Source organism: Ascaphus truei, chromosome 1 (genome assembly GCF_040206685.1).
Source record: "Ascaphus truei isolate aAscTru1 chromosome 1, aAscTru1.hap1, whole genome shotgun sequence".
Lineage (NCBI taxonomy): Eukaryota > Metazoa > Chordata > Amphibia > Anura > Ascaphidae > Ascaphus > Ascaphus truei.
Genome location: NC_134483.1, coordinates 403,122,978 through 403,267,156, shown reverse-complemented (window position 1 = coordinate 403,267,156; position 144,179 = coordinate 403,122,978). Strand labels below are relative to the sequence as shown.

Sequence of the window (144,179 nt, the reverse complement as noted above, 5' to 3'; positions counted from 1 at the left end):
TGCTATTGGTGTTTTAAAACCAAACAAATATATATTCTATTAGTCCAAGTACACATACAGTAGTATCATCTACAATTGAACTTATGTTTACACTAACAGCTCCTAAAATCGTCTTCTTGATTAGTAATCATAATATATGTATTTATATATGTAGCTCATGTGCTGGACGATATGCCACATTTTATAACTAATGACCAGAGAAGTGTTACATAGTTCTATAGAACAGTTTATTATTTAGGAATTAAAGTCGAAAATGCGACGTACTACAATAGTCCATCGTGATTATACTTCAATCAGGTAGTACAGTAAATCTTGAAGGTAAGGGTGTAGGGTGAAGGGTGAAGGGCCACTGCTACTCCATAACCCACCTTCATTACTGGAAGACACATTGCTGACCCATTCAAGCCCCATCATCTGTGCCAGAAAACCCCTATTCACTTGAATGGACAATAAATCGTGCAAGGATGTCTCTTATGGAGAAGCATGGCTTAGTAAATATGACCCATAGTGCAACCTCTTGGAAAATACCAGTTGAATCCTTAACTTGTACGTTCTCCATAGTCACAGTCTGCACCTTCTTTTAACTACTTGCGCTGGAGACAAAAGATTAATCAAAATCACCAAATTGTTGGTAAAAAAAAAAAGAATTAACAAGCTCGGCAATGTGAGGTCATTGTGTTTATTTATTAACAAATCAGGGTCGTTAAATACATGAGCGTGGGCCATTTCCCACAAGTGTGTGTGTGTGTGTATGGTTGCTGCTTGTTCAGGTTAGATGTAGGAGGGTCAGATAACATGTACAGACACAGAAAACAGAACAGGATCTGCCATGGGTTCCCGGCCTGGCTTTAAACGTGTCAGTGACGGAGGTTTGTGTGTTACACAAAGAAGAATGTTCCTGTGCAGGGATGTCGGAAATGACTCATTCCCGGTGTATACATAGATATTACAGCACATCTGACTTAAGCTGTATCTAAAGCCCTCTCCCGGCTTAAACCCCTCTCACGGATTGCCCCACACCTCTGAAATGCCCTTCCCCTCAATACCCGACTAGCACCCACTATATCCACCTTTAAGACCCTAAGGCCTTGGTACCGCTGCGGCCGGCGGCGCGCGCCCGCGGGCCACCAGCTGCTTGCCTCTATTCTGGAGGTCCCCACTGGCTCCTTCCGGCGTGGCTGACTGTGTGCTGTGACGCGTCAGCCAGCCGGAGCTACAAGGAGCTTGTGGTTTCGGCGTGTGCCGCGTCACGTGGCATGCAAGGGAACCAATCACAGATTAGATCCCAGCAACAAATCAGATTCCCCCCCTGCTCCGATTCCCCCGTTCCGATTCACCCCCCACTTCCGATTCACCCCCCTGCTCCGATTCCCCCGTTCCGATTCACCCCCCACTTCCGATTCACCCCCCTGCTCCGATTCCCCCGTTCCGATTCACCCCCCCCCCCACGTTCCGGTTCCCTCCTCTGCTCCGATCCCCCCTGTGTGCGTATTTGTGTGTGTGTGCCTGAGTGCCTGTGTGTGCCTGTGTGCGTGTGTGCCTGAGTGTCTGTGTGTGCCTGTGTGCGTGTGTGCCTGAGTGTGCCTGAGTGCCTCTGAGGGGCTGACTGCCGGTGAGGAGGGCTGACGGGCTGAGTGCCGATGAGGGGGGCAGACGGGCTGAGTGAGGGGAGGGGGGATGAGTGCCTCTGACGGGCTGAGTGCCGGTGAGGGGGGATGAGGGGGGCTGATGGGCTGAGTGCTGCTGAGGGGGGCTGACGGGCTGAGTGCCGCTGAGGGGGGATGAGGGGGGCTGACGGGCTGAGTGCCGGTGAAGGGGGATGAGGTTGGCTGAGTGCCGCTGAGGGGGGCTGAGGGGCTGTCTGCATGTGTGATGGTCCCGGCCCCTCACATCATGGCCTCGCCCCCCCACCCGTTTTGGCCACGCCCCCCCCGTGCCGGAAAAATTTCACTGTAGACCGCAGATCGCGGTGCAGTGAATTGCATGCGCCGCCGGCAAGCAAGGCCGGCCGTGCGGGCGCGTGCAGCGGGGCCTTAGCCTAAGATCTTACTTTTGAAGATCTGCTGCTACTTTGCAAACTTTCCATATCAAATGATTAGCTTTTGTTAACTTTTTGTGTGCAAGTAAACATAGCCACTGTATCATGGGGCCCCTGGAGTGCCAGACCCAAAGCTGTGGTGGGAAGTAAAGGGTTAATAGGCTCCTCTGATTCACCAGACTGTTCAATCAGAGAGAATTTCACTTGAAAATGGGAAAAGTCAAATATTAAACTAATTACTGTCAATGTTAGACTTTCATTGAGACCATTTATGACACTATTGTGATCCATGTCTCCCTTATCAACTGAGACTCATTCAAAAGGGCACAGATTCGGCACCACTGAAGCTTCCAATACATATACTAATTTCCTCTAGCAATGAAAGTTATGTAAACATGAATAGTACAATACAAATGACATTATATATACTGTATATATATGTAGTAATCTCTCAGTAGTTTCATAGTTTAAAGGTACGATAGGTTCTACTTTACAAAATAAAATCGTTTTCCTTGCATACCTAGATAAATCTTTCTAATTGGCACAAAATGTATCTGTGAAAATACCTGTCTGGGTTAGGCGGCGCTTATAGTGTGCACTGCAGTGCGCGAGCGCTTACCCACGTGACGTTATTCGCTCTGCCCGTGCGCGCAAATCCTGCACTCTATGCAGGCGACAGGGGGCGTGGCCCGTGACGTAATGCGTGCGGTTTGCCATTATTGGCTGAACCGCTTCACGTCCCGCTGACATCACGCGGCGACCGCATGGAGAGTCAAATTCATTTGACTCAAATTCATATTCAAATTTCAAATTCATTGGTTGTTCCTCCGCCTGGTCGCAGCGCATTCACTATCAGCAGCATGATGCACAACAAGGTATGTGTTTTGGCGCCACGCACCGTCGCAGTCGCAACTATAAGCGCGGCCTTAGGACAACATAAAATCAGATGCAGCTTTCATTTCATCTCACCATGTCTCACTCTTTTTTTTGCAAAGGAGAACCGCACAGAGCAAAACGAATGCAAAGAGATGGAAATAGATTTCCTTTTCGCTTGAAATACATTTTTTTTTTGCATTGTTGCATTTTATTTCATGTTGAAATATGTCTTGTTTCAGTGATTTTTCATAATTGTAGCACATATTTTTCTAACTGAATTGGTCATTTTTTTAATTTAATGTTGGCCCATTGCCCTTTACACCTTTTAAATATAAGAAATATTACATATAATATATAAGCTGATAGTTATCAAGAGAAAAATGAAGAATAGATTGACTTTCCTTGGCAGAATACACACACTGTAGCACTCCCAGTGGTTTTCTTAATTATTAAAACATTAAAAAAGAACTGCATTCACCAAACTGTCACAGATATTTCTGTTGTTGTTGTTGTTAACCGGAATCAGAACATATTCTTTTCTTTAACCCCTTAAGTATAGATCCAATGAGTTTGTAAAGCCGCCTACAACTGAGAGGTTGATCTTTCCGGTAAACCAAAAAAAGTACCATAATAGATGACTGATTAACATGACACGGAGTGTTCTGTAACACTCACCCTATTGGGGAGAACAAGGAGGAGCAGCCGTTGTTTCCGACAGTATATAAGCCGGTGCGCTCCCTTTCTAAGACTAGTGCATGGAATGGCCACTTGGAAGTTGAAGCCGAACAGAACTATGAGGCTGTTTTTGCTCTTTGTCCTGTGCGCCTCCACAGTGTGGTGCAAATCCGATTATGATGAGGATGATGGGGTAATAACATAATCCTAACAGTATTCTAATTATGTGATATATTTTAAGGATTTTTTAAAAATGATTACAAACATAAGGCGCACGGGCTTCTCCCTTTTAATAATCTGGATAATCTGAAAATGTCATTTTGTTCATGAAACAAAACTCCGTAAGTGATAGAGTATAGATAGAGGAACGTACATTTGGCATTTAATTTAATTGTTCTTCTGTATTTTACAGGATGAAGTAACAGATAACAAGGTAAGCATTTACAATATTACTGTAAGATTAGTCCTTCTGCTTTAACCCGGTAACATGTGGTACACCCAACATAGTCATCGCTGTAAGCAAAGTATGGCACGCTCTGAATAGGTCATCAGCACAGATCTAATAGGTTGTGCAGCTAGAGAAGAGATAATAAACGTGTTCAAATGTTACTGTCAGGCTCTTGGGGTCAGAAGGGTCAAGCAAAGGGGTCTTGTAGTATTGGAACCTTGGGATCACCAGTCACACAGCTTAACAACCATTAGATTTGAGACATTCATAGGCATTACAAATCAGGGACAGCAGGAGTAGTTGAAATGCATCCGTTATGTGTAAATGATGTTATTATAATGTTGGTATTCAGACCAATTTATTTCATGATAAATTATGCAAGGATTGACCTCCTATTAATGCAGATATAGTGCAAGTAGAAAAAGAAACCACATCATATTTGAGAAGAGATGAAGAATCTAAAAAATAAAGGCCACATTCACTAAGTAGTGCTATTCCACGAGACAGCGTCTGGCTAGAAGACACCTTACAGCCCAATGATACATGCCAGGTGGGTTTTACAGAGTAGCACTGCTTAGAAAATATCACCTACATCTTTCAAATGGCAGTCAATCTAATTGATAAGCCAGAACAATCGTACAAGTTAAAGTGTGAGCCCCCAATCAATAATTATATTATGTTTTGTTACTGTAACAACAAACTACAAGTTGCATTTCTACCTGTTTGACATTAAAGTGAATTCATTCTGAGACGTTTACATGATTTACAGGACATGGCACATTCATTTATTAGTCATGTTAATGGTACAATTATTGTGTTGCTGCTTTTCCTTGCTGGGTAGTGCATTGCAGTAACCTAATTTCCTTTGTACATTTATGTAGGTGCCAAATTGTATTGTATATCGTTCTTTCAATGAACTCACTGCATTGGTTTTGACCTCTTAGTACTGTTATTAATATTCTTCTAACAATAAAACTGATTCAGAGTTTTTCTATTATTCTAAGGATGCTACAGGCTCTGTAGATGCTCGTGGACATAGGCCAGTGTCTAGAAGCCAAGAGCCTATTCCCACCAGGAGACCTGTTCCCCCGCCAGTTAGCGGGGGTGGTTATAGCGCACGTCCCACCAAGCCTCCAACCAGAGCCCAGAAGAAAGAAGGCACCGTCTATCCTGATGAAGGAGGCTGCAAACACGCTTATGAAGAGCTGGTAAGTACGTGCGTTTTATAATTTAGATTCTTTTTTCGTGATCGCTTATTATTGATGTATCCTACCAGCCGTGTTTAACCCTTTGCTGCCTGGGGCTGTTTTAAGCCCCCTTCTGGCAGTAAAGGGCATAGCTTCTCAATAGTCTGAGAAGAGTTGATGTGATTTAGTCCTTCACCAAAAAAAAAAGTGATATTCATAAACTACCTCTGCATTACATTTCTTACGTTGGCATACTTTGTTGTGGAACCATCAAGTAGTATCTTCAGTACCATGTATTAGTCGCCTGTTATTATGTTACTGTATCTATAATGGAAATATAATTTTTTTTCTCGCAGGGAGTATTGTGTCCCACCGGTTGTGAGCTGCGTACAACGCTGGTGAAACAAGAAAGGACTGTGAGAGCTGCTGTTAACGACCTGCGTGGCAAGGTCGAGAAACTGTCGCACTCATCAACCAATATATACAAGTATGCATCTATGCTGGACAGGACGGTGAAAGAGAGGCAGAGACAAAGAACAGGTATATGGTACACTGTGTGCTTGTATTGTTACTTTGCTGAATATACTCATTTAATATAAAATATAACAGCAGCTGTAGCAGCAGCAACATGAACACATTTATAATCACTTTTGTTTAACAATCTGTCTATGTAACACATTTATGTGCTGCGGCTGCTATAACATTACGAGGTAGACTCCTGCCATCTGCACTGTGGTTTAACAATACTCACATACAGTAAAATGTAGCTCTTTCTTTGTCCTTACCGCATACAAATCTGTATTACCAATATGTAATGCAAATATATATTTCACTGTATGTGAGTAATGTTAATTCCCAGTGCAGGTGGCAGGAGTCTAATATAGATTGTAATAGCAGCAGCAGCAGCAGCAGCAGCAGTAACACATACATGTATTACATAGACAGATTGATAAAACACAGAGGCTAAGCTTCAACTTAATGCAGATACTTTTACGAGTATTTAACGTGGGATTTGTTTATCAAAGCAGCATTCATAGAAAGCCATGAGCTGTATAATGTAATGTCCTTTGGAGTCAGAGCAAGTTGCATACATAATATACTGCAGTAAGCAATTTCAGTATCATTTTAAAATTACATTTAGTGTAGGCTGGAAAGTGTGATTTAGCTCTAAGTTAGATTTAAAAAAAAGGAATATTTGACCCTAAAAAAGAAAAAAGAAAAAAACTACAAATTGAAAATATTTTATGTGTGATGAATGGGAACATTTCGGGGACGACAGTTGCTTTAAAATTAGCCAATGAAAAAAAGGCCTCGGCAGGTGTGGTGCACGGTAAAGAGTTAATAGTTACAGTCTGTAAGGATCCCTAGAGATCCAATATACCCATAAAGCAATATAATTATAATAATTGTTGATAATAACAAAAAGGGGTTTATTGGGTCCAAAATGCACACATAGGCCCGACGTTTCGGTCCCCAGGGGGATCCTTACAGACTGTGTGTGTGTATGTATATATATATATATATAGTGGTCGACAAATCACCAAAAAATCTACTCGCCGAACAAAAAAATCTATTCGCCACCTAGTACCACACGTGTGCTGCTTAGGCCAATAGGAGCTCGCCACGGGGGCGTGCAAATGTATAGGTTTGTCGAACACTGTGTATATATATATATATATATATATATATATATATATATATATAGCAGAAAATAGCCGTGTTAGTCCAGTTGCGATAGTGCAGAATAAATGAATTCTTCAGTATTAGGTGATACCTTTTTTATTGGACTAACAATTTATGTCATAGGACAAGCTTTTGAGAGTTATCCTCTCTTCTTCAGCTTGACCTGAAGAGAGGATAACTCTCGAAAGCTTGTCCTATGACATAAATTGTTAGTCCAATAAAAAAGGTATCACCTAATACTGAAGAATTCATTTATTCTGCACTATATATATATATATATATATATATATATATATATATATATATATATATAAACAGTGATTTTTGTAAGTTTTTTCACATAACAAATCTAGTGCTAATTTCTTCACCATTTTTGCAGCTGAGAAAGTTTTAGACATTTGCGTCTTTAATGGAATAATGCAACATTCTTGTAAAAAATTGAAAACCTGGCAACATGATGCATTAATAACAATTGTATCTATATTATTCTATAGTATGTGACTATTATTTTAAGGATAGCCTCTCTTACAACTATTTTATAATTATTAATGTTAGATTATTTTGGTGTTATGCTCTCTATTTTTATCTACACAAGAGTATTGTCCCATGTTTAGTAAGAGGTGTTCTCGAGACACCTTCCAGCTCATTTAAAAGCTCTCTTGTTAAATAGCACCATCTAGTGTATATAGGATTTAATGACTATAAATGAACTACCATTGGACCCCAAAAAGCACCACAAAGAAATAAAGTGCATGTGTGAAAACCTGTGACTTTCCCTTTCTAGACAACCAGGAGATAGTGAAGGAGTACAGTTCAGACCTGGAGCAGCAGTATGTTTTTATAAAGGAAAATGTGGACAAGAACATCCCATCCAGTATCCGCGTCCTTCGCCAAGTGCTAGAAACCCTTCGAACAAAGATCCAGACCCTGGAAACGGCAATTTCCAGCCAGCAGGAAAACTGTCGCGCTCCATGTGTTGCATCGTGTAACTTTCCAGTTGTGTCTGGCAAAGGTATCAACTTATGCCAAGCTAAGAACTACAGAATGCTACTGTGTTTTCTTAGTCCGAGTATATGAATTTAGGGCAATTACATATCAAAATGGCTAGCCCATTGTTCATGGTGAGCTAACTGAACTCACTAATTTTAAGACACCTTGAAAGCATTTAGCAAAGCAAATACTAGATAAATGTGTCTCATAGAACATGATGGCTTTATTTTTTCCATTTTGTAATTAATTTTGTATTTTCCCATCATTAATGGCTTAGCCATGCACTTGGAAGACTTTGATAAACCCTTTCTAAATTTGACAGCCTCCACCTCTTCAAAGTTCAGCTTCTAAGATTAGAAAGAATAGTGCTTGTGCTTGTACCCACCCGTTTTCAACAATTTGCAAAAAATTACATATGCTTAGATGTAGACGGGCACCCACAAAATAACTTTTTTTTTCAGTTTCACTGTAGTCATACGTACCGGAGAGCATCCAGATGGATGACTTGCTCGATGCAGCTAATTCATGTTAGGGAGTAGAGCAGGACCAGCACAGCCTTAGCATTTGCAATAATCTGATCACGAGTCAGAACATAGATGGGACAGTTACAGTAGCTACAACAAAAGCCCTACTGATGGATCCTCTGATATATCATTTGAGGTTTTGTCAGTGCTCCATAAGTAAGATCACAGTCACATGCATGATCAGAGGCTCCTGGAGCAACTTCAATGTACCAGATTTATCAAAGAAAAAGGTCCCCTAGAATGTTGCTTTGATATGTACAGGGAATTGTTTGCTGCAGTTTTGCCCGTTTGTAGCTGAGAGACTTTGATACATAGCCGCTTGTGTGTCATGGAACAAAACTGAAAGGGAGAATTTTGTGCCCTATCTCTTTATCTATCCATTGAAATATCTGGACCAAATCAATATTAGAACAGCTACCTTCACATAAGTGTCCCAGTTGGCTTTGTCATGCTATGCAGATCACACTTGGCTGTTTTAACCTATGGCGACTACTACTCTTTAAATTCTGTTGGCAAAATAACCAAATTATTTTCTTATTTCAATTATTTTGGATTGTCAACCTGATATAGGAACCTCAGGCATCATATTAGGTTCTTTGTCTTTCTCTGCTCTTCATTGTATCCCTATTTATTACTGCAGAATGTGAAGAAATCTACAGGAAAGGAGGAGACTCCTCAGAGATGTACCTTATTCAGCCTGATCCATTCTTCAAACCATACAAAGCTTATTGTGACATGACCACGCAAGATGGCGGTGAGCATATGTTAGGACCAAAAACACACATTTCATTTAACAAAGGCCATTTTCATCTGAAAACCCTTGTTGACGTCAATCGTTTTTTTTGGCTGAAAACAGCCTGAACGCCCGCTTCGGATTTTATTGAATAAGCCCCATAGTCTTGTAGACTTTCCTGTCTCAGGAATAAGGATATCTGTTTATATATACAGTTTGAGGATAGTGAGCCATGCTCATAATTAGCCAGTGAAAGACTAAACTGGTATAGAATAATAATGCTTTCTGGTAGTAGCAGCAAGAGAAGCAAAACTCAGCACAGCAATTTAGTATTTTGAATATTAGAAAAGCTTCTAAACCATGCAATATATTGCTGGGCTGTACTTCATTAGATATTACTATGCATGTATTGGCTGCACATTGTCCCTGCTTAAATCTCCCTTGAAACATTTAATTTGGGTAATTGTACAGATATAGACACCTTTACTGTACCTACTGATAACATAGAATATTACATTATAATGTTAAATATTATAGAGTTTCCATAGGATTCAATGGCAGTGATAACGCAGAATATCGCCATCATAATACACTAGCAGGATAATAACCCAAGTCCTATCGGTATATTTTATGTATTAAAAAGGGATTACAAAATCTGGCCCTAAAATGTCTCACAGAGTATAAGATCACGTAGTGTGTAATAACCAAAGCATCTAATAAATAACACATTTCTCAGGATGGACGGTAATTCAGAACAGACAAGATGGCAGTGTTGGCTTTGGAAGGACATGGGATGGATACAAATCCGGATTTGGAAATATTGCTCGTGATGGAGGAAAAGGTTTCTGTGACATGCCAGGTAAAACTGAGACACCATATGAAAAAAATGAATATATACTGGTATATATATATATATATAAACCATGATATTGAGTTAAGTTATGGTGAGTAAAAAAAGTGACAAAAACCCTCCACAGGAAAGCAAATATGCAAATATAACTGTATGCTCATCTATAAAATATAACATGCATGCCTAAGACATGCAGATGAGCATACAGTTATATTTACAGTTGCTTTATGCTTTACTGTGGAGGGTTTTTGTCACTTTTTTTACCCACCATAACCTTAATGACAGTGGTGATTACCTAGTCTAGTCTCAAACCTGCTTGCCATTAAGACCAGCCTCACACTGATGATACCCATCAAGGTTGAAACATGTATGTGAATAGGTCTAATGGCTTTGCATCTCATCTCAGCCTCTGTTTAAAAGCTGTGTTTAAAACAGCATGCATTGGCTTGAGGATTGGCTTGTGTAATACGAGCTTGAGACAAAAGGTGGCACTGAGTGCTCATTTGCATGTCATTTCCCAGAATCCCTTGCTGCAGTGGAAGCGCTGTATGCTGGGTGACAATGGGGAAAGACAGGGTTGCAGACCTGTCTAAGACATGCAAATGAACATACAGTAATATTTACAGTTGCTTTATGCTTTACTGTGGAGGGTTTTTGTCACTTTTTTTTACCCACCATAACCTTAATGACAGTGGTGATTACCTAGTCTAGTCTCAAACCTGCTTGCCATTAAGACCAGCCTCACACTGATGATACCCATCAAGGTTGAAACATGTATGTGAGTTGGTCTAACGGCTTTGCATCTCATCCCAGCCTCTGTTTAAAAGCTGTGTTTAAAACAGCATGCATTGGCTTGAGGATTGGTTTGTGTAATACAAGCTTGAGACAAAAGGTGGCACTGAGTGCTCATTTGCATGTCATTTCCCAGAATCCCTTGCTGCAGTGGAAGCGCTGTATGCTGGGTGACAATGGGGAAAGACAGGGTTGCAGACCTGTCTAAGACATGCAAATGAACATACAGTAATATTTACAGTTGCTATATATACATACATATTCACACACACAGTATATACACATTTAAAATATTTTTATAGCTGCTTTGACAAAACATTTTTAGGCAAAACAAGAACAATGATACAATATAGAAGTATAATATAGCAGCCTGTTGATAACATCACAGTCGGGAATGTAGTTGATCTGTATTGGAATCACAGCATCTCCTTATGACGATTAAATCACTGCACTTTTGCTAATATTTACTAAGTGGTGCTTTGCCACCCCTCGCAGTGCCGGTAACCACCAATTGGCCTATTCACTTGCTTACAAAGCCTTGGGAGTTGTACCACTTGTCTCATTGCATACGGTACAGCTGCTGCTGTTGATGACCCTTCTAAATGACTCTATAGATTTTCAGATCCCCTTTTCCTCATTTTTTCTTGTATGTCTGGTTCTTCTACAGCAGTGTTGTATCATAATTTGTATGCTCGGATTTTTTAAAGTGATAACTCCTCGCAAACGAATGCAAAATAGCCACCTTAAGGTTTCAGTCAACTTTAACGTCCGAGGTGCCTGCAGGACGTTTTCAGTTCAGTGTGGGAAAAGTTGTTAAACAGTTTAAATAATATAGATGCAGGAAATACTTTTACCCACTGACGAGGCCTTCAACACATTGCTGAGACAATCACTGCTGGCTTTCCAGCATGAAAGGCTTTAGAAATGTATCTACTTTGTGTAGTAAAGGTTGAATATCTTTTTAGAAGGGAAAGGTATACAGGGTTATACCTAATAAATATGGGAAGGATGTTGATCCAGGGAGAAATCTGGTTACTAATATTTGGAATTAGAAAGGCATTTATTTTTCCCCTTATGAGATAACATTGGATATTTCACTGGGGTTTTTTGTTTGCCTTCCTCTGAATCAATATACTGTAAATACAAATATAGGATAAAGTATCCGTCGTCTAAATTTAGCATAGGTTGAACTTAATGGACGTATGTCTTTTTTCAACCTCATCTACTATGTATGTATGTATGTCTTTATTTATATAGCGCCATTAATGTACATAGCACTATGTAACTATGTAGTTAAGTGAGACAGACTACCTGGCTCAAACAAACGCGTTTTTGAAACAGAAACAAATCAGAAATAACTATACTTGAAAAAATATGTCCACCGTGGTCCCATTTGTAAAAATTACTAAAAAGTGATGTAAAACTGAAATTTGCAGGTGAATTTTGGCTTGGTAATGAGAAAATTAGCAAGCTTACTAACCTGGGACCTACTGAAGTTTTAATTGAAATGGAAGACTGGGAAAACAACAAAGTGACCGCTCAGTATACTGGTTTCACTGTGCAAAATGAGGCAAATAAGTACCAGTTATCTGTCAGCGGGTACAAGGGCACAGCTGGCAATGCTTTAATGGATGGTGCTACACAGCTGCAAGGCGAAAACAGAACCATGACGATACACAATGGCATGTTCTTCAGTACATTTGACAGAGACAACGATGGCTGGTATGTATGGATCTTACACTAACTTTCTCTTCATCTTGATTGAAGAGGTCATGAGCGGCTAAACAGTCTCTAAAAGAGAGAAGAATTGATCCATTTAGAAGTATATTTAAACGTTTAATTTTTAAAAATCCACTGATACACCTAACATTATTCAGGTTTACTGATATGTAGAGATTGCCATTGGCAAGGCTTAATTGAAACATGAAAACTGTAGACATGGTGCAAAAATACCTTTAGTATATGTGTATATGTATACAGGCATACCCCGCTTTAAGTACACTCACTTTAAGTACACTCGCGAGTAAGTACATATCGCCCAATAGGCAAACGGCAGCTCACGCATGCGCCTGTCATCATGTCCTGAACAGCAATACCGGCTCCCTACCTGTACCGAAGCTGTGCGCAAGCGGGGAGACTATAGAGCCTGTTACAGATGCGTTATTTACATCAGTTATGCACGTATATAACGATTGCCGTACAGTACATGCATCGATAAGTGGGAAAAAGGTAGTGCTTCACTTTAAGTACATTTTCGCTTTACATACATGCTCCGGTCCCATTGCGTACGTTAATGCGGGGTATGCCTGTATATGTATATATGTATATATATATATATATATATATATATATATATATATATATATATATATATATATATATATATATATATATATATATTAGTTTTTTCTAAAGACAAAGTATAAGGGTTTACCAAAATATTTAAACACGTATGCTCCTCTGCATACTAAATCGCTATAATATATTTTAATGTTCCTAGTCAAATTGTATGTAGAAATAATAATAATAAAAATAATAATAAAAAAAGATTCCATATATATCATAGATAACGCCTATCAAAGAGAGGGGTTAGTAAGATGGATCCATTATACATACATACTTACAGGTCTTGCTATGTGTTTGATGATTTTGCTTGCAGCCTTACTTGTAATAATATAAAGGTTGTCAGCAAGGGAGTAAAGAAATACATGCTGTAAATATTCTGTAGGGCTGTACTCATCAAGAATGGTACGTTATAGCCAGGTAGACTTTCATGAACCCTTAAGATATTTCTGTGTATTGTTTTTACTCTCACTTTTAATCTTTCTGTTCATTAATTATTATAATTATTATAATTAATATTAATTATACATAAGTATAACAAAGCTGTAATTTACAGCTAATTTATAGTTACACGTGGGCATGCTCTTAATAAAACAAAAGTAAAGTCGGTCAAACGGCAATTAACATTTTTTTTTTTTAATGCTGATTAAAAGTCTTACTCAGTTTATTTTAGGTGATTGATTTATTCTAATTTCTGCTCTGCCTTCAGGTTACATGCAGATCCAAACAAACAGTGCTCCAAAGAAGATGGGGGTGGTTGGTGGTACAATCGGTGCCATGCAGCCAACCCTAATGGCAGATACTACTACAATGGGCATTACATGTGGAATATGGCAAAACATGGCACAGATGATGGCCTTGTATGGATGAACTGGAAAGGTTCATGGTATTCAATGAAGAAGATTAGCATGAAGATCCGACCATACTTTAGTAACTGAAAAGTCCTAAAAAAGACAAACAGTAATGGCCTCAGTGCTTTCAGCAACACATATGTCAAGGCCCCTGTAGCACTGAAGAGTTTATTTGTCCCGAGCACACGTCACGTTCAACATCAAGTTACTTGGGTCTGGATCACCACTCAATCAAAACGCCATTGCCATAATAAAATGAAAAGCCTTCGTTGGCAGAGAGGCTAGCAATGTATTGCAAGGCAATGAGCTGCTGGCCCCCCTGGTAGCGAAAGCATTAAAACATCACCCGACTAGTCATGTGCATTATCCTGATTCCTAGAGACATACAGAACGTTACCAGCCCTGCACTACAAACGTGTGCTGAGCTATGTAAAGAGAACTGCAATACCAGGACTGCCTAAGTCTGTCCTGTGTCATCGAGTCAGGTGGTGACAGTAAATAAAACATGTCATTACAGATAGAAATGCAGAGATGTTTAACAATAAAGTCACTCAAATCCCTTTTGAATTTATTCCATCTGTCTTGGGGGTATTTAATGCAAAATACAGTACAATTGTTATTTTAGTTGTTACATAGAGCAGTTCTCACATAAAAAATTATTTAAAATATGGTACTGTTGTAAATATTTAAAGAACATAGTAAGAATATTTCACAGAGCCAGATTGGCAACCACAGACTGTGCTCACCACACTGTTTTTGTGATTAAGCAGCAGCAGAGAAGCTTACAAAGCTACACGCTGCCATGTTGTTTGCACTGAAACTGGAGGCGGGTACATTGTCAACTTCTTTATCCATGTTGACACCTGCAGCTAAATGAAATACATCATGCTGTTTAACGATGGTGAGATCTCCTTTGAATGACTATCGTTTTCTAACTTGTTATAGATTACTTAGGAAGACCAAAAGTAATAATATCGAATAACATAAGTAATGTTTGAAAATAAAAACTGGGTTTTGGGCCTCCTGTAACAGTGTACCTTGGGTAGGCTATACATTTTAACTCAACACACAGGAAGTAACAACCCCTACTGTACTACAGAGGCCTAAAGATCCGGTTCTGCAATCTGCATCCTGTTAGCTGCCATGTTACAGCTTTCTGGGAAGAAAGAAGACGGCATTCCAGTGGCCTTAGCAAAAACAAATGTTTTAATATTGCAAAAGTCCAAGAGTCAACCTTTTGGCCCTGGTGCGGACGGCTTTCCACATCTTTACCATCTTACACGCGTGTGATGTTTTTCAGAAAAAAATGCAATGTTGTGGATCTTATTCATTTATAAGTTAGATCACACATAATTCTATGTATTTGCTATTCTTGCCTCATGCTAGGAGAAAGATTCATAAAGAATCTTTATATACTTTATTGCTCAGCAGATGAGACACTTCTTAATATATCCACCAATAATCATGTGTTGTTTCCAGCATTACAATTGCACGCGACTTTGCTGTGGAAAAAGAAGGGTACATGGAACTGCCTGGGAGAGGCTGTATACAGTGGACTAACCGTCCTGAGACTTGCAGAGCATTAACACTTCTGCAGGAAGAGAACATATTGTTCTAGTTACCACAACCTACTTAAAGCAATTCTGAAACATTACAGTATATAATCCCAATCATAAATACTGTAGGTAGGGATTCTTATGCGTCTATTTACTAAGCATTGCAAAAAAAATAAATTTTGGGCTGCAAAATTGGAGCAAGGAAATGTCATTTTAAATTGCACTTGTGTGCGCCTATGTTCTCACCCAGAGGGGCTCAACTCCAGTCCTCAAGCTCCCACCCCCCCCCCCAACAGGTCAGGTTTTCAGGATATCCCTGCTTCAGCACAGTTGGATCAATCAGTCCCTGTTTCAGCACGAAGACTTCGACTGAGCCTCTGATTGAGTCACCTGTGCTGAAACAGGGACTGATTGAGCCAACTGTGCTGAAGCAGGGATATCTTGAAAACCTGACCTGTTAAGGAGGCTTGAGGACTGGAGTTGAGCCCCCCTGTTCTAACCTACATTTTTTCAGTGGCCAAATGTATTTTTTTTTCTTTCCATTTTTGTGATGCACAGAAATGGGCTGCGCAAGGTGTGGAGATGTTATTGCCATGTCCAAAGTAACGGTGTTTCCCCCACACGATCGCAGATAGGGACCTTTACAGGGTGTATGGTGCATATACCTGTTGGCAACAGGAGGGCTAAGTCGTCCGCCGATGGTAGTGGGGACATAGGACAGGTTTCTGGAGTTCATACCTTACATATTCTTCAGCAGAGCAGCGCCTCCATCTGCCGTAGGCACCAGGAACTGAAGGTGATCTCCCACGGTAGAACTTATTACCTCTCCCCCCAGTAAGGTCACACACCAGGCAAGAGGTATATAACAGGAATGGGTTTATTACTACACTCTGCAGTAACAGGAACAACGGCAGAATCTGCCCAATGCAGTCGCTCAGTATTCACTGGATGATGGTCCCTGTACCGTCACTACAGGCCAAGGGCACCCGCAGCTGTCCTAGCTCTTCCCCACCTCCCTAGCGAAGGCAGAGGTAAGGTAAACACTCACTCTCCACCAAGGGGAACAGGAATAGAGTAGGCCCAATATGCAGCCTCTCCAATGTGTGACCTGCCTTCTCCAAGTGGGGGAAGGCACTTCCTAATTTAGGGCGGTCCTGCCTTTAAGTACTGTCAGGAGGAGGGCACCAGGTCCGTCTCATGATTGGTCATGCCTGGGCCTGATGTCACCGCCACCCCCGCTGTCACTCAAGTGAAGCTCCTCGGAGGGGGAAAACCTCATGATGACTACTGGCAACCTGATAGTACCAGGGTTTACTGCCATCCCAACTGCAAACTATTAGCCATACCCAGCCATGGCTACATATACATACATATATTGACATCAATAACGTCAGTTTTGAGGGTACTGTATCTACCTGCATTCCTGATTACTTGCCTTCTGCATGAATACACTGAAGCACTTGTTAAGGACCACTTATTCCACAGCTGTAACCAGTTCCTTTTGGTAGGAGACACCAGCACAATTAAGAGAGGTGGATTATACAACATGGTCAGGGACCCTATAGCACACCACAGGTTGCCAATAATTTTAGCAACAATGAACATTAACTCGTATTCAATATCCTGTGAATACATCTTCCCTATGCTAGGGAATGATGGCAAGCACCTGAGAGTCTACATCTTTGTATTATTGTGTGCTAACCTCATTGTCATTATAATGAGTCATAGCATAGCAAAAGTGTATACAATTGTGATTGTTGGGTACAAACCAATATAACAACTCAGTAAAATAATTCTGTCAAAATGTGCCAAAAAGTAACTAAAGGACATAAATGGAACATTGTTGGTGCGCTAGAATCCTCCTTACAGAACACCACACTTACAGTATATACAGTAGGTGAAAAGGCAGTTCCATATCAGGTACATTATCATGTGGGTAGGCTATAATACACCATCAGTCACAGGAGTGTCGGCTAAAGGCCAAGAGGGTGGATAAACAGCAACGTTTCGGGCCAACCCAGGCCTTTTTTATTCCCAACTAGCTGATATACCCGGCGTTGCTCGGGCGTGGAAGGGCAGGGGGCATGGAGTGGAAGGGGGGGGGGCAAAGGGCAGGGAGGGCGGGGGCAAAGGGCAGGGAGGGGGGGCAAAAGGCAGGGGGGGGGCCAAAGGCAGGGAGGGCAAAGGGCAGGGGGCAAAGGGCAGGGGGCAAAGGGCAGGGAGGGGGGGGCAAAGGGCAGGGAGGGGGGGGCAAAGGGCAGGGAGGGGGGGGGTAAAGGGCAGGGAGGGTGGGGGCAAAGGGCAGGGAGGGGGGGGACTCAATCCCCCCCACACGCACACACAATCCCCCCCCCACACAATCCCCCCCCCCACACAATCCCCCCCCACACACAATCACACAATCCCCACACTCAATACCCCCCCACACACACACACACACACACACACACTCAATCCCCCCACACCCCCCCTCCACACACACACACACACTCAATCCCCCCCACCCCCCACACACACTCAATCCCCCCACACACACACTCAATCACTCCCCCCCCCACCACCACCACCAACACACACACACACTTAATCAGTCCACAATTTCACCTGGGGGGGGCGACATGCTCCGATCCCCCAACCCCCCATGCTGCTGAAAACGGGAAGCAGACAGGAAGAGAAGGAGGGCTTGTCTGTGTGAAGAGAGAAGCCCCGCCCCCTCTGCAAGACACAGACATAGAAGCAGCAGCACGGTTCTTCTGGCCCCGCCCCCTCTGCAAGACACAGACATAGAAGCAGCAGCACGGATCTTCTGGCCCCGCCCCCTCTGCAAGACACAGACATAGAAGCAGCAGCACGGATCTTCTGGCCCCGCCCTCTCTGCAAGACACAGACATAGAAGCAGCAGCACGGATCTTCTGGCCCCGCCCCCTCTGCAAGACACAGACATAGAAGCAGCAGCACGGATCTTCTGGCCCCGCCCTCTCTGCAAGACACAGACATAGAAGCAGCAGCACGGATCTTCTGGCCCCGCCCTCTCTGCAAGACACAGACATAGAAGCAGCAGCACGGATCTTCTGGCCCCGCCCCCTCTGCAAGACACAGACATAGAAGCAGCAGCACGGATCTTCTGGCCCCGCCCCCTCTGCAAGACACAGACATAGAAGCAGCAGCACAGAGAACCCCCAGGTTTCCCTGCAAGCTGCTCGCGCCCCCCCTACATAATCGTGCGCCCGGCCCGTCACTCCGCCTCAGGCCAATGAGAGGTGTGCGGGGGCGGGCGGCCCAAGGGACCAATGAGATTTCCCCTAGGGACACCGGACAGGCATACAGTGCTTTCACTAATATACATTGGCGACACACTTTATTCGAGCTCGGTTAGTCCCACGAATTCGGGTATACCCGGGTGTATTGAGGTTTGTGACTGTTTTCTGCCTGAGTGCATTGGGTTATTTTCCAGGCAGGGATTGAAGCATTTTATTCCCGCTGGCTGCAATACTGCACAGTATATATATATATATACTGCATTACAATTCATGAATTTATGCCATCTGGTAGACACGCAAAGCATTGCAGCCTATTAAATCCTAATCATTATCATTTAACAGATCAGCCGCCGTCAGCCAGGCATGAACCCAGGCTGGGAAGGCAAACGCAACGGGGCTTGTCAGAGGTGAGGAGCGGCGCATTCCAGGTATCTGCCAGGTACATACTGGGTATTTGCTCGAATAAAGTGTGTCGGTGCAGTAGTATAAGATACCCTGTTTCAAAAAAAATAAACAGCCCTAGCCTTACTGTCGCTGTCCCTAAATCCCAAGATGTGATGCCTGTTGCCAAAAGTCCTGCACGTGTGGAGTTGTAGCGTTAACGCTGTTTCGCTTATCAGGAACATCTTCCCAGATCTACATTGATACTTCCGCATCAGGATACTTACCCACCCTACACCTCATTCATGGATGTATATACTAGAAGACAATACCTCAGTCACAGTATGCTAATCATCTGAACACCTTTTTCACAGGCGATGACCAATGCCTCACGTGTTGTGTATTTAAGCATTCGAGTAAATTATAACAACTTATAAGCACTGTTAATATTGGGTGAGCTAACCATAACACATGGACCTCGCTCTGTATTTAAGCCTCCTACTGTATCTCCAGTTTAGAGATCACATTTCATGAAGTGACATCTGCAGGCTTGAAAGTTTATGCACAAGACAAGCTTGAACAATTGATATGTTGATTTCTTAAAAAGGTATGACAGTCAACAAAGTATATTACTCGTATTTATTTAATTAGGATTTACAGTTTAACTGGTTGGCCAGAATATTACTTGGTGGTTGTGTACTATTAGGAGATAATGTACAATGAATCATGAGCTATTATTATTATGATAAAAACAGACTATTGACAATTTTGAGCAATTAATGAATTGCAGCAAAATCTTCATATGAAGCTTCCAGGTTTGTAAAGCTCATGCTTTGGGGTCACGAAGGAAATTGTTGATGTGTACTTAGTGTCTGCTCTGCAGAATGTTGTTTACTTCCACTGGATAAATATAAAACAGAGGTCATTTTAGGAACCCAGGACCTTTGATCTGCTTTCTGCCAAATGCACTATGCACAATGCACTATGGCTGGGGATGGTTCACTTTTCAGAATAAACAAAATCATGTAGATAGCATTGATTCTTCATTGTCCTATAAATGGGTTTGACCAACATTTTCAAACTATTGGATCAAATATTGTTCATTAAAACCAATAATTTAATTGAGCACAATGTGTTTCATTTAATATTCGGATTCATTTTTCCTTTGCACCCTTCCAGCCATACTTAGTAGTTAGGAAGATCAAGATAAAGAAGATGAGAAGCAATTCAACCCACAATAAGAGTGACACCGATGGATCATTCAACTAGTTCAACAACAAATTGGTGTTTTAAATGCTTCAGATGATTTCAGACGTACAAAACATTAGCTGGAGTTTCAGAACCACTCAAAATATGACCCTTTCCTGTATTGTTTTCTAATTCTCATCAGAGTTTGCAAACAATTTCCCAAGCATTAAGTCAACATGCATTGCAATTACTGCTAAATTCTCCCAAAAATCACTAGATTTTCTTAATGCTTAAACTGTAAGTAGGACACACACACAGTATGCATGTGCAAAAGGGGGGTGGGGTGGGTGGCGGGGGTCTGCCGGGGTGGTGTCCCGGGCCTGCTGGCTGGGAGGGCACGGCCGGTGCTGCACATTTCCCCCGACCTCTGGCCAAGCCCTGCTGCCAGTCGTGGCTAGGCCCCGACTCTCAGCTGCCCATAAGCCTCTTCCTTACTGTGCCCCACGCCGGCGAGCTTCCACTGCCGGCGCGCGATGGGGCTCTCTGACGTCAGCGTATGGCGCGCAGGAAGCTGGGTCAAGTTTACTTCTGGCGCGCTGACGTCAGAGAGCCCCGTCACGTGCCGGCGGGAGGGGAAGGAAGAAGAAATGGCTGAGGGAGGGGTTGGGGCAGAGATGGAACAAGGAGATTATGATGGTGGTGTTGATAGTGTGTGTGGTGCACAAACTGCATATGCAGAGAAGAGAAGCGACTATTATAATGTTAGGGAAAGAACTAATTATATGACCCTTGGTGCATCAACAACTGTTAGTGTTATCAGCTGCTGGTGATAGTTAATTTCTCGGTGAGCAGAAGGCAGCCATGGCCACCACCACTAGTGCTTCTATTATTAGTCGTACATTGAACAGCAAAAGTGACTTGCCGTATACATTCTAAATTTCAAAGTAAAAAATAGCATGCTAGCCCACCCTCAGCGCCCTCACAGTCCGCTTCAAAAACAGCACACACCAGAATGCCTGGACCTGCTACTGGGGACACTAGAAGAGAGGCAAAAGCAAATCTTCTCAGGCTCAGCACACAACAGAAAACTGTTGAGGTGGAGTGTGAGACTGATGATGAAAAATATGTTGTTAGTAGTGGTGGCATTTGTGGAGGCACCAGAGATAGCTCCAGGAGGGGGATGAGCAGGGCAGCATCTTCTAGAATGCCAAATAGGTCCGCAACATCATCAACATCTAGCCCTCTCCCATTATGTCCATCAGCACTCTCTAGTCTTTGTCAGAGCAGCTAGCCCCCTGTTTCTTCAATGACTTTCAAATATTTACATAGAAGGTGAGAATAAGGGTGCAGTCACCTGTTGTTTGGGTTGTGCCAATGTGAGGCAGTGGAAACTGAGGACTCACCTGAATACCTCTGTACTTATAGGGCATATGACCTGTCATCATAGGTCTACATGGGAATGAAGTGGTAAGGAGGCACACAGCAGCACAATTCTGAGAAGAGATTACTCACGTCCTGGCAGTCGATCCTGGTTTTGATGGGGGTGAAGGGCAATATCATGAAGATGTACGTGGTGGTGATAGCAATGATTATGATGATGGCTGTGGGGGACGCTCAAGCTCAAGCTGCTACTAACAGTGAGCAACATAGGTGTGGTGGAAAGGGGCACTTTGACATGATTAGACAAACAGATAGTGGATCAATTATGTTTCATTATTCAATGCAGCGACCTGCTTTCTAAAGGGTGCAAATGTATCACCGCTCACGCAGTAAGGCACTTTTGCTGAATACTGTAGCAGAGTGGACAAAATGCTTGCAGTTGATATGCTGCCCTGCAGCTTTGTAGAGGACAAGGGTTTTATGGAGCTACTAAAATATGCTGAGCCTTGCTGGATAATACTCAGTAGGGCATAGTTTTCCTCTAAGGCAGTTCCACACCTGTACAAAGGGATTGTTGAAGTAGTGGGCCAGGCTATGGATACTTCACACAGTAGGAGGTTACGCATAAAGACATGTGGACTAGTGGACATGGTGCAGGACTACATGACTGCTACCGCCCCGCTGGGTGTGCTATTCTTCCTCTTTCCAAAGGGGTTGGTGTGTTGGAGGTGGTGGTGGTGTAAGTAGTGATGCTGAGTGCCCGGGAGTGAGCAACAGTACTTATAAAAGGCATGCTAACCTATGTATGCTGGGTTTTGATTAGACAAACCATAAAATGGCTGATATTCTTATGAAGTTAGAGGGTAATTGAGTATAGGCTTTCTCTGACAGACCTGGAGATTGAGCTGATGGCAGGAGATAATGGAAGAAAGCTGGTTGCAGAATTACATCAGGGCAACTTGATTCATGTACACAGTGTGGCCTGGCTTCCGTGGTTTGACTTTAACTCCGCTGCAGTTCGGGAGAAGGGGGATTGCTGTGGGGGCCGTCGCGCTGGGCTCCAGACAAGACAGCACTCAGGGCGCCGCCATGTTAGATATGCGCACGCATGCGCAGTAGCTGCCGAGAGTCGTGGCGTCCATTACAAGGGTCGCGCATGCGGAGGGAGCATTGCGGCGGCCATTACAGGTAGCACACGCGGCACCAATGATAAGAGGGTTCTGCGGGAACTACAACCCATAGAAGGCCACACGGCTGCGGAGTCAGGTGACTAGGCCTGGCCAATGGAGTGCTAGGATTCCCTGCTGAGGCAGTTGATACTTTTGGCGCTCTGAGGGTTGCTGGCAGTTGGAGCTGGGACACAGCTAGGGGAGGTTGTGTAGGTGCAGGGGTCTGTGACCCTCTGCACTAGGGCAGAGATTCCCTAGGCCCTAGTTAGACCCCAACTCACCCTAGATTGTGGCTGCTTTATGGAAGGCCCCTTCAGTTAGGGAACCTGTGTCAGGAATCGGTGTTCTCCGCGCTCCCCACACAGAGCACTCTCTCCCCTCAGGGAGCCCCTGGACACACAAAACAATCCTGCCTTACTGGCCTCTGCGGCTCCTCGCCCCTGCCACCGTCGCAGGATCACTCCCCTCGGCGATTCCTCTGCTCAGCGCCGGGTGCGCCCACACCCTCCTGCGCGCACACCTGCACCATCCACTGGCTCGGTCCATGCGCGTACAGACGTTACGGAGCGAGCTCATTCTGCACACTCTACTTCCCATCCCCCGGACCTCAGGCTCCGCCCCCGCACACCACAAGGGCATACTCAGGTTACCAACAAGACTCACCTGGCCTGTTATGCCTGCACCAATCTGCACTGTCTCCCTGTAGCTCTTCCTGTCCCGCCTCCGTTCCTAATTGGACCTTCCTGCTTTATTTAGCTCCTCTCTCCTCTCAGTCTTTGCTCGACATAGTCTCTGTATGGAAGTACTTCTGGATTCTCTCAGTGTGTTCACAGGTTCTGACGCGGCTTGTACTCTGACGCGGCTTGTACGACTACCCCCTCTGGCTCTCGATCTCGGCACTCCTTGGACAACGCTCACTCTGGTAACCCCTTGAACACGGCTTGGACTACGACCTATCTCCGCTCTCCACTCCCTGACCTCGGCAAGGCATTCTTCACTCTATCTCTACAACCGGTACCGGCAAGTATTGTCTACCTTACTACACCTGGCCTGGCAACACTTTATACCACACTCCGGACACGCTCCCTTTGCTGTGGGTGCGTGTATTACCACTTCCCCCTTTAGCTCAGGGGACGGGTCTGGTCTGCGGGCAGCACCGGCATAACATCCTTTCCTTTTAGTGATTAGCCAGCTTAGGGCCACAGCGGTTTCATTTAAACTATTGCTACTGCAGTCTGGGACCAGACTGCAAGAGAGGAAGCGACCATCATTGCGGTGTCACTCCAGAGGGAGGCATCCCATTCAGCGGAGGATATCGTTGGATCGGCAAATCCCCTGCTTCTCTTCATTAGTGCTCCCGTGTGTGGACACACCCGGCAGGTACCGTTCACCAAACATGCACCAACATCTGTACAGTAAGGCGCTGATCACGCCTAGAGGGGTGGGCATCTTTTGGGGACACTTATTGGGTGAAGTGACCAAGGGACACCTGTAACCATTAGTATTGATATTGCATTTATGTGGTTTATGGTTATTGCTCACAGTAAAGGTTATTATTGTTATTATTATAATCTTTGGACTGTTATTAATAGTTCCTGCTCAGGGTTATCCCATACAACTGGAATCCCGTGCAGGTAGAGGTGCTGCTACTCAGTATATTTGTTACCCCAGAATCCCAGTAACGGAGGCTCAGATCCCTGTGAGCCGACAGGTAACGCCAGCACTAGTAGACCCTTCACACTATAGGGAAAGAGGGATACATCAGCTTGAAAGTTAACCATTTCTTAGAGCAGTGTGAGCAAGTGCAGAAAATATTATGAGCATTTTGCTAAAATGTGTGCCACTGTAGCCACTCTTACACAGCTCATTATACCCTCTGTCGCCTAAAGCAGTATATAACTCTGCCACACCAGACGCTCAAATCAGATGTGCTCACTTGGTGGAACTCAACCTGTACATGCTAAATTGGATCTGTGAGCAGCACAAAGCTGTGAATGATTGCATCATGGAGAGCTCCAGACTCGTAGGGGAGGCATACGTGTTACCCAACCAGTGACATCTGATGGGAGAGCTGTGTGGACTATGGCCATTTAAAGACTATGGGCCTATGCAGTAAGCGTTCATAAGCCACTTATCGCCCAAAATACCTACTGCTATTCAGTAAGCGTCGGTAAGTGGGTGATAAATGACTGAATCGCCAGAAAAAAATTGTTAAAAAAAAAAAAAAATCGCTGAGTTAGCGGCGATAAGCCACTTATCACTGCTTTTCGGACTGTTCATAAACTCGTGTAATTCTAGTAGCCGCGAATAGGTTATCGAGGCCTATCGCGGCTCTAGAATAGCGATTTTCTCCCCAAATCCAAACGCCAGGAAAAGTTGGCGTGAGGGTGGTGAAACGCTGTATCTGGGACCTGTATCTCGGGAAGGAGGGGGTCCCCGAACCTCAAATCAACGCGGTTCTGCTTCGGAGACCCCCTACTCATCTACACTAGTAATAAAATGTATATTACAAAATATAAATTTCGGCCGAGATTTGCGCAGGGAGAGGTGGCTCTCTCTGTGCAGCTCTCCCTGCAGCACAAAGGAATCACCAGGTAAGGCCTTTTAAGAGACGATCATTACGCGCCGGCTACTCGCCTGTTTTGGGAATTTTGCTATCACTGGTAATCAACGCTTTCTGAATACCGTGATAGCAAACCTCACAAAAACGGCGGTTTAAATGGCCCGGCAATTTTTTTTATGAACCTTTATTGCACAGGCCCCAATGAGTCTGACACAGAAATGTTTCTCGAAGTAGATTTTGTTTAATCAGGCACAATAGCAGTATAAAACATAATAGAACCGCTGTGTGCTTGTGTGAACAGGACATCCAGTACTGTGCTCTTCTTGGACTAGACAAAGAATGACCCTCAAAGCACCAGCACATATACTTTTAAAACAGTAATGCTATAACAGAGTTTGGCACATGCGTATTTCCACCATGGCTTTGTATTCCGGCAGCACTTTTTCTATCTTCCTTCTTTGGCTTAGTATGTAGGCTTGTAGGGGATGGGTACTCTTGTTTCTGTTATAGCAGGGCTAGTCAGGTAAGCTTCTAGCAAACAACTTTGTCACCAGGCAAGGTCAGTTTAGAGGTAAGGTTTATGCTGTTCCTGCAAGTATCCTGCAGATGTTTGCCTATGTCTTTATTAAGTAACTTGCTTATCTTCTTCAAAATAACCGCAATAAAACATTAACCCATCAATTGCTGGTTCATCATTGCACAGTCTTTTCACATTACTCAGTCTCTCTTATGGGGGTCTTTTAGTCTAAAGTCCAATAGTGGCCATATGAGGAGGCTAGCGTTCTGGTTAACAGTGACTGCTGGCATCACTCAAATCCTCCCACTTATATTCCTACTAAATACCGTAGGACCCTCATTTGTATGCAGCACGAGTGTGAGAATAATGATAATGCTGAATTAGTGAGACTGGTAGAGGTCATGCTCAATTGCCTAGGAAATTATCCCTGTGTGGTATATGTAAACCCTAATGAGGAATATCTTCTAGCCACTTTTCTAGATCATCGCTTCATGAAACAAATGAAAGATTTTGTGCCTAGAGAGAAGCAGACAGTGGCACAATGCTGGTATAAATGTGTGTCTAAAGCGTAAGCATTGATGGATGAGGAAAGGCAGAGGGACTACCCTCCTACCCTGGAGGGAAGGGATATTGCCAAATTCATCACAGACAGAGGGGGACAAATGCTCAGATACACCAATGACCGCTAAACCATCACTGTTTAGTAGAAGACATAAAAGTACTTCTGATAGTATTAGCACAATAATAAGTCTACTTAAGTCAACATAAATCAAAGGCATGGTGGAAAGGCGTGCTGGTTGTAGTGTTAGTAGTAGTAGCTAAGGTAGTTCTCTGTGCAATATGTTGAGACATTCTAGTTTGGTGAGTGTGAGACCCCAAACAGAGGAGTTGGTGGGTAACATGTTGGAGGCATAAATGAATGACACAATTTGTCTTGCTCTTGAATCTAACCCTCTAAATCACTGGGAATAATAAAAAAAAAGAAATATGGCCTGATCTAGCATGCATTACATCCGAATATCTCATCTGTCCACCAGCCAATGTGTTATCTGGAGAAGTGTTTGGCACAGCTGGGTCCATCATAGCAGATCGCAGAACTAATCTGTCTAGTAGCAGAAGCAATTTACTGATTCACTGGCTGTGTGCAAACTGTGCAGCTGACTGACTCAGCTACCACTACTGCTATCCCATACATGGCATATCACTACCACCACCATTAACACTATCGTCCACCACCAGCACCACTACCACCACCATTTAACGTCATTTTTTTAGCATTTTGTGGGGGCCCAAACTAACAAGCACAAATACAGCCTTGCCAGCCAAAAATGTAATATGGAAATTGGCACTGACCTTGCTGACTGACTGAATTTCCATGATGTACCATCCTGTCCACATCATAGATATTATCACCACAACCAACAAGTGTCCACCGCCCTCATCATTTTTACTGTTGCCAACTTAGGGCCTCATGCAGTAAGCGACGATTATGTGAAATCGGCAAGCTTATCGATTAGTCATGTTATTGGCGTTTTTCCCTCTCCGTATGCAGTAAGTGCCGAATACATTCAAAATCAAGCCGAAAACAAATCCGACCACTCTCACGATGATGAGCCGATCACACACAGGTGTATCGGCGTGCGTGGCGGGGTGCTGTTAGGTTGCACAATCACAAATCTTGCTGAATCAGGCGAAACAAGCATGTTTTTGATTGCGCGCCATATTTAAAGGCAACGTGTACTGCTAATCATTCTCTGTGTTGTTGGGAGTGAGAGAGAGAGAGACGCACAGAGCTGGACGATTGAAGATTTGCATATTGACTGAGAGACTTGTTGTGTATTGGGTGAGCTTTGTCCTTTGTTGTTTTGTTTACATCTTTGTCTTGTTTTATATGTGGAAGTGGTTCGTGTGATTGCCTGTACATTTCTTGTCTGTTTTTTGTGAGTGCTGGAAGTATGCCCGCAAAGCGTGGGAAGAGTGATGCTGGTGGGAGTGGGACTGCTACTCGTGCGAGTACGCGTCGGAGTGAACGTTCTGTTCAGGGGAGTGATGTTGCTGGTGCACCGAGTGGTGTTGCTGAGAGTGGGAGTGCTGTTGCTGGGAGTGGGAGTGCTGGTGCTGGGAGTGGGAGTGCTGTTGTTGGGAGTGGGAGTGCTGGTGCTGCGAGTGGTGTTGCTGGGAGTGGGAGTGCTGTTGTTGGGAGTGGGAGTGCTGTTGCTGTGAGTGGGAGTGCTGGTGCTGGGAGTGCTGGTGCTAGGAGTGGGAGTGCTGGTGCTGGGAGTGCTGCTGGTGGCGCAGTTGCTGATGGGGTGGATGGTGGTGGCGTGCTTGCTGGTGGCCAGCTTTTGGAGGCTCTTCCATTGGAAGAAGGAGAGTCCAGTCAGCACCAGCCAAGCTCTGACCCTAAACCTGCTCGGAAGAAACGTGTGGAGAAGCCACGTAATCCTCGCTTCAATGACCAGGAAAATACAGCTCTTGTCACTGGCATTCTGGAGCACTATGACAGTATATATGGACATTTAGTAGGTAAGTGTACCTTTACATTTATTATTCAAATACATGTGATCCTAGGTCATCTGAGTTTTGTTCATATGCAAATATGGGTACACAATATCTTTCTATGTTCATTAGTGTGGAAACACAGCTTTTTATCATGCCTTACAAGGACAAATAAACACAGCCGGTCAATTTGCCAGAACTGCATACAATATGAATGCAACCTTGCTTACATGTATAGGTTTAGTAGTGAATGCTCATGTGCTTCACATATTACACATAAAACAGCATGTTTGCTATCTCTTGGAACAGCTAGCAGTGTAGGAAACTGGTGCTTATATTATTATTAATTCACCTCATATCTTTTATATGTTTTTCAAGGGCGGACAAGTGCAGCAAGCAAAAAAGAAATGTGGGACACAATAGTCATTGGTGTCAATGCCTGTGGGAATCGTGTCAGGGACAAGTATCATTGTCGGAAAAGATTTGATGATATTAGGTCCAAATTGAAAAAGAAAATACAAGACCAACGCGTGCATGCTACTGGCACTGGAGGTGGGCCCACACCACAACGTCTCATATTGACTCCATTGGAGGAGCTGCTTCGGCCAAAATTACTTACCGTCGTCGTGGAAGGCTTGGCTGGTGACCGTGACATTGGAATTTATCCGTCACAATTTCCAGCAGGTGATAAATATTACTGTACTAGGCGTGTCGTTGCTTACACTTATTTTGCATATTTACACTGCTTTTTATACTGTCTTCACAATATAAGCATACCTGCATCTATATATGTATATGTCTGATTCTGTATATATATATATATCTCAAAATAGACATATATGTAGTAGTCCTACTAAAAGCAGTAACTAATATAGCACGTGCCATTGCGTGCTCATTTACATGTGAATTCCCAAAATGCATAGCTGCAGTGGAAGCAATTGATGGTGGGCGAAGATGGGGAACAACAGGGTAGTACACATGTGTAACACATGTTAATCAGAAATTATTACTAGCTACAGGTACAGAACAGAAATATGTAGAATATTATTGTGTATTTTATTTATTTTACTCCGACAAACATGACATTACTGCCTATTTTAAGCATGCATCAAATATATTGCATGCAACGGCCTACAAACATCACTTGCACTAACACATCTATAGTTGTTTATGAAAAGGTCCATTTTTGCTTTAACTCATATACAGACAGCATAATGAGGCACACGTATCATATTTTATGTCATTGTTTTCATAACTTAAAAACTGCACACGACTATTTAGCTCATCTACCATTGTGTTAAAGCAGCTGCAATTAATATCTCATCACAGCATACACTTCAACAGAGGGGGTGGGGTTCAGCACACACACTAATTACAGCCTCATTTTAGGGTCAACTTAGTTCACACCATTTGCACCTGTTTCAAGTAATTGAAAGGTGTGGCTGATTAGGCTTTTTGGGGAAGGGAATACCGTTATTACAACCTGACTAGCACAACTGAAGTTAATCACACTCATTTGAAAGCTTCACTTTACCTACTAAATGCCCCAACAACTCATTACTTATCAAAGCGTACGTCACACATTAGTTCACTCATATCTATAGTTGAACTGCTATCAAAGACACATTATCACACACTGCATGTGTTGTCTTGTTGAGTCACAGCCACATTCAGGTGTGCCACATCTTCGATTAATGTACCACACATATCCTCTACCAAAAACAACACTTTTTGCAATATGACCACCTTCATGATAACCATTGTGAATGGTCATCTCATGATAGTTATGTACATTATGATACTGATATCACTACACAACATATGATTTTAAGGTACAAATTTAATCTATTTATCCTCACGCATTACTGCAGAAACATAGTATGTTGTATGTTAGGGAACTCAAAACTTCTAAGTACACAGGCATGTACAGTGTTATTACAACTATTTATGTTCATTTTCACACACATTTTCGGTTAAGCAACTGATGTTGTTAGTTAATCATAAATACAGAACATACAATAAGTGTTTGTTCAATATTTACACATGTAAATGTCAAACTTATGTTATTGTTATATATAGTTGCCCCTGGAGGACATGTGTCACCTGAGATGGAACAAGTGTCTTCACCTGGGTCAGCCAGCTCAACACAACTACAAGGTGAGTGTATCAGTTGGTGGCCATATAATATGTGCTCTTCTATATGTTATGTTGTCATGTTCATTATTTGTTTTGCACATCTTCTTTAAATAGGATTACTTAGTGTCAGTGAAAATTAAGTGTAAGGCAACATGTATTGTGTTAGTGATGTGAACTATCATGTAGGACTTCTGAGTTTAGAGCAACTTTTCATTCATTCATATTTCATACTGAGTCCAAACATTATTCGTAAGTCAAGGTAGTTTTTAATGTGAGGTTATAAAACGTATGCTAACATGTTAGGTGTTACTTAGGACACAGTACAATTACATAGTAACACAGCATACATTAACATGCCATTTAATAATGTGTACATTTCTTTTTAGAACATCATGGTGATGAGGATGATGAGGATGATGAGGATGACGCCGCAGAAGAGACTGAAATACAATCAAGTGACCATGAAGAGGTGCCAATAGAAACTGTTGTACCGCCAAATCGTCCATCAACTTCCACATACGATGCAATTGTAGCTTCAGAGGGAAAAATAGTGGACGCAGAAAATCGTCGCCATTCAGACATGATGACAGTGCTGGAAAGGATGATTGGACTGCAGGAAGAAACAGTATCACAATTGGCACATCTCCACAGAGTCTTCATTGAAGTGCCTAAACAGTTGCAAAAAATCAACACCTCATTCGAAGCATTAGTTGTTCAGCAAACACAAGCTAATTACTGGAGAATGACTAATGTACCCCAATTCAACACCTCACAGGCTGGATCATTACATGCTGGCCACTTCTCACCACATTCATCTGATCTTCAGTCACCAGGTCCCAATGTTACCGGTCAAGTAGCACACATTGGTGTGCAGGTTCCTGACGACATCCTACCGCTGCCATCTGTACTACATCACCAGCTGACACCTACAAAGGAGGCCACAAAAACACAACAGCACAAGCAGTTAGTACTGACCAGGAAAGATGAAACGGACCAACCATGTGTTGTGCACGGTGTACCAACTTGCTCACATGTGTCACTGCCCACAAGCCCTGTTGGTGAACAGTCACTGCCCAAAAGCCCTGTAGGTGAGTCACTGCCCAAAAGCCCTGTAGGTGAGTCACTGCCCACAAGCCCTGTAGGTGAGTCACTGCCCAAAAGCCCTGTAGGTGAGTCACTGCCCACAAGCCCTGTAGGTGAGTCACTGCCCATAAGCCCTGCCCGTGAAGTGCCAGAGGCCACTCAAAGTGGCTCTGTTGTTGCGAAAGTTGGTGGCAAACGAAAAAAAAAAATGCAAGAGACAACAAGCAGGCCTGTTACTCGCTCACAAAAGGAACAAAAAAAATAAATGTTATAATTCACTCAATATGTCTCTGCCCTTGTTTTGTTGACTTCACATTATCTAATTAATATTGTATGTATGCTGAAGACTGTGTTGTTTCCAAACTTTCAACTATGTTCTTGTACACGTGAAGTTTTGGAAATGTTAACACTCAATTAATGAATAGTGTTATAAATATTTATGTATTAATCGTCTGTTCAGTAATGGTCCACCTGGAACCAGTTGCAAAGTTTAGAGAAGCTGCCATTGACTTTGCAGCAAAACATTGCATTTGGGTGTGTTAATTGATGTAAGAATTGCATATGCATATTAGTCACATGCAATTATAAAAACACCTAAGTAACTGCAAACATCTTTCTTGTACGTGTACAGCAGGATTATGTGTAAATTATTACTTACCTTTGCCTTGCTTGGGCATTCTAATTTTGTCCTTTAATCATTTGTGTGTTCTTGTTTCAATAACATCTCAGAATGTATAATAATATATATACACACACACACACTGAGTGTGTGTGTGTGTGTGTGTGTGTGTGTGTGTATGTATATATATATATATATATATACATATATATATATATATATATAGTACTATATAAACTGGTATACATGTATTTTACAAACTAATACACTTCATGCTTCCTTGTGAAAGCACACTATTTTAATAATACAGGCATAATGTTTGAGAAATATCCTAAGTATGAGACTCTAACAGTATTGTGCTTAAACAAATGTTTATTACTTCATTCAATCATGTTTCTCACCATTTAAATAGGTTTCATAGAAGGTATACTTACTGCCATCAATGTTGTGTGTACTCCTGCAATATTAAAAAAAATAAAGTATAATATATAAATATATATATATTTTTATAAGAGAGATATATTTAGATATATATATATACACACGTATTTAAACTCATGCAGACAGGGAGTTAACCAGACTTTCACATACACACAGAAATGTAAGCGGGGAAAAAACATTTCTTTTTGCAGGTGTGTGTTTTTACTGATATGCCTGGCTAAGAACTATTTTCACACAGTGGTCTTTGTTAGTTTTCAAAAAAACACTATGTGAACGAATTCAAAGTCTAGGGATGTTTTTCAGAAACGAGATAAAAGAAGGAGAAATGTTTCTCCCACAGTCCCATATCACTAACCACAACTGTTAACCCAATTAGATTTACAAAGCCAATTGGCGTTTGAAATAAGGAGTCAAAGTAGTTAGTTTTGATGACCTTGAGAAGGAAAAACAGGAGTTTGTTAGCCATTCAGCACATTCATTTTGATGAGCAAATAACACAGACCTGCACACAGCTTTTGTGCTACTCAGACATGGCTGATGAATTCGTTACCAATATTAATCCCCTTTTAGGGTATAAGTACATGATCTGTGAAGCCATCTTGAACAGTCGCGGACAGAAAGCAAGCACACGCCAAATCGATGATTTCATTCGAGCAAAATATCCTTATTACCAAGACCGTAAGCATGCACGGAATTTTAATTCATCAATAAGATTCACTTTATCAAGTAATGACTTTTTTGAACGTGACCAGGATAAGCTACAACACACCTATGGTTTCTGGAAGATTGCCCAGGAAAAACAATTTCTCCTGAAAGACGGCACTTATATTGTCGTGAAAGGCATATTTATTCCTAATGACAATAGCAATGTATCCGCTACTACTGATCCGTTTGAATCGATACGTGCTGCAATATCTGCAGCCTCCATTCCTGAAACCCACATTGTACAAGAACAAAAGTACTATGATTATGTACCAAGCCTTTCAGCTGAAAATGCATTGGAATGGGAACCCGAAGAAATGAACCTACCTCCCGACCAATTATTTGAAGAAAGCAGTGGCGATTCCTATGAGCGCTTCCTGGAGGAGATATGTGTCATACTGGATTCAGCGGTTGGGTCAAGCGTGGATGAAAATGCCTTGCATTTCTGGAGCGACCAGTTGCAGCCAGGCGAAGAGTTAATTCTAGAAGAATGGTAAATATAACAATCGTTATGCGTTGACTCTGCGTTTAATTTTTTTTTTTTTTTGTAACCACCATTTTCACTTTCAATGCGTGGATACAGCGTAACATTGCAGACTGCATAACATGTAGCGATCACAAACAAATTGTTTCCTAATACAATATAGTAGAACCTGAAAGAGTAGTACACATTGCTGACGGTATACATATACGTACTTTCCTATCCCTTTAAACATATTAGCAACATTTTTCCATAACTCTAACACATACCTGTTTTGTTATCATGCAACATCTACAACATTGAAAACCGGGTCCACCACGTATGACGTGGGACCCTTGTCATGGGCCAAGGCGTCCTTAAAAAGGATTACGGATGTAAGTCCCGCCCCCAAGCGACGTGCGCGCCTCAAAGCCTATTGGCTGTCATGTTTTGTTATAGTAACGGTAACTGCAGTGTGTGATGCGTGCGGCTCAGTGTTTGTAGGCGTACCCTGGGCGTTAGCCGAATGTTAATTGAGTGGGAGGAGTGTTAGCGTGCGTTTCACGCTGGCTTAACATGACGTCACACGTATTGCATTTGCGCATTGTGTTATCGGCCGTCCTTTCTGTCCAAACACGTCTGGTTTAAAAGAATACAGATGTACTCGTTTAGAATGATTTTAGTTTCATCTTCATTGTATTTGAAATAAAGATGTGATGTTTACTGGTATTTTCTACATGTATTGAACGCACAACGTTCGCTTTGTTTTGCGCATGCGCTAACAGTTAGTGGAGCCAAGCGTGAAGTGCGTGCGCACACTAAGATGTGAGCGCACATTTTTCAGTATACAGGCAACGTTCACTTCATATACATAGTTATGGCTGCTACAAATGATAATAAAAATTACATACTGATGTACACTTGTAGTTGTAACATATAAATGAGTGACGTGTGTATGTACACAATCATATAGAGCTGTGTAACGCGTTGTCACGGATACATATACAGTAAGGTGCCATATTTGACCATCATGTGTTTGCTGTATTTCAGAGATGTCGGGGAAGATACAATCGGATCAATGTATGATTTCAGAAGAGTCTACCTTTATATGAGATGATTGTGAGGAGGAGCCACCGACTACTATACTACATATGGAACTAATTTTATATTGCTTGCAGCGCTTATTAACAAACAATTAAAAAAGTGATACCCTTATGCCTATATTGCATAAGCACTTAATTAACATAATGATGTTGCAAAATAGTGCCTCTTGAATTTTTCTTGAGTGTTCTTTAATGACTACTAACATTTTATGACATGGTGTGTTTTTTATATAACAACCATTCCCACTCTGCTAACACATTTGTGTATTCTATTGTGTAATGGAACGTATGACTGTCGAAACTATGTAACAATAATAATAATAATAATATGAGCATGTTCATGTATAGGGCTGCTAGTTGTACGCAGCGATTTACAGACACATGTTTCAGCCTGAGGTCCCTGGCCCATGGAACGTACAAATGTTTTTTTGCCGCATGAGGCACAGGGAGATAAAGTGACTTGGCCAAGGTCACAAGGAGCCCACACCGGGAATTGAACCAGACTCCCCTGCTTCAAACTATCAGTGCCAGTGTGTGTCTTTACTCACTGAGCCACTCCTTCTCCCAATGTAAAGGACACTTACAACCAAGTAGCCATTTAAATTTAAAATCTCTTGTTACATGGGTATGTAGATAAAATGGTTTGGGACTGTAGCAAATAATGTTACTGGCCAGATGTTATGGTCCCCTCCAATGCATGATGTTCTGAATATGACATCACCATCATGTTATGAAGTACGTTTCTGTGTATATTTCATTAACCTAACTAACTATAGTTTACGGTGTTTATTAATCGTTTAAAAATACATAGTATAGTCAATATGATGATATAAGCTACCATAATAAAGCTGGTGTTATCATTTGTCGGTGTTATACATGGATCCTACACCAATTGATAGAGACACAAACAGTTGTCTTAAAAAGTGTGTCTATGCTAGTGATGAATGTGCTCCCGTAAGTAAACAAATAAGTACAGTTATCCCCTTTTCTCCAAACACCTCTATATTACATTAATGGAAATTATAAGGAAACATACATAAAATGTGATGAAATGTGAGTAATCATTTTGTAATACAATGCACATGAAACCTCAAGAGTAGCTACATGCATATACATGATACAGAAAGTACATATATGTAACATTTGTGTTTAAACCAATATGTTGTGTTTTTAGTTCAAATAATTATAGGAAGATTGAGGTAGCCACATCTTATGAGAGATGTCAGCAAATATACATACCATGATCAGTCATACTGCAAATATACCTATAATGCAAAGGAACAATATATAAATTGCAAACATTGACATGCCATCTTCAGTACCGTAAACAACACATCAAAGTGTGTATTTGGTGTTAAATGTGCAACACCATGTATATTTAATGACATTCAAAATGTAAATCAGCCTGGTGTACACATCATCTGGATGTACATGTTACACTGCACCAATAACATTGTATGTAAGCATACTAGAAGCATGAATGAGTATGGGCATAATATGTGTTTTGTCTTAGCATAAGGAATAACACAATGCTAAAATATTATTGCTTTGTTACCCAAGTTGTATTGACATACACACAACTAAAGTACAATTGAAGAGGGATTCTATAACCTGTGCAACAATAACATACCGGTGCAAAATCCCTTTGTGCACACAGCAGAGAAAAGAAAGGTGTGCAACCCATATTCATCTGTGTCCTACCAGAAGGGTATATAAAAAAACATTGTTGTTAAGATAACATAATGTAAGTATAAAAGTATAACTTTGAACATATCTGTTTGTACTTACAAGAAAAAAATGAATTGATGAGATTCTGGCGTGTCTGGCCACCACTGGCTGTTTGTTCATTTTCAGCAGCTACATGGGTGGGATGCTCGTCTACCAAAGCCTCAGCTAGGTCTGACTGTACATTGTGCCTGAGTGCAACATTGTGCAAAATGCAACAGGCAAGGATAATATCAGACACTTTTTGAGGCTTGTATAGAAGAGCCCCACCAGTTCTGTCCAGACACCTAAACCTGGTCTTGAGTAGGCCAAATGTCCTCTCTATAACAGATCTTGTAGATATATGGGCTGCATTGTACCTCTCCTCTGCTTCAGTTTGAGGGTTTAGCACCGGAGTCAAGAGCCACGGCCTAATTCCGTATCCTGAGTCACCTATAATGAATGGAGCACACATAAGCTGACATTAGTGATCAAATTGTACAATGCCAACATTCCTAAATACAAATGTGTTTTGTGTTAGAACATGTAAATGTGTACTCACCCAGCAGCCAACCAGGTTCAAAATGTCCCTCTTCGAACGCATGGAAGACTGAAGAGCTCCTCAGGATAGAGGAATCGTGACTGGAACCAGGGAATTTGGGTACCACATGCATTATCCTCATCGTGGCATCACATACCACCTGTACATTGAGTGAATGGTAGTGCTTCCGATTGCGGTACACATGCTCACTCTGACTAGGTGCAATCAAAGCAACATGTGTGCAATCGATTGCACCCAGCACAGATGGTATCCCTGCTATATTATAAAAGCCAGTCCTGACTTCCAGCCACTCTGTTGCCTCTGTAGGAAAATGAATATAATTCCTAGCGCGTCTATTGAGTGCATAGAGAAACTGGGTTAAGGCCCGCGAGAATGTAGATTGCGAGACCCCGCCCACTATGCCCACAGTTGTCTGGTATGACGCGGAAGCAAGATAATGTAATGAGCACAGCATTTTAACAAGCCCAGGGACTGCACGACCTCTGGCTGTGAAAAAATCTAAATCTCCCCTTATCTCCTGATAAAGAGATAAGATTGCTGCTGAACTCAAACGATAGCGACTAACAATCTCCTCCTCACTCATCCCATCTAACAGGGTTCTCTCCCTGTACAGACGCGGACGAGGCACAACTTGTCTCCTCTGTCTTCTCCTCTGATCTCCTGTCCCTCTACCTGTCCCTCGGCCTGTCCCTCTCCCTGTCCCTGTCGTATCCGCGTCACTGTCCCTGTCACTGTCCCTCGGTGTGTCCCTTCCTTGCCCTATATCATTCTCTTGATCATCAAGCATGTCATAGAAAAGAATGTTCCTGCGTCTCCTAAACATTCGCAACATTTTGAAATGAGTAGCTGTGAATGAGCAGGTAATGGGCGTCCTTTAAATAGGTATGTGATGATGTCAGGTGACATAGTAAAATGCAAGGTGTTACATTAACATAATAAAGTACTTGTGTGGCAAGCTGTGTGTAGTTGTTGTTATAAGTATTTGTTGTGTGTATTCTGCAGGGAATGATGATATTTGGCAATGATGTGACGTGAAGCTTTGTACAAAGATTGCTTGCAAATAAATAGTTGCATGTGCAATGCATGTAAAACTTGTGAACGCAAGAGTCAGTCATGTAATGAGACAAAAAGGCTGAGATTGACGTGGGAAAAGTTTTGTGTAACATGTGTAATTATCCATGTTATTGTCACATGTTGGCAACAATGAATAGTCGTGTGCATATGCATGCATTTCTGTAATGAGGATAGTTGGTATAGAATGAGTTTACAAGGTGTCCCAATGATGAATTACTGTACATGTGTGTATAAGTTAGGTTGAAGTGCTTGTAATGCTACGGTTACAATGTAAACATGCAATGTGATTGAGCATCCAATAAGTGACGTCATGAAAATAGGGAGGACCCAAACCTAGATGTAAACATGAGAAGACAGATGTACATGAAGGTTTAAAGATGCGTGACACATTACAAGCATTGTGTAATGTAAAGGAACATGAATATACGGTGTATGTGTGACATGTGTGACATGTGTAACATCATGTAAATAATTGTCGCTCAGTTCAGTAAAATGTGTGATATGATGTGAGGTTCTCCTTTAAGAGTGTAGTATAGTATTTTCCCTTGACACATCATCACATGATGAGTAATGTGAGCCGCAAATGCTGCAAACATGTAAAAGTATAATGTTATGCAAATAATACACGTCAGCTGTGACACAATGCAGGGAATGCCCCCACACTGTAATGCAAATGACGTTTGTATTGTGAGCAATGAAACGTAAACAGTACTATACTGTTATACGTCCCCGCTCCATTGACTTCCATTGATGTACAGAAGATGTTTTTTTTCTAAGTGCCGTTCCGGCAGCCTTAGCGATCGTTCTCCCGTCCAAACTGCCAACTTTAGTTGGCGGGAGAAATCGGCCATAACATCTCAATTTCGTAGTGCCGATCAGCCCCGATAAGCTGATTTTTTTTGTTGAATCCAGCCGATTTAAAAAAGTGGCGATCAGTGTCGAAAACAGGCTTATCGGCAGCCGACTGGCCATAACCAAATTACCGGCTCCGAAACCTGGCGATATGAAACACTTATCGGCGCTTACTGAATCTCAAACCCAATTTTGGCTATAAAATGGCCATATTTCCCTTATCAACGCTTACTGCATGAGGCCCTTAGTTTCAATTTGACTTTCAGTTCCATTTTGTAGTGCCCCAAATAAGCCTTGCCTGCACTCATACAGCACACAAACATAACATCTAGGTTGTAGTGCTTGAGATGTTTAATTTATAAGATAAGGGTGGGAGGGAGGACCCGGGTGGGAGGGAGGACCCGGGTGGGAGGGAGGGCCCAAGGACATACTCCTACTGTATTTTCATTTTTTCCCCTGTGAAAAACGTACACATGTACTTACTGTACACCAGTTTTGTTTGTGACCACTGCCATAGCAGCAGTGTGTAGGAGAGACATTCAGTGAGCCCCCAGTTTGCGCACTGCTGTAGTAGACTATCCTAAGGGCTCTAGAGGAATAGGGTCAAGGTATGAGAAAGGGCAGGGGAGGAGGTTTGGGAAGGGAGAAGGTATGGGCCTGGGGAGGAGGGGTGGGAGAAGCTATAGTGATGGGTATTGGGCAGAGAGAAGGTATGGGCCCAGGGAGGAGGCACCATGTGGGCACCTACCTAAAGCCTAGGACTGGCCTCCCATGAATGTGTCTGTGGTGCCCACAGATGTTCCTGCACATTGCCCGTGGATTGGCCTGAGGGGTATGTGTTCAGCAGAAGGGAGTGCCTTACAGTTCCGCCGATCTTGCCCTACAAGTTAGGGTTGCTGGCAGGGGTCACCCTGACTCATCAAGCCTGGGACAGCAGTCCTGGCTCCCGTCAGCCCCTATCTATCGGCAGCCCAATGAATATACCCAGGATGATGGGGCCTCCTTATGTGGGGTGGAAGTAATTTACCTTTGGGGAACTATGTCCTCTTGTTTCCCATCATTGTTCTCTTTGTCATCACCATCAGAGCCATGAGCAACACTAATTCTCTCCGTAGTGGCGTGACTTTTTCCCTCCTCCCTAACTGCCATCCTGTCTGTGCCTTCCTCATACTGAACTGACATAGTATCTGAGGCAGCAGCAATACAACCAGTCCGGCACTTTCAGCTTAGTGTACATGGCTTCACTCTCAGTTTATGACCCTGACTCGGGTGGCTGTCAATCAGACACTGGCTTGTACAATGAGGTTAAATGGTAGATCTCCACCAGTTTGTGCAGAATTGGAGATTTACCCCTTAACCTCATTGTACAAGCCAGTGCCCAGCTTAGGGGAAAGCATGGGAAAGTGTGCAACTCCACTTCTTCCACTCGTTTCCCTGCTGCTGCTGCTGCTGCTGCTGCTGATGTGTTGGCACTTGTACTACTAATGGTGGCAGTTGTGGAGGTAATGTAGGCATTAGTAGTGGGGATTTGGGCCTACCAGTCCTATCCTCCTTTATCTTCTTCTCACACTCTTCCTCTGCTTCTCCTCTCATTCCCTCCTCCTCTACTTCATTGTATCATACATTTAGGAAAATAACAAACAATATATAAAATGTAACTAATATAACGACATTGAGAAAAAATGTAATTAAAAAAAAAGATATACAAATCTGTAAAATTAAATAAAATAAAAAAAAATTAAAACCTATACAACTATAAAAAAATTAACTATTAAAACTAATTATAACTACTAACAAGTACAACCATAGGTGGAGCTGAGTGTTTTAGTTGTTGTTGTTCTATATGACTTTATGGGGCTTATTATATACATAAGAGCCAAGCGGGACCTTTTCACTCATAATTCCCCATTGATTTCAAATAAGAATGTCATCCCAAAAGGGCCTGATTTGCCTCTGCGGCAGATATAGAGTAAACTCCCAAAAGAGGCAGGTTCGCTAAGCTGCGGTTATTGCACCCCGATGTGGCAATAGCAGTTAATACCAGATCAGGGTGTGAACACCCCCCAACTTTTGACTTTACATCAGTTTTTGAGGGGTTAATAAATTTAAGGGGGCAGACTGCCCCTTTCTTTCATTCTTTTTCCCTCTTCCCTCACGCCAACAGAGCCTCACCTACTTCAGTGTGGAGGAGGAGGAAGAGGAGGAGGGGGGGGAGTGACTGAAGGAGAGCCAGTGATGAAGGTCACATGACAGCTGCAGCCAGTGTTGCCAAGTCACAGCAGAACAGCAGCACTGCCTTTCTAAATGAATCCCACACAGTTCAATGTGGCTTTTTATTCTGCGTGTGCAGTGACATTTGTTTTTACATTTATTTATGAATTGTTTTACCAGGGAGTAATACATTGAGAGTTACCTGTCGTTTTCAAATATGTTCTGGGCACAGAGTAATAATGACAATACATCGTTACACGTTATATTTACAGACATTTCATGGACAGGTAGAGATAATATAATAATGAGCATATGTAACAGTTAAAGAACAGATTAAAATGTGAGACAGCTGAAGTCTTGAAATTACGTAAATTAGAGGCGGTTTTGAGAGTCTGGGGTGCACGGTAAGGCCTGCCAGCTGCAGGACTCGGAGGGAGGGCGGGAGGGAGGCAGTGCTGCAGTTTGCTGGGCGATCTGTGTTTATCCCCCAGCAGACTTTTCAGCATTGGGGAGGGGGCGGGGTTACACACAGCAGGGTAAGTATCGAGGTTGCAGTCATGAAATCATTCTGAAGAATGATTTAATTGGCTGCCTAGGTCCCTGTGACGCTGCTGCAGCTCCAAAAAATGAAATTTTCGTTTATTGAAACTGTAGTCAGCTTCAACTCCTGGCCTCGGAGACAGGGCGGTTGCTACCCTGACAACCAGTATTCAAATTGAATACTTTGTTTCTCACGGCAGCACGCACGGCAGCACGTCCTCCCTCCGAAGCCAGCACCCTGAACGAGGCCTAAGAGAAGGAGGAGCGGACGGATACTTTGTTGAACCTTGGGACCATGAACAGTCTTTTGGAGTCAGATCTCAGATGATAAGTGCTGCATGTGGTAGGGTGAGGAGCTTGTTCAGATAGACGGGTAACTGTCCCAGAAAGTATTTGAAGGAAAGACAGGAAAAATGTATACTTTGTGCCTACACTCAAGGGATAGCAGCTCTAGTTTGTGAACATTTTGCAGTGATGTGTGTTGTAGTTACATTGTAGGACAAAGCGGCATATTGAGTTGTAGAGGGTGTCTAGTTTGCTAAGCTGAGGTTTTTTTTTACCATATATTACAGTATGTCTCCATAGTCTATAATTGGCATTAGCATTTGCTGTGCGATGCGCTTTCTGACCAGGGAGGATTTGTTCCTATAACGTACACTGAGTTTGGCATAGGTTTTAAATGTCAGAGGGTTATGCAACCCAAATATTAAATGCAAGTCAAGCCATATGCCCAGATATTTAAAACTAGTGACCGGGCTAGAATGGTGTTAGAGTTTGTTCTAATTTGTAGCTCTGTCATTGGTAGCTTTAGAAATTTAACCTTAGTCCCAAACACCATTGTTACAGTTTTGTCAAGGTTTGCATATAAGATTGTGTCATCCTCATACATGTGCAGTGACATGGCCTTACAAGCTGTAGGTAGATCATTAATAAAGACTGAAAAGAGTAGAGGCCCCAGAACAAAGCCTTGTGGGACCCAACAGGTGACATCCAAGGGGTTAGATTTAGAACTGAAATAGACACATATTGGATCTACCCGTTAGGTAGAAGTGAAACAGTTTAAAACGTGTTCCCATATTCCAGAGGGTGTTTAACAAGATAACATGGTGAATTGTATCAAAAGCCTTTTCAAAATCTAGAAGTATTGCACCAGTAAGTTGTCCTAGTTCCATTGTACACTGGATCTCATTGCAAAGAGAGGATAGTTACTGTGTAGTGTTTTTTCAGAAAGACAGATTGGATTTGACAGAGGAAATAACTTAATTGGGAGTGGACACATTTTTCTATGACTTCAGATAGAATTGGGAGAAGAGAGATTGGTCTACAGTTGGAGACAATGTTTTTGACCCCACCTTTGTAGATGGGGACAACTTCAGCAGTTTTCCAGGACTGTGGGATATGGCCTGAAGACAAAATAGAATTGATTAGGGAGGCAAGCGACTTGGCAATGGCACTGAGTTGTAGGAGCTTTGATTGCAGTAGGACAGGCCCACATTGCCTGTTCAGTTTTAATGTTAGGAGCTCCTGTGTACTCCTCTTCAGATACTGGGACAAATTGTGGGCAGTGTTGGGAGAGGGTGGGTCTATAGGGGTTCTCCAAGATTGAGCTTCATGTTTGTAGTTTGGTTGCACTTTGATAATAAGTAAGTAGCATATCCCACAAAGTATTAATTGATTGCATTTGCAGTGTCCGTGGGATTTGTCAAGGTAGTATCATCCGTTTTGATATTAGATGGTTGTTGATGGCTAGAAGGATGGAATATACTGTTGATGACGTTCCAGAAGTTTGCTGGATTTGATTTATTTTGATAAAGATTGTCAGAGTAGTATCGGGCTTTGCATGACTTGTTTGCATGCTGCATATACAGTACTATGCTAATAATACAGCTGTGTCCTGATTGGACAAGGCGCAGCGGTGAGATGTACGATCCTGGCCCTCTATAGAAAAAAAAAAACCACTGTTATAATGTGCAATATATGCTTCCATTTATTTATTTCAACCTCCAAATACAACAAGCCCGTAAAAAAGCAACCACCACTCTAAAAAACATGAAAATCTCAATTCCTTTCATTATAAGCAGAATTTGGGGCCTATTCACTAAACTTCGATAAGTTCAGTGCATTGCCGAGTGAGTTTGTATGTTCTTACCGCACTATAAGGAAATGTGTGTCAAAAGCTATTCACTAAGAAAAGTCACAAGCTTTTTATAGTGTGGTAAAAAAATGCAACATCTCACTACTTTGTGTGTCCCCCCCCCCTCCCCAATACTTATCGCACTACTTGTGTTTGTGCACAGAGAGAGCTGCATGGAGCTGCATGGAGAGAGCTGCACCTCCCTGCACAGCTCTTACAGGCGAGTGCGCAGTTTTAATGTTCATTTTAATAACAGAGTATGGAAGCAGGGGGTCTCCGGAGCTGGACCGCATTCATTTCAGCCTCGGGGACCCCTGCTTTCCGAGTTACAGGGCCCAATATGGCGTGGAATTATAGCAGACTGTGGAGGTTTGCTTTCTCCAAAAAGTGATTCTATTGACTTTTATTAAAGCTAAAATTGCAGACTTTGTTTTGGTAATATTTCAGATATTTAAAAAAAAAAATAAATAAACCAGACTGAGATGTAGTGTTGATGATAGGACACTATATGATGTGCAAGCTTTTATGTGCCACCGAAAATCCTCCTCAACATCAGATACAAATAGTGCATTCAGAGAATGACATGTGAAGGGATTCTGTGTTATGTGCAGGATATACGGATGTAGAAAGACTTACTATCCTCGGTGCAGCAGAGAAACAAGCGAAAGGCAGAGGCGCCGGGACAGTGTCTTCGAAATGGGACCCCTCCCACCCCACAGTGTTAATCCTTCGGTGCCGTAGCAGTGCGTGGCTGTGGCACCAATGACATTAACGATTGCTACATCTGTAACACGCAACACTTAAATCCAACAACAAAAAATGGACAGATGTCAAACAGGCAAACTGATGTTTATTACAAATCAAACAATTTGGAAAAAAAATTCCCAGGCAGCATCAAAAGAAAAACACAATGCATAGAAGTACACTGACGTTTCAGCTAAGCCAGGGGTGCTCAACTCCAGTCCTCAAGCCCTCCACAACAGGTCTTCAGGATATTCCTGCACAGGTGGCTCAATCAGTCACTGCTTCAGCACAGGTGAGTCCCCTGTGCTGAAGCTGAGATATCCTGAAAACCTGACCTGTTGGAGGTGGCTTGAGGACTGGAGTTGAGCACCACTGAGCTAAGCTATAGCAGCAATATACAGTACAGCAGGGGAGCACCCCCCTGCCTGCGCGCCCCCCTCACCTTGCTCGGCGGGGTCAAATGACGCCGTGGGGGTCACGTGACCCCGTTGCCATGGAGATGGATGTGTGACGTCACTCCGCATGGCACTGCGGCGTCCCTGCAGCTCTTCAGAGTTCCGGTAAGTTAGTTACAGAGGCCTCACGCGATCCCCCAGTATTTAATTTAAATGCCTGGGGGAACAGCGCGGGAACTCTGCAACTTCCCCCCCGCCCCCCCAGACAAATCTCTTGCCCCCCAGTTTGCGCACCGCAGCAGTACAGTATCAACCGTAAATAGACAGAGGTATAGAACAAGTCAGTAGAAGAACATGTACAGTCCTTATCATGGTATCAGAGAGCTATTGTTACAGTGGGATGAAACGTCTACACTACACTCTGTTAGATTATAAGCATCTCGGCTTTCTAACTTCAATACGTGGTGCTTTATATTTGCAAACAAACCTAACTGCTTCCCTTCAACAATAGGAAATAATTCTGCAACACTTGTAACATTATTTGGCAATGTACTTAAATGAATGTGACGGAAGTCTTTGATTTGAATAATCTCCTTTGTATTAATTGAAGCCAAATGTTTCTTCCAGGTGATATAATTGGCCATATTGACCATGTAAAGATTAACGTTCCCACAGGAACCTTTACAGGAACGAATCTTCATATCAATGTCCACCTAAAATGCAATAATACAACATTAGTTTGGAATGTCAGTCTAACTCATTTTGTTGACAAAGGGTGTAATGTATCAGTCTCCCAGCTGCAAAACAGGTGCAAAAAGACTACAGTAGATTTATCAAACAACAAAATCCCACTGGTTCTAATAGCAATTTTTCATTAATTCATCTGCTGCAGTTTTTCCCCCTAGTCTTTCGACTGGAAGACTTTGGTAAATAACCCTCATGTTTTTCAAATAACACCAACCAAACTGAAAGGGCCCTATGTACTAAGAGGCTCAAATGGCTTTTATTGGTAAAAAATTGGCACAGGGAAATCTAATTTAGAATTGTGATTGTGTGCATCTATATACTAACCTCCTGATCTGTGCCAACGGCTTCAAAAATTAATATTAGTAGTTTTCGGGGCTCAGACAAATGGACTGCTTAAATATAGTGCAGTATCACAATTCAGGAATGGCTCAGTGAGTAAAGACCGAGTTTGAACCAGGGGACCCGTGTGACCTTGGGCAAGTCACTTTATCTCCCTGTGCCTCAGGCACCAAAAACATAGGGGGTTATGCACTAAGCAGTGATAAGTGGGTTTTCTGGGTGCTATGCACAAAGCAGTGATAAGTGCTTTTAAGTGAGATAACTGTCTTTATAGCGTGATACTGTCTGCTGTGAGATTCAAAAAGCAGTGATAACAGTGCAGTAACCTGCTATAATGGCTACTTAAAAGCACTTATCACTGCTTTGTGAATCTCACAGAAGGCAGTATCACGCTATAATGGCTTTTTATCTCACTTAAAAGCACTTATCACTGCTAAGTGCATTACCACCATAGATTGTAAACTCATCTGTGCAGTGATTGTGGCTGTAAAATGCCTATGTGCTGCTTACCACTCGCTTCATTGTAATTGAGAAGCGCTGTGAGTCCCACTGGGAGAAAAGCTCTGTATGAAATAAAGTTATTATTCTAATAAATCCTAAAAGTCTGTTAGTAGGGTTAGCGCAGAATAAAACTGTTATGTATTTGATGCAGAACTGATGTTTTATTATATATGTAAACGAAACATATTATTATTATACATATTATATGTATTATTATATGTTCACAGTATGGCTACAATAAAAGTACACTAATCATTTATATTTACTAATACTAGTTCTACTGTAAATAAAAAATACCCACAATGTTGTTTTAAATTAATTTGTATTAATCAGGTATTCAACATGTGATGCCTCAAAAATAATTTCAAACAACAAATTATGAGTCATATTTATGACTTTCCCCCCAGTTTTGCATGTACAGAGACTTTAATCAATGTCCTCCAATAAATGCCATCTGGAGCCAAGATCCACAAAAGGGTGCTAAGCTTTAGCACGCCTTCACTCCCATTCTTCAGACTGAGATCTGGGGCATGCTAAGGCTTAGCCACCTTTTGAGCATCTGGGCCTCAGTGTTACATTTTTGCAAACAGAATTATTCATAATACTAGAAATTAATGAGCAAAGCAGATTGCTCCAATTTCCTTTTCTTAACTGGCAAAAGTGCTCTCTTTTAAATGATGTGTTAGATTTAATGCAGACCGAGGGGCAGATGTATCAACATAAACAAAATGCAGGCAGAAGTTTGTTTTGTTTCATTTTCTGATTGCATTTGCATCAAATGTAAGAAAGGGTTTCTCATATTTGATGCACATTATTAGCCAGAAAAGTTCACGCCATATCAGATCTAACAGATTTTTTTGGGTGCAAATATAAGATTTAAAAAAAAGTGATGCATAGAGATGCAGAGTTTGATACATCTCATTATAATCTGTACATCATATAACTCCTCCCTAACTCCTCCTATTGACACTACCCAAACTGCAAGATGACACAGACACAGAGCAAAGGACAATTTGTGTCAATGTTGCTCCAAATGTGCCTCAGAGTTTCCATTAAATAGATCCACTATTGTTTGATTTATGCAGGTATTTGTCCTATTATATGATTGACTGCCCTGTAGCATTAAAGTACATGGAAAAACGTTACCTCCATTCTGTTCACTGCAACCAGCTGATCTTTTAAACGGCTCAGTAAACCTTTTATGTTAACTGCTTGTTCCTTCACCTTCAGTTTAAGAATTGATAGTCTCATACGGATTTCTTCTCCAGTTCTTGCAAAGCTTATAAATGCATCTAATTGAAAAGGAGCTTATTTATATTGGTGATCAAATGAATTACATCTTTACTACTGTTTCACATGTATTTAACTGCATTTATTTTTGCATTCTGACCCATGCTTAGAACACTTGTTGTGATAATTAACCTCTCTGCCTTTCAATATTTGCATAAATGATGAATTCACAGTTATCTGTTTAGGGTAATTTATGCCCTCAGTGGGGCAGTTCCTCAGAGGTCCATTAATGATTTAACGAGATGTGAACTTCAGTTAATGTCTGATTAAGTGCTAAGCTCAGTAACAATGTGTTAAGTGCTGTTTTCAGCATCAAGAAGCCCTTGGGTTACTATAATGGAATTTAGGGCTAATGGTATGCAAAAGAGGTGTTCCCTCTAACAACACATATCCATAGAGCTCCGTTATAGATAAATCCCTGCGTTATGTTAGTTAAGCGATAGCTAAAGCTGGTATTCCCCACATCCAGAACCTTAAATAAGTATTTTACAGGGTCTGGATAAGTGTAAGACCACAGCTAGGTATGATTTAACTAACGTATGGTTAGTTACAGGGTTATTTCCCTCTCCTGTCTCCTTTTTAACTTTATTTAAACATGGGAGTAACACCGCCTTTGGGTAAAACAGGTTTAACGCCATGTTATTTGAATGTAACGCAGGGCAGTGCTAACTTCACATGGCGTTAAGCTTATGATAATGAGATCACTAACGCCTGCTGTCTTTACATATATTTAGCTTTGTAGATACCCGTTAAGCTGGAGAAAATGACACATTAGTAGCCCAAAGTTAACAGACCTCTGTGTATCTACCTTAGTGCTGATAAACCTTTACCTTTTCCACATGGCTGAGGTGTCTTTCTACTAAAGTCTCCCGGCTACCAAACAAAGTGTAAAAAAAAAAGCACTGTATTTACTAAAGAAGACGAATCCCATTGAAAGCTGATCAGAGTCTATGGGAATCATTTATCAATGTCTCCCGGTTGAAAAACAGGGGCAAAAAAAATGCACCAAATATTTCAAGGGAAAACATTCCCATTAAAAGTCACAGACATTTTTACTGGGTCAGTATTTTTGCTCCAGTTTTCTAACTGTGACACTTTGATCAAGGAAAATGTGCAAAATGTATCCAAATAAAAAGCTTCACTGGTTTTAATGGGATTGTTTCCCTTTGATAAAACGTTTGCACCCCTTAATACCCCAGGTGTGCACTTGACTTTTAGGGTTATTTATCACAGTCTCCCGCTTGCAAAATTGGGGTAAATTTTTTTTGCATCAGATTATTTTTTTTAACGAATGCATTTGAGAGCAATTAAGACAAAAAGAGTAAAGGGTGCTCCTAAATGGAGTATAGGTGCTCATATACAAAATACATGCCTTAGAAGACCATATAGTGCAATGTTTAAATCAGTGCAAACAAATAAGTGCAATGAAAACGAAAACACAATGTGAAAAAATATGATGAACGTGCTGAAGTGGTGCACAATAATATATATAAGTGAAGAATGCAAAATATAGGTATAAAATGCAGCTCAGAACCTATGGGGAATGGTCCTGAATTCTCATTGTAGAGCACAGATGTCACCATATATAAAAAAACAAAAATACAACATAGGACAATATGTTCTCAGCTTGACAGGGACTATTAATGGTAATCTTTACAATGGGCCCTCCCATTCTTCTAAATATAAACAGGCATTATCCAAATAACCGTGGCAAGTATTGGCAAGTATTTCCAAGGGTTGGAAAGGGGGAGAGAGATCCTAGAATCGGTCACGGCACACAGATCCTGTAATTCCATACGTCTTGCTTCTCTTGTAATATGGTCATCTCAATAGAGAGAGAGGGAGAACATAGTGCGAACTGTACAAAATGATTTTATAGGTAAAAATACTTAAAAATAAACACTTACACAGTGTCTATTAGGAATAGGCATATATAACAATACACAAAGTGGATCGCAGCACTCTCACCACTGCCTTAGGCTTCGCTTATAGTGACGGCGACAAAACGGTCACTGGAAAATCAAACAGAGATGACTTCCAGGGATCGCGACCAATCCGTCGCTCTATGGGCGTCGCGTTTACTATAAGCTATACTAATATATATATATATATATATATATACATATATATGTTTTTATATATGGTGACATCTGCACTCCCCAATCGTTGAAATTGAGAGCAATGGCATGTTTTCCTTTGATAAACCTGGTACAATACCTTTGCCCTGGTTTTGGCCTGGTTTTGCCCTGGATTTTAGTAGACTTTAGCAAATTACTTCCCTTGATTTTGGTTATGATCAAGTTGTATTTGTAAATGTGCTATCTAACGTCTGGCTAAATTCTCCTATTTAGTACTATTTTCGCTAATTTTGTAGGGTTTAAGTCTTAAAAAGATATTAGTACTGTATTTTACCATACAGTATAATGCTGCCTTAAAGAGGCAAATCCAAGCGTTCAATTTTTTTGGGGGGCAACTTAATTTTTTGGATTGAAGCATTGGGTCTCCGGGGCTAAACCCCATTAATTTCAGCTCTAGGGACCCCCTGCTTCCAAAGATACTTACATGCATAGGGGGTGCCAGTAGCTGCTTCACTCGGCTAGCACGGATCACCTAATGGCCGCTTTTCAAAGCTGCTGTGCCCTGCTGGCCAATAGGAAGCCGTGATGTCATCCAGTGCAGCTTCCTATTGGCCAGCATAATGCGGGAGCTTTCAACTTGCAGGAGATACTGGTACCCCCTACGGAGGTAAGTATTTCTGGGTTGAAATTAATGGAATTCAGCTTTTTTTAGGCTAATGTTTTATTATTCAGTTATTATTAGCTAGCTTTAGCCTTTCGCTGCAAGAGGTGACTGCAACAAATTGCTAAACAATGTGTTCCCAGCCCCTATAGCATTGAGAGGGGAAAGTATAGGTCTAACAAGTGGATTCATGTACCATTGACATCAGAGAAGACAAATAAGGGAAGGCTCCTGAACAATTACTTGCCTTGGTATATAAGCAAGACTTCCTCAGTGACTTCATGAAGTGGTTTTATTTCTGAGAGGATTTTTAAGTATCTGGAGTTACTCGCCGCGCAGGAATGTTTTACGGTGTCCATCCGATCCATAATCTCTTTCCCCATCTTGGAAATCAATCCGTGCGCCCTACAGCCAGACGGGCACCTGGTGACCTGCCAATACGTAGAGCTTGCGTCACTTGCATTTATATGGGATGATTATAAACGTGCTCAGTAATAAAGGTGAAGGACAATTTCCCTGGTGTTGTGTAACTTTGCTAATAACTACTAACTTCACTGCCAGAGAGGCTAAAGATTATCATGTATAAGTAGTAAGTTAACCTGTTGGTAACATAGAGTATAGGACAGGGGTAGCAAACTCCAGTCCTCGAGGGCCACCAACAGGTCAGGTTTTCAGGATATCCTTTTAAATTGCACTTGTGTGCGCCTATGTTCTAACCAAGGGGTCCTCGACTCCAGTCTTTGAGCCCCTCCAACAGGTCAGGTTTCCAGGATATCCCAGCTTCATCGCAAGTAACTCAATCAGAGCCGCCTGTGCTGAAGCGAGGACTGATGTATATGATCGGAACAGTACAGTAGCCTGAGAAGTGATATAGATGTGTGGATATATGTTGGAGCAAGACGCACACACATGGGCAGTGTTGCTCTCTTTATCCAGTTATAAAGGGTGGGCTTGATAGCCATTGGAATTTGGTCTTCAAAGTAGCCAGGTGAATGAGAAACCTTGAGCCCCATCTCTGCCAACATGACCTTCCGCTGTAGTAAAAGGTCGAAGGGGGAAATACTATACTGAAAGTCATGCACACAATTAGCAACGAGAATGAAGCAAATGTGACATGGTTTATCATTTTATGGCCCGGATGTACTATGCTGTAAAGCCACTTTCCCATGCTGGAGAAGATTTTAGTACCATTCATGTGAATGGAACTGAACCATTCTCCAGCAGGAGGAAGCCGTCACAGTCACAGATTATTAAACAGGGGCCCATGTGTCAGACAAATAATTTCCCGTTTATTAAGGGAAGCCCAGCGCATTATTATAAACATTTAAATTAGGGGTGGGCAACTCCAGTCCTCAAGGGCCACTAACAGGTCACGTTGATAGGATATGCCTGATTCTGCACAGGTGGCTCAATAAATGGCTCAGTTGAAGACTGCACCCCCTGTGCTGAAGCACGATATCCTTAAAACCTGACCTGTTGGTAGCCCTTGAGGACTGATTTGCCCATCCCTGATTTAAAGCATGTTTATTTTGCCTTTTTAACCAATCTACTTGGTTGATATCAATTGGATTAAACTGTGAAATATAATATTCACTTTTGCCTTCTTTATTATCTGGCCATTTCACAGTACTTCTTGGTATTACCTTGGTAATTAAACACTAGCATATGTTTAATAATGAATGTACTGTATTTGATAATAAAGCGATAATGTTTATAACGGCTGTTGAGTGCCTGATTATTAACCATTAGACCCATATATACCGGATTATTTTTTAGAAGCAACATTCTTTACTGTTAGATATTTATTTTATTAGGCAGAGACTATTATGTTCTATAATATGATACGTTTGTTTATCATGTATGCCCACATTACGCAGATTAGTAATGTTGTATTAATTAGGTGAATTTGGAAAGCTTTTTTAAAATGAAATACTAGCATTGTGTGTTACTGTGTGTTAATTAAGGAAATCGTCCTTCGCGACTTGATGTAATTTGTGCATTAATAATTGTAATACAATTGCTATAATACAATGTATAACTCAATTACAACATTGTGTTCACACGAGTTAGCTGTGGCTATAACATGTAACTGTATGGTGGGGCGATGTAAACATTGGGCAATTTACAGTTCAGGGTTTGCTTGCACTCCTTTATGTTATTATCTAGCATTAGAACAAAAACACAAGACACAATTTATCAGATTAAAATGAGTTATTTAGTTTGGTTTTCAGTTACAGTTGTTACTCTATCCTGTTACATTGAACAAGTATTCTTTATAAAAATGTTTTTTGTTTTGTTAAGCAGCACATTATATATATATTTTTTTGGGGGGGGGGGAGTGGAAGACTGTAAAATTAAGTCTTATTTTGCAGTGTCTACAGGCCGAATTTTCATTTTGACAATTTTGAGGGAGTAGTCTGCCATCTTGAAAGGTAACCAAACCACTCCATTTTCAATTTCATAAGGAACATTATTTCTTGGGTCATATTGACCTCCAGAGTAATAAATTCCATTCAGGTTTGCAGCCTGGCAGTTGTTGTACCACCACCCACCTCCATACATTTCTGCACAACTCTCTTCCCACTTGTCACTGTCCCTATCATAGGTGCTGAACTTCATGTTAACATGAGAGGTGTATTCTCCATCATCCTTGGAGCCTTCTATCAGGGCATCCCCTGCTGTGCCATCATACTGAGACACTTTAAGAACATAACCTTCTGCCTCGGGTCCTAGTTGCAGATAATATTCAGCATAAACCTCCACCCCAGACCAGTCTTCTAACTCAATCCGAAGAATAGAGTCCTTTTGGGTCAGTAAGTGGATATATTCATTGCCCAACCAGACTTCTCCTTTCCCATTGACATCCACGCTGCCAAATCCATTCTTGTAGTCTTGCCAGGTCCTGTTAAAATTCACAGATCCATCGTCTCTCTGTTGAATCAAGAGCCATCCTCCCAAACTGGTGTCTTGGTCGCAATACACTGAGAGCACCTTATTGGATCCTTCTGGCCTGATTTTGAAAATGCCACTTTTGGCACCAGAACTGTGTTTTTGACGGATATCATCACAGTCTAAAAAATAAATGCAGTTTTATCTGGTTTACTATTATTGTCATACTTAATTATGGCTCCCGGGACTTTCAAATATAGTGAAATACTTATTCCCCTCAAGTATTTTGAGATGTGCTGAAACACTGCAAGCTAAATTTTACAAATGTGTATGCTTAATATTCCTTTTGTGTTTAACTTTCCTCGGTCCAGGAGCCAATTTATATTAACAAATAATTTAGCCCACTACTCTAAAGCAAACACATTTCAGTTGTTTGAACCCATTGACTAATGTTCTCTACTACCCTCTAAATATTACATTTTGTAACATATTTAACAAAAAGTAATTCTTTGCACACTTTGTCTATGTAGTATTTATGCTTCTAGAGGTATGATTTGCACTTCAGAACCAATTCATATGGCAAATCAAAATATATAAAGTTGACAAAGGCTTTTCTATCACTAAAGTCAATGTTATAAACCCTTAGTGCTAGGAAAGAGAAGGACAACCTGTCGAGGTGCAAACTGCATAAACTAATTGAACTGCTGCTCAACTAAATAGAAACTAATATAAAGTCAATTTTACTGTGCCATCATTTCTAATATATTTTATACTTGGTTTGTTTTTACTGTGGGTGATGATTCAACGGTGATCAACATATTTAATTAAACCTTTTTTCTAAATTCCTTTGAAAGCATCTTAGTGGAATGCTTCTTAGGCAGGAATGCAGATGGAGACGGAGTCTAACTCTGCACTACGACTTTGATTTACCTGTCCCAGTGTAACCGTCAACCAACTTCATTTCTTTGTTCACACTGCGGGCCTGTAAATCAGGCATGTCTTCTTCACTGTTATCATGCTGGACAGGCCCATGATCTTCAAACACTGGCTTACTCTTCATATTTTGTATTTCCCTCTGGGTGCCGCTTTTACTGGATCCACTGCTACTGCCGCTGACCACTGTCTTGGTGAACGAGGATGAGTCCGAATGTATGTTGCGCTCTGTTTTGGAGGGTGAAAAGGTAGGCATACCCAGGTGGGAATGACCAAAATCATCAAATTCCTCTTCTCCCAGATCAGAGAAAACATCATGAGTTACAATTTTAGAATTACTTGTTTTTGTGCCGGAACCAGAAATGTCTTTGGTGCCTCCAGAGCCACTTTGTTTAACACTGCTACTAACTACCCTGCTACTTCCCTGGCTGGTTTGTACTTTGCTTCCTGCTCCACCACTAAGAAATTCCTCTAAGGATGGAAATGTACTTATATCTCCCACACCCTTACTTGAAGTAATGTGCACATTGTAGGTGCCATCAGACCCTAACTCACCCTTCCCATCCTTCTGAAGATTTGCTAGCCTCTCACACTCCTCTCCACCACTTACTGTTTCAAATATTTCTTCTTTAGGTCCATCGGGTCCATGCGTAATTCTCTTTTTAATAGTTTTAGTGCAAGAAATGACTCGACTCTCAGAAGTGACAGAGGTGGATGTTTCCCCCCCTTTTATAGCTTGCCCTGTCACTTTCCCTGAGTGGGCACTTTTGTCATCCCCATAAACTATGACTTTGGAACCCTGTGATGGCAACTCTTTCCCGCTGCTGGAAGATGAGGATCCTATTACCTCTGGCCTTTCTAACACCATTGCTTGTTGTTCAATGTCAGTGAAAAACTGGTACTTTGTTTGTTGACCCTTTTCAAGAGGCAGTGATTTGAAATGTGAATCAACAGTAGAGTCCTTAATTGGCCTCATTTTCAGCACCCTTAGTACGTTGGTCTCAGGTTCCAAGCTAACGCTTTGAGCTTGCACGAGTTGTTTCCGTATGTTATCATAGCTTTCAGTATCCACTTTGTACTCAGTACTCCTGGCACAAGATCCCTTGCAGGCACGGATTTTGATATCAATATCCACCTGAAAAAAAATGTAAAACAAGACGGAGAACATTACTTATTTTAAAAAGGTGGGATACACCTGGGTTTCATATACATAAGAAGCGAAAAGTAATAGCCACATACCTCAAGGCGATTTACTTCCACCACCTGTTCCCTGATATTGGTTTGCAATAATTTGATCCTATTTACTTGGTTGGCAACTTTCAACTTTAAAAATTCAATTCTCTTTCTGAGGTCTTCAGATACTTGGCTGTATTTTCCATCGCTCTCTATAAAGGTAAGAAAGAAGCACTTTATTATACCCAATTGGTCACCTGATGCATGTCTGAAATGAAACCTGGAATCTAGCTCATATGAACAGGATTTTGTTCATTCCATAAAAAGATTAACTGAACAAATGTCACTGTATATATTTACAATTAGCCACCTTGTAAGTGATTTAATAGTGAGATAATAACACAAATTGTAGCATATGAGCCTTTAGACTCAGAATCGCTGTTCTGTGGAATTAAGATCTCCTAAGTAAAGTAAAAAAATAGCTTACACTGTAAAAAAGAGGTTGCATTGTGTTTATACTTACGCTGGGCCTCGATGAGGTTATCCTTGACGAGCTCATAAGTTTCCTTAGTTTTAACATCTATGCTCTTGTAATTGCTTTCGCCATTCTTCAAATTTTGCCTTATTGTATCTATTCTCTTGCCAAAATCTTTATCGGATTTATCCGTTAAACCTTGAAGTCTGCATCCAGAAGGACATTTGGGGCCCTGCAGATACATTCATAAATGTTAGCTTTCTTTTGTATGTACAGTACATAATACAATCATTCTGTGAGCACAACAAGTAAAGCTGCAAACAAGGATTCTTGGTAGTGACTTGCAAATTAACACGTAGTCAGTATGCCACTTTTACTGTAGCTTCCTATCCATTTTGTACATGGATCCCCTAGAGCTCTTGTGTGTAATGCAGCAGGCGAGGCTATAAGGGATCCATGTACAAAATGGATTGGAAGCTCAAAGGGACATCCCCACTGGGCGTTCATTTGTCAGTACCCAGAATCCTATCCTGCACATCTTAACCACTGTATGACATCTGACAATAGGGTGAATAAAGCAGGTGTGGAACCTATGAAAGATATACACATATACTCATCAGTATATTACTGTATCTTTGCTATGGAATGTCAAAAAATCAAATTAACATTATTTATTACATTATTCCTCCATGTGACACAACTGTAAAGGATTACATCTATTTTAATAGTGCTGTTCCCCTTATATTTCTACAGTGCATCAGCTTTGTGCATGGTCAGCAGTAAATTTCAACGGTTTCATTTTTTTTGTTAGAGTGTTCTTACATAGAGATTATGTACATCGCATATTTATTTGCATTCATTCTTAAGGTTTCACTATGGACCCTTTATAGTTTGCAATTAACACCACTTTTAGTTTGCATTATTAACCAATAGGAGCATTTGTACTGTACTGTTCTGTAGAGGTTTTCCAAGTCTGCATTTTATTATTGGCTATCAAAGGGCAGTTATATGTGAATAACTAAAACCTTCTGAGTATTATAATTTGCTAGGCATGTCATTGACAATTTTGATGCTCATGTAGGATGTTCAATGCCCTCAAAGGATGTCCCACAGAAATTGTTCTTCAATATACAGTATTTGTTGTGGATAAATGTCCCTTGTGGACTGAAAAGCTTTCATGTTATGCAGGCTGTAAACTTTTCAATTAAATATGCTTTAATTTGATGTTCCTGCATTACTGCCTGGATCATCCTTCTATTAATGACAATAAATACATACATTTGTTTGAGCAACACAGTTCTGTTTCACCAGTGTGGCATTGTGGATGACTGTGCATTCATCAGAACCGGGACATATATATACTATATACTAGGTATGTCCACGACCACGGCATATCTCATTTGTTTTTATATGATTTTATTATTTATTTTCACTTAGAGTCAAACAACTATTAAAATGTTATTGTTTTGGATTTTACCTCTCCTGGTCCTTGCATCAAGTATATGCTGGGACTATTTAGTTTCCTCCACTATTTTCTCATAATATAGGCTGTGTGCAACTAATTGGGGTTTCTTTTTTGTGACTACAGTATTCTTTGGTCATTTGGTATCACCAGTTTAAAACAGAATGAGAAAATATAGATTGCGAAAGATGAAGGAACTAGTATATAAAGAATATTACTTATTTTTATCAATTTTTTTTCAAATCTGTTTACCAGAAAAGGTAAATTGAAACCTTTATCACATTGGTGTTAGTTATACGGTATGTTGTAGAACAGAAGGAAGAATATTGAGGGTTCATCTCAAATGTGTTTTTTTTTTTTTTTCCTCAAACTCTTCGATTACTTGCGGAAAGTGTCAACTATGAGAACTAGAACCTCAATATTTAGCTACAGTACACACTAACCTATCGCTGATACTGAAAGTACAAATAGAGTTGGGGGAATTTTGGGGGGGCAAATTTGGATCTGCTGAGTATTGGGTGGGTCTTTTGGTCCACAGATTTCCGTGAATTAGTCTCAAAATGAGCAATTCGTCTTTCCGGATTCGTCTTTTTTTATCACTGACAATCAAATCAGTGGATTCCGCAATCTGGTGGAGGATTCTAAGAGTATAATCCGCGGATTCCGCAATCTGTTGGAGGATTCTAAGAGTATAATCCGCGGATTCCGCAATCTGTTGCAGGATTCTAAGAATACAATCCGCCAATTTTTGCAAACCGTTGGAGGATTTTTTTAAATCCCCCAACAGATTGCGGAATCCACAGATTGTACTCTTAGAATCCTCCAACGTATTGCGGATTGGATTTTCAGAATCCGTGCAGATTGTATCCAGTCGCGGTTTTGGATTCATCCGCACAGATTGAAATTGGAACAATCCCCCAACGGATTTTACACCGCAGAACGGATATGGACTGCAAAGCTCAGGAACTTCCGTAAAACGGATTTTGACAGTTTCGCACATCTCTAAGTACAAGTGATCATTTACTATGTCCTCACTATATTCAAATGTCTTCTTTAGAAACGTACTCTTTATAGGAGAGGTCCTCAAACTATTGTCTCTGGACCATCAGTGGTCCGTGGTGACTTAAAAGGGGTTCCCCAGTACCCTTAAACAGCAAATTGGTGTTAAATGTTGATTTGTTATGTGCTGCTTTTCAGACTATTAATTTTTATATACATATTTATTGATATAATATTTTTCTGCATTCTTTCATATATTGATATGTGCCTTGATGTTAGGCATAAGTGTGGTGTTTCTCACATGATTCTCAATATTAAAGTGGAAAGCTTTAGAAGAAAGCACTCTCTGAACATGCAGAGGAGCAGTATTCTGTTTCCATAGGACATACCGTCAAGTACCACATGGAAATTATCTCTGTCATAAATATAATTAGTGTAACGACAATCAGCTCAAATAGGATGATGCTATGTTAGTTGACCTGGCATGCATTTATAACAGGTTAATACTAAGGCATATTATCTGTGCAAAAGCAGGACTCACTGTTTCTACCTCTGTTTTGGAATTCCTTCCACAGTCTCCTCTAACGGAACATTAAGTAACTGGAAAATCCCTGCTGTTTGTGTATGTGTAAGAAAGATACGCCATATGGGTTATTGGGGAATCCCAATATACCACTGCGTTTATTTGCGTATTATAGGGGGCATCACTAATCCAAGATGGCTGCTCCCTGTTTATACTACCACAGTATATTTTTTGTATTCCAATTATACATTTTAGCAAGGGATTCGAGTGTGCCTGCACTTCAGACTTAGACTTTTTTGACCTGTGTCTAATATGCTGTAAATCTACCTTCCCCTTGCACAGGAAGAATTCAGATTCATTCAATAGAGTGGAGTGAAATCTAGAGTGGAGTGGAATCTTTTCAAGCAAGCGAGTAATGGCGGTGCGGCATATTGAATAGGGGAGCGGTGTGTCTCTTCGCACTTTTCTTTTTTGCAGATATATTGCAATATTAACATATCTTTAAACGTTCACTCTGCAGGGCCTGCAATGTATCCAGGGTTAACTGAATCATCGACAGCTGGTGTAAATGCCGCCTGATCCATACTGTATTGCTGAGTGGGATAGCATTAAAAAAAAACCTTCTCATATGAGAGGAGCTACATGTAGTGTGTATTTTGTTCATACTCCTGTAATGTTTATTATGTAGGCGCCTCTTACCCAGTCTTCATCTGCACAGATTGGCCAGTTCTTGTCCTGCTTGCAGTCAGATTGTGTTCCAGGTTCCATTATTCTGGGGCCCCGAACGGCTCCTCCCCCCGACTCAAAATCAACGTCTTCTGACTTTTATTTCAACAGCCACCCAAAAAAAAAAAGGGGGGGGGAAAGAACTTATGATTATTTGGAAATCACCTAGATTGTATGCATCAAGGCAAAAGTGGTGAAATTATGGGGCAAAAAAATTGTATATGGGTCAAAAGATAAATCTAATTGAAACCAAAAGATATTGTTTTTCTTTTGCCCCAGAATTCGTTGCAGTTGTGAAATAGTAATTGTCACTGAGTACTGCTGACTGCCACCTGGTTAAAATAGTGGGAAACCCCTGATGACAACATTCAAAAAAGTAAGGGAGGGTCTTAATCAAAGTATCCTGCTGCAAAACTGGGGTAAAAATGGTTCCAGCAATTGCAACAGAAATATAAAATAAACCATTCACACTGAGAGCAATGTTGTGTCTTATTGTTCTATTTTTTGCAGCAGGAAGACTTTGATACTGAACTCCACACGCCTGATCCCAGTTTAGGACATAAAAATGACATTAGAATAAAAAATGTTCTGAATCTTTTTTGACAATCGAAAAAAGTGGAATTTGGTGCATATGTTTGTGTAGCAATGAATGGTTTATCAGAAAGACTAAAACTTATTTTTAAGATTAGCTTTTATGATCAGTTTATGCCATTAGGACTTTTACTTTTTTCAACATTTGAGTTGTAGTTGTAATTTCACTTATTTCTCTTCGCAATAAATGTTCACAGTTCTCTATAGTGACTGATGTTCTAAACCTTTTTGTTATTTAGAGCACCTGTTGATGTAGATACAGTGGCGGATTTCCAATTTGGCCCTTTAGGCCCAAGCCTAAGGCGGCAAAATTTGGGGGCGGCATAAATTTCCGACCCCATATGCATTTGCCTCGCTCGCTGGCCTATCGGACCTACTGGGAATACACTAACATGTGTAACTGCAGCGTCAAGTGACGCCGCAGACGTCCCAATGTGACGTCACACAGCATCTTGTAGCATTGGCAAAGGAGATAGAGGGAGGCAGCAAGGAGGCGGCCGACACAGCCAAGATCCTAGGGGTGGCGGATTTTCAGTTCCGCCTCTGCGTAGGTGACATGTTCATGATATTAATGTAATTTAATGACATGCTTAATTAATCACATGTATACATACAGTAAAGAGGCTCAGATACTATGGTATACAAATACTGAATACCAATATAAATTAAATTGAGAGGGGTGAAAATGAAAGCTGATTTTTGTTTCCTCAAAGGACTTGTGTATCGCGTTGGGAGATCTCACAATGGTGTACAGCCATTGTAATGGATAATGCATTAAATGTACACCACTGTTGCCTTTATTTAATAAAGATGATATCACCCAGATTATGGGAGGTCATGTGTGATGAAACATGCAGGAATCATGTATGGCTATATACAATATTGAAAAACCTAGGAGCTCACCGTCTATATAATGTACACCATATGAGATCTGCGTATAGAAGTACTAAAACAAAACTGTGATAACAAACTATTTAGTTTACTTAATTCTTACATAAGAACAGTACATTTAAAGATCATCTTATCAACACTGACATAAATTCCCAGCACAAATCGTCTATATCTCAGCCATATTCTTCAATGCCATGCTACAACTATATTACCTACTTGCTAATTACACACCTACCATAAGAATAACCCAACAGAAACACTCAGTAATTTAACCTGTCAATGCTAAAACCATAGAAACGTCCTATTGTTCTCAGAATAATTGGAGAATCAAAACGGGGGATAATATATCAAAGTCTCCCGGGTGGGAAGGTGGTTCCAAAAAAATAATAATGAGAGATTTATCCAATACAAATCTCTCCGTGATGTTCCATAGGAATGTTTTGTTTAAGAAATCTGGTGCTATTATTTTGCCCCAGTGTTATGTATTTATGAAATATTTTACGAGGAAAATAAAAATTGAGAGTTAACGCTCGTTTTCAAGAATGTCCTGGGTAAAGAGTACTGTTTGCGCCAGTCTTGCAACTTGATACGTCATTTTTTAAAGGAACAAATTGCTTTTGTTAAAGTCATATCTGTACATTTTACACATACAGTACTAGGCCCTATTTTCTAAGTGAAGGTATTCCATAATCACCTTCCAGCGCTGAAAGATGCCGCTCCCCCGCCCCCACCCCCCATTCAAGCGAATAGTCTGTAAGGCAGTGGTAGGCAACATGATATACCTCAAGGTGTATGTGCACCTCTTCACTCCTCAAAAGGGTCGCACATTACACGCACATTACACACACTCACACACACACACATATATTTATAATCAAAAACGAATAGACTATACCGTTCTGTGGCTAACGAAATGCTTTTATTTATGCGAGCTTTCGAGATACACTGATCTCTTCTTCCGGCGATGTTACAATGGATACATTTTATCCATTGTAACACCGCAGGAAGAAGAGATCAATGTATCTCGTAAAGCTCGCACAAATAAAATCAGTTCGTTTATCAGTTCGTTAATAAAGATAATTAAATGCTGCCTCAGAATTCCTAACCTCTCACTTAGGTTAACATATACAGTATAGAACGAACATTATGAATAACGGGCGCAGATAAATTATTCAATAGTTAATACAATGTGTCTCGGACGGTGTTCAAGGCAGTAACAAAGTCCCAATTTTATTTGATCCTAAAGAAAATGAAAGCAAGGGCCACAATAGTGAAGTATGGAATGGCAACTTTAAATAGAGATAGCAAATTGGCTATTTACTAGTAAGTAACATATATATATATATATATATATATATATATATATATATATATATATATATATATATATATATATATATATATATATGTGTGTGTGTGTGCACAGGCAGAAGGGACGTTGCAGCTTCTCCCCTCCAGTCAGCTTCTTAATGCTGGCACACTAAATACTGAATAAGAAGCCCTCTGAGTAGGAAGCCCTCTGAGTGGGAAGCCCTCTGAGTGGGAAGCCCTCACTCAGGTGAAGCCCCCCGGGCGCCTATTGCCCACAAATGCTGTAACGTGTCTTTCGGTGTCATATGAAATAGCACTGCTTAGTAAATAGATCCTCAATCTATGCACATAGCTGGTAAAATCTCCCTGATCATGTTTGATTAGCTAATGAGAAACAAAAGAGGGAATACATGAAACTTCATTAGACCAAATGTACGTACAATGAAAAGTCAAGTCACCCGTTCACAGCAGAATGGCTATGCTGAAATAGGGAGGAGCAAAAGCACTGACATTTCATAAACTGTTATCAATGACATGTTTAAGCACTTGTTAACCCCTTCAGGGCCAAAGGAGCTGCTCTCTCCAGCTGTGAAGGGCTTAAGATGTCCAACGCACAACTAGAATTCGTCTTTACTATACAAAAGCAATAAAAAATTATTTTTAAATCATTTTGCAGCAAGAAGATTAACTACAAAAAGAAATAATTGTTAGCGTAAGATTTTGAATGTGCGTCTGTAATGGAGTGAACAGAAATATAGAAAAATACAAAGCCTGCAGAAAATCAAAGAACATTAAATGTAAATCATACCCATACTGTGCCTGCAAAGCAGAGCAACACGAGGATAAGTGTTGTTCTCAGCATCTTCTCTGCTTTAGTGATAATAATGCATATTGTTGTGCTATTTAAGCCTGAAGATCACCAGTCTGAAATTAATCATTAGGCTGTGCTCTGTTTATTTAGCAAATAGTACCTCCAAACCGGCCTGATGTGTCACTGCCCTGGTCACTCTTGCTCAAGATGCTGAGCATATTTATTTAAGGTTGCATCAGGTGACCTAATGTCCCATCAACATTTTACTGAAAGACGGGGGTCGGGGGTGAATAGATAACAAAAGGATGCAAACAGATAATGAATCACCAAAGCCAGAAAGCAGTCACAATTTGAATCAAAGACAATAAAAAACATTGGAAATCATGTACACGTGCTAAAAACTGGTGCAAATGCCCAAATTCCAGCAAATTGTTTGAAAATTCTGTTGCTGTTTTCCCATCACAACTTACTGAAGGTTTTCCTGCCAATCTTTAGTACCACTTTTTTGTGATCTGCATCTACAGCTTTTCATTGAATGCTAATGAACCAAGGCGTGCGCATTATGAGATCGTTGGGCCCCTCCCTTGACACGCACCTTGGTCGGAATTGATCAAGCTCCGATTTGGGGTATGGTGCCCGATACAGCATTAATTGCCATTCAAGTCAATGTCCGTTAGTGCTGAATCAAGTGCGATGCCCCGCATTGGGAGTTGATGAATCTGCCCTATTAGGAGAAATGTACAGTAAATATTGGGCCAGAGGAGTTTTGATGCTTTTTACTGTCAGTTGTTTGATGGTGTACAAAGCAGCGCAAACTTCTCACGTTGCTTGGTTTACTCTCAGGGTTGATAAATCAAGTCTTTCTAAAACCAGGACAAACTTTAAAAAAGCAAGACACAAAACAGAGAAAAAAAGTAACAATTAATGAAAGGGGGGCTTCTTTAACTATTGTGTTAGTAATTATCCACCACTCCATGAGCCATACTGATCAGGAGATATTAAAAAAAGGTTAGATTTCCTCTTAATGGGACATTGTGGCCTCTAACAATATTTTTTTGGAAACATATTTATCAAGAAAACACATTTTGTACGTTATTAAGATGTAAAATATGTGTTAAATAGGACTTATTTTGTGAGAAATATTTGCATTGTAATGATATTTAAATCCCTTAGAAGATTAGATGTAAGAGTAAAAATGCTAAAGGACCCTTGTTAAATTCTGCAAGTGTTATTTAATTATTTTTTTTTATTCCTAAATAATATCTTGGGCCTCTTAAGCAGTCTGCGCTGATCCCCATTATTTTTTTTGCATTTTTTTCATTTTTTAATTTAGTTATAAAGATATTTTTGCCTTTTCCAAAAATTGTTTTTTTTTCTTCTAAATGATGCTCCATTCAGGAAATTTAAGCGTATTTAAATATTAAGTATTTGAGAGGTTAAAATAAAGCTCTCCACAGAGCCCAGTGCAGTGGGAATTTTGCCACTACAGGCAGTCCTCGGTTATCCGACACAATGCGTTTACTCAAAATGGCGTTGGATAGCGAAACGTTGTAAAGCGAAACACGTTTTCCCATAGGAACACTGTTTAAATGAATGGTTCCATTCCTGAAGGCATTTTTAATGCTAAAATACACCAAATATTTTACGCAGGCAATAAGATATGCAGCACACACATAAATTATATAGTGTATATACTGTATCATATATATAATATAACATAATATAATATATATATATATATTATATACACATAAACAACTATGCAAAGCGTTGTAAGAGCGTTGGATAAGCCGTTTTGGCGTTGTAAAAATTAACATAGGTATGCATTGCATAGCGTTGGATAAGCCATTCGTTGTAAAACGAAGCGTTGTGAAACGAGGACTGCCTGTATATCCTCAGGAGATGAAGGAAATCGTGATTTTTAAACACTACCAAAAAAAAATCTTTAACAAAAGAGCAGGATATACTCAGGGGTCAAATACTAAAATGATATGATTTAAACTCATATAAACCTCTGGGGCTTGGAGGGCTATTGCGGCTCTAAGTCAATACTACTTATTTAACAACCATCCCACAACAATTTAATTGAGATGTACAACTGTACAAATACTGTAGATTAATCTGACTTCAGTTGTGAGTAAAACACGTGTGAGTTGCAATTATTCTGCTCATATGTTGCAACTGGTTGTTTATAATCCAATATATTCTAGAGCGTAATGATATTAGTGGATGAAAAGCCAACATATACGAGAAAAGATGTTTCTCAATCTTGTTGCTCAAGCTTTGAATGTTTACGCAATATACAGATGAGGCAATAGATGGCATTAATTATTGGCAGCTGACACTGGGGCCGTAGCCTAAGGGTTCCACGTAAAAATGGATTTGAGGCAAAAGGTGACTCTGTGTGCTCATTTGCATGTTATATCCCAGAATCCCTTGCTGCAGTGGAAGCACTGTATGCTAGGTGATAATGGTGTATGGTGGGGTTGCAGACCTGTCTCAGACATGTGAATGTGCTCACAAGTGATCTTTTTATTGCTATATATATATATATATATATATATATATATGTGTATATATATATATATATATATATATATAAACAAAAAAGAACAGGTGTACTCCTAGTGTATTAAATGATAACAATTTAATCAGACTGGACAGGGGTTTCTCGTCTTTAATCCTCCCAGGGAATGATGTCATATTTCTTCCTCTCACTATGAAGTCTTCTTGTCTTACTTCTTCGGATTCTCCCCCAATCTCGTCGAAATAGTGGGGGCGAATGGACGTAGGGAATGAGAGAATAGTAAAACAGTTACCAACGGAAAAACCTTGTGGGAAAAATAGCCAGACTCGCCTGACACCAAGAAATGCACAAGGGTGCAACTACCACCGTCAAAGCACTCCCAGGTGTACTAGGTATAGTAACTGGGGATAGGGGCGTTTGATCCAATATACTCACACGCCCTTGTGTGAGTCCAGTCTCCAAAAGGTATCTTTCTCGTTATACCCCAAGGGATTCAGGTCACTCATTGATCAATGTCCCATGTTATCAAGTGAGCTATTTTTCATAGTTGTGGCCCCACATTTAATATTACAGTAAACTCAAAACTACGTCATTTTAATATGAAAATAAGAAAACAGTGGGAGTGTGTTTAAGAGAGGTGTGCATCCCTAAGCATTACGTGGAAGTGTTACACACAGTCCAGGGATTATCAAGGAGTGACCTGAATCCCTTGGGGTATAACGAGAAAGATACCTTTTGGAGACTGGACTCACATATCCTTTGGTCACATATTGTTTGTAATCCAGTCGAGTACTATCTTTATACAAAATTGTACATAATGTAATTTCTTCTTATGATATGGGTGGTGACTGCCATTTTAATGTCTTCACCCCCTTGTGATGATGTCACAGACTTTTGTTTGCTTTCGAACACATTCATTAATTTTCCTGACCCTTTGTGTAATACCCAGCATACATCTATTCATACTTCTTTGAGTTATGTGAAGTTACTGAATTGTCTTTGTATTTGGAGGTATCGCATCCATATGTGAGCACAGACAGGATACACCGGTTGAACACGTTCCTTTTGAGACACAGTGGAAGATTCCCTTGCAAGATTGTCTTGTTTCTAACCAAAAGCTCTCCATCCCATCTTCATTCTTCTATTGATTTTATTCAAAAGGTTCCCATCCGTTGATACATTCTAGCAGGTAGATATAGTATTGGACATCTTATAGTTCTATTCTATTCATTTTGATCCTTATAGACACATTTGTTGAGCATCACTTTGGTCTTGCTGAAATTCATATGGAGGCCCACATTATTAAGCTACGCTTATAATGCCGCCGACGGCGACGCGACGGTCAGGTGACGGTCACTGGAAAATCAAATAGAGATGACTTCCAGCGATCGCTACCAATCCGTCTCTCCGTCGCGCTTACTATAAGCGCACGCGACGGCGGCAATGCATTTGTTTTGCAGCAACGTCGCTGTTGCCGTCGCTGGCACTATAAGTGCAGCCTTACTTGCTTCAGCAAGTTCTATGATTTGTTACTTAAAGTCCTCTAATTTTGAGGGGAAAAATAACAATATCATCTGCAAATCGTCGATGACTCTTCTATTCCACATTGATTTTGATTCCTTTTTCGTCACAATTAAATGTCTTGAATAATTAATCGTCGTATTGCTGTGAGAAGCTTTGGTGGTGTGGTTTCTACCTGTCGCACTCCCTGGCTGATCTTTATCTTGCTTGTATCTTCAAGCTGCCTTGAGCCCTAAGTGAAGGGCACCAGGACCAGGCTCCCCTCTTACCTCCTTTTGCTCCCTGGCCTCTCTCCCACAACTGCCTTTGGGTACCGGGGTGACGTGTTAGGGGGTGGGAGGGTCAAGGGAGGTTATTTTAGTGCAACTGGTAGGACGCATGGTCAGTCCGCGCCTTGTCAGTAATTCCCACTCACCCGTCCCTGTTTTGCATATGTTGTTGATGATGTTGCTGTTACCTTTTTACGTCTGTTATAAAGAAAGAAAGAAAATAAGAAATATGAGACTAAGGACTTAGGTTCCTTGATGGAGGGGAGATAAGTCGACGTTGTTGTTACAACTAAGGGGTCAAAGTGTGGTGGTGGTTGTTGCCTCTGTCGCAGTGGCAGTTGGGGTTAAGTGTGCTTATTCTTGCCAGAAGGGGCTCCGTACTTGGTATAGCCCAATGGGACTGGGAGCGGAGAGTGGGCGGGCCTCATTTAAACGTGACTTCCGGGAGCCAACTCGCGTCAACGACCGGGTCACTTGGGCCCGGCTTTGGTGTCATGGGTCATCGGTTCAAGGACTTTTGATCTTTAACTCTTTTGTGGGTAACACTTACCAATTATTTCATGGTTAAATAAGAAGCCGCAGCCTTTGACCTCCAGACCTTGTCTTGCCGTTAATTGTGTGTTATCTATGTGGGGTTCTGGGTGCTTGGGGTGGAGGGGAGGGAACCTCTCTTGCAGTCTCCCAGATCATGTAATCTAATAGTTGATGTGGCATTCATGTAAATGTTCCTTATAATATCAATGTACACTTCTTCAACGCTGTGTCTTCTTAATGCCTTTAAAACTGCTGAGGTTTAGAGAGAATTAAAGGATTAAATACTTAATCTATGAATCCTAAATGGGGGGGGGGGGGCAGATCATCTTCATTACTTTGGGAAATCACTTATTGCACATGTTGTAGCCACTGTGAGATCAGTAGGAAATAGTTCAGTCCACGCTCAGGCTCTTTAAGGGTGTGGAATGTTGATACCTCTCTGTTCTTTTGCTGCTCCTGCGATTCGAGGCGTCTTCCCCCACCTCCAAAGTGGATCCCAACGGAGAACTCCGACGGTGATACCAAATGACCAAGAAAAAAGAGAAACACAAGAGCGCACCAAGATAAGAGATATAAAGTGTATTACCAACAAGATAAGATAGCAACCACTTACAGGAATAAAAACTTTAATATTCCCCGATCTCGACGATAACTTCTATGGTGGGGCATCACATGAGGTGTGCAGGGGCAGTATCAGTCCTCAGAAATCAGTCCCGTGTGCTGGGGCTGTCTCCGTAGCGCTGTCAGACCTCCACAAGTATAAGCGTGGCTGAAAGCGTAGCGCGCATGCTCTTCCCCTTTCCTTTCTCATTAGGGTTTCCATTCTTATCCTTTTCCTTTCTCTTTTCAGCTTTTCTTATCTTTTTTTCTTTCTTTATGTAATATATGTATCCCATTTTTATGTTTTACATGTTTTTAATGAGTTTTATTTGTTTTTATGTGATTGGACAATGTTATACATGTTGTTCATATTATTATATATGTATATTTTTATTACACTTGACCATATGGGCCACCTGTTTTTGTCACTTTATATGCCCCCCCCTTTTTTCAGTTTGTGACATTTCTTCTTTTGAGCTTGAGTATACTCACAAACTTATAAGTGCCATTAGACTACTATCATATGTCTCTCAAGCCTATAAATAACATTGTGGACATATATGAGAGGGGAGTATTCTAAATTTAGTCCACCCCTTTCAGTTATCAGCCGGATTGGCTGCACAGTCATTGGGATTAACCAATGACGAATCTGGATAGACCTATAAAGGACCCCAAACAGGTGCCCCAGTTATTGCCTGATGAAGTATACTTTGGTATACGAAACGCGTCGCGACTTGTGTTTCTGGCCCATATCCTTGTGACAGCCAGTATACACACAAGTGTATCGATTCCGATCACGATTTCAATAACCTAAACGGACAGGCATCCCAAGGACAGCTGCAGAGGGCTTCTTTTCCTGCGCATGCGCGCTACGCTTTCAGCCACGCTTACACTCGTGGAGGTCTGACAGCGCTACGGAGACAGCCCCAGCGTGCGGGACTGATTTCTGAGGACTGATACTGCCCCTGCACACCTCATGTGATGCCCCACCATAGAAGTTATCATCGAGATCGGGGAATGTTAAAGTTTTTATTCATGTAAGTGGTTGCTATCTTATCTTGTTGGTAATACACTTTAGATCTCTTATCTTGGTGCGCTCTTGTGTTTCTCTTTTTTCTTGGTCATTTGGTATCACCGTCGGAGTTCTCCGTTGGGATCCACTTTGGAGGTGGGGGAAGACGCCTCGAATCGCAGGAGCAGCAAAAGAACAGAGAGGAATCAACATTCCACACCCTTAAAGAGCCTGAGCGTGGACTGAACTATTTCCTACTGGTAATCTGTGTGACCCACTCGTTGAGTCACACAGCATCCCCCTTTTTCCCATCCAGTTTACGCAGCAACTATTAGACTCTTATGGTTTTATTGTCCCATTAAAACATTTTTGATAAATTGGGTACATCAATTAACTTGTGTATATTTTGTCATAGTATTGATTGTTGTATTGTTCAATGTTTCGTCCACCTTTTCCTTCCCTTCCCCCCCCCCATTCTCCCTTCCTCTTTTTCCTTTTCTCCTTCCCCTCTTCCCCTTCCTTCTCCCCTTTCTCTTTCTTCTCCACGCCTCTCACCTTCCCTATACGGACGTATTATGGCTGAATCTAATACCAGCCAATTCCTAGATTGTCTCAAGAATAGGTTTAACAAACCAGAGCTGTTTAGTAAAATGTTTTCAGACACACCATTAGAAGAGGTGGCAACTCCTAGTTTGCCTTCTCTTATGAATGAATTGCATAAACTTTTGGAGAAAGAAACCAAGTCTAGGCTAGAAATGGCCACATTGGAGGAATACATAAGGGTGGGTCGTATACCAAGGGTACTTAGAGTCCTCAAACCTTCAACATATGTCACAGACAGTCCGGAGTTTGTCAAAGAATGGGAGAGGATTCAAGATCATTGCTCATTAGAGATAATTCGATTATTAATCCTGGAAAGGAAAAAATAAATAATTGAAGTAGACAGTAAAATAACTAAAGTCAAAAATGAGATCTTGGAGATTCCCTGTCTAGATAAACTACCGCAACTGACTAAAGACATGAATGTCAAATTGAGGAGATCAGAAAACCAAATTTTGATCAATAAAAATAAGAAATTCCTTAGAAATAAGAGGGACTATGCTCTTAATATACAGAGATGTTGGGACACAATAAAGGAAACCACTACAGGTGGAGATCCTGTTACACATGATGCCCACAAATCTAGTGCTATAGCCCCAACTCAATCTAAGGGTTCCTTACAAACTAAACACACTAATCTCAAAGCCAATATTACTATCCCAAGAACACCAAGGGATAATAATTTTCACGCTAGAACCACCCATGAGAAACACACTAGACTCCCGTCCAAATATCAAAGGAATGATACTACAGACCCTTCTGGATGGGGTACTAATGTCCACAAACATCAACAATGGAATCCCTACTATTCCAAACAGAATAGGAAATATAACAAACAACAAACTCCACATAATAGGAAAGACAATAGTGCCCCCAAAAAACATGTTAACACCCGTGGAGGACAGGAACATAGAACACCTACTATTCCTCTTCATAATAAATTTGAAGTATTAAAGGACCAAAAAGAGGAAATGGAAAATGAGGATTTTTTAAACAGGTTGGAGAAAATGAGAAAATCAATATCCACCTTGGACTCCAATCATCCGCCTCTATTGGGAGACCCCCCAAAAAATACAAGGAAAAGACAGGATTCAGGAGAGGACATAGAGGAAGTGGAACAAGGGTAGGAAAACAACCCTCCCCTCCCAAACCTATCCAGATGACCCAACATTAAAATCAAAGGGCATCTTTAATTTATCCAATTTCCGCATAGACCAAACCCTAATGAATGTCTTGGGCAAAGGACTTTCCCTGGCCCTACACGTAGAGTTAACAATTTTGATCTTTATATAGATCTTCAGAAATGTAATCGTAAGTTAACTCTAAGTAGACATTTCATTTCAGATCAAGGGGGTCATTTACCAATTCCTAACACTATTAACCCTATTGTCAGTACACTGTCTACTAGTGAACAAATTCAACTAGTGGACATGATGTCATTGATGGACGAGGGTCTTACTAGTACTAAGGACGACATGTCTATGCAACATTCATTGTTCAAACCTAATTCCATTTTCCATCCCTACCACTCTAGGGGACAATATATCGACATTTTTAACAAACTGGTTGAAAAGGAATTTCAGACTCTTGGACAATCGCAAACAACACGAATGAATCAGGATACAAACTTAACTGCTCAGGAAAGACATACGCTAAAAACATTACAATTAAATCCAAATATAGTTGTACATGAAGCAGACAAGGGTGGAGCATTATACTCCAAGATAGAGCTGATTTTTGCACAGAAGCTACAAGATTATTGTCAGACCCATTGTCCTATTGTAAATTGTCTAAAGATCCCACAGCTGAATTCCAACTGGGTCTTAATGAGTTGTTGAAATCTGCTTATCAATCAAACGTTCTCACAAAACATGAATTTGAGTATTTGTGTTGTACGGCTCCCACCATCCCTATTATGTATCATTTGCCTAAGATTCACAAATCACTCACCAATCCTCCGGGGCGACCTATTATTTCGGGGATTAATTCACTCACTGCTAATCTCTCTTCTTATGTAGATTCCTTTCTACAACCACTAGTACCACTGTTACCATCACATTTACTTGACACTACTTCTCTTCTCACTATTCTTACAGGATTCACTTGGAAATCTTCTTATCATTTAGCCACTTTAGATGTTCAAACACTTTAGACTTCTATTCCACACAAAGGGGGTTTAGATGCTATTGATCACTTTTTAGCACTACATGGCACTTTACCACTTCTTCAACGCAGGTTTATTCACAATTCAATAGAATTTATTTTGAAACACAATTATTTTCTTTTTGAACACGAGTTTTATTTACAACTGTGTGGCACTGCTATGGGGACACGATTTGCACCATCTTTCGCAAATTTATATATGGGATGGTGGGAATCGTCACACATATGGGGTACCAATGTATCTCCGCCGCAGTTGATCATGTTGCGGAGATACATCGATGATGTGATTGTAATCTGGGATGGTGACAGTATTTCATTTCATAGCTTTGTTGCCAGGTTGAATGATAATCAGTTCAATCTTATCTTTACTAGTGAATTAAGTCCAACTAATATTATTTTTTTGGATTTAGAAATATATATTGCTAACAATAAATTATACACTAAAACCCATTTTAAAAGCACGAATGTAAACTCCTTTCTACATCCAGCAAGTGGACATGAAAGGAGATGCATTAATAATATCCCATACATTCAGTTTTTGCGCATTAGGCGTAATTGTGCTGATTTGGAAACGTTCAAGGTACAATCACAGATACTCTTTGAATGTTTTCTACAAAAGGGTTATGACAATATTATTATTGATAGAGTGTATAAAAGGGCGTTGAATACCAATAGGGATAAATTGATTCAACCTCCGAACAGTAAGCGAACTAAAAATCAAAGTGTCGCCACCAATGAAAATATGAATATACCTATTCAACCATTGGAAAATACTGTTGTTAATAACTCTATTTTACCAATCACTACACCACATATTTTAGAACTCAATGAAACAGACCTTAAAAATAAAAATGAGAGAAAGACACCATATTTTGTAACTAAATTTAATAGTTCACATAGTAAGATCAAACATATTCTTAATAAATACTGGTATATCTTACACATGGATCCCATTCTGGCAAAGATCTTACCCAAAAGACCACCCATTGTCTTTATAAAATCCAATAATCTAAAAACTATTTTGGCCCCGAGTCTCCTTAAAGGTAGCGTTTCCACCAAAAAGAAGGACCATAGAGATTTATTGGGTTTAAAAGGTAACCACAAATGCAATAGATGTAAAATCTGTCCGAGAATGTTAACACAAGATCACTTTAAATCCAAAATTACAGATTTCAAATATGAGATCAAAAATTACATTGATTGTTTAACAACATATTTTATATACATGGGTGTCCGCAGGAGGGGGCAAGGGGGGGCGCTTGCCCCCCCCCCCTGGATCCAGGGCCGCCAACAGCGGTGGACAGAGGGCACTGGCGTGACAGGATTTAGCGCGCTCACGATGTGCAAGGAAGCGCGCGCGTCTCTGCAAAAAAAAAAAACCTCCCTTGTCTCCTGATTGGCTGGCGCGTGTTGGCACGCTGCCAGGATTATTTTTTTTGGCCCTCGCAAGCTCTATCTGAGCTTGCATAGCGAGGCCCGCCCTTTCCTGCATGGAGCAAGTAAGGTGAGTACTGCTCCATGCCACTCTCGCTTCCCCCTTGTCCTCCTGCTCTGATTCCCCCCCCCATTGCTCTGATCCCCCCCGTTCCAAAATCTTCCCCCTGCTCTGGTCCCCCCCGTTCTGATTCCCCCCTTCCCGTTCCGATTCCCCCCCTGCTCCGGTCCCCCCTTCCCATTCCGATTCCCCCCTGCTCAGGTCCCCCCCCCCGTTCCGTTTCCCCCCCTGCTCCGATTCCCCCTTGTTGCGAGTGTCTGAGTTTGTGTCTTTGTGTGTGTCTGAGTTTGTGTCTGTGTGTGTGTCTGAGTGTGTGTGTGTGTGTGTGTGTGAGTGTGTCTGAGTGTGTGTCTGAGTGTTTGTGTGTGTGTCTGAGTGTGTGTGTCTGAGTGTGTGTGTCTGAGTGTGTGTGTCTGAGTGTGTGTGTCTGAGTGTGTGTGTTTGAGTGTTTGAGTGTGTGTGTGTGTGTGTGTGTGTGTGTGTGTGTGTGTGTGTGTGTGTGTGTGTGTGTGTGTGTGTGTGTGTGTGTGATCAGGGGGAGGGAATGAATGTGAGGAGGGCGGATTCAGGGAGTGGGTTTGAGTCAGAGGGGGATAATTGATGGAGGGGGGAGAGTGAGGAGACAGGGGGTGTAATAGAGGAAGTGAGGAAGAGAGGGGGGAGGGGGGAGAGTGAATGAAGAAGAGAGGGGGTAAGAAAGAGATGGGGCTACACCTTGGGACTATCTGCATTAGAGTGGCACTAGACAAGGTGAGTGTGTGTGTGTGTGTGTGTGTGTGTGTGTGTGTGTGTGTGTGTGTGTGTGTGTGTGTGTGTGTGTGTGTGTGTGTGTGTGTGTGTGTGTGTGTGTGTGTGTGTGTCTGAGAGTGAGAGAGAGTGTCTGAGAGTGAGAGAGAGTGAGTGAGAGAGTCTGAGAGTGAGAGAGGGATTCTAAAGGGGAGGGAGTCTGAGGGGAGAGTCTGAGAGAGTCTGAGGGGGAGAGAGTCTGATGGGGAGAGAGTCTGAGGAGGAGAGAGTCTGAGAGGGAGAAAGTCTGAGAGAGTCTGAGGGGGAGAGAGTCTGAGGGGGAGAGAGTCTGAGAGAGTCTGAGGGGGAGAGAGTCTGAGGGGGAGAGAGTCTGAGGGGGAGAGAGTCTGAGGGGGGGAAGTCTGAGAGAGTCTGAGAGGGAGAGTCTGAGAGGGAGAGTCTGAGAGAGAGAGTCTGAGAGAGAGAGTCTGAGAGAGAGAGTCTGAGAGAGAGAGTCTGAGAGGGAGAGTTTGAGAGAGTCTGAGAGGGAGAGTCTGAGAGGAAGAGTCTGAGAGAGTCTGAGAGGGAGAGACTGAGAGGGAGAGTCTGAGAGGGAGGGTGTGTGTGTGTTTGTGTCTGTCTGTGAATGAATACAGACACCAACCCACAGTCAGTCAGTCACCCATCCAAGTGTCAGTCAGTCACCCAAGTGTCAGTCACACACAAGTCAGTCAGTCACCCACCCAAGTGTCAGTCACCCACCCCATCACCCACAAACCCCCCACACCCACTCTCTCTCTCTGTCTAGTTAAAATTATGCCCCCCCCCCAGAAAACATTTCTGCGGACGCCAATGGTTATATACATCTTACAATGTGGATGTGGATTACAATATGTAGGTTGCACCAAACGTCATCTTAAAATACGTGTGATGGAACATCTTAGAAATATTGTTAACATTCCCAAACTATTGGCTTCAGGTAAACCACTTAAACATTTGTTGTCCCATTTTAAAGACGTTCACCAGTGTAGTACAATGGGGGTCAAATATATGGGTATCGAACACATAACTACAAATATTCGAGCTGGTGATAAAGATCTGCAAATTGCAAGAAGGGAGCAGTTCTGGATTTTCACCCTCCAAACAAAATATCCTGGGGGTTTAAATGATTATGTGGAACTGACTCCCTTTTTGAGGTGACTACATATATGTCATGTTTTTAGTCTGCCAGTTGTTCATTTTAGGGTTCTGTTTCTTTGTGGGTTTTTTTTTATCAGATTCCTGCTCTTCCCCTTTCCTTTCTTATTAGGGTTTCCATTCTTATCCTTTTCCTTTCTCTTTTCAGCTTTTCTTATCTTTTTTTCTTTCTTTATGTAATATATGTATCCCATTTTTATGTTTTACATGTTTTTAATGAGTTTTATTTGTTTTTATGTGATTGGACAATGTTATACATGTTGTTCATATTATTATATATGTATTTTTTTATTACACTTGACCATATGGGCCACCTGTTTTTGTCACTTTATATGTCCCCCCTTTTTTCAGTTTGTGACATTTCTTCTTTTGAGCTTGAGTATACTCACAAACTTATAAGTGCCATTAGACTACTATCATATGTCTCTCAAGCCTATAAATAACATTGTGGACATATATGAGAGGGGAGTATTCTAAATTTAGTCCACCCCTTTCAGTTATCAGCCGGATTGGCTGCACAGTCATTGGGATTAACCAATGACGAATCTGGATAGACCAATAAAGGACCCCAAACAGGTGCCCCAGTTATTGCCTGATGAAGTATACTTTGGTATACGAAACGAGTCGCGACTTGTGTTTCTGGCCCATATCCTTGTGACAGCCAGTATACACACAAGTATATCGATTCTGATCACGATTTCAATAACCTAAACGGACAGGCATCCCAAGGACAGCTGCAGAGGGCTTCTTTTCCTGCGCATGCGCGTTACGCTTTGAGCCACGCTTACACTCGTGGAGGTCTGACAGCGCTACGGAGACAGCCCCAGCGCGCGGGACTGATTTCTGAGGACTGATACTGCCCCTGCACACCTCATGTGATGCCCCACCATAGAAGTTATCGTCGAGATCGGGGAATATTAAAGTTTTTATTCATGTAAGTGGTTGCTATCTTATCTTGTTGGTAATACACTTTATATCTCTTATCTTGGTGCGCTCTTGTGTTTCTCTTTTTTCTTGGCCACTGTGAGATCAGTTTAATAAAATGATGACATTTGTTAGAAAAATCTGGGACAGTTTAAAGAAAATAAGTTGGTTTTGTATCCTTTTTTTTTTAATGGTATCATATTTTGATCACATGATATATAATACATTGGAAAAAAGATACCTATGACAATCTAAGCTTGTGCTGAAAGAAAACAAATATAACGTTTTTATAGGTACATAGAAAGCCTCCAGCAGGAATCGTGGCTAAACCAATATATAGCAAAACAATTCAATGTGTTTGGCAATGCATGTGGTAACCTTTGGCAACAAGAGGGTTACACAACGTACATCATGTGAATTGATGAATGTTATACAGTAGGTACAGTATATGAAGGGACAATGCCAGTTACAAATCAATAGGACACATAGCTGCAGTCAAAACATTGCTGTGTACTAGCTACAAAGAAAGGTTCCCTCACTGTGACATGCTACAAATACACACAATGCATACATACTGCATTGCATATAATACTGTAGCTGTGAGAGCTGTGTGCCTGCATATTTCTATAATTAACAGATGGGCATACTGGTAGAACAGTGTAAAATAATATACAGTTGCCTCTTTTCTGGTCTTGTTTAGCTGCAGAATTCTAAGTCAAAGAAAAATAATTTCAATACATTGTCATTTTTGTTCACTTTTTTTTTGAGTACAATACAAACAAGAGTGAAACATACTGTAATGTTCTGCTCCTTTTTGAGGTGTGAACTGGTGTTAGCAGCGATCCCAAAACTACAGGAGGTTAAAATAATTGCAAAGTTTAAATTGTGTTTTATTTCTTTTTTAAAACTGTGATTGTGCTTTAATGAGTCAATGCATATGATTATTTCACAAATACACCTAAAATGCAATTGTAATCTATATACAACTGACAAAATAGATTAACATTTTATATAGAAAAGATTAACCTTTGTTTGAAAGTGCAATCACACACTTAGACTAAGGGCCCGCTGCCTCAGACCACGCGCCCGCACTGCAGACAGGCGGCGCGTGGAGAGGCAATTGACCGCAACCTGTGGTCTGTAGGGAGCGGGAGCTGGAGGGCGTGGTTTGAGCGGAAGGCTCTCGTGCTGTCTGTGTCTCCCATCCACCCCCCCCCCTCCCCTGGTCCCTCTCTCACTCCCGGAGCCCCTCGCACTGTGACACAAAGCAAGGAATCCCAGGGGCGAACAGCACACAGGGAAGGACACACACACACAATGCCACACTTGGGGGAGGATCAGCACACAGGGAAGTACACAGTCACACGTGGGGGAGGATCAGCACACAGGGAACTACACACACAGTCACAAGTGGGGAAGGATCAGCACACAGGGAAGTACACACACAGTCACACGTGGGGGAGGATCAGCACACAGGGAAACACACGGAGCCCCGGGCCTCCTGCGAAACGGGCACCACAGGAGGGTGGGGGAGGGCGCTATGCACGGCTTCACAGACTTCCCTCCCGTAGCTCCAGACAGCTCCCCTCCTCATTGGCTCACTGCGAGGCCACGTGACGCGTTGCCGCTTGGGATCATGATCCTTGTGTATCCCCTGCTGGCTGACGCGTCACAGTGCGCAGCGAGCCTTGCAGCGAGGAGGGACTGGGACCAGCAAGGGAGGAACCCCGTTCTGGTAAGTGACGCACACGAGGCTGCGCGCCCCGCCAGATGCAGCGGGACCCAGGCCTTATCTCTACAAGGCACCAGCACTGAGCTACTGTACTGTACGTCTCTGAAGTGAAAAGCCAAATCATTTAGCAGAAGTGTCTCACCTATACCTGTATGTGTAGGCTGGATTCTGTATGAGCACAGAAAGCAATATTATTAACTACCTTCCTTAAAGTTTTCTTCGTGTACCATTTCTCTCATTTGTTTATTTATTCCCGATCCTTTGAGCTTTTCTACATCCTTTGAGCTTTTCTACATCCTTTGCATCTGCTAGCAGCTGAATGAAAGCTTGTGGAAGGCTGTCTGCATGCAGAGTGGGCTGAAGGTTGCACAGCACTGCTATACAGCTATTACTTTGCCTTCATCTTTACAAATTCAAATCAATATGTCTTGGCACACCTTTTTGGGACACAACTGATGTATCTCAGTTTGACCAGATAGGCCAGTACCTCTTTTAAATTAATGGTCCAGTATATATTTGGAGACGATACTAACACAGGCAAAAAAAAGGGAGGTGGGGAGTTTGAGGCATCCCTTTTTGTCAGACTATACCTTCACAAACCTTAAAATCATATAGAAAAGATAATAAATTGGTGGCGCACTTTGCGACGGTGGTAAGAGGGGAGATCGCAGCACGTTGGAAACAAAATGAGATTCCCGATTGCGAAAATTCGGAATAGAATTTGGACAGTTTGCCAGATCAAGAAATTGATGAGTCTTGTCAATGACACTGGCGCAAATTTTCTAAAAGTCTGGACGCCATGGTTGGCCCAGACAACATACCTGGGGTTGAAAGGTCCACGATATGGCGCTAATAAAGACAAGTGCGTTCTCCCTTGATGACGTGGCGACAAGACAAGTAGACGGGACAGGATAGGGACAGAGACAGAGACAGGCTAAGTACTCTTCGAGTAGTGACCCCCTGCCCGGGGATTAATTGGCACTATGGGATTGGCAGGAGATAAACCTAGCACGGGGCCTCCCCACCAGGACTGGAGAGCAAGAGAATACACAGCATCTGGCGGAGCAGCAGCGGGAGGACATCCCCACCCCACCCCACCCCACCCTACCCCACCCCTACCCTCCCTCTCCTGGGTCTGTCGTTTTTGTTTGTCTTTTTATTTACCTAGTATATCTCTTATTTGTTGTCTATAAGCTGGTCTGCTAGCCATGGTTATTGTGCATGTAGGATTAACGCTGATTTAAATATGCAGTTCACCTTACAAAATGTATATGAACACCGTGTCTATAAACCATGTGAGCAATCAATAAAAATGAAGTTGAAAAAAAAAAATCATATTTCACAGTCCCAATTTACTGACAATTTTTTTCTGGTACAGAATGTTAAATCTCACTGTTATGTTACGCTTTGCTATGCATTGCAGTCCACACCATTACTACGGAGGTTAATATGGTATGCATCTGCATGCGCATAATACTCCAAACAAACACTGATTCACTTTTTTTTTGGTTATTTAATTTTTTTTTATTTTTTTGTGTTGTATAATTTTACAGAGCGATTTTGCAAATTCTGTATCCCACATTCAAATGTGCTGCTTCTCAGTTTTCAGATTGGTTTAAAATGTCCCTTTATATGTCTCCAGCCTATAACAAAAAAGAACAGTCAATTAATAGAGTATATCATATTATATCCCATGACAGAAATCAGTTCTAATAGAATATAGTTGTAATCAGCACTCAGTAATGCATGATGTGACTGCAGATAATGTCCCTGGATCAGCAGTGTCAACAGCATACCAGCAATTTAAAGGGATTACCATAAAAATGACTTCTATTTAATGTGAAACATGCAACAATATTGTATGCAATGTGCTGTCCTTCAATAAGTATTGGTAGTATATAGGCATAAATCTTGTAAAAGTAATAAATGCAATGCATTGCTAAAGGGTTTATCTCCTTCCAACATGCATTTGTATAAGACTATAAGCAAACTTTTAATAGGTAGAGAATAGTACATTTCCAATTAATTGTAAGTTAAAAAAGCAGATATTTATATGGCCAATGTATACTGCATGGAATGATTTAGCCTAGTTTTGCGTAAAGACTGATGGTAAAGTCCATTCTTAGTCAACACGAAAAAAAAACAGTCTTAAGTGTTTATGAATACTAATCCTAAATGAGGATTGAAGTATTACTATCCTGCAGTAACTATAACAGATGGAGACAAAACACTGTGTCTGTGTTTTTGGTGACTACATCCTTTTATTTCTGGGAAAAATAAAACAGTACAATGTCGTATTCTCTTTATTTGAAAACAATGTCCAAGGGAAAAGATTGCAGTGGAAGGTGGAATCCATAAATGTAGATATAAATATCTGCTTTGATAAATGAAAACATTTGATTTTTAAATGTCTCCTCGGCCCTCAGCTCCAACCTGCTTTGCGCCACCGATTTGAGTATGCTGCCCCTCTGTTCCATATCTGTTCAGAGGGATGAGTTTCATTGACACTTTCTTCATGGAGTACCATCGGCTACGCCAGGTTGCCCAAATAATACCGTTGTCATAGCCAGTAGGGCTATCAGCCTCGGAGTAACGACCACCTGCAAAAGTGATAACAAAAAGAAGAGCGTGTTTACTGGTGGCTTTCTATGTTCTGTGGCACCAGAGACTTTTGTTGTACGTGTATCACTTCATTACTCAACTATACTTAATCTAGTGCCAATTAGTTCCATATAAATCCACAAAGTATATATATAAATGGCAACAAGTTTGCCTGTATGAAAGAACCAGACTTTTGCCAAATTACCAACTTTGTGTCGCATGGCTTTCTGTAAAATAGTTGTTGTAGAAAATTAAGATTAAGAGTTATATGAGACTGTATCAAAGGGAAGAATGAAATGGTAGCTTTAGGTATGTCACGAAATAAAACATTATATATTTCATTTTTCCTTGGTGTGCTACCAGTCCATTTTTTCTAGAATACATTATAAAGGCACGAGCAGACCTTTGCTTATGTTTGGAGACATACCTTTCATACCACAATCATTGTTTTGATTATATACACTTTTCTTCTACTGTATCTCTTTTGTGTAAGTATCAACATGTTTTTCTAAGAGTATATTACCATTGTAATATTTGCCGTTGAGGTGACCAGCATGGCACCTATTCATCCACCAACCAGACCCATCCTGTTTAGCACAGTTGCCATCAAACTTGTCATTGTCTTTGTCCGGGGTACTGAACTGCATGCCATTGTGAGAGGTGAAGAACTTGTCACTGGGATCATCTCCAAAGTCATAGCCATCAAAGGCGTCTCCAGCATCACCACCCATGAAGTAAGAATAAGTCAGGCGGTAATTGTCCTTTTCTGCCCCCAGTCTGAATGTGTTATAGTCAGCAGTGCTAAACAGACGAGATTAAAGCACAACTTTAAAATCCTATATATTGATCTTAAAAAGAAAACTAAACTGAAAATACTGTATGTGGCCAAATTAAGCTAAAACCTTACTTTATATCCAGGAGTGAAACAGTATAGCCATTCTATATTTCTAAATTAGAAAGAAATGGCATATGATGCTTATAGGATTCTAGATTCTCACCATGAAACATTACTGATAATATTTTCTTGCTTTCTGTACAGTGATATATTAATGACAATTACCCATCTTTCTACAATAGTATATAACCTAATCACCATTGCAAATCAATAATATGAATTGAGATGAATATGCTTTGTGTTCATTGTTTTACTTACCTTTTTTGGTTGTCCCAGTCTTCCAGCTCTACTCTTAAAACATATGGAATAGTGGATTGGGTGCTTATTAGGAATATCTTTTCATTCCCAAGCCAGAACTCTGTCTTGTCATTTGGTGACAAGTATCCAAACCCTTCTTTGTACTGAACCCAGTTCTTATTAAAGTCCACACTGCCATCGAGTCTCTGGGGAAAGAGAAGAAAATGCTCCTACTATATGCATATGATTTAGTTTTGTAACTAATTATCCAGACAATTATATATTAAAGGTGCAATTTGTGATGCTCTATTAAAAAGTGTCTCATATGGTTTACCCTTTTCTAAAAAATACCCTTTAAAAATGTTTCATGCTTTAAATACAGTAGAGATCTTATCTTTCTTTCTTATGCATCAACACTTTAAAGATTTGTTTCAATATTTGAAGGATTTTAGCACGGTACAGTAAGTAAAACAGCTGCAGTTGCCTTGTTATGAAATGACACATCTGCTGTTTTTATGATTACATGTATAGATTTCTCAAGAGGAATGAAATAAAGTAAAAAAATGCAAATTCTACGTTAAAAAGTTAATATTGGTGATGATTATTTTATCTTTATATTGTGACTCTCTGTTTGGAGTCATTACATCATTAACGCAGGAATTAGCATTCAGTTGGGCTTTCTGTAGGATATCACAGTTTATAGAATAAGACAATTTGGCAATGAGTTATACCATAGTATTCATATTTTAGATGCTCATCTTTAAGGTCGCGTTCTACACTTCCAGTGCTGACTTAAACCGAAGGCATCAACAACTTTTAAGCACTTACTCTTTGAATAACCGTCCACGCACTGCCAGATGGATCAATTTCACAATACACCAGGAACTGTTGCTTGGCTTTTAAAGGTTTGATATAGTACAGACCGCTGACCCTTGTACCCTTATTTGCAACGTCTTGACAATCTGGAAGACAACAATTCACCATTTGGCTGTAGTACTTTTGGTGTGGTGTATATTACACTACACCTTAGTGTAATGTTTATGAAACTTTATTTGTGTCACTTTAACATTACCTATACGGTATATACTTTATCTAACACATTTGTATTTCTAGTAAGAGCAAAGGCAGAAAACAGAGGTAATGCGCTTATCGCATAAAACGCCAGATTAGCACCTGTGCCAATGTTTTTACCTTGACACACCAACAGAATTGAGTCACATGGGAAGCAATTGTCAGTTCCTCAGGCAGTGAAATGGTTAATCAAAGAAGGGAAAAAATCACTGCTTTAAATGCCATATTTTCTTGGATAAAGCTGGTGCTATCTTTGTATTAGTGTTGCCTGCATGCAATTTGTTTGGTAAATAGTCCACTTAAAGCTGCAGTTCAGTTTTTTTTTTTTTTAATTTTTTTTTTTTACTTCAATAGCTTTATGTGTGCAATCTCTAATTACCTAAAGAACTGTATAGCTGTCAGTCAATTCGTTCTCCATGTATTGATAGGTCGAAATTTGGTGACATAATTAGTGAAGGGATCTGTTTATATTCTGCTTGTCTGTCAGTGGAAGCTCATGAATATTCATGAGCACTCCTGCACTGACATGTGCTAGAGGGAGGGCAGGGCTGACAAAGGGGTGTGCCAGGGCTTGTGACAGGACATGAAGGGGCGGTGCCTTAGCAAATGGTTGTTAAAATAGAATACAAGAAAATTGGTCTTTCAAAGTTGTTTTTTTAAAAACAGAAAATGCTAAAAGTATTTTTTCTTACTACAGAACTGATTTATTAAAAAAAACACACATGCAGGATATTGACTGAACTGCAGCTTTAAAGAGGCAAGCCAAGCATCTTTAAAAATATATATATTTTAATTAATCTTTTTTTGCTTTAATGAATGCAGCATTTGATTACTTTTATTGAAAACTAATTACCTAAGCTGCCAATCGATTCATTCTCTGTGATCGATCAGCAAAGATCTTGCTTTCCAGGGCTCACTAAATGGCTACCTTTCAGTTTCAAATCAATCCTTCAGCGTAACTCAGCAGCTACAATGTATCCAGTTAACACTAAGGTAACATTCTCGATTGTTACAGTTTACAGCTCAAACTGCTGGGAATATTGGCAACAAATGATCAGAAACAGGAAACTGTTGCAAAGATCTTGCAGTGCTGGGGAAGTGTGTTAAACCTGCTTTAGAAATCAAAAGATGTTCAGTATATTAAAAATAAAAAAAATGTAGTAACTATTGTCTAAAACTAGAGAACTGATTTATTTAAAAACAAAAAAAACACATGTAGGATATTGCTTGGATTGCTCCTTTAAGTATTGATGATTTCTAAACACATATTTACTAAGTGATGCTTCCAGTGCACACAAAACCCCAGTAAGCTCTTTATGGGAACCCCTGAGCCCCCACAAAATATATATGTATATGTGTCAAAAAGGAGAGCAGTTGAGCGTGGCACATATATATATATAGAGGGTTTCCAGTGCAGGCAGACACCTTAGGGCTCGTCCAGGCTGAGAGCGAGCGTGCATGCGCGTTCGTGCTCAGTGCGATCATACACATTGCGACAATGTTTTTAACCAGCGTGCACGCGCGTGCACGTGCTCATTAGCGCTCAGCTGCTTGGTCAGACAAATTCTTTTTAATTAGTCGCTCTTGCACTGGTCACATGCGCGGTTCAGCCAATGAGGGCGAACCGCTCAAGTGACGTCATGGGCACACCCCCACCCCTGCGCACACAACTACGCTGGACACAAATCGCTCCTGCTCTCACGGCAGGGAGCACGAGCAAGAACGCGCTCGCTCCCAGCCTGGCCGTGGACTTTTGTCCCATTAATCTTGCTTATCAATATGCCTACTGTGTGTCCGCTATCATCAAGTAATTAAAGCTTTGAAATGAAATTCAAACATACATATGATTACAAGTATTATTATTTCTGATTTACCTTTTCCAGTGAGTTCCTGTATTTGAACAGTATCTCTACATGGCTGTTGGCATTGAATTTCCAGATTGGCTGCCTTCTGTTTCAGCAGGAACATTTTATTGCTATTTGAAGACAAAAGATCTTGCAGATATCTGTAGTTAGAAAATACATATAATTAATAAGATAAGGGACCAAAACATTGGGATTTGCTTACCGGCTGGATCAATAAAGACTTTTTCTGCATTACAACACCCCCCCCCCCACCCCCTTTGATCACTTTGTGATCTTACACACACACACAATACCATGTGTATTACTACTGTGAAGCGCTATGTACATTAATGGCGATATATAAATAAAGACAATACAATACAATATACACACACACACACATATAATTATTATGTTGATTGCACTCAAAAATGAGATATGGTCACAAGGACATTTCCAAACTACTCTGTATTTTTTCAGAGGAAACACAAAGTTTCGGGGGTTGCAGACCTTTGTTAGATGTGTGATGGTTGTCACTACATCAGATAGCGGCTACCCCTGAAACTTTGTGTTTTCTCTGAAAAAAAATGAAAAGATACGTTTGTGAAATGTCCTTGTGACCATACTCACAAGGTTCAACAAAGTATCCGGCCGCTCCTCCTTCTCTTACCATGCACCCCAAAACTGGAACAGTCTACCAGAGACTCTCACAGCAACCACCAGTCTAAGTTCTTTCAAAACTAAAGCTGTCTCACATTTTAATCTGGTCTGTAACTGTTACATACATCTATAACATATATTATCTCTAACTGTGCATGCAATGTCTTGTATATAATGTATAACCTCTTCACTTACGTAACTATGTATTTTTAACCATGTATTATTTGTCAACTTAGCCCTATTTATTGATAAAATGTGTTACCAGGAAGTAATACATTGAGAGTTACCACTCGTTTTCAAGTATGTCCTGGGATACATATATATAATGCCATCAAGGTTGAAACATGTCTGTGAGTGGGTTTACTGGCTTTGCATCTCACCCCAGCCTATGCTTAAAAGCTGTGTTTAAAGCAGCATGCATTGGCTTAAGGGTTGCTCATGTAATATGAGCTTGAGACAAAAGGTAGCACTGTGTTCTCATTTGCATGTCATTTCCCAGAATCCCTTGCTGCAGTGGAAGTGCTGTGTGCTGGGCGATAATGGTGAAAGACAGGGTTGCAGACCTGTCTAAGACATGCAAATGAACATACAGTAATATTTACATTTGCTATATGCTTTACTGTGGAGGGTTTTTGTCACTTTTTTTACCCACATAACCTTAATTATATATATATATATATATATATATATATATATATATATATATATATATATATATATAGGCAATACGATACCGTGTAGAGACAAAATTTCCAACGTTTCGGTCCTTCGTGCGGGACCTTTCTCAAGGTGATGTGAATACAGAGTGAATTATAGAACTAAACTAGAAAGGTCCCGCACAAAGGACCGAAACGTTGGAAATGATGTCTTGTTAATACAAAGTTCTTTTGACAACCATTTGGAGTGCTGCCTTTGATATTCGTCTCTACACGCTATTGTATTGCCTATTTGTACTATACAGGATTTGCACCCACCATATTGATTTCCCAGACGGAGTGCCTATTGTTCTTTATCTTTTTTATATATATATATATATATATATATATATATATTTGGATATTGTGTGTATTTGTGTGTTTATATATATAAATATATATAAATAAATATATATAATCACACACTATATGTATAAACTATATATATACAATTAGATTGTAAGCTCCTCGGAGCAGGGACTCCTCTTCCTAAATGTTACGTTTGTCTGAAGCACTTATTCCCATGACCTGTTATTTATATTTATTTATTATTTGTTATTTATATGATTACCACGTGTATTACTACTGTGAAGCGCTATGTACATTAATGGCGCTATACAAATAAAGACATACAATACAATATACTGTATATATATATATATATATATATATATATATATATATATATATATATATATATATATATATATAAAAGTAGATTTTACCAGATTGGGGTTACATGTGCATATGGGACAAGCATCAGCATTTTTCATTTGTTTACAGTGTGCCAACTGAGTGTGATTTTTTCATATATATATATATATATATATATACATACGAGACAACGAGTATTCTTAAACTTGCCTTAAACTAGCCCGGTACATGCTGACACATTTCAGTGACATTTCTGCAGAGGCTAATGGCCCATCGGATTAACACAACAGGGGTCCCTGGCAGTCCTATTCAGTTTGAATGGGACTGCCAGGGACCCACATTGTTAATCCGATGAGCCATTAGTCTCTGCAGAAATGTCACTGAAATGTTTCAGCATGTACATGGGTCCTGTTGGTGATTGCCACTGGTTTGTTTTAGAATAACCGTCGGGACTACAGTATATGTATATATATATATATATATATATATATATATATATATATTTATATATATATATATATATATATATATATATACACATACACACACACAGTGTATATGTATAACAATATATATATATAAATATATATAAAATCACTTGTGAGCAGACAGGTCTGCAACCCCGCCTTTCACCATAATCACCTAGCACACAGTGCTTCCACTGCAGCAAGGGAATCTGGGAAATGACATGCAAATGAGCACACTTTGTCACCTTTTGCCTGAAATCCATTTTTACATGCTAATGCTCGCTATTAACACAGCTTTTAAGCACAGCATGGGAGTCAGATGCAAAGCCAGAGAAACCATTCACAGACATGTGAGACATATATAATTTCCAAGGTTGTTCCTGACAGTAGTGGGCATGCCTGGTCTCAAGCACAACTATCGGGACGATCCTGACCACTACTCTGCTCAACAATAAGGTCATAACCAACCACTTCCCCTCCCCATCTCAACAATTAGGACCCAGGAAGTGACTGATATTCGAGTAGCCAGGTGGTAGTATGGGAAATTTTGGAAGAGATAAGTGAAATACTTATCCTAAACCTTAGCATATCTTAAAAATCTTTCTTAACAGACACATTGTATATGACAGATCTGTAAGCAGGGAAAACAAGTGCTCATCCTTGCCTTGTTATACATATCTTTTCATTTTATGGATCCTTGACCTCTCTATTTGCCATAAGGCAAATGCAATGTGTTAACATTACAAATATGGCTAGAATATTATGAAATTGCAGATGGAATTGAGGGAAATATAAGTCTTGCCTTACCCTAGAAGCGCACAATTAACACTTTTGAATGTTAAACCCCTAAGAATCAGTTCATGCAAAGTGGCTTAAAAAAAAGTAATGGTACAGTGCCTAGCTTCAATAAAATCTGAACGTATTAAACATTGCAGAAAAGGTATTCGGACCATTTTGCAAAATGCAATATTTATGCATAGAAAACAGAAACAGAGAAAAACACTGTAAAATAATTAAATTCTCTTTGAAAAGAAACTGGAAAAATGAGCAGGGAAAATTAAATACGTAGTGGCACATTGTGTTTTTAAATACCCCCTGGCACAATCTCATCTCGTTCGCTGCTTATAATGTCTATATGGTGTTACATGGCTGCATATAGCACAATATATTTGTATTAGGAGGCATAATGCTAGTTGATCACCATAGTTTTTATTTTTAGAGGCAACTAGTAAAATGTAAAAAATAATAATAATAATAATATATATATATATATATATATATATATATATATATATATATATATATATATATATATATATATATATATGCAACTAAGGAATACCTACTGTATTTGATCTTCTTGCTGAATAACCGTTTTTTCGTATCTTACAATTTCCTCCAGCATATTTCTGGATTTTTGAGTGAAAGGGTCTATTACATCTAGTAAATAAAAATATGACAAAAATAAAGAACATTGAAGTATTTACAGAAGACAGATACTGTAAAATTCAACCATCCAATTTGTTTTATATAGAGGCGTACAAAAGATTGCTGATCCCATTAGATGTGAATGGCATAAGGCGTACTGTTGGTATGCCCTGATAAACATTCCTTACTTTGCTGGGATGTAGGGACACCCCTTTTTGTATCTCTCATAATATCCACTATTATAGACGTGCTACTTGAACTATTGCTGATTTGCTTTTGAAGGTCTTCCATATACTGCAAATCTTTGTCTACTTCTGTTTGGTATTTGTTTAAGAAGTCTGAAATGCCACATGTAGTCGGACAATATTCCCCCTGAAAGCAGATGAGAAACAAGAAGTTGGTGTTTTGTCTGAATCAATGCAATTCCTGTTAAGAATCAAATTTGGATAATTGTGTTCACTTACAAATCGCTCATCTAAGATGCAGCAGTTATCTGTGTTTGGTACAAGCTGTAGAAAATAAAGAATGAAATATATTAATATATATTAAATAAAGACCTAGAAATTATATCCTCACTTAGCTCAATCACTATTTTGTCTCTGGTAAAAAAAAACATCAAAGTTCTTAAACCAATAGGAAACAAAACTGCAAATAACATTAGCTAGAAAAAAATACATGTATGCATTATCTCATTTAATTAAAAGACCAGTAACAGACAGAAATGTGGTTGTATTACTTTCTTGTGAAGGTTGTATAAATGCAGAACTCAATACAAGTGCAATATAAGTGCACTCATTACAAGTGCAATATAAAATTATGTACTATATAACAGTAATTAAAAAGAAACATGTTGTTCTGCATCTCAATGAATAAATCTATGAGATACACATAGTAATATAAAATGTCATCAGAAATTGTATATATATATATATATATATATATATATATATATATATATATATATATATATATATATATATATATACAATTTCTATATATATATATAATTCCCCCCTCTTAATTCTGGTATTACTTTTCCAGTAGAGTTGTATAATATCCATATCTTTTTATCCTTTCCTTTTCAGCTATTGACTTTAATTCAGGTTTTATCCGCATACTCACGGCAAAGGTGCTTGAGAAGAGAAGTATAGACTGGAAGAGTAGAAAGCCGCGCTTGTATATTGGCGACATTATTGCAGGTCCCGTATGCCCTGCACCTGTTCGGCTGATGCGTTACAAATGAAGTAAACCCTGCAGTGCCCTGCAGTTTTATGGGCTCTTCTTGGTCAGCAACAGCATTACAGACAGTGGTCTGGACCTGCTGAATTTCAGGTCAAAGGGCAATAAGGGAGGAGCAAAAGCGATGACCCTGGGCACCACAGAACAGGAGCTCACAGTGAACATTAACATCATAGGGAACATTAACTCTTTACAGCCTAGTGATGCATCATTGAGTGCTAGACGGGTAGCTTGTAAAAAGAAAAGGGGGAGAGGGGGGGCCAGTTGTACATTTGAACCGTACTTACCGTATGTGCAGGTCAATACCTTACGTAGGCGTAGATCAATTTTGTCTGAAATTACTTTTGCACACATTTCTTTATTTAACCTTTCATTCTGTTTACTATCTTGGATACATATTTTTTCAGTTACTTATTTTTTAAAGAGCCATCATCAACAAACTATATTACAACTGCCCTTATCGCTGCAAATTATGTGTGGATTATAAACGAAATAACAAACGCAATATGAATTATACAGGTAGACTCTGGGATGATTGCTTTTGAGCTTTTAGTACTTAGACTTGCAAGTGAACATCCTGCAAAGTTTTTTTGTTTGTTTGTTTGTTTGTTTGTTTTAATATTCAATTGTGACACAGGAATTAAAATGGCTGCACATTTGTGGTATGAGGCTGAATTCCAGCACTTTATTGCAGCCCCAATGCATAAGTGGAACTGCACTTCTCAAGGCTGTGACTTGACTTACATTTGTTGCACAGTTGGTCTCTATGGGTTTGTTGGACCATACAAAAAACTGTCCATCTTACCTTATATGCATTTTATGTAGATGTAGCTGCTGTGTAAAACGTTTCTCCATGTTCTTTTTTTATTTATTGTATGATGCACAGTAGCAGTTAAGTTACATACATTTGTAATTCCATAGGATTTGTGCATCGGGGGCTAGATTCACAAAGCCCTGTTATATCAGGGATCATAATAAGACATTACCTGCCTGAAACAAGAATGGACATTATATTCCCTCAGGTTAACGCGTATCCTCAAAGCTCATTGTATGCAAAAATAACATCTGTTCTGCATCTCTTTAGCATAGGCGTAAGATCACGTTATTGTGGCATAATGTTACATTATCTTCCAAATCCTGTAACGTGACATTAATTACGTCTTAGCATTACTTTAACCCAGACCTTGCAATAAGTCTTTAACTGAAGCTGAGAAAGAGGTGAGTGGGAAATAATACCAGAAATAACACCATGTTAGATACATCATACCTAACTGTAGTGCTAAACCCACCCAGACCCTGCAAAAGCCCTATTTCACTGTCTGGATGTGAGTAATGCCAAGTTTAGGTTTGACCTAACTAACATAGCGTTAAGGCCCTGTGTTTACCTGAACGGACTATGGTAGTTATGCCGTTTTAATAACACCTAATTTGCATATCATTTGCATGTCATTATCACTACCAGCAGACTTTCTATCCAGCTCCACAAATGAACAAGCAATGTGCCTGCCACAATCACGCTGTGGGGGGTCCATGCGTCTGAATGGGACTCCCCACAGCGTTAATCCATCTGAGCCGGGACCATCAGGTTGCGAGACCGCGGCAATGCAAGCGGTAAGATTCGCTACATCTGTTGTTAACGCTATGCTCTTTACAGAAGAAAACATAGTTTAACGTCATGTTATTGGCCTTTGTAGATACAGTGTTAATCAATGTGACATTAAGTTAGGTTAACTTAGCGTTTTGTGGATTCATATATACAGTATGTATTGTTGGGTAGACGTGCACAGCAGAAACTGGTTACAATGTGACTCAGGTGCATTGCTGCCACTTGTTCCATTCTTCATTCAGAGTTCCTGACGAGCTGCTGTTCCTGGCCTAATGGGTTCAATAACTAAGGTACATGAAACGCTGCACAACTAAAGCTTGTATTGTTTGCACAATGCAGGAAAGAAACAGCAAATATCATTGCAACAATAGAGATGGGCGAAACCACCCAAATCCGGCTCCCAGATTTTTCACTGATGTAACCGTTTTGCGGTATAAAATCTGCAAACAGATTTGGGCGGTTTCAAGCTGCGCGGATTCATCAAAATCCACCACTGAATACAATCCGTTGACAGATTTGTAGAATCCAATCTGCGGATCCAGCAATCCGTTGGCGTATTCTTAACATAACCAATATTCTTCTCAGGAATATTGCAGCCATCTACTATAGTCTTCAAAAGAAATTATCACTATAAATATTTTAAACAGTCTAGTTCAAAGATTGCATAACCACAAAGTTTATTTTAATGAATATGGGGGCTTACTACTTTCACCAGACAACATACATGCACCATATTGCTATTAATGAGGGGTAAAGGCCACACAAAGGAAATATTTGTCTATGGGTTTCAAGATTATGCAACAATTATCAGAGAACTTGAGTGGTGTTATGTTTTATTATGTTACTGTGTTATTTATAGATTTAACATCAATTACCTTAATTGTAGAGTGAATCCCTACACTTTTTACTACATAAAAAAGGGCAAATTATTTGATTTATAAATCTAATCTAAAATCTTATAATAAATTTAAAGCAATGCCTTCGTACTTATACTTTGAAGTGTTTTAAATAGTATTGTGATCATTTACAAGTGTTTCATTTCAGTTTTACCTTCTCTAGGTGAAAAACTAAAGTCAAATGAGTAAACTAATGTATACTACTATACTTTATGATAATGTCTGCAAATGTCCAAATGGGAAAATGTGGCAACACTAGAATGGAACATTGCTAACGTCACATAAATCTCTTCATTTCCCATCATTCTGTAAATATTCTACTTTGAGCCAACCTAGATGATGGAATTGACACTTTTTTTTTTAATAACAAAATACGGTAAACGAGTAGTGCTATGAAGAACAAAACAGAGTGATCACTTCAGATGTTTCTTAAACGCTGTTTGCTTTAGTCGTGGGCCTGCACAGTTTGTCTTGGTGTAAGTGGTAGTTATACTGTTTAATCACGCAGCTTTGAGATAACATTTGTTTATTGAAAGGTTGTGGGGTCGTAGCAGTGTCACAATAAACACTGTAACCATGACCTACCTCAAATACATATTTGTTTGATAAAGTCGCTAAGTTTTTTTTCACAATTGTCACATTGTGGTGACTCCATCCACCTTTTATTATTGTACCTGCATCCTGCATGTACAGTATTGACCTAATAGCAGTGCCGTCTTAACGCACGGGCACGCTGGGCAGTTGCCCGGGGGCCCCACGAGTATAGGGGCCCCCTGCTAATCTATGCACAGACCAGAATTTAACACTAATTATACGATCACCCGCCTCAACATTCAAATCTGCCGCTAACTCGGTAGAAGGAGAAATATTACGACTTGTAGCGGAGAGTTGGCATGTCTGCATTTGCGAGAGAAATTTTGCAGAGCGCAGTGCACTGCTTTGCCCGGGGGCCTATAATGCTGTATATATATTATATATATATATAATAAGTTTAGGAAGGTATATGTATATTTAAACTTGCTAACACCAGGGTACAATTTATGCTATTTTTATAATACAATACTACTGGAAGTAAAAGATGAATATTTCTGTAATTAAACTGACTGTTTCTGAAATTGCGTGAACATCAAGCTAACAAATGTATCATCTTTACCCAAATTCATATTCATTCCCAGAAGGCCAAATAAACCAGAAAGGCAAGTCTTAGAAATAATACACGTATTTATGTCATTTATGTCATTACATCATGTTATGATACTGTAGTAAAAAGAAAGATTACTGCTGCACACGATATAATAGAGAAACATACATATTTACCGGTGCACTTGTATTGAAACAAGTCTTTTTAAAAAATGATGAGACACTGGGGAAATTATGTAATTCTCAGCCTAGGTTTGCTTACCGCAGAGGCCAACATTTAAAGGATATACTTATTAGGGCTGACTTGAAAGATCATTATATTAAATCACATTTTTTAAGCAACCCAAAATGGGGATACTTGAAGTGCCATAACTGCAGTGTCTGTAATAGCCTAAACACTGGTGAACAGTTTTCTTATCCATGGAGTGGCAAGAGATATCAAATTAAAAAGCAGGATAATGTGCACTACAACTAATGTAATTTATATGATTAAATGCCCTTGCAAACTTTGTTATATCGGCAAAACAAACAAAATGTTAACGACAACATGCATCTAGCACAAGAGCAAAATTACACATTCCACAGAAGAAACTGCACTCATTAAACACTACAAAGATCTCAAACATCCTATTTCCTCTCTAAAATTGATGGGTATAGAACATGTGTCAAAGGCAAATTCAGGGTTAGAAAATGGCACTTTATTGCCCCAAAGAGAATGGTATTGAATTTTTACCCTTAATACAGTATATCCTAAGGGACTGAATGATTATATATCTTGTAGTTGTTTTTTTTGACAGGAAGATAATGTACTTTAAATAATCTTATCCTGTGATAGGCTGCTGTTGCTGTGCTGGCCATACAGACAGAGCACCAACACTCAAGGTTTTCATTTGCTAAATTGTTTGGACATGCTTGTTTATATTCTGCTCAATATCTACATTTTATATAAATAAGCATAATTATGTCTAAGCATACTTCCTTTTTTAAAACTAGTTAATATTTATTTATTTGTTTGGTCACAATTAGTCACTTGAGGCATAAGCTCTACTGACACTGCTTATATGCCATTTCTCTCCTTTTCACATACATGTGCTGGAAGATGTCATTGTCCCTGTTGGATTTCGGTGAACATGCTACACGATCAACATGCTACATTCAGCCGTCTGGAGTCTTCAAAAGGAACTTATATTCGCACATCTTAAAGATGCTAAACGGATCAAGTTCCAAGGATTGAACAGACTTATTGCTCTGTGCTTGCGCCGCATCGGATACTTAGCAACGACCGGATTTCTCCGAGGGTGTAAAAGTGAATTGAAGATAGTCTTCATGACATCACCTACATGGTGCCCGATAGCGTAGCGTCGTTCACCTAGCAACTAACGAATAACGCCGGTGGAGTAAGGGGAGACTGAACACTGCCATGATGACGTCACCAAGATGGCATCCAGCACTACAGGAACTTCTCCTTGATGATGACAGATGCCTAACATGATGACGCGGGGTATATTGGATCACATGCATAAAGCGGGAAATCTTATTGGACATTGCAGAAGCTGCAACCCCCTCCAGCTGCAGCATTGGGAGTAATGAGGATTCAGCATACTACAGCAATTGTCATTTATTATCATCAATGAGCATTCTGGGTATTTGTATGGGTTTATAAGACTCTATGAGACACTTTAGTTTAAGCCACTCACCACTTGAAAAAGACCGCTTTGGCCGAAACGTCGCTAAGTTTTTGGCTCATTAAATAGCATAAAGAAAATCCGCAGTGCGTTATTCTTATCACACTGTAGTAAACATACTGAATACTAAATATATTAAAGCTCTACTCCAGTTTTTAATCAGCAATAAAATGACTCAAGTGCTATACAGGCATACCCCACATTAATGTACGCAATGGGACCGGAGCATGTAAGTAAAGTGAAAATGTAATTAAAGTGAAGCACTACCTTTTTCCCACTTATCGATGCATGTTCTGTACTGCAATCGTCATATACGTGCATAACTGATGTAAATAACATATGTGTAATAGGCTCTATAGTCTCCCCGCTTGCGCACAGCTTGGGTACAGGTAGGGAGCTGGTATTGCTGTTCAGGAAGTGCTGAAATGCGCATGTGTGACCTGCCGTTTGCCTATTGAGTGAGATGTACTTACTCGCAAGTGCACTTAAAGTGAGTGTCCTTAAACCGGGGTATGCCTGTAGTTGCTTTCTCCCCATTCAATGTAATAGGGTGTTTTCCTTTATAAATACGCTGTATTTTTGCAACAGAAGCAAAACTTTTTGGTCTGTTGGTTTAAAACAAGACCTGTTACCTTGAATGTTGGATCACTGAACTCCATTTGTTAAACAAAGGTCTGATGTGCTGATTTACTAAAGAAGATAAGTGATGTTTAAATATTGACTGCGTATTATGAAATCAGAGGTTTGTTAGAACGGATTTCAACAAAGGAAGCTGATTGCAATATCAGTGGCCTGCCATTCAAGCAAGCAATGTACGATGGTTACATTTTTTTATCTTTTCAATATGAAAGAACAAGAAGCACATCAGAGTAAAAAGGTCAATATAATGCCTTAATTTGTAATGACTGTAATGCTGATATGACATGCTTCCGGTATGAGTGACTAATATTCATCAAGCACACTGCAAAGTGTCATAGGTGAAGGTGAAAGAAGTTATTATTCAATGTTGCTAGTAAATATTTGAGGTACTCCATGTTGGGACTCGTTTACCGTAATCATCATGTTGCATCATATATTTAATATTACTTATTTCTAGTGCACAGATGTGGTAGAGTTATTAGCACAGGATTGGGGGGCATGCCTACCAACGCTCTTATTCAAAAAGTTTTTTTTTTTAATGATGACCTGAACAGAGTTAAGAGATTGCCCTGCTGTTATCAACGCTACCCACTGCAGACGTCTGTGGCAAAAAGCTCAATAATTTGTCTTTATTTACTAAGCTTTCCCTCTTCTGATAGGATATGTGTTACGATACGCCTGAAGAAGTAGCAGAGTGGTAATGATACAGGACTGTGATACTGTACCTGTGTCAGTTCTTTTGTGACTCCAGGCAGGTTACCTTATCTCCCTGCACCTCAGACACTGAAATACGATAGCAAGCTCTTTGGGATGCAGACTTAAAGTATTGTTCCTGTAAAATGTTATGTACAGCATTGACTACATACAGTATGTAAAAGAAAAAGTCATGTCACAGACTTTTGTTTGCTTCTGAACCCATTTGTCCTTTCTCTTCAGGTAATACTGTATGCAGTATACTGTACATCTCTTCATATTTCTTTGAGTTGTCTGAAGCTTCAGTATGATCTTTACATACACTGTAGGGTCCAAGTATCACATCCATACATGAGCACAGGCAGGTTACACTGGTCACACACGTTCCTCCTGAGACACAGTGGACTTTAAACACTGTCTTGTTTCTTTCAAATGCATTTCGTCCCATCTATATTCTCCTATTGATTTCATTCACAATATTCCTATCCATCTATACTTGTGTAACCCTGCTTCCTATCACTTGGCAAGCTGTTACTCTGTGCTGTGTTACCTGCTGATTCATAGGGCCTGAGCCTCTGCCACGGAGAGCCCGGGGTTGCATACAATATATATATATATATAGCTAGGTTCGGTGCAGCGCCTCCACCTGTGACAGATCCCGCCAAAGGGGGAGTTAGTCTTCGCAGGAGCTCTATACAAAAATTTCTCTCACATGTTATAAAACTAATCTCGTTTACTGATAAGTCAACCTTACGATACATTACATGCCATGACATTCCAATACGCTGGTACACAACATTCAACACGCCACGGAGGACGTCCACATTTATGCGCCTCGGCGGACGCCAACAGTAACTTGCGCCTCCCAAATCCCACCACCGGGTGTTCCCATCCCGTGTCCAAATACGTTAATCAGTTCTCTCGTTCCCAACGGCCGTGTGTATGTGTAGGGGTGACTGCGCAGCCACTAGGTCTTAGGTGATTGAACGGGTAAAGTTGGTGCACCTGATGAAATACCTGCCAAGCACTCCAGTGCTTGGGACTGCTACGGTTCTTCAAAAAGAGTCTCTGGGGGTCCCACGTCACGATATGGGGCGCTTCTCCCCGACAGGATAGTCCCGAACACAGCAATAGTTTAGGGGGTAAAGCCCTTACTAAGGGTGTCCATAGCTCAGCTTGTCTCTACGGTGACTCAGGGCTAACTGGGCCGGGGGCACCTGGCCTGCGCATGGGGGGTACAACCTCCCAGCGCAGTATCTCCGTCTCCTCGTCTCTCCACGATGCTCTAACTCACGTGTGCGCAACCACTGCCTATATCTCTGGCAACTTCTCTGCCCATAGGCTAGACGCGCTCACCTGACCCTCCCCGTGGGGGCTGCTGGGTCAAGGGACTGCTCCTTTCCCGCCAATATGTATTCTCCTCCTTCGCGGGCTTTGCAACTACTCCTTGCAAGTGCAACCTCTCATTACTCGGGGTGAATCAGGGGTCACGGCTACACTTGCTATCCAACGTACACATAGTTTAACATTTTTTTTGTTCAGTTCCATCTATTTTAACCTTTGTAGAGTTAACACATTTGTTGAACATCACTTTGGTTTTGCTGAAATTCATACTAAGGCTCTTCTTCTTACTTGCTTTGGCGATTTCTACAATTTGTTGCTGGAGGTCTTCAGGACAAAAATAACAATGTCTACAAACAATAGATGACTTAAGTATTCATCACTGATTTTGATTCCCTTTTCTACCCATTTCAATGTTTGAAACAATTATTCCAGTGTTGCTGTGAAAAGCTTTAGTGACACAATGTCCTCTTATCGCACTCCCTTGCTGATCCTTATCTTGCTTGTATCTTCAATAAGTCTAATGTTTAACGTGGCGTGCTTGTAAATGTTCCTTATAATATCAATGTAAGCTTCTTAAACATTTTGACTTCTTAATGCATTTAAATTGCTGAGATGTAGACAGAATCAAATGCTTTTTCATGATCTATTTATCTTACACTGAGTGGTAGATCATTCATATTCATTACTTAAAGAAATGACTTCTTGTACAACTTGGATGTGGTCAATTGTGTTGTTCTGTATGCACTGTAAAATCCTGCATCTTCTCTAGGCTAGGCAAAGTCAAGGGACTGTTGCAACTGATTAGTGAGTATCTTTGCAAAAATCTTGTAAGTGATTTGAAGTAGACTGATTGGTCTATAGTTCCTAAAGTTCTTCTTTGTCTCCTTTCTAATGATTAATGATAACATTGCTCCACTGTTCTAGAATTTTCCTGTAATATGTAAAGGATTTTATCTACTTCCTCCCCAATTTACTTCAAGATTTCAGTAGGTAAGGGTGCATGTTCCTTTGTTGTTAAGTTGGTGGAATTCATGGTAGAAGTCCTTTTCACTGACTTGACTTGATGTTAGCGCAAGTACTTAAATACTTTAAAGCTTGTACCTCTTTGTTGATTGAATGCTGGTTCTGGCAGCTCTTTCTGATGAACTTTAATACTCCACTATGTTGTTTTTCCATTTCTTGTTAATAATGAATCCTGGGTCTGCTAGTGACTTCTATGAGGCTTCATCTTTTTTTTAAATTCACTAAGGCCAACAATATCCCACTTAGTTTCATCAAGCTCTTGCATGTGTTCAAGCTCTTGTAGTGCTGTTTCACCCGGGAGACTCTTGCAGTCATAGGCAGGTTTAGGTTTGAATGATAACTGGTGTTTAACTTAGCATTCTTAGCACCTTTTGCCTTTATGCCTTCTTCCTGAACGCTGTCATGCCCAGAGCATGAGTAAAGAATGAGAGCCATTGCAACCCCCACATTGGAATCTTTCAAATGTGGGGTTGGGCCCGTACTTGCGATGTTGGCTTCAACTGTATTTAGTAAGTACTTTTAGCACTTTTGCTGGTATGTTGTTTAAGCTTTCATAGCTTGATTGAACCTGCCAGCACAAATGCCATTATATATCTTCTTTAACACCCGTTGCCACCTTGCCACTAATTTAAGGCAGTGATGTAAAGCAGAGGTGCGCAAAGTTTCCTGCATGTGCCCCCCATGTCTCCTCTCCCCTCCGGCTTGTGCCCCCTTCCTGCATGGCTCCAGCGTGAAATGACATCACGGGGTTATGTGACATCACGTTACCATGGCAACATGACGTCATTTGCTGCTGGGTTGCCATGGAGAAGCGTCGCTGGAAGGGAAGGTCAGTAAAAGTTACAGATGCCTCACGCGAACCCCGGTATTTACTTTAAATGCTTTCAGGGAAGCGCGGGGCTTCTGTAACAGCCGCGCCCCCCCCCCCACTGAAAATCTCACGCCCCCCACTTTGCGCAGCCCTGATGTAAGGGCATCAAGGAAGGAGAAATATATATATATATATATATATATATATATATACACACACACACACATACACACACACCCATCCAAATACTTACACACATATACACACACACATACATATATACACATACATATTGTACACATATACAGACAGGCACTCCATCATATCTTTAAATACAAGAAAAAGCAACAACATCGATATACTGTAGAACAGGGGTGCGCAAACTCTTTCCCTGTTCCCCCCCGGCCGCTCTGCGCCCCCCCCCAACTCGTGCCCCCCTCCTTACCTTGTCTCCACCGTTCTGACGTCACATGACCCCGCTGCGTCATTTGATGTCGCGTTGCCATGGCGACACATCGCCAGAAGCCGCCGGAGCCAAGGTAAAGGAAGTTCCAGAGACCTTCCCGCTCCCCCAGCATTTTATTTAAATGCCTTCCGGAAGAACGCAGGGCATCTCTAACCGCCGCACCCCCCCCCCCCCCGCCAGAAAATCTTCCGCACCCCTGCCTTAGAAGACATAAATGTGACAACTAGTCATGTAACAAGATATTAAGTTTGTATTGCAAAATTGGAACAGAATCGTGCCATGGTAGCTAACCGCCCGAGCTGGGAAGACTTTGTACAGGACATGGACAATTCAATATGAGACGCGAACAAGAGGTGTCGGATGGATAAAATGGCCGACCGAAACACTTAGAATTTGAAATGCATTCACATATTCCCAGAAAAAACAGAATTTTATAGAGAAGCCTCTATGGTTTTTTGAGTTAAATTAAAACCGAGCTGTACAAATACACAATAAGCAGTTCTTCAACTTCCGTGTTAGAAACCAAACACGGATTAAAAAAAAACAGTTGTGAACAACTGTAAACAAAAAACATGACAGAGACCTATTTACTGTACTCTCAAATATACAGTACATGTGAATTATTTGGATGGATTTTCAGAAAAAATAAAAACACCTATGCACAATTTTGAGGGGATAATAGCAATTTGCATGCAGGCATTGGTTAAAAAGGAAAACAATCTTCTGAAAATGCAAGCAGTATATTTGCAAGATCTCCTCCCTCGGACCTAATAATCCTAAGGCCCGGGCCATGGTGCCTTCGCCCGCGCAGAGACGTGCGGAGGCTGTGGGAAAGCAGGTGATTTCCCTGGGCATGGTCGTTGGGCCGTGCCAGCCGTGGGGTGCGTGCTCTGGGGGCGTGACTATGGCGTCACCGAGCTGGTTCGCCCTCATTGGGTGAACCGCTCACGTGCCCGGCCTGTTGCGCCAAGAAATCAGTTTCATTGTAAAATATAGCTAAAGCCTACAACCCAGATGTGGTAACTGTGTATTATAATTAACCCATTAGTAGTCTCTGCAACCTTTCACCACCCATGCTGCTGTTTCATGTAATTAAGGTCTGTTAGTTAGTCATGGCTTAAAGGCATCAAATGACATGTAAGCATTTAAAAAAAATAATGCCTGTGAAAATGAAATACTAAATGGCATCAGTAAATAAATGTAACCTTTCAATGGAATTGATATGTATGATATATATAAATAAATACGGTCTTAGTTTGCCGTAAAGGCACTGAAGATGCTAGACAAAATATGACCACTTAAACCACTCCAGAAGAGGTCACACTTGATTTTTCATCCTTTTAAAAAAAGCCCTGAGAGTGTTCTCCCCAAAGGCCCTTCAGTCCAAAAGGGACAATTCAAATGACAAGGTAATTCCATGTTATCATAAGAGTTTGACACACTCCCTATTTTCTATCTGTGATCCTACTTTATTCTATTTCTTATAAATCCCGCACTTTAATGGAAAATGGAGACTTGGAGAACCAGGCCTAAATTCCTATCCTATGTTAACATGGAGGTAGGTTTGCAATCTAATGAAGAAACAATATCTTTAACCCTAAAAAGGCCTAATCTAGAATTTTCTATTTTTTATTCACCTCTGAAGGACCAAACAAACATCACAAAACATCAAAAAGATCTTAAACCGACAGTAGTCCAAAGGGACCAGAGCAAATCAACGCGATGCTTGCCCCAAAACATGCCATTTTCAGTGTTCACAGAAAATATGGATCCTCAGTTACATGAAGGCCCTTCTTCTGTATTAATTTTCCTTTTCTTTAACCTTCTTTGTTTTGGTCCTCTTTTGTAGTGGCATACATACATTCATACCTGTTACCTGAAGTGGGCACGTTATTTTATATTTTTATATACCTTGTTCACTTCTGCTTAGCAGCTATGTAAGAACATGATTTAACTGCCAACCATATTCCTAATTAACATGGTATGTGATTTACATTTCAACATTAACTTTATTCTCACCATTTAATATTACAAAACGTCTCAGCCTCTCATGTGAACAGATATTCACCCGGCGCTCCAGTGGTAATATCAGGTGCAATATTGAAATAGCCTCTCATGAATGCCATTTTAGAAACAATATACATTTTATGAACATTACTATCTCCTTATCTGAAATCCTTGTAAAAGTATTACTTTTCATAAGCTATTGTAGAAAAAGGAATGGCATTCTAATGGGAAAAAGGTCAGGAGCAAAGGAGCAGGAATTTATGTTTACTATCATGTAGCGCCACCTTTTGTTCATTTGCTAAATTACATTCCTGTATGATGGGGCTCTCTGAAACTGGATCACAAGCAGGTAAACTAGTTCTGGTAGGTCTAGTGGTGGCTTAGTGCAGTAATCACTCACTCATGCGTGAACGTCAGACAGCTTGGGCATAAACAGTTACATCCACTCTTCACTGGTAACGCAACTCTTGAAGATTACATTCTAAAATGTAGCTCAAAACATTGGACTATTGCATGAATCAACTGGGTTTATAATGTAGTAAAAAAAATGTTTCACTAGAAATTATTATGGTTTGACTAAATCAGGAGTCTGCTCTTTTTGCCGTTCAAAATTGATGTTAAAGCTGCAGTTCAAGCTTCCGGTTTTAAAAACATATATATACTTGTAGCCATGAGTAAAATTGGTGTACATATCTCTTTCTCAGGCTGGCAGTAAACCTGGTAAGTATGCAGGATTGCCAGCAACAATCATGGAGGTTTGCCCTCAAACCCTGGTGAGGTGTCATATGTACCAAAGGAAGTGACAACATGCTTTGTGTCCACCCTTAGTGATACAGAGGGTGTCTGTTTTCTGGAGGTGATATAAGACACAGCACTGCCTAAAGTTAGAGTTCAGTTCAGTTGGTGTTTTGACTCTGTTAGCGAGAGTCATGTGGAGGTCTGCAACAGTGTTGCAGAGGCTGATGCAATAGCTGTGAGTCTGGGCAGCTCAAGAGAGACAAGCTGGTAAATCTCCCTGAGGGGAGAGGTGGAAAGCAACTCCATTAGGAGAAGGAGGAACTTTCCAGATGGAGTGCAGCAGAGAGATGTGTGCCTAAGCTGACCGCTGCGAGGGGCAGTCTGCCTGAACCATGCCAATAAAGATGCCCTTATTCATCAAAACCCTCATGTGTGAGTGTGGAGTTACTCAGCAGAGGAAGGCATCAAGAAGGAGTTCCTCAAAGCACACTACCTCAGCTGCCAATCTTGCTGATATCCCCATAACACCATCATGCAGGAGACTCAGGAGTCCTGTTGCCAACAGGTGCACCACCAGACACGACCATGTAATGGGGACTGGTTAGACCACAGGGGCCAATGTGAGATTGGGTGGGTCAGGCCAGGTCAGAAAATCCGTTACATACTGTATATTTTTCCCATTCAATATGTGCATCAATACAATCTGCACACTGACAAGTGATTTGCTAAGCAGCAGATCGATCCGTTCTCCTGTAATCGATCGCTTGCTCAGGGTTATTTAATTCAGTTCTTGCACAGCATTCTGGGCAATATAATCCTGGAATATGATAAATGATATAACTGTGCAGTTACTAGATACAATTGGTTCACTGCTAGAGCCTATAAGAGGGGGAAGGGGGCTGTCACTTTGGAAATGCTTCCTACATTAGAAACATTAAAAATATCTTTAAAACATTTTTTTTTTTAAAAAGCGACAAGTATTTTCTCATAGAACAGAACTGATTTATTTAAAAAAAAAAACACATGTGGGATATTGCTTGAACTGCTGCTTTCAGGTCAGAGCACATTTGATTATTTTAAACCACTTTTGCCATTGCTAGTAGTATATGAAGAAAATATAAAAATAGATATCAGTCAGACAGTAAAGTAGTTAATATTTATTTTGTTGCATACACTCTTTGATTCAGGTTGTTCATTCAATGAACATAATTAGACACTATTCAGCTCCAGCATACACACAACTTTTTAATAGACGTTTAAAGCTCCAGACCAAGCAATATCCGACGTGTTTAAAAAATAAAAAATAAAAAACTGTTCTGTACTATGAGAAAATACCTGTAGCATTTGTTTAAAAACTCTGACATTTTTAATGTATTATAATGTAACTATCATTTTTGTTTCTATAGCAACCATTTACAAAGTCCCATCCCCTTCCTCTTCTGAAACAGGCTCTGGCACACTCCTTTTTGAGCTCTGCTCTCTCTTTAGCAGTGCACCAATTGTATCTAGTGACTGCCTGGTCAGATGAACTTCCCCACTGAACTTTGCATCTTTGTTTCAGTTCTGCTACACTGACAGGTGAACGGATCGATCGGCAACATAGCTAATTACTTATCATTGTGTGGATTGTATTGATGCACATAATAAAGACAAAAAAGAAATAAAAATAAAAAACCGGCAGCTTTGACTGCTGCTTTAAGCCCATTTTAATTAAGAGATTCAGTCATTATATCTATAAACAGATGTCCTTATTTTTACCAACAGATTAAAATAAGTTATATTGTACTGTACTTGCAATGTAATTTATGAGACTGTGCATATCAGAGAGACTGCAGTGTATTTAGATTTACACTAATTCATGTACTGTTTCCTTGAATAGCATAAATCTGCCTTCCCACTATCCCTCTTCTTTTTCGTCTAATATTTTATACTGTAAAACAGCAGGAAAATACAGGTTTATGCTTTTCAGTAGAGGCTCATCCAAAAATGTTATTACAGAATCTCAATAAACTACAACCTCTAAGATGCTACAAGTTTCATGAGACGGGAGACATGTTCTGCCGTCTCCACCCCTGAAATATCATCAAGATAGCTGCGATACGCCCTTTTCTCACTCACGATGAAACTAAAATCCTAATTCAATTACTCAGGAGAATGAAGGATGGTGATGGTACAGCAACAGGACAACACGAACGCACCTACGCGTTTCGTGCACAGGGCACTTTATCAAGGTGACAAAATAACACATTGCTGCTTAATTTATACTCACCTGAGTTGTCCTCCGCACTACCGGGTGTGACGTCATCAGCCCGCGTCTCGGAAGAGTCGCGGTGACGTGGCGTACACAGCCATAGGCTGGGCAAGTCAGGTGATGTGCTAACTTTAACTTACTATCTATTTTTTATAAAACAAACTTTATTAACAAAAACACAATGGACAACATGTAAAAACGTTTGCAAATGTACAATTAAAAAGGTGATCAATCATGCTAATGCAGCAAGTTTTGCATGAGAAAAGTCAATATGAGCGGGTTGGTCAAATGAATACAGGAAGGGAATTTATAATTATTGAATTTCTTATAGTATAAGATTACTAATAACCCCTCATGTTAGGTGTTAGTATTGCATATTGAACATTATACTCATGCAAAAGATCATGGTTACCTTGTAGTTCATGGGAAGAACATGTTCATAATGTAAAGAGTATATATAAAATGAGTATATATGAAATGGTGATTGCATAATTATAATTCATAATGATATTTCACAATATAATACTGTAAACATACTTATAATAACATAATCAATCAACATTCATGAAATTACCCTAACAGAAGACCTCATAGAGTATTTAATTAATATAACACTGGAAAGGTCTGTTACTACATGTGTACACAATACTATGTATTGTGCACATATATATCTGATGGAAAAAGAGCATGAATAGTGGTTGGGAAAGCAAACGAAATAATAAAAAAAAAATTAAATTTTTTTTTGAATGATCCAAATATGTGATTTGTAGATAATTTTACAATCAATGCATTAAAGAAATGTATTTTTTTATATTGGTCATAACTAATAAAAAATGTTGATTAATAAATAATTCCAATAACATATATATTAATTATAATAATTGAAAAAGAAAAAATGTTTATAAAGCAAAATTTCTTCATAATCAAAATCTACAACAAAAACATTACAAAAAGTGACTTATATCCCAATCAAAATTCATGCCAAGAGTTTCTCTAGTTCTGAGTGTGAAGATCCAATAGGATTCACGTCTGTCTAACATCCTAATTCTATCCCCACCCCTTGGGTGTAAGGGAACGTGTTCAATGCCTTGAACCGAGAGGAGATTCACATTACCATAGGGACAATTTGAGAAATGTTTCGGTACAGGATGGTTTTGATCTTTAATACGGATTAATCTTAGGTGTTCTAGAATCCTAATTTTTAGTTTTCTTGTTGTTCTTCCGACGTATTGACGTCCACAACCACATTTAAGTAAGTATACAATGTGTGTGGAGTTACAATTAATAACAGTTTGTACATTATACGTCATTCTCGTAACCGTTGATGTAAACATTTTATCTTGTTTCATATATGTGCATGCTTTACATTTAGTGCAAGCAAACATTCCTTTTGGTAATGTAGATTTTGTCTCATCTACAGCTGTAAACAAACTGGGGGATAATGTATTTGCTAATGTTTTATCACGTTTAAATATAACAATAGGACCCAAAGACACATAGGGTTTTAACACTGGATCTAAAGATAAAATATTCCAATGTTTTTTGAAAATAGCTTTAATAGACTGTGCTTGTCTACTAAAGGGTGTAATGAAAGACGGGCTATAATTGGATCTTGATCTTTTAACAGATTTTTGTCTAAGAGGAGTATTTCTGTCCATATTACAGACCTCTTTTAGTATTCTATCTAGATCAGCTTTTTTATAACCTCTCGGTAAGAAACGAACATACAAATCATTTGACTTTACTTTAAATTCATTGTCATTAGAACAATTGCGGCGAGTTCTGATAAATTGGCTAATTCACGGAACACTTTTTTAAGAACCAGCAGCTGTCACCCTTAAGCCACGTTCATGGGAATACCAAAAAGGCAATTTATCAGAACTCGCCGCAATTGTTCTAATGACGATGAATTTAAAGTAAAGTCAAATGATATGTATTTTTTTTAATGTGTGTATATATATATATATATATATATATATATATATATATATATATATATATATATATATATATATATATATATATATGAGATCTGGTGGCACTTTTGGAGGAACAGGAGATTATCAGTACAACTACGAAATACATTATGTTACGGACGAAGCCGAAGTCAACTTTTTGTCCACCCATCCAGAGCTGTTTGCCAGTTGATGTCTTTGCCACTGTTGTTACGGAAGAGATCCTCAAATTACCTATTGTACAAAGACCTACGAATTTAGGTAAAAAAGAGTGGATTGCTATTAAAGAACTCCAACAAATTTCCTCTGTGGAAATTAAGCAATCTGATAAAGGAGGCAACGTCGTACTTTGGCCAAAATCCATGTATGAACGTGAGGCATATAAACAGCTACATGATCCTCTGTGTTATTCCGAGCTCCCATGCGATCCAACTCTCCGATTCAGGTCTGAGTTGGATCGCATTCTACGCTCTGCGTTGGATGATGGTATAATCACCAAACGTAATTAGGATGGTTTAATCCCCAAATCTCCGGTGGTCCCGACCTTTTATTTGTTGCCTAAAATCCACAAACACGCCTCTCGCCCACCAGGCCGACCCATTGTTTCAGGCATAGGGGGGCTGTGTAAACCAGCTTGTCACTTCATTGACTCATGTCTGTGCCTCGCTGTAATTAATTTACTGTCTTATCTGAGGGAGACAATGGAGACTTTGTCCAGGGTCGACTGCATCACGGTCGATGAGCATACCATCCTCGCGACCTGTGATGTCGAGTCCCTGTACACCAGTATCCCCCATCGTGATGGCTTCAGAGCTTCAAAATTTTATTTACTTATGCAGGACATTTCAGTAGATTTGGTTAATTTTATTATGGAGTTACTACAATTTATTTTAACACATAATTATTTTATTTTTAAAAATAAATATTATTTGCAGGTCAGAGGCACAGCAATGGGGGCAGCCTGTGCACCCTCCTATGCTAACCTGTTTTGGGGCTGGTGGGAGAGAGAGGTTGTGTTTTCGGATCATAATCGTAATTTCAGCGATCTGAGTTTATTGTGGCTGAGATACATCGATGACATCCTGGTAGTTTGGCGTGGCACCAGAGATGCATTTGCAGATTTCATCGATGTACTCAACCATAATGAACTTAACATTAAATTAACATTTATGTGTAGTTCCACATCTGTTGATTTTCTCAATATTAAAATCAATGTAGATGAGACTGGGATGATTCAAACCGAAATATTCTGCAAAACGACAGCAACAAATTCTGTTCTCCACGCATCTAGTTCTCACCCTAAACACCAAATATTAGGTATTCCACGTAGTGAGTTCCTTAGGCTAAAAAGAAACTGTTCATCCACAGATGTCTTTGAACAGAGCCAAGGAGCTCAAAACTAGGTTCTTTAGGCGTGGCAATAGCAAAACACAAGTTAACAGAGGTTATACCAATTGCCTAAACGTCACTCACGAGAGTTTGCTGTGGCCTAAACCTAAATATAAAGGCAGGAAACAACTAAGATTTGTAAGCACTTTTAATCACCAGTGGTCTGACCTGAGAGGGATTTTACAAAAGCATTGGAGAATCTTAATGAATGATGTAGAACTAAAATACGCATTAGGAGACCATGTTAGTCTTGCTAGTCGTAGGTCTCCAAACCTGCGAGACAAATTAATACACAGTCATTGTAACCCTCAGGTCAATACCACCTTTCTATCTAAGCAAATTAAGCCAGGTTTCTTTAAGTGCAGGACCTGTTCAGCCTGTAGGTATATGCAGCAAACAACCACGTTTACGGATACTTCCAAGTCACGCACGTACAAAGTGTTATCCTTCCTTAATTGTAAGAGTAAGGGAGTGATTTACCATCTTTCCTGCCCTTGTGGTCTTGTGTATGTGGGCATGACCACAAGGGAGTTGTGCTTTCGTGTGCTTGAACACACGCGTAACATCATAAATGCGAGGCGTGACTTGGACTCATTCAAGAAGATCACATCAGTGGCCCGTCATTTTCTGCGTCATCATGAGTCCGACTGTGCGGTTCTTACTGCGTTCGCCTTTGACAGGGTCTCTCTGGGTATCCGTGGTGGTGACCTTGAGAAGGCCCTGTTGAGAGGGCAATGTACGTGGATCGTCCAGTTGGGCACCATGATCCCGCAAGGGCTTAATGACTACCTGGGCTTTGCTATGTTCCTTTAATATGTTCCATCTATTATTATTGTGTTTTTCTATGTGAGATGCTCTAATATATGGTTCTCTTTCTTTTTCATGCTGCATATCTTGGACCAGTACCTTCTGACGGGACCATGCGCCGGTTTATTCTACCTACGAAACTCTTTCGTGAGACCGGCCTTCATGACTCCTGGTTAAAGTCACCCTTCTATTATATAAGTCATAATTGTGGATTAAGATCTGTGACTCATGATGACATGAACCTTGCTTCTACAATAATGAAGTAATAAGACAACGCTTCAATCAAGACACAAGAGAACATTGGAGTCCATATGAATATCGCTGCGTGACTTTTGTACTCCATGCATTTCCCACTATGAGCATTCTCTTCTGGGCAACTTACCTTGTGATTTTGGCTTGGAGAATTTTCTACAAGATTGTCCTCCAGGATGCCAATGTAGTGTTGATGCACATCTTCCTTTGGACAACTTACAGTGTGACTTCGCCCTTCAGGATATTAATTCAGCTTATCAATCCTGACGTCTACTACTCCGGATATGAACTATGATCAGTTATGCTGTCATGTAACTTTGTTCAACAAACACTTTATTTGGCTACTGTACTTGCCCACACTTAGGATATGATATGGATCAATATACCAACAGGAAGAATTAAGAGAGAGAGTATAAGTCCTTTATTCTTTAACATCATATTCGTATCTCCTGATGGGACAATGTGCCGTGTGACTCCATCTATGAGTCCACCCTACAAGACCGGCCTCCCGGCCTACTCCACCCCTTTTCCCAGAAAATGAAGAAGGAAGACAACATTCTATTTAAGACATATGAGAATCATTGAGTTCATATAGACATTGCTATGATTACTTTATGGAAGATCTTGGATTAATACCTATTGATGGGATAATGTGCCATTTGATTCTATATATGAGACCACCTATAAGATCGGCCCCCAGGACATTTGGATATAGGTACCATTTTGAAGACTACATCCGTGGATGAAGACTTATGGATAATGATGATAATATGGAACTTAACTTTGATTACTCTATTTGGCCTATTCTAGCCTTTTATCCATAAAGTGAAGAAGGAATTGACCTCTATTCCAGTCCCTTTTCAGAATATGTAGAAGAAGGTTGACACTTTTTTGACAAGACTTTTTTATTCAACATGAATTTCATTCTGTGTAAATTTGGATGGCATATATTGTGCTCTAGCAACTGAGCAGCACCATATCTATGGATGTGGTGTTCTAATGCCCCAGCATTACATGTGATAATTCTGTTTACAATGACTTTACTGTTTCACAGCTGCTTCATAGATATTATTATCTAGCTGTGCAAGTATGTAGTGATGCAATAATAATCTCTTTATGCCCTGTCTTTCCAAGAGAGATAAATCTCTGGGTCTATTTAATAGTCCAGATACTCTAATATTATGTTTTATTGCTATTCCTATATAACTAGATCACATGTGTGTTCTATCTCCAATGGAGGTTAAGAAGATATAGTGTAATATTCATGCTATGTTATGTTTGCTCAGCGATACTGTTTATTTGCAATTTTATTTCTAGACACTTTACCATCTCTATGTCCTATAGAAGTGTTGTTTATACTTCTTCCATTCTCATTACTATTGGGCTCCTGGTATGGAGTGATGATGGATTGCCAGTAGTGGTAAATATATGCATTCCCCTACTGTGTCTGTTTATTTTCTTCCCACTGTCATATTCTCTAGCCTGCTGTACCCATACTTGTCCACCGGGATTGCTGCTGCTAAACTAAGGAACATTCCAGACTCTGATACTTGACACCTCTGCACCTGTGCTCCACCTCTCAGCCTGCATATATAAACCTCCCTTTCCTGTTCCTCCTTTGCCTGTTTATACTGGTTCCTTAGCTCCTGCAAGGTTCCTGTTTTTACTGCTGTGCTAGCTATTGCTATCATCCTGTTCGTCTCCTCATTGCCGACCTCTGCTTTTTACCTGACTTCGCTACCTGCCGCCTGCCTCGGACCCCTGCTTGTTACCTGACTTCGCTACCTGCCGCCTGCCTCGGACCCCTGCTTGTTACCTGACTTCGTTATCTGCCGCCTGCCTCTGATCTCTGCTTGTGACCCCTACTTCGCTCCCTGCTGTTCCTGCCACTGGGATCCACTTCAGCCGAAGTCCAATTCTTGACAGAATAAACAGGCCCTACCATGGATTCCGCTGGAACAGACCCGACCCAGGCTCAGACACTCCATGACTTACAACATATCATGGTTGGTTACCAAGAACAACAAAGACACGTGTTAAATCGTCTTGGCCGCTTGGAAGAACAAGCCGCCACCGCGGAAGCTGAGAATCGTGAACTACGTGCAGCCTTTATCACATTGTCTGGTCAAAACACTGTGCCTGTGCAAACCACAACCCGTATATCCCTTCCGGAATTTTTTTTGGGGAAAAAACAATCTTTCCGGTATTTCCTTAATCAATGCAGACTTGTATTCAAGCTTCGGCCCATCATTTATCATACCGAAGAAGCCCAGGTTGGACTGATCTTAACCCTGCTCAAGGATGAGGCCATTGCTTGGGTCTCCCCTATGTTAGAACAAGATAGCCCACTACTAAGGGACCTGGAGGAGTTCATCGAAGCCATGAGTCTAATTTTTGATGACCCAAATCGTAGTGCAACCGCTGAGGCAACTCTGAACAATCTTCGTCAAGGAAGACGCTCGGCAGCTGAGTACGCCGCTGAATTCCGCAGATGAGTTAACGATACTGATTGGAATGAGGCCGCGCAGAAATATCATTTTCGGCAGGGTCTCTCAGAGCAAGTTAAAGACGAACTAGCCTGGGTGGAGCCCCCAGAGATATTTCAGGACTTTGTCCGTTTATGCATCCAATTGATCGCAGGCTTACGGAAAGACGATTGGAGAGACAGGGGTTCATGCCAAGCAACCCCGGGTTTAGAGATGTCAGTACCCCAAGACGTTCCAGGGAGACTGAGGAGGAGCCAATACAAGTAAATACATTGCGGGGACCAATCTCAACCGGGGAAAGGAATAGACACCGAACAGAAGATCTCTGTTTATATTGCGGAAACGATGGGCACTATCTCGCTGATTGCCCAAACAAGTCCAGGCGGTCTTCTTTCCAGAGCCCTAGGAGAAATCAGCTGCACGCTATTTCAAAGACTGTTTTCTCTGCTTCTCAAGGGAAAGATAACCCTCCTTCGCTACACCCTCACCTCCTGGTTCCTATTATAATCGAGGAAGGAACACATCGTTTCTCAACCACAGTAATGGTCGACTCAGGGGCGGCAGGGAATTTTATGGACATAGAATTTGCCAAGAACAATTCGGTATCATTTGTAGCTAAGGAATTGCCAGAAAGGATGGAAGTCATTGACGGTTCTCCCTTGAGCTCTGGACCTGTTACCCATTAAACCAGTAACTTAACACTAATCATAGAGCCCAATCACCAGGAGAAGATTTCATTTGGTCTCATTCCATCACCTTTGTTTCCAGTGATTCTGGGAATTCCATGGCTCATGATCCATAATCCACTAATTGAATGGAAGACAAAGACCCTCACGTTTCCCTCGGAGCACTGTCAGCTAGCCTGTCTTCCTAAGACTCCTATACTAGAGTGTGTAGGAATACATAAGATTTCCTCGTCTCAAGAAAATCTTCTGCTAGCTCCTTACTCTGAGTTTTTAGATGTTTGTGACAAGAAGAACGTGGATATGCTTCCCCCACATCGCTCTTATGACTGTCCCATTGAGCTATTACCGGGTGCTGCCATTCATTTGGAAGAATCTATTCCCTCTCAGAACCGGAATTGAAGGTCCTCAATGACTACCTACAGGAGAACCTATCAAAGGGTTTTATCTGACCCTCTACTTCTCCAGCAGGCGCTGTGCTCTTCTTCGTGGGAAAGAAAGACGGTTCTCTACGCCCCTGCATTGACTATCGGCAACTAAATAAGATTACGGTGAAGAACAGGTACCCATTACCTCTGATTCATGAACTATTGGAAAGAATTCGCTCTGCCAAAATCTTTACCAAATTAGATCTCAGAGGAGCGTATAATTTGGTCCGCATTCGACCCGGTGATGAATGGAAAACAGCCTTCCGAACCCGTTATGGGCACTATGAATATCTGGTGATGCCTTTTGGACTCTGTAATGCCCCTGCTACCTTCCAGCATTTAATCAATGATGTCCTCCGAGAGTTATTGGACCAATTCGTAGTGGCATACCTGGATGACATCTTAGTCTTCTCAGATAACATCATGGATCACCAGAGACATGTCCGAATTGTCCTTGAGCGTCTCCGTAAATACAAATTGTACATCAAGTTAGAAAAATGCGAATTTGAAAAGACCAGCATGCAATTTCTCGGTTACATCATCTCTCCCGAGGGTTTGAGTATGGACCCAGGCAAGATTCAAGCCGTGGTGGAATGGCCAATCCCTCGAAATGAAAAGGACATTCAAAGATTTGTGGGTTTTGCCAATTTCTATAGACGTTTTATTAAAAATTTCTCTGGCATTATTGCCCCAATCACCCAACTCACACGGAAAGAATTCCCTTTCAAATGGTCTCCTAAAGCGGATGCGGCATTCGAACAATTGAAGTCACTCTTCACATCTGCCTCTATCCTCATCCATCCAAATCCAGAATTAACATTAATCTTGGAAGTGGATGCATCCGACTCCGCTGTTGGTGACATTCTGTCACAAAGAATTGGACCCAAGATGCTCCTTCATCCATGTGCCTTTTATTCATACCAAATGTCAACAGCTGAACGAAATTATGACATCGGAAACAAAGAACTCTTGGCTATAAAAGCTGCATTCTCTGAGTGGAGACATCTACTGGAGGGGGCCAATCACCCAATTACGATCTTTACGGATCACAGGAACTTAGAATTCATTCGATCCACAAAGAGACATCTGCGCGACAAGCCAGGTGGGCTCTCTTCTTTGCAAGATTTCAGTTCCATATCTCATACCGCCCTGGCTCTAAGAATGGGAAAGCCGACGCCTTGTCACGGTCCTTTCCTAATCCTAGTTCAGACAAAGAGCAAGAAGAAACTATTCTTCCAAAAAGAAATTTTTGGGGCGTCACTTTCTCCGCCGATCTCCTCACATGAATAAAGGGGGCCTACTCAAATTACTCTTTTCTTAAAAACCCTCCTCCGGAAGCAGAACTATTTCTATGTGATGGTCTCTGGAACTGTAAGGATCGTCTGTTCGTCCCTAAGGAGGTAAGATTAGAGGTGCTCCAATTAATGCATGACTCCCAACCCGCTGGTCACCCAGGTGTCCTCAAGACACAGGAACTGTTGTCTCGCTCTTTTTGGTGGCCTAAATTAGCACAAGATGTTAAAGACTATGTCCTCTCCTGTGAGACTTGTGCTAGGACCAAGACCCCTCGAGCATCACCTGTGGGTTTTCTGCAGCCTCTTCCGGTTCCAACTCGTCCTCGGGGGTCCATATCAATCGCTTTTATTGTTGACCTGCTCCGATCAAGTGGACATAATACCATCCTGGTAGTGGTGGCTCGACTTACAAAGATGGCTCACTTCATTGCAGCACAGAATCTTCCTTCTGCAGACTAGACAGCCAAGTTGATTGTGAAAGAGGTGTTTCGGCTTCACGGGGCTCCTGATGAGATCATATCCGATAGAGGGGTACAATTCACTTCAAAATTTTGGAGGACCTTCTGTTCCTCTCTAGGAATTCGTTTAAATTTATCGTCTGGCTATCATCCACAATCGTATCGATTAGAGAAAAAGAACCCAGTCTTATAGCACTCATTCACAACAATTGTATAGTGATAAATTGAAAATACTTTATTGATAACTATGAATAAAAAATAGGGTGTTAAAACGTAATTAAATACTGTGTAGAACAGCACGTGACTGTATCCTTTGATAACCCACCCTGGTATAGGTGGGTAGATATGGTGTGATCCCTGATTGGTACTAGAGATCAGATGCTATAAATTATAGCTACCTAAAATATAGGAGAGGAGCCAAAGAGAACCCACTGGAAGGACTATCTCTATTGGAGTGCATCTAGGCGTAGAATGCGCACTAGAGGGATACACTCATGATAATGTGGCATGTACTACGCTAGGTTAGACCTATAAGTATCTCCCCCCAGATAGAGATTGCTCTGGTTTCTGTGTTAATTCACCAGCATAGTTTGAGCTAAATCTCTATAAGGGACATGTATTGCCCGTTCTCTGAGGTGCAGGCTATTAGGCAAGCATTAAAGTCTATTGTATAGTGTAGGTAGGCTAGAGCAGCTAGAGGAGATCACCAAGACACCTTGGAGGTGATTTGAGCCCAGATAGGTACTCCTACAGTATTGTAAGTAGGGTATTGGTGATGTCTGCTGTTCTGCAGTTGTTGGTGCAGTGCCCCTTACAGTTATAGCACAGTGTAAGCTTGGCTGCCACACACATGCACTATGCGCTCATAGATAATTCCCCTTAGCACACCAGGGTCATGTAATGCGCAGGAGGTGGAGGCTGATGTAGGAGCAACCTCCTCAGTGATGTGTGGGTAAGTGTGATGCTTGCGCTGACTGTAAGGGTTAATGTATATACATAGACAGCTGAGAAGCTACTCAGCAGGTAATCAATAGCTGCACTTGCCAACTAAACAGTTAGTACTAGAGTAGGGTACATAGGAGGTTAATATTGAAGTGGGGTCAAAGCCCCAGAACACCCCGTCCCCCCTCTCTAGGAGTTGGAGCAATAACGTGCACAGAGTAATGACGTGGGGAGCCGGTCTAGCTGATCATCGCAGTGTCCCCTACATCAGCACGGATCCTGGTTATATCAGTGCCGATGTGCTCGAGGACCTGCCTGTCTGTCAGGTGGGTAAATTCAGAGACTCCTGGGAACATGGAGGGTCGCGCAATAGTAGTATACAGCGCGATCTCAAATGAAAAACATGCACATCAGGGGAAGTTTTCAAGCCTTTCATACCTTTCATACCTACATTCAACAATATATCATATTATTAAAATCAAGTATGAATAAAATGATGAAAAAATGACCAAGTGTGTTTTAAACATTTAAAGTTTATTTAATTCAGTTATTTCTGTTCACAATCACATTGATGGATTACAGTGTATTAATAATAGGTATAATCGAGGTTCCAAAGATATGCCTTATCACTATCAGTGACTAACCATCACAAATCTCAATGAATATAAAATTTGACATAATAACTTACCCCATAGCCTATGTGAGCAATTAGGACATCAAAGCATACACATACACTAACACCATTAAAGCCATAGTTATTCAGCCCATATTACTTTTGCATCTATTCTGATACATTTGCAACAGTTTATGGACACATTGAATCTGGCAACAAGGCTGTTACATATGTGCATACCACGACAAGTGCACTCCTAGAAGTGGGATATTCTATCAGCCATGCACCAGTAATGAAGGGGTTAAGTGACGCAACAGCCAATTTTCACGTTGACTATAAAAACCTCCCCCCACACGCAGGGACCTCCCCCTACGTGCCCTGAAGAAGCGTTTTAACGCGTGAAACGCGCGCGTCTGCATTTCTCTCCCTGCACACGCGGGAAGTTTGTTTATTTAAACATTACAGCATAAGGATATTGATCCGAGTTAAGGCTTGAAAACTTCCCCTGATGTGCATGTTTTTCATTTGAGATCGCGCTGTATACTACTATTGCGCGACCCTCCATGTTCCCAGGAGTCTCTGAATTTACCCACCTGACAGACAGGCAGGTCCTCGAGCACATCGGCACTGATATAACCAGGATCCGTGCTGATGTAGGGGACACTGCGATGATCAGCTTGACCGGCTCCCCACGTCATTACTCTGTGCACGCTATTGCTCCAACTCCTAGAGAGGGGGGACGGGGTGTTCTGGGGCTTTGACCCCACTTCAATATTAACCTCCTATGTACCCTACTCTAGTACTAACTGTTTTGTTGGCAAGTGCAGCTATTGATTACCGGCTGAGTAGCTTCTCAGCTGTCTATGTATATACATTAACCCTTACAGTCAGCGCAAGCATCACACTTACCCACACATCACTGAGGAGGTTGCTCCTACATCAGCCTCCACCTCCTGCGCATTACATGACCCTGGTGTGCTAAGGGGAATTATCTATGAGCGCATAGTGCATGTGTGTGGCAGCCAAGCTTACACTGTGCTATAACTGTAAGGGGCACTGCACCAACAACTGCAGAACAGCAGACATCACCAATACCCTACTTACAATACTGTAGGAGTACCTATCTGGGCTCAAATCACCTCCAAGGTGTCTTGGTGATCTCCTCCAGCTGCTCTAGCCTACCTACACTATACAATAGACTTTAATGCTTGCCTAATAGCCTGCACCTCAGAGAACGGGCAATACATGTCCCTTATAGAGATTTAGCTCAAACTATGCTGGTGAACTAACACAGAAACCAGAGCAATCTCTATCTGGGGGGGAGATACTTATAGGTCTAACCTAGCGTAGTACATGCCATATTATCATGAGTGTATCCCTCTAGTGCGTATTCTACGCCTAGATGCACTCCAATAGAGACAGTCCTTCCAGTGGGTTCTCTTTGGCTCCTCTCCTATATTTTAGGTAGCTATAATTTATAGCATCTGATCTCTAGTACCAATCAGGGATCACACCATATCTACCCACCTATACCAGGGTGGGTTACCAAAGGAGTTGGATGTGTGAAGAAGGCGCTACTGCGCATGACAGAACTGCTCAAAGTCCCGGATGAGGCAACAAACTTTATTGACACATAAGCAAAGGGGCTACACCACGATCTCCTCCTCTACGCGTTTCACCCCTGGGAATGGGGCTTCGTCTTGGAGTGGGTGAAACGCGTAGAGGAGGAGATCGTGGTGTAGCCCCTTTGCTTATGTGTCAATAAAGTTTGTTGCCTCATCCGGGACTTTGAGCAGTTCTGTCATGCGCAGTAGCGCCTTCTTCACACATCCAACTACCTACAAGCACTGAAGGCAGCACGCGGACGCTGGAGGAAGGAGAGAGCAAGACCCAGACCGGAGTGGAGCTTTAAGGTAAGAGTTTTAAACTTTTTTACCTCTCCTAACACTCCGGTCACACTAGGGTCCATTCAGCTCCCTCTCAGCCAGATATATGACGGCTTGACACCCTGGTGCAATTGCTGGTACTCTGATGCGCAGGACAGGTTCCCCCTCTGGGTTACCAAAGGATACAGTCACGTGCTGTTCTACACAGTATTTAATTACGTTTTAACACCCTATTTTTTATTCATAGTTATCAATAAAATATTTTAAATTTATCACTATACAATTGTTGTGAATGAGTGCTATAAGACTGGGTTCTTTTTCTCTAATCGATACTATCACGTCCCCATCCAGTCAGCACCTCACAGGTTAATAATAGCAGTGCGGGCTCTCTGTACGTGTATCATCCACAATCCAATGGCCAGACAGAAAGGACCAATCAGTCTTTGGAACAATACTTACGATGTTTTGTTTGTCATCTCCAGGATGACTGGATTGATTTCCTACCATTAGCTGAGTTCTCATACAACAACTCACATCATCGACTCAGAAGAGCCCCTTTTTCTCAAATGATGGATTTCATCCAACCTTTATTCCTCGTTTTCCATCTTCCGGCCCCATTCCGTTACAGAGAAACTGGAGACTCTGCGAGACATCCAGGAGACCCTCAAAGAGACACTTCTTGAGACTCAAGTAAAGTACAAAAGGGCAGCAGACCAACACCACAGACCCTCCCCAGAATTTCAAGTCGCAGATAAAGTCTGGCTTTCTACAAGAAATCTACGTCTAAAGGTTCCAACCATTAAATTGGGCCAAAAATACATCGGGCCATTTCGCATCTCAGCACTAATAAATCCAGTGTCCTTCAGATTGCAGCTTCCTGAGACCATCGAAATACACCCTGTGTTTCATTCTTCTCTGCTGAAACCTTTCCGTGAGAATCCGTTTCCTGGACGGAGACTTCCTCCCCCTGAACCCGTCCTCGTAGATAACGAAGAGGAATTCATTGTGGAGAGAATTTTGGATTCCAGGTTACACCGAGGGAAACTACAGTACCTGGTTCACTGGGAGGTTATGGCCCAGAGGAGAGGTCTTGGGAACCCAAAGATTTTGTACATGCTCCGCGACTAGTCAAAGCTTTCCACCGAAGATATCCAGACAAGCCTAGCAAGGATCGTCCGGAGAACGCTCTTGGGAGGGGGAGTAATGTCATATTCTCTAGCCTGCTGTACCCATACTTGTCCACCGGGATTGCTGCTGCTAAACTAAGGAACATTCCAGACTCTGATACTTGACACCTCTGCACCTGTGCTCCACCTCTCAGCCTGCATATATAAACCTCCCTTTCCTGTTCCTCCTTTGCCTGTTTATACTGGTTCCTTAGCTCCTGCAAGGTTCCTGTGTTTACTGCTGTGCTAGCTATTGCTATCATCCTGTTCCAGTCTCCTCGTTGCCGACCTCTGCTTGTTACCTGACTTCGCTGCCTGCCGCCTGCCTCGGACCCCTGCTTGTTACCTGACTTCGCTACCTGCCGCCTGCCTCAGACCCCTGCTTGTTACCTGACTTCGCTATCTGCTGCCTGCCTCTGATCTCTGCTTGTGACCCCTACTTCGCTCCCTGCTGTTCCTGCCACTGGGATCCACTTCAGCCGAAGTCCAACCCTTGACACCCACGCATCGAGTGCAATGTGTCATGACGTTACACGTCGTGCCGTCAGAGCACTCACATATGGGTGCGCTCTAGTTCCCTTACCTCTGTCTCGGGACTTGATATAAGAACATGGCACTGACTCTTCTATTTCCATCTCCCCCTATGGTAGTGTTTATCGGCAGCTGTGACTTGAAGCTGCCGATTCAGACCACGGAGGTTATTGACGTACCGTCGGCTATGCGCGGTGACATCACACGCTATGACGGCATTTGCAGCCCAGTAAACAATCCCCAGCCCGACCTTTTCATCCTTCTCAGCTGCTCTCTGGCGAATTTTGGCGCGAAATTTGATTGTAATACTCCCAGACTTCACTATATGTGCTAGGCTCATTCTCCACAACTCACTCCCCGAAGAAGACTCGTTGTTGAAACGCGTTGGAGTGGGAGTCTGTGGAGTGGGACCCCTGCCTTTTTCCAGCACAGGAGGCCTTTGCCATTCGTATTTTGGTCCTAACATCTACGCTCATTTGGTGATGTATTTGCATCTTTAAATATTGTGATGCAATGCTCTTAACTAATACTCTGCAACCATTTTAGGCAATATTGCCTCTATTTGGCATCCTTTGCTTTAATATAGGCATATTCTGATTTTTTGTGCACAAGTCTGCAGTTTGTGCAATTAGATATATGTTTGCCTGTCATAGAGCCACCATTTTCTGTGCTTCCACTTATTTGGGTTGTGTATGTTGACAACCATTGGTGATTATTTTGACCATTTTATGTGCCTTTGCCTCATGGAATATATGTATTGTCAGCTGTGAGTCCCCCTCCTCTTTTAATCCTTCTCCCCTTGTTTTTACCTCTATATCAATAAATGTTGTATTTGTAATCATTCCCTTGGTATGCCCGTGTGCTTCACTATAAGGATACTTTTTTGTTGCGTTACACATCTATTATCCTTGAGCACCACTGTCTATTGACACATTATCATATATTAAGACAGTTTTTGGGCAACAGTTACGTACTGTGTTGATGCGGTATACTTTGTGTTCTCTCTCTCTCTCTCTCTCTCTCTCTCTCTCTCTATATATTGTGACAGAAACCAGGGGATGGTAATAAATTCCGTATATAGGGCTCCCAGGATACTAGACAGTTTCTATCCTGTTTGGCCTGGGAGTGCAGCCTTATAATACATACACTCCATCCCACAGTTTGGCAAGCGCTGGAACTGAGGGATGAGAGATCCAGACCAGAGTTTGTCTGCTGCCTGATTTCTGTCACCTGTCATGCTAATTAGGAATCAGGTATGAAAGACTGATTTCCTGTTTGCTCTGGTCTCCCCACAAGAGCCAGGAGGCTGGAAGGCTGCTGAACTACAGAGGGGAGAAGCCTCCTCCCCAAACAGGTTCAATCTTTCTGTTCATTTGTGTAAGACTGCAAAAGTACCGTGTTTTGATGTTGGAAGTGGAAAAGCCACTTCCAACCCTGAGTCAGGGATATCTAAGTTAAGTTATCGCTCAGGTGAGCAGCTTTTGTTTTGATCTGTTTTCTGTTGTATGCACGGTGGCAGTCTCAGTGCCTGGGACTGAATAAACCAGGCATAGCCTGTTTAAAGGAACAGTACGTGACGCCTCATCATTTAACCTACCCTAAAAGACCGTGTTCTAAACAGTCCCGGACAAACGACGGAGCCCCGGAGTAAGCCGTTTGTCACATATGGTGGAGAATGCGGGCAGAGCACTAGGGGGTCTGCGGGTTGAAGAACTTTGAAAAAAAAAAAAAAAAAAAAGTTTTTTTCATCCTCTGCAAACAAGATGGAAGACGTGGTGGGTGCGCTGGTACGCAATGTCGCTGCCCAGAAAGACGCGAATGAAACCCAGCAACAGCTGTTAATAGCCCAGCAAGAAACTAATGCAAACCAGCAGCGGACGAATGCAGCCCAGCAACAGCTGCTAATAGCCCAGCAAGAGATTAATGCCAACCAGCAACAGGCGAATGCAAACCAGCAACAGACGAATGAAGCCCTGCAAAACGCGAATGCAAACCAGCAAGAGACAAACCGCTTGCTGAGAGAGGAGCAACAGCGGTTCGCTCAGGGCTTTCAGCAGGAACTCGAGATCCTGAGGGGGACTATCAGTAACCTTCCACTGGCAGCGGCAGCCCCAGTTCCGAAAATGACCAGGGCAAGCCACTACCTTCAGAAGATGGGACCCTCGGATGATGTGGAAGCCTATCTTCTCACGTTTGAACGCACGGCACAGAGAGAGGGATGGCCAGAAGCTGAGTGGGCTGGTCTAATCGCACCCTTCCTAAGCGGCGAACCCCAGAAGGCTTACTTTGATCTAGAGCCAGCCGAAGCTAACGTCTATGCAAAATTGAAGTTCGAGATCCTCGCCCGCCTCGGCGTAACCACGGCTGTTCGCGCCCAAAGGTTTCACGCATGGTCCTTCACGATGGATAAAGCCACCCGAAGCCAGATGTATGACCTAATCCACCTCGCCCGGAAGTGGCTACAACCCGAGATCAACTCAGCCAGCCACATCGTGGAACGGTTGGTCATGGACCAGTTCTTGAGGAAACTTCCCTCTGCCTTACGCCGTTGGGTCAGTCGGAGTGACCCCCACAATGCGGATGAGCTTGTGGCCCTCGTAGAAAGGTACAATGCAGCAGAAGAGCACCCGCAACCCACAGTCGTGGAGCAACCCCACTACCCGAGGTTCCAGGACTCTTCCAGAGACGGTAAAAGGGTACCGGGGTTAAGGGGCGCTGAAGAGCGGCGACCACCTTCACGCAGCACCAGCAACAGTGGTTCGCACACTAAGGGCAATAGCCAACATGGGGAGCCGGGAAAAGGCTCTAAGTGGGACACAGACTATGTACCTAAATGTGTAAATTGTCATGAGAGGGGCCACACAGCAAAAATCTGCCCACTAAATGATGAGCCCATGCAATGCAACAGCGTGGAATCTTATTCGCTGTTGTCCCAATGTATGGGCCCTAGCCCAGAGGACCCCTTGAATAACCATCTGTGGGCATTTGTAAAGGTTAATGGTAAGAGGTATTCGGGCACTTCTTGACTCTGGGAGCATGGTCACACTAGTGTCCGAATACCTCTTGCCCATTAAGAAGAAACAGGGAAACAGTTCACAAAGAGTGGCAATTTGTTGTATACATGGGGATAATCATGAATATTCCACTGTTGATGTTTTTTTTGAAACAGAGTTTGGTTCTTTAGATTTCAAGGTGGGTATTGTACCCAAACTGGCACATGATGTGTTAATAGGGACCGACTTTCCCCATTTTCTAAAAATGTGGTCCCCCGCTCAGAATAGCGCCCAGAGTTCAATAGCGGACCATAACGAAGTATTAGAAGAAACAAATCCTTTCCCTTTTTCAGAAATGGAGGTTGACGAGGGCCCAAATAAGAAGGGGGAAAAGGAGGAGTGCTGTAAAATTCCCTTCCCCATCACTACTTTGGTAGGGAATACCCCAAATCAAGATGTTGAGCAGACACTTACCACCCCAGAACCGGATAAGACCCTCGCTGACCTAGAGGTCAGTCCTGGGAGTTTTAAGAAGGCCCAGTGGGAGGACCCCACATTAGCGGTAGCAAGGGGAAATATACGGGACCAGAATAGTACTCCTGGCCAACCAGATAGGTCACTTGCTTACCCCTACTTCGAGGTAGAGAACGACCTAGTATATCGGGTTGATAAAAGGAAATCAGTTACAACTAAACAATTGTTGGTACCACGGACATTCCGTAACGTAGTATTACACCTCGCACATAGTCATCCATTGGGGGGACACCTAGGGGTGGAAAAGACAAAAGAAAAGGTTCTCCGAAGCTTCTATTGGCCTGGGGTTCTGGCAGAAATTACGAATTATTGTTCCTCATGCCCAGAATGTCAGATCACCGCCCCGTTCAAGGCGTACCGCAGCCCATTGGTACCCCTTCCCATAATAGAGGTACCATTTGACCGGATTGCTATGGATCTAGTAGGACCCCTAATAAAGTCTGCTAGGGGACATCAGCATATATTGGTAATATTAGATTATGCCACCCGATATCCGGAGGCAGTTCCCCTACGTAGCACCTCAGCTAAAAACATAGCAAAAGAGTTAGTAGTTCTGTTTTCCCGGGTCGGGATTCCTAAAGAGATTCTATCTGACCAGGGAACACCATTTATGTCCCAAGTAACGAAAGAGCTATGTAAACTCCTAAAAATCAAGCATCTCAGAACCTCAGTCTATCATCCACAAACAGATGGTTTAGTGGAAAGGTTCAATAAAACCTTAAAGAGCATGTTACGGCGGGCGGTTGATAAAGATGGGAAAAACTGGGATTGTTTGTTACCGTACCTGTTATTTGCCATTAGGGAAGTTCCCCAATCATCCACAGGCTTCTCCCCGTTTGAACTATTGTATGGCCGACACCCAAGGGGCTTACTGGATATAGCCAAAGAGACTTGGGAACACGAGGTTACCCCTTACAGAAGTGTAATAGAGCATGTTGCCCAGATGCAGGACCGCATTGCTGCAGTCCTACCCATAGTGAGGGAACACATGGAGAAAGCTCAAGAAGCACAGAGGAAAACATATAATAAGGGTGCTAGGGTCAGAATTTTTTCTCCAGGTGATAGGGTACTAGTTCTGGTTCCCACCGTGGAGAGTAAATTCCTTGCTAAATGGCATGGGCCATATGAGGTCTTGGAAAGAGTGGGAGAAGTAAATTATAAGGTAAGACAGCCAGGTAGGAGGAAACCTGAGCAAATTTACCATATAAACCTACTCAAGCCCTGGAAAGATAGAGAAGTCTTGTTAACCCTAGTACCCGCAGGTCCGTCAGAGAATCAAGAAACTGACCCAGAGGTTAGCATAGCTGAAACCCTGTCTGTTCATCAGAAACGAGAGGTTCAGAATTTAGTGAGAAGAAACAAAGAAATCTTCTCTATACGTCCAGGTAGAACTAGCGTAATTGAACATGACCTAGTCTCTGAACCGGGGGTCCGAGTTAACCTTAAACCATACCGAATCCCAGAGGCCAAAAGAAAGGCTATAAGTTTAGAGGTTAAAAAAATGCTAAAACTAGGTGTAATTGAGGAATCCCAAAGTGGGTGGAACAGCCCTATAGTCTTAGTCCCAAAGCCAGATGGTACAACAAGGTTTTGTAATGACTACCGGAAACTAAACGCGGTGTCAAAATTTGATACTTATCCTATGCCCAGGGTAGATGAACTTGTAGAGAGACTGGGCAAAGCCCGATATCTCACAACCCTAGACCTAACAAAAGGGTACTGGCAGGTTCCCCTCACAGAAAGGGCAAAAGAAAAGACAGCCTTCTCAACCCCAGACGGCCTCTTTCAGTATAAGGTGTTGCCTTTTGGCTTACATGGAGCTCCCGCCACATTCCAAAGAATGATGGATAAAATTTTAAAACCACATGCTCGGTACGCTGCCGCCTACCTGGATGATGTGGTAATCCATAGTGAAGATTGGCAATCCCACCTTCCAAAGGTCCAAGCTGTGCTTGACGCAGTCCGGTCTGCTGGACTAACTGCTAACCCCGCTAAATGCACTATTGGTCTGGAGGAGGCCAAGTATCTGGGATATTCTATTGGCAGAGGTTTACTCAAACCCCAAACACTCAAAGTGGAGGCGATACAAAATTGGCCAAGGCCAGTCACAAAAAAACAAGTAAGGACCTTTTTGGGGTTAATTGGGTACTATAGAAGGTTTATTCCCAATTTTGCAACTAAGGCAACCCCACTAACCGACCTCACAAAAGCAAGAGGACCGCTAATGGTAAAGTGGTCCCCCGAAGCCGAACAGGCCTTTAGAAGCCTGAAAGAAGCTCTCTGTGCCCAACCAGTGTTGGTCACACCTGACTTCTCCAAAGAGTTCGTAGTCCAAACCGACGCATCTGAGGTAGGGCTGGGGGCGGTACTCTCCCAGGAGTCTCAAGGTGAGGAGCACCCCATCCTTTATTTAAGTAGGAAACTAAATCCCCAGGAGAAAAATTACTCCATAGTAGAGAAAGAGTGTCTCGCAATAAAGTGGGCTGTAGAGACGCTCAAATACTATCTGTTGGGGAGAAAATTCCGGTTGGTCACAGATCATGCACCCCTTACCTGGATGTGTCAAAACAGGGAAAAGAATGCTAGAGTGACCAGGTGGTTCCTAAGCCTACAACCCTTTAAATTTTCTGTGGAACACAGGTCAGGGCACAAACATGGCAATGCTGACGGGTTGTCAAGGATGCACTCCCTAATATCCATGGTCGCTCATCCCTCGAGGTCTGAGCTGGGGGGGAGGATATGTGACAGAAACCAGGGGATGGTAATAAATTCCGTATATAGGGCTCCCAGGATACTAGACAGTTTCTATCCTGTTTGGCCTGGGAGTGCAGCCTTATAATACATACACTCCATCCCACAGTTTGGCAAGCGCTGGAACTGAGGGATGAGAGATCCAGACCAGAGTTTGTCTGCTGCCTGATTTCTGTCACCTGTCATGCTAATTAGGAATCAGGTATGAAAGACTGATTTCCTGTTTGCTCTGGTCTCCCCACAAGAGCCAGGAGGCTGGAAGGCTGCTGAACTACAGAGGGGAGAAGCCTCCTCCCCAAACAGGTTCAATCTTTCTGTTCATTTGTGTAAGACTGCAAAAGTACCGTGTTTTGATGTTGGAAGTGGAAAAGCCACTTCCAACCCTGAGTCAGGGATATCTAAGTTAAGTTATCGCTCAGGTGAGCAGCTTTTGTTTTGATCTGTTTTCTGTTGTATGCACGGTGGCAGTCTCAGTGCCTGGGACTGAATAAACCAGGCATAGCCTGTTTAAAGGAACAGTACGTGACGCCTCATCATTTAACCTACCCTAAAAGACCGTGTTCTAAACAGTCCCGGACAAACGACGGAGCCCCGGAGTAAGCCGTTTGTCACATAATATATATATATATATATATATATATATATATATAATATATAGTTTTTTTAAAATATATATGGGGGGTTTATATATATTGTTTTTTATATGTATTGTGGGGGTCACATGTATTGGGGGTTTCAAATGTATTGGGGAGGTACGTTTTTTTGTATTATTTGGGGGGTTGTATATATTTGGGGAGGTGGGGGGTCGTATATATTTTGGGGTGGGGATTTTTATGTATGCATTTGGGGGTGGGAAGTTTTTTGCATTGGGGGTGGGGATTTTTGGTATATATTTTTGGGGGGGGAATTGTGTGAGGGGGAGAGTGAATGAGTGTGAGGAGGGGATTGAATGAGAGTGAGGTAATTGACAGGGGGAGAGTGAGAGGGGGTGAGGTGAGGAAAAGAGGGAGTAAGAGTGAGGCGCAGGGGCAGGGCGACCAACAGAAATCATGGGGCCCGGGACAAATGAAAGGAGCAGGCCCCCCTGCCCCCATAGCGCACCTCCCCCTCCCCCCAAACCCACACCTACCACGAAAAAATATCTTTTAGCGCGCAACTTTTACTTAACTGTTTTCTTATTGTGATACAGAAAAAATCATTACAATGCAATCTGTTTATTTTTATATTTTCAACAAAAGACGGGTGACTGCGTGCCTGGGTGACTGGGTGGGTGAGTGAGTGTGGGTGGGTGAGTGGGTGAGGGAGTGACTGGGTGGGTGAGTGACTGGATGGGTGAGTGATTGGGGGTGAGTGGGTGAGTTTGAGTGAGTGACTGGGTGGATGGGTGAGTGACTGGGTGGGTGAGTGAGTGACTTGGTGGGTGAGTGAGTGACTGGGTGGGTGAGTGATTGGTGGGTGAGTGAGTGACTTGGTGGGTGAGTGAGTGGGTGGGTGCATGTGGGTGAGTGGGTGGGTGAGTGTGGGTAAGTGAGTGAGTGACTGGGTGGGTGAGTGACTGGGTGAGTGACTGGGTGGGTGAATGACTGGGTGGGTGAGTGACTGGGTGGGTGAGTGACTGGGTGGGTGGGTGGGTGAGTGACTGGGTGGGTGAGTGACTGGGTGGGTGAGTGACTGGGTGAGTGAGTGACTAGGTGAGTGAGTGACTGGGTGGGTGAGTGACTGGGTGGGTGAGTGAGTGACTGGGTAGGTGAGTGAGTGACTGGGTGGGTGAGTGATTGGGTGGGTGAGTGACTGGGTGGGTGAGTGACTGGGTGGGTGAGTGACTGGGTGGGTGAGTGACTGGGTGGGTGAGTGACTGTGTGGGTGAATGAGTGACTGGGTGGGTGAATGAGTGACTGGGTGGGTGAGTGAGTGACTGGGTGGGTGAGTGACTGGGTGGGTGAGTGACTGGGTGAGTGAGTGACTGGGTGAGTGAATGAGTGACTGGGTGGGTGAGTGAGTGACTGGGTGGGTGAGTGAGTGACTGGGTGGGTGAGTGAGTGACTGGGTGGGTGAGTGAGTGACTGGGTGGGTGAGTGAGTGACTAGGTGGGTGAGTGAGTGACTGGGTGGGTGAGTGACTGGGTGGGTGAGTGACTGGGTGGGTGGGTGACTGGGTGGGTGGGTGACAGTGACTGGGTGGGTGACTGGGTGACAATGTTGGTTGGTTGAGTGACTTACCTTTACTGGTGGGTGCTGCTTCCTTGCCGCCAGACGCTTCCCCACCCCCTGCCCCCGATATCCCTGGCAGCTGCCAGGGGCGGTAGGGGAGCACGGGAGGGGCGCGGGAGGTGGGCGGCTGGGGGGGGCGAGGCGTGCTGGGGCAGGAGGCGCGCGGGAGAGAAGCTGGGTTGGCGCTTTCCCCTCCGTATCAAGTTGGGAGCGGGAGCGGGCTGGGTTGCGCTGGTGTTGCCGCGGGCTGGTGTTGCCGCTTCCCCCTCCGTCCCACGTGGGGAGCAGAGAGGCTGGGCAGCAGAGGGGCTAGTGTTGGCGCTTCCCCCTCTGTCCCACGTGGGGAGCAGAGAGGCTGGGCAGCAGAGGGGCTAGTGTTGGCGCTTCCCCCTCTGTCCCACGTGAGGAGAAGGGTGGCTGGGTTGCTCGCGCAGGGATTTTTTTTGGCGCTTCCTCCTCCGTCCCACGTGGGGAGCAGGGGGGGGAGATTTAGGGGCTGGGTTGCTGGGGGGAACATGCAGCGGGCCCACAACACCCTGCTTGCCCTGCGCATGCGCGCCAGAACCACAGGAATCGCCACCATTTTTTTCCAATTTTTTTTTTAAATGTAATTAATTAAGCAGGGGGCCCGGGACGCCATTATCCTTTGTCCACCCCCCTGTTGGCGGCCCTGCGCAGGGGAAAGAAATACATGTGAGACGGAGGCATGTATTGAGTGAAAGTGGGGTAATTGATGGAGGGGGTGAGAGTGAGAGATGCGACATGATACTGATGGGAAAAGAATACATAGGAAGAAGGAGGGAAAAAGAGGGGGCTCGCGAGATGTGAAATGGGTCTCGCAACACTGCCGACGGTGGCGGGGGCCCTCAGAACTGTAGTCCTAGACCCCGGGAAATCTGTCAGCGGCGAATGTCAGCAGCAGAAGCTGCCCGGTCACTGCAAGCCTTCCTCTCCCTCCTGTCGGTGCAGGAAGTGGTGGTCAACTTCCCGCCAGCAGGAGGAGGGAGTTGCGGGCCGGCGCAGCACAGCAGGCCCCAAGGTAAGAGTGAGGAAAGTGTGTGTGTGTGTGTGTGTAAGAGAGGGGTGTGTGTTTGTGTGTGTGTATAAGAGAGGGGGAGAGAATGTGTGTGTGTGTGTGTTGTGTGTAAAAGAGGGGGGACAGTGTGTGTGTGTGTGTGTGTGTGTGTGTGTGTGTGTGTGTGTGTGTGTGTGTGTGTGTGTGGGGGGGGGGGGAGAGTGTGAGGCGGGAGAAGATGGGGGAGAGTCTGGGGAGAAGAAAAAGAGGGGAAAGAGAGGGAGTGTAAGGGGGGACAGTGGGGGAGAGCGATAGGGGGAGAAAGAGGGAGAAAGCGTAAGGGAGGAAAGAGCGCAAGGAGTGAGGGGGAGTGTGAGAGGGGGAGTGTGAGAGATGGAGGGCGAAGAGACGGGGAGAAAAGAGACAGAGCACGGGAGAGCTGTTCCCCAGAATTTCACCATCTAATTCTAGGGTTCCTAAACAAAAAAAGATTGATCAAGGAGTTAAAGGGGCTTATGCAGAGAGGATCGTGATTTACTGTGAAAACGGCAATGAAATAGCCACAGTTTTGGCATAAATTATGGCCGTATGCAGAAAGCGCCTTTACCTTCTTTTAGCATATGGTAGTCAAATTGCCACGTTTTCCTGGCTACCTGAAACACGCCATAGTAAAAGGCAGAATGGCGCGTTCCAGCGCTTCGGTCCTTTTGGAATTGCACGCTATATTTGCATGGCGAGTTCCAGGTTCTCGCCACGTGTGTGGCGACTTTAAACTTTACAAAACTGTTCTGGCGGATTTTAAAAATCGCGCCATTTTCTCGTGACTAAAAGATTTTCTGCCGAGTTTTTTGGCCAGAAGATGGCGCTATTCCCTTTCCGATCCTCTCTGCATAAGCCCCAAACTTCCTTTACAGGGCAGGAAACTACACAGGTATCGTGTTTCATGCATGTGATGTATGAAACTCCTGATTGAGCAGGTAATAAAAGGCAGGAAGTAGACACTTTCCAATGTCCCTGTTGGAGTCTGTTAGAGGAAACAAACAACAGAGCTCCCGGCCGCAGGGATCCAGGCTTGTTCCCCAGAGGGTTTTGCCTGGGAACAGTGGGGAACCCAAAGAAGCACAAAGCAGAGAATCCTGCACGGATAGGGCAAAAGACTTTCCTTTTATCTGACCTTGCCTACAGGCCACTCCGTCACATATGGTGTTAGGTGGGATGCAGCATCTCCAGAGGTCGGCAGAAGAAACGCATGCAGAGGGCACCAGAATAAAGAGCCAACAATCCAGGCATAAATACAAGGATCACTGCGCTGGATGAAGCAACAAAACGAGGCTGCACAACAGACGGTGACACACAAGCGGTACTGATTCTGGGAGCAAAGAGAGCAAGACAGCTACAGATGGTGACCCGTGAGAAGTACTGATTCTGTGAGTGAAATCTGCACCACCAGATGTGATTGGAGTATATGCAGGAAAAATGTGAAAGAGTTGATGCGAAACTGCGCTGAAGCAGGGAAACGAATACAGACAGTGACCTAAGCGAGGTACCGATTCTGGAAGTAAAGTCAGCCACACCCAGGGGCATAGCTATAGCCTGAGAAAAGCCCATGGGCCCGCGCACTTGGGGGGCCCACTCTCCCCCCCTGTTGGCGGACCATCTGTCTCTCTTCAGAGACAGGCTTGGCCGGGTAGGAGGAGAGCGGAGAATGCGGAGTGTGGAGCTGATTACAGAACAGCTGTATGGAGGAGGGAGAAGGTGAGTAGGGCTTGCTTCCTGCTTAACCACATCCGGGCAGCAGGTGGCGCTGCAGAGCACTCTATAGCTGCTCCTCTCTGCATCTCTCGGTTCCGTGTGTCTGTGTGTGTGTGTGTGTGTGTCTCTGCTGATAAGTGTGGGTTTATAAAAGTGTGTGTTGGTGTGTGTATTTATAATGCATATGTGTGTTTCATGCATTATGTGCATGTATATGTTGTATATTTAGTGGGTTTTTAAAAAATATGTTTTAATATAAATGTGTATTTGTATATAGTATGTATGTGTCACACTGATGGTTTGGATATGTTTGGTATGTGTGTATATGGTGTAGTTTTTGCGTGTATATATGGGAGGGGAGGGATGAGAGAGAGAGGATTGGGAGGAGAAAAGATGGGGAGGAGGGAGTAGAGATGATGATGAGGAGGGGGAGAGATGATGAGGGATGATGGGGAGAGATGAAGGATGATGAGGCAGAGCAGGGGAGCACAATCTTTTTCTACTGCGCCCCCCTGCTGTTGTCCCCCATCTCTGCGCACCTCCCCCACTTACCTTGGTTCCGGCGTTCTAGGTATCATGACGTCACGGTGCTGTCTGAACCAAGGTAAGTGAAGTTTCCAGAGGCCTTCGCCGCTTCCCTGTCATTTATCGTATTGGGTGAATATAGTTCGGCCTCGCACATAATACGACCCTAAAGTTTTGATGTTCTACATGAAAAATAAAAGGTGTTAGGCTGCGCATATTATACGAGTACACTTTTCAGAAGGACATTTTTAGGAAAAACATAGCACTATATTCGGACAAATACAGTAATTTAAGCGCCTTTGGGAAGTGCATGGGGCCTCTGTAAACCCCGCACCGCCCGCAGGTAATCTCTCGTGCCCCCCAGTTTGCGCACACCTGAGATAGAGGATGGTAGGAAGAAAATTTTAATATTTAATATTAATGGGGCCCTGAAATATTTTTTGCTCGGGCCCGTGAATGTCTAGCTACGCCACTGGCCACACTGCATAGGACTACCACATGTGATTGGAGTATATGCAGGAAAAGTGTGAAAGAGTTGATGCGAAATTGAGCTGAAGCAGGGAAACGAATACAGACAGTGACCTACGCGAAGTACCGATTCTGGAAGTAAAGTCAGCCACACCGCATAGGACTACAAGATGTGATTGGAGTATATGCAGGAAGTGTGAAAAGGTGGATGCAAAAGTTAACTGATGGTTTTCTGAAGTCCAGGCTGTACAGAGACAGCGAGACAACAACAAAATGCCCATAGTATGTATGGAATCCGAGTACCCAAGGCACTCTAAAGACACGTGTCCTTACGTTCTTGAGTATGAAGAGTACCGGCAGTAAGAGGAAGATTGTCTCCAGCGATTGCGATAGCAAGCAACGCGTGGTGGACAAGGAGAAAATGCTAAAGTTTCAAGCAAGGAAAGTGAGCTCAGTACTGCTCATGCCTCAGCGCCTACCAAAACAAAAGAAAAAAAGAGTAAAAAGAAAAGAAGTTCGCAACTGACAGCGGAAGTTACAGAAACGGTTAAGGATGAGCCTGCGACATCAGGAAAGCATAATTCTGAAGGGAGCCGAGATGTTCTGCAGCCTATAGTGACTGGCGGAATCCTCCTGACAATGGAGGAATATCCAGTGATGAAAGCGTGGATTCAAAAGGAGACGTCATAGAAAAAAAGAGGACCAAAAGGTTGATGAGTCCTTGGGCCAAGTTATAGATGCATTGCGAAGTGCCAAGCATGACTATGATCTACTCCACAAAGAGGTTGTTATAGAGCAAGAAGCTAAGACTGAGCAACAGAGGGGTCTGTCCACAGCGATCGCCACGTGTATATCTTTGGAGAAGACATAGCGTCACTTACAGAGTGAGTTCCAGGACATGAAGACTAAGTTTTAGAGGTCAAATGCAGCTGCGGCCACCAAGGATGAAGAAGCAAAGGCTGAATTAGAAGTCTCTCAGAAGGAGATTCACTGTCTCACTGCAGCGCTGAATTTATATGAATATGCCCTTGAAGAGGTCGGGCAAACTATAGAGACAAGAAGAGAAGAAAAACCTACAAGAGAAGGTTGCAGATTTGACTAGGCAGGTCAGTGAAGGAGATGAGAAGCTTCACCAAGCAGAAAAGGTGAAGAAACAATTGGCCATGGAAAAGTTAGAAGTGCAGCACTGCAGAATACCGAGAGAGTACTGCAAGGTGAACGTGTCTCCTGGGAGCAGCGCACAGAAGCAGAACACAAGCTGCAGAGGCAGCTGCAAGGTCTGCGCACAAGTCTGCAGGAGGCCAAGAAGAACCAGGCGGATGCTGAGGAGAAGCAGCAGGTAGTACAGGAGCGTCTGAGTACCCAGTTTTTCCCCACAGAGCAGCATGAGGAGCTGAAGACCACACTGAGCATAACCAGAGCATTGTTGGAAGAGTACCTTAGAGGCCAGGTAACTCTGTATGAGAGGGCGCACGAGGCAGTCCAGAAACTGGAGCTGGAGGAGCAGAGTGGCTGCTCCATCCCCAAAAGTCAGTACGCCCAGGAGAAAGAGGCATGGAAAACTGAAGCTGTTGCGACCCTAGCAACGAAATCGGCAGAGCTGCAAAATATGATGGAGGCATTGATGCAAACTCAAAGCAAGCACAGCAAAGATGTGTTGGCTCTAACAGAAAAATTGCAGGATCAAGCTGAATTTTTCAAAAATAAAATAGAACAAGCTCTGAAGCCATTGGATGTCAAAGATAAAGAGATTACAAAACTAAAAGAGACACTTGTGGTACAGGAGTACATGGAAAAGATGGCGATAGAATTCCAGGATGTACGCAAAAACAGAAGTCTCTCGCTGATTAACTAAAATAGCTGCAAAGAGCTTCAGGGGCTGCAGACCACATGTTGCCAGGCAACCAATAGGACTGAGAGATGCATGGCAGTTAAAATTCTGACAGTTGGGGTTCTGACAGTTAGGGGGACTGACAGTTGGAGCCAGGACAAAGAAAGGGAAGGTAGGGTCTGGGTGTCAGTGGCATCCAGACTAGGCCAGATTAACCCTTCAGGTCCAAGATAGGCTCCACTCACCTAATCAGATTGTGGCTGCTACAGGGAAACCCATAGCTAGGGATATTTCCCCCGTAGCTGTATACAGTTAGTGTATAGTGCCACTTGAAGACGTCGCACAGTGATTTGCGGACTGTGGTCTGGGGCAGGAGCACCACCGCACTATCATAGACTATCAAAGGTGAGACCCTCCTACCGGAATTCACCCCACGCAGAGGCGGAGGCTTCGCTGACATCGACGTCGCTGGATCAGTTGATCCCTTTTGCTTTTCGGTCATACCCGTGTGGTGGAGCACCTTGGCAGGTACCTCACAACGTGCACCAACTATAACACTTTCAATTACTGTGGACAACGCTGTCTCACACATTGGGTGGGTTGGCTCTTGTGGACACCAGAGAGGTTGGGTGCCCAGGGGCCCCTCAGTTATTTGGGGAAATCCCATCAGGGGTGGACACTACGGTTGGAGAGCAAAGTGGGGCTATGGCTGTGCGAGGCCTATATTGTATGTGGGTTAATGATATACAGTATCTAGTTATACCTGTGTTCAGTAAACTGTTATTAAATACAAATGTGTGTGATCTTATTGCATTGAGTCCTGTGAAGGGGTTATCTGGTGCTGTCAGGATCCCTCACAGGTGGAGGCGCTGTCACCAGACCAGGTACACTCCAGGCTCCCAGCAGTGGAGTTTCAGGCCTCCTGTGAGCCACAGGTAAAGCATCACACACACTCAGTAGCCACCAGATTTCCCATAGGGTCGGGGAAACGGCGCTACAGAGAGAAAAGCATTCTAACACTGCAGAAATATTACAGAGCTCTTATCCGTGGAAGGATGGAGAGAGACAGGTATCTGCACAAACGCTCTGCGACTTTCATTATACAGGCTGCCTACAGAGGATGAAGGCATGTCAGCTATATTGTCAGAATAAAGCAGCCTGCATTCTTCAGTCAATTTGGATAATGCGACAGCAAAAAAAAAAATGATTTTTTTTTAAGGAATGCGTGATTCTACTACAATCCAATGTTAGGAAGTATCAGCAACCCTGGCCACATACACATATTCATATATTGAGAAAGTGAGCAACATTTGTGTTGTCCTATAGATGAATATTAACACTGAAATACATATAAACAGGTCAGAGATATATGTAATATAAAAAAACACTTTTGTATATGTTTTAATTTTAACAGTGTTTCCCCCACCCTATGGGAGATTTCCCTGTTACCAGGTGTATGGTGCATGCTACCTGTAGGTTCACAAGAGGCTGAGGTGTCCACCGATGGTTGTGGGGACTGCAGAACAGGCTTCTGGGGTACATACCCGACATTTAGCTCATGGTACTAAGCGCCTCCATCTGCCGTAGGCTACAGATGTATGGAGGTAATCTCCCACAGTAGAATGGTTTCTTCTCCCCCCAGAAAGATTACACACACCAATCAGGAGGTATATGAAACAGGAACTGGTTTATTCTCATCTCCTCCCAGCTCAGTCATTTGGCAACTCTGCCCAATGCAGTCACAGTCCTGGTCTCAAACTTCAGATGGTCCCTGGACCTTCACTACGGGTCAAGGGCCCCGAGCAGTCCTAGCACTTTCCCAACCCTCTAGCAGGACCAGAGGTATAGGTAAACACTCACTTCCCCGAAGGGAAGGAAACCTGGGCCTGCCAGTGCACAGCAGCCTGGGTGTGATACCTTGTCTCTCTCAATGAAAGAGACGAACTAACAATTTGGAGATGCAACCCCCTTAAGCACAGTAGGGGGAGGGTACTAGTTTGAACCCAGGATTGGGCAACACTCGACCTAATCCCGCCTCCTCCCCTGTCACTCAAGGGTACTGCCTGAGTGGTGAAAACCCATGATGGATCCCAACACTGCCTGATGTTACCTGGACTGATATGTCAGTACAGGTAGGAAGAGTAGCCACACCCAGCCATTGCTACATAATAAAAAAATATCTTGCAACTATATGGTTGCTAAAAGATTGTAAAATTTGGCCAACAGGATTAGAGGTTAGTGAAACTTTTTTAAGACATTATGAAAACGTGATGAAATGTACTGTACAAGCTTAGGCTATTTGTCAATTCACAAGGTCGAAAAGGATTCTCCGTTTATTTATGTGAATAATTGTAAAATTCACCAATATTCACCAATCTTTTATTTCCTAATATTTGTAAAGGTCAATCTAAGATATTCAGAGTTGGCGTTTTTTGCTGAACTAATGCCCAAAATCTGCCACCTTGCATGAAGGTTTTGCCCATCTTTAATAGAGATTAAGTATTTGAATATTCTTGCAACCCGTACCAAATGCAAACTAACCTTGAACTTCAGAATTAGCTGACACCTTTGTAACGGTCAGACCCCCACCCAATCTCAAATTGGCCCCTGTGGGTGTAATCTGCTCTCAATTACATGTATGTGTGTTGCGGTGCACCTGCTGGCAACAGGAGTCCTGAGTCTCCTGCTGGTTGGTAATGGGGAATATCACCATGACAGGCGTCTGAGGTAGTGTTCTGAGTCCTACTCACATTTGGTACACCGCCTCCACCCCATCAGGATCCCTACGGCAGCAGGGAGGAGTATCTGACAGGGAACTCATTGGTGCAGCTTCCTGAGGAATAACTCCAGACTCACACAGGAAGGATCTCTTGAACCAGGGCATCTTTAATTGCACGTTACTTGGCAGACTGCCCATCATAGAGGCCGTACTTAGCCGCACATTTTCATGAGGTACTCCATGCAGAAGGTTCCTCCTCTCTTAATTGAGTTGCTCTCCCACCTCTCCCCTAAGGGAGATCACCAGCTGTGCCAGGTCCCTGGACACAGAATGTATTCCGCTTGTCACTTGCCACTCTGACCAGCAGAGCTTAACCTTGAACATCACACAACTTGAACTACTCGGACACTTAAACCGACTGACTAACTTTAGGCAGTTCTGTGTAATATATAGACTCCAGAAAGACCCACCTTTGTGTCACTAACAGTGGACACAAAGCATGCTGTCACTTCCTTTGCTACATATGACACTTCACCAGGGTTTGAGGGCAAACTTCCATGATAGTTACTGGTAACCCTGCCTTCTTACCAGGATTACTGCCAGCATGAGAGAGATCAGTACACTAATTTTACACATGGCTACAATCTCCCCCTGGTGGAACCCAACGAACCGGCTTAGACCTAAATTTGCGGAACCTTCCTTCAGGTAGCACTGCAACACATAACAAGATACATAGCATAGGAATACATTATTACAAAACATATCATTTTTTCTTTCTTTCTGCATCAACATAATTACATAGCCAGTTTGGTTACAGCAGCACATAGAACCACTCCATAGGAGAATTCATCTAGTATTAATGCCTAGGGTCGGGTTTCTTCACCTCCCTCCTATTAGCATCCTGCACTGTAATGCTGTAAGATCTGGGCAGCCCATTCTCTGGCCTATACTCCATCTTATGCATGAAAATGTTGCGCCCAACACTCCATACCCTCATAAGGTAACATATCCTCTCCTCTGTCTTGTACGGTGCATGACCAGGTTTAGACATAATGTAATCCTCAACAGTCTCCCTCAGCCATGCATCCCTGTTATCCTCTATCTCCTGCATGAGGTTCAGGTACATATGGATATTCCAGACCATGAGACCTTTTGTATCTGGCAACTATTGCTCTCTCAGCCCTGCTGATGCGGATAAGCTTCTTATTACCTGCCCTGCCTGGCAGTACCCACGACAATGGTTCTTCAGGAGAAACCATGTCATATAGTATGGACGACCCTCGGGGAGTAACTAAGCCCTTTTGAATATCGTACCATCTTTTCCTTAATTCTTCTAGGCGCTCCTCATCTGAGTACTCACCCTCATCCCACCAGTGGTCCACTATATCACTCCTTATTAGTATGAATCGCGTACGATCCAACCAGGCCTCATACCCCTCAAACATAGGAGCCCACCATCTGGTTTCTTTCTCCACAGCCTGCTCTTTTACTGAAACTGTTATCTCACTTTCCTCTGGTTCTCCCCCAGAAGAAACTCCTGATGTCCCTGTGGACCTAGAGGCTGACCCAAGGCGTTTAGGCCTACCCCTTACATTGGCATTGAAATCAACAGAATTCATTCTCGACGCCACCCCAGAAGCAATAATTTCCCTCCCGATCCTTCATCGGAAGTAAAACATTCCCCCCAGTCCAGATTTGACCCAGTCAGTTCCTCGGAGGTGTCCCGGGACTCCCCAGACCACCCTTGGCTCGATAGGGACCCGGATGAGGAGGTGACAGGGACAGGGGTTTGAGCTATTGCCGGGGGAAAGCCAAAAGGGGATGTGTGCTGGCGATGCGGTATCACTACCCGCAATTTGGCAATGCCTCAGCCGGTGCCAATATTGAGCAGATCAGGCTCACCCATCTCCTGGTTCCCGGGCTTCCGCATGGCCTGCCAACGCTTGCTCCTCTCACCTCCAGACGACCTGGTACAGCATGGCGGTCGCGAGGGCGTGGCCATTTTCCAGCCGGTTCCGCTGTGTCCGCCGGAAGTGACATCATCGATCTCGCGGGACGCGGCGCCGCCATCTTGGGTTGGGTTCCCCACCGGAACCTCTTCCTCCAGAACGACATCCGCCGCCGGAAGTGATGGTTTCTCCGCTGCTCCGCTTGGGCCCTGGCTGGGCCTTCCTTCGCCATCGCTTCCATCGGAACCTGTGGTATCTCCGTCGGAGAAGGTATCTCACCGCTCCGTCGGCTCGTGATGGGGTCCTCCTCTTCTTCCGCGCTGGGAGTCGCTACGGCCGTAGGACTTATCCGCTCCGGTCGCTTCAGCGCAGGTGATCGCAGTACATCGGGACTCGGGTCCTCCGCAGTACAGGTAAGTGCTGGTTCTTTCTCAGCACCGCTGTAGTGGCCCGCCGGTAGGCGCATCACCACCGATGTCGGGCTTGCTTGCTCCTTGTCTGATGAGGCAGACTCCGACACTGGTAGTGGTACGTCCGCAGGGGACCGACATCGAGGTTCCGTTGTCTCGCTGCGGTTGCAGGCCCCAATTTCTTTCTTTTCCGTAGCGATCATTAGCAACGATCCCCATTCTCCGGGATCAGCTTTCTCCGTCTTTTCTTTGGGCGAGGCTCCAGCCGTCAGCTTGGCTGTCTCTCCTCCTGCCTCCACGGCGTGCCCAGGCAAAGAGGGCTGCACGGCCCACAAATAATGTATGCCACATTGGGGACACCTTGCCGTGGTACTGGCTTCTCCGCCGGGCAACCTGCATTGCATGCACAGGCACCGCAAAGTTTCTGTGTCACCCGCCTTTATTACCAGGAAGCCTCCTGGCAACGAATAGGGGTGTACTGCAATGTCCATCTCGTTCTTAGTCGTACTGGTTAAGGGAAACACTTTGCACAGTGGTCTCACCTGCTCACCAGCTCCTCTCAACTGAGGGGCAGGAAGCGCACATCCAGCTCCTCCCTCAGCCAACTCGGTTCGCAATTGGCAGATACAGGGACCCCTCCCCCTGGTAGATATTAAGGGAGGGTCCCACAGGTTCACTTGATGACCCAGAATTGGCTCTGAGCCTGTCACAGTCCATGAGGGCGCGGCCACAGCGTTCACGCCACATCCCCCAGCAGGGTGGGGTTCTTTATTTTGCGACAATCCCGGCCAACTCCTTGCAATAGCATAATTTTCTTCACACGGCCCACGCGGTCTCCCAGGGAAGTGGGAACGCCATCTTGGACTGCACGGCCATTCACATAAGCAGCTGAGGTAGTTTGTGTAGTGATCACCGCCTGGCAATCAGGTTCTCCATCCACCCCGCACATAACAACAATGTCCTCAACACTCTCATCCAGGGCAGCTCCCCGGGTTCCTAGGCAGGACAAAAACGGCGCAGCCACTGCTTTAGCGCCACACCATAGCAAACTAGCCAAAGTCACTTCGGTAGTCTGTTCTTCTGTGGTACACACACCACGTGCGCTCTCTCCATCAGGCGGTGGCCGCCATCTTGGACTCTCCGCACCGCGCGGAACTTCACTACTTGCGGTCGCCATCTTTACTTGATAACTGCTATCGCACATGGTACTCCTCTCTGCTGGGCAGCCGCCATTTCGATGCAATAAAGAATGCCAGTGCACCACTCTCTTCATGTATCTCATGTAGGTCTGACTCATGTTGCACTACCTCAGGCTAGGCTCACTCTCTCACTGTATGCTGTATCTGCTTTCCTCCAGTATGTGCTCTGTGGTAAGTGTTCTGGTTACTGGCTAGAGTACTCTGGCTTCTCCCATGCAGTATTAGGGCGTCAACCTACTGTTGGCTATCACTAACGCAGATCCTCTCAGGAATTCCTGACCCATGCTAACCAGGCTATCCCTTCAGGCATCCTACGACTAGCTGCCTCAAGGTGACTAAAATAGCTATAGCCCTGTCTCCAGACCCACGTTACTCCATTCAAGGCCCTAGGGTGTGCTTTGCGAGTCGTCCAGACCTTTCCTGACTACCCCTAGGTTCCCGTCCCATCCACAGCTCTGACTGGCAGCATACACTCTCCTGTTTCCCAGTGTGCCTAGCAAAGCCTGTCCTGTTGATAGGTATCTCAGCAGCGCCTCCAAAAATGTAACGGTCAGACCCCCACCCAATCTCATATTGGCCCCTGTGGGTGTAATCTGCTCCCAATTACATGTAAGTGTGTTGTGGTGCACCTGCTGGCAACAGGACTCCTGAGTCTCCCGCTGGTTGGTAATGGGGAATATCACCATGACAGGCGTCTGAGGTAGTGTTCTGAGTCCTACTCAGCGCCTCCACCCCATCAGGATCCCTACGGCAGCAGGGAGGAGTATCTGACAAAGAACTCATTGGTGCAGCTTCCTGAGGAATAACTCCAGACTCACACAGGAAGGATCTCTTGAACCAGGGCATCTTTAATTGCACGTTACTTGGCAGACTGCCCATCATAGAGGCCGTACTTAGCCGCACATTTCCATGAGGTACTCCATGCAGAAGGTTCCTCCTCTCTTAATTGAGTTGCTCCCCCACCTCTCCCCTAAGGGAGATCACCAGCTGTGCAGGTCCCTGGACACAGTATGTATTCCGCTTGTCACTTGCCACTCTGACAGCAGAGCTTAACCTTGAACATCACACAACTTGAACTACTTGGACACTTAAACCGACTGACTAACTTTAGGCGGTTCTGTGTAATATCATCATTTAGCTATTAGACAGTGAGTGCTGGTACTTACGTAGATTTGTTAGTACTATACAGGGGAATAAGGGTCCCCTTTGGTTCCGTGCACACTGCAATTGCATTAATTTAACATCATCAGAGTGCTGTCTATCGTCCCCCTTTTACCCTGTGTAATATATTGACTCCAGAAAGGCCCACCTCTGTGTCACTAACAGTGGACACAAAGCATGCTGTCACTTCCTTTGCTACATATGACACTTCACCAGGGTTTGAGGGCAAACCTCCATGATAGTTACTGGCAACCCTGCCTACTTTACTGCCAGCATGAGAGAGATCGGTACACCAATTTTACACATGGCTACACCTTTTTTGTATTTATTTCTAAAAATGCTTTACCAGGAAGTAATGCATTGGGAGTTACATCTCGTTTTCAAGTGTGTCCAGGGGACAGTTATGATAACAATACATGGTTACCTTAAATGAACAGGGTTTTACATTATATTTAAAGACATTTCCTTAACAATGGACTAACAATTTATATTTTTAGTCCTAAAATGAATGACATTTTTTAATCAGAATAAAAAAGTTCAACCCTTTCTTTTCACTTATGCAACTGGACTAACACAGCGACTTCTATGTAAGGCAGCAGCATACAAACACTGTACGCTGGTGCCACCTGCTGGAGACCGCCTCCCTGCAGCGTCCAGGTTTGTTTTTTTGGAGCGTTCCATCTTGCCCAAGGCAGAGACAAATGCACCCTGTGCAGATGTTTACATTAACAGCTGTGTAAGTTTGCTGTGAAGTTATTTTAAAGCATTTATTATGGCAAACACATCATTTTTTTTTTAATACTGGAAGCTGTGGCTGGTGACAGTTGTGTGTTGTACTCATAAAGCATGTGTCTACCACCCCCCCTCCCCACCTAGCGTGTTGGGTGGATGTCTATCATGTGCTTCCATACAAGCTGTAACCTCTGCAGAGTAAGTAGCATAACGTGCATACCCTCTAACTGCGCCTATTTAGCAGGCACACTGCCAGATGTGCCTATTGCACAGGAAGTTTTGTGTGTGCTAAACTGCATACTTTAGGTTATGGGACCTCCATAGGGATTGCTGGGAAGTTTCTCTGTCTAGCATGAGTAGAGGAACAACAGTTGTACATCTTTTATACCCACAAAATGTTGAAGTGTCAGAGAAAATAATTTCGGGGGCTCTGGGATTGATACTGTTGCGAATTGTAGGATAATACAATGCGGATGAGGATTGTTTAGAGGGTGTCAAGCTGTAGAGAAAGGTGCATTTCTTCGTTTGCTAGTGTATTGGCTTTTCCCTTTTGCAAGATCTCTGTAGTTAAAGTTGCTGCCAGGGAGAGATCTCTGGGGCTCCAGAAACATACATAGAAAATGTTACTGTTTCTCTTCTTCCAGACTGTGTGCTACTTCCTGTTCCTCTGCTGTCTGAAGCCTCAGATCGTGTGATATGACAGGGCATGCACAGAACATAGCTTTAATCCTCGGAGATACCAAAAGAGGAGTTTACATTGTATCCAATCTCCGGCATAATGAGGCAGAGACACTTTTTTTTCTTGTCGAGAATAAGGAAAGTTGTGTATAAATACAAGGATTTGTATTCATAAGTGTGTGCTAGTCCAGGAAGTGCTGTTTGTATACATAATCGCAGTAGTGGCAGAACCTGGCACTTGCCCAGTCCATGTTATTCATGTCTTCACTAGTATCCTGCCTTCCCAGTGCACAGAGCAGGGCTGCAAA

At 42.1% G+C, this 144,179-nt stretch overlaps 6 protein-coding genes and 1 long non-coding RNA gene across 10 annotated transcripts in view; 3 read left to right on the top strand and 4 right to left on the bottom strand.

Annotated features, from left to right (window-relative positions):
- The first annotated feature begins 3,646 nt into the window (after positions 1 to 3,646).
- FGB (fibrinogen beta chain) lies at positions 3,647 to 14,550 on the top strand. Its single transcript, XM_075613019.1, has 9 exons — positions 3,647 to 3,782; positions 4,002 to 4,022; positions 5,042 to 5,245; positions 5,581 to 5,764; positions 7,692 to 7,919; positions 9,062 to 9,175; positions 9,891 to 10,013; positions 12,233 to 12,518; positions 13,849 to 14,550. The coding sequence occupies exons 1-9, from the start codon at positions 3,675 to 3,677 to the stop codon at positions 14,075 to 14,077; spliced, it is 1,497 nt and encodes a 498-aa protein (XP_075469134.1). The 5' UTR covers positions 3,647 to 3,674; the 3' UTR covers positions 14,078 to 14,550.
- A 16,043-nt stretch (positions 14,551 to 30,593) lies between these two features.
- Positions 30,594 to 32,027, top strand: LOC142471298 (uncharacterized). The gene is made up of 2 exons (XM_075578135.1): positions 30,594 to 30,660; positions 31,026 to 32,027. The coding sequence occupies exons 1-2, from the start codon at positions 30,612 to 30,614 to the stop codon at positions 31,985 to 31,987; spliced, it is 1,011 nt and encodes a 336-aa protein (XP_075434250.1). The 5' UTR covers positions 30,594 to 30,611; the 3' UTR covers positions 31,988 to 32,027.
- On the bottom strand, positions 30,832 to 33,962 carry LOC142471309 (uncharacterized). Its single transcript, XR_012789390.1, has 4 exons — positions 33,812 to 33,962; positions 32,776 to 32,798; positions 31,446 to 31,565; positions 30,832 to 31,249 (listed from the first exon to the last, which is right to left on the bottom strand). It is a non-coding gene; the product is annotated as an uncharacterized LOC142471309 (long non-coding RNA).
- Positions 33,963 to 44,954: 10,992 nt separating this feature from the next.
- Positions 44,955 to 52,928, bottom strand: LOC142502126 (fibrinogen alpha chain-like). Its single transcript, XM_075612987.1, has 3 exons — positions 51,127 to 52,928; positions 47,997 to 48,142; positions 44,955 to 45,976 (listed from the first exon to the last, which is right to left on the bottom strand). The coding sequence occupies exons 1-3, from the start codon at positions 51,260 to 51,262 to the stop codon at positions 45,632 to 45,634; spliced, it is 627 nt and encodes a 208-aa protein (XP_075469102.1). The 5' UTR covers positions 51,263 to 52,928; the 3' UTR covers positions 44,955 to 45,631.
- Positions 52,929 to 53,071: 143 nt separating this feature from the next.
- Positions 53,072 to 63,804, bottom strand: FGA (fibrinogen alpha chain). Its single transcript, XM_075612975.1, has 6 exons — positions 63,661 to 63,804; positions 60,033 to 60,155; positions 56,398 to 56,581; positions 55,941 to 56,086; positions 54,699 to 55,836; positions 53,072 to 53,950 (listed from the first exon to the last, which is right to left on the bottom strand). The coding sequence occupies exons 1-6, from the start codon at positions 63,712 to 63,714 to the stop codon at positions 53,241 to 53,243; spliced, it is 2,355 nt and encodes a 784-aa protein (XP_075469090.1). The 5' UTR covers positions 63,715 to 63,804; the 3' UTR covers positions 53,072 to 53,240.
- Positions 63,805 to 80,461: 16,657 nt separating this feature from the next.
- Positions 80,462 to 90,796, bottom strand: FGG (fibrinogen gamma chain). 2 transcript variants are annotated; one of them, XM_075612961.1, is made up of 10 exons: positions 90,638 to 90,796; positions 89,980 to 90,024; positions 89,704 to 89,887; positions 89,434 to 89,527; positions 85,642 to 85,772; positions 83,525 to 83,658; positions 82,718 to 82,902; positions 82,088 to 82,365; positions 81,397 to 81,563; positions 80,462 to 80,606 (listed from the first exon to the last, which is right to left on the bottom strand). In XM_075612961.1, exons 1-10 carry the CDS (start codon positions 90,704 to 90,706, stop codon positions 80,592 to 80,594), a joined length of 1,302 nt encoding a protein of 433 aa, XP_075469076.1. In that variant the 5' UTR covers positions 90,707 to 90,796; the 3' UTR covers positions 80,462 to 80,591. The 2 variants fall into 2 exon arrangements, with proteins under 2 accessions (XP_075469076.1, XP_075469069.1); XM_075612954.1 differs by lacking the exon at positions 80,462 to 80,606 and having other exon boundaries at positions 81,199 to 81,563.
- Positions 90,797 to 143,129: 52,333 nt separating this feature from the next.
- The window catches only part of LOC142502068 (uncharacterized), a 142,157-nt gene continuing 141,107 nt past the window's right edge, over positions 143,130 to 144,179 (top strand). Inside the window, exons 1-2 of one of the 3 annotated variants that reach the window (XM_075612885.1) lie at positions 143,377 to 143,391; positions 143,838 to 143,976. The gene's annotated coding sequence lies outside the window, so the exon portion shown is untranslated. Of the gene's footprint in view, positions 143,198 to 143,283; positions 143,392 to 143,837; positions 143,977 to 144,179 lie in introns of those variants that run through there. The other 2 variants (XM_075612893.1, XM_075612879.1) reach the window with 2 other exon arrangements.

What these genes read in the sequence shown, in the direction of transcription:
- FGB (XM_075613019.1), top strand. Translation starts at nt 3,675, where the DNA reads ATGGCCACTTGGAAGTTGAAGCCGAACAGAACTATGAGGCTGTTTTTG. An exon ending in GAGGCAGAGACAAAGAACAG is followed by an intron (nt 5,765 to 7,691) that starts GTATATGGTACA and finishes TTCCCTTTCTAG; the next exon opens with ACAACCAGGAGATAGTGAAG. An exon ending in AGGTTTCTGTGACATGCCAG is followed by an intron (nt 10,014 to 12,232) that starts GTAAAACTGAGA and finishes TGAAATTTGCAG; the next exon opens with GTGAATTTTGGCTTGGTAAT.
- LOC142502126 (XM_075612987.1), bottom strand. Translation starts at nt 51,262, where the DNA reads ATGGGGAAAGAGATTATGGATCGGATGGACACCGTAAAACATTCCTGC. An exon ending in AGTCTTGCTTATATACCAAG is followed by an intron (nt 48,143 to 51,126) that starts GCAAGTAATTGT and finishes CTTTTCAATTAG; the next exon opens with ATGCATTTATAAGCTTTGCA. An exon ending in TTGCAGTGAACAGAATGGAG is followed by an intron (nt 45,977 to 47,996) that starts GTAACGTTTTTC and finishes ATTGCATTTTAG; the next exon opens with GTGGACATTGATATGAAGAT.
- LOC142471298 (XM_075578135.1), top strand. Translation starts at nt 30,612, where the DNA reads ATGGAACAAGTGTCTTCACCTGGGTCAGCCAGCTCAACACAACTACAA. An exon ending in CAGCTCAACACAACTACAAG is followed by an intron (nt 30,661 to 31,025) that starts GTGAGTGTATCA and finishes ATTTCTTTTTAG; the next exon opens with AACATCATGGTGATGAGGAT.
- FGG (XM_075612954.1), bottom strand. Translation starts at nt 90,706, where the DNA reads ATGTCGCCAATATACAAGCGCGGCTTTCTACTCTTCCAGTCTATACTT. An exon ending in TGTCCCTACATCCCAGCAAA is followed by an intron (nt 89,528 to 89,703) that starts GTAAGGAATGTT and finishes TTTATTTACTAG; the next exon opens with ATGTAATAGACCCTTTCACT. An exon ending in CAGCAAGAAGATCAAATACA is followed by an intron (nt 85,773 to 89,433) that starts GTAGGTATTCCT and finishes TTCTAACTACAG; the next exon opens with ATATCTGCAAGATCTTTTGT.
- FGA (XM_075612975.1), bottom strand. Translation starts at nt 63,714, where the DNA reads ATGCTGAGAACAACACTTATCCTCGTGTTGCTCTGCTTTGCAGGCACA. An exon ending in GCTTTGCAGGCACAGTATGG is followed by an intron (nt 60,156 to 63,660) that starts GTATGATTTACA and finishes TTGAAATAAAAG; the next exon opens with TCAGAAGACGTTGATTTTGA. An exon ending in TCTGTGCAGATGAAGACTGG is followed by an intron (nt 56,582 to 60,032) that starts GTAAGAGGCGCC and finishes ATGTATCTGCAG; the next exon opens with GGCCCCAAATGTCCTTCTGG.